General features: G+C 44.2%; 10 protein-coding genes and 1 long non-coding RNA gene across 20 annotated transcripts; 2 read left to right on the top strand and 9 right to left on the bottom strand.

Annotated features, from left to right (window-relative positions):
• Positions 1-15,397: 15,397 nt before the first annotated feature.
• On the bottom strand, positions 15,398-16,925 carry LOC127764979 (uncharacterized). Its single transcript, XM_052289757.1, has 2 exons — positions 16,347-16,925; positions 15,398-16,234 (listed from the first exon to the last, which is right to left on the bottom strand). The coding sequence occupies exons 1-2, from the start codon at positions 16,695-16,697 to the stop codon at positions 15,659-15,661; spliced, it is 927 nt and encodes a 308-aa protein (XP_052145717.1). The 5' UTR covers positions 16,698-16,925; the 3' UTR covers positions 15,398-15,658.
• Positions 16,926-24,738: 7,813 nt separating this feature from the next.
• Positions 24,739-25,709, bottom strand: LOC127765237 (probable histone H2A variant 1). The gene is made up of 2 exons (XM_052290094.1): positions 25,485-25,709; positions 24,739-25,327 (listed from the first exon to the last, which is right to left on the bottom strand). Exons 1-2 carry the CDS (start codon positions 25,602-25,604, stop codon positions 25,031-25,033), a joined length of 417 nt encoding a protein of 138 aa, XP_052146054.1. The 5' UTR covers positions 25,605-25,709; the 3' UTR covers positions 24,739-25,030.
• Positions 25,710-37,125: 11,416 nt separating this feature from the next.
• On the bottom strand, positions 37,126-42,912 carry LOC127765112 (indole-3-pyruvate monooxygenase YUCCA8). Of its 5 annotated transcripts, none has more exons than XM_052289942.1 (8): positions 42,409-42,912; positions 42,259-42,325; positions 41,564-41,998; positions 41,340-41,423; positions 39,587-40,282; positions 38,965-39,213; positions 38,112-38,234; positions 37,126-38,000 (listed from the first exon to the last, which is right to left on the bottom strand). In XM_052289942.1, the coding sequence occupies exons 4-8, from the start codon at positions 41,385-41,387 to the stop codon at positions 37,788-37,790; spliced, it is 1,329 nt and encodes a 442-aa protein (XP_052145902.1). In that variant the 5' UTR covers positions 41,388-41,423; positions 41,564-41,998; positions 42,259-42,325; positions 42,409-42,912; the 3' UTR covers positions 37,126-37,787. The 5 variants fall into 5 exon arrangements, with proteins under 5 accessions (XP_052145902.1, XP_052145904.1, XP_052145903.1 ...); XM_052289944.1 differs by having other exon boundaries at positions 41,564-41,778; XM_052289943.1 differs by having other exon boundaries at positions 41,340-41,426; positions 41,564-42,325.
• Positions 42,913-44,155: 1,243 nt separating this feature from the next.
• Positions 44,156-46,329, bottom strand: LOC127768591 (uncharacterized). The gene is made up of 2 exons (XR_008016604.1): positions 46,044-46,329; positions 44,156-44,719 (listed from the first exon to the last, which is right to left on the bottom strand). It is a non-coding gene; the product is annotated as an uncharacterized LOC127768591 (long non-coding RNA).
• Positions 46,330-49,369: 3,040 nt separating this feature from the next.
• On the bottom strand, positions 49,370-51,944 carry LOC127766640 (heat stress transcription factor A-2d). 3 transcript variants are annotated; one of them, XM_052291746.1, is made up of 4 exons: positions 51,676-51,944; positions 51,299-51,600; positions 50,535-50,623; positions 49,370-50,353 (listed from the first exon to the last, which is right to left on the bottom strand). In XM_052291746.1, exons 1-4 carry the CDS (start codon positions 51,843-51,845, stop codon positions 49,562-49,564), a joined length of 1,353 nt encoding a protein of 450 aa, XP_052147706.1. In that variant the 5' UTR covers positions 51,846-51,944; the 3' UTR covers positions 49,370-49,561. The 3 variants fall into 3 exon arrangements, with proteins under 3 accessions (XP_052147706.1, XP_052147708.1, XP_052147707.1); XM_052291748.1 differs by lacking the exon at positions 50,535-50,623 and having other exon boundaries at positions 51,676-51,690; XM_052291747.1 differs by lacking the exons at positions 50,535-50,623; positions 51,676-51,944 and having other exon boundaries at positions 51,299-51,667.
• Positions 51,945-52,957: 1,013 nt separating this feature from the next.
• On the bottom strand, positions 52,958-55,656 carry LOC127766641 (acireductone dioxygenase 2). The gene is made up of 7 exons (XM_052291750.1): positions 55,492-55,656; positions 54,439-54,550; positions 54,224-54,318; positions 54,036-54,150; positions 53,790-53,914; positions 53,490-53,560; positions 52,958-53,397 (listed from the first exon to the last, which is right to left on the bottom strand). Exons 1-7 carry the CDS (start codon positions 55,507-55,509, stop codon positions 53,337-53,339), a joined length of 597 nt encoding a protein of 198 aa, XP_052147710.1. The 5' UTR covers positions 55,510-55,656; the 3' UTR covers positions 52,958-53,336.
• Positions 55,657-70,408: 14,752 nt separating this feature from the next.
• On the top strand, positions 70,409-72,019 carry LOC127765907 (EPIDERMAL PATTERNING FACTOR-like protein 5). Its single transcript, XM_052290877.1, has 2 exons — positions 70,409-70,869; positions 70,957-72,019. Exons 1-2 carry the CDS (start codon positions 70,776-70,778, stop codon positions 71,229-71,231), a joined length of 369 nt encoding a protein of 122 aa, XP_052146837.1. The 5' UTR covers positions 70,409-70,775; the 3' UTR covers positions 71,232-72,019.
• A 5,667-nt stretch (positions 72,020-77,686) lies between these two features.
• On the bottom strand, positions 77,687-80,332 carry LOC127765592 (uncharacterized). Its single transcript, XM_052290528.1, has 6 exons — positions 80,019-80,332; positions 79,768-79,914; positions 78,567-78,653; positions 78,299-78,427; positions 78,115-78,213; positions 77,687-77,985 (listed from the first exon to the last, which is right to left on the bottom strand). Exons 1-6 carry the CDS (start codon positions 80,161-80,163, stop codon positions 77,915-77,917), a joined length of 678 nt encoding a protein of 225 aa, XP_052146488.1. The 5' UTR covers positions 80,164-80,332; the 3' UTR covers positions 77,687-77,914.
• A 1,978-nt stretch (positions 80,333-82,310) lies between these two features.
• Positions 82,311-85,085, bottom strand: LOC127765790 (protein IQ-DOMAIN 19-like). Of its 3 annotated transcripts, none has more exons than XM_052290749.1 (5): positions 84,627-85,085; positions 84,107-84,552; positions 83,793-84,029; positions 83,170-83,721; positions 82,311-82,783 (listed from the first exon to the last, which is right to left on the bottom strand). In XM_052290749.1, exons 2-5 carry the CDS (start codon positions 84,527-84,529, stop codon positions 82,763-82,765), a joined length of 1,233 nt encoding a protein of 410 aa, XP_052146709.1. In that variant the 5' UTR covers positions 84,530-84,552; positions 84,627-85,085; the 3' UTR covers positions 82,311-82,762. The 3 variants fall into 3 exon arrangements, with proteins under 3 accessions (XP_052146709.1, XP_052146708.1, XP_052146706.1); XM_052290748.1 differs by having other exon boundaries at positions 84,662-85,085; XM_052290746.1 differs by having other exon boundaries at positions 84,107-85,085.
• A 14,656-nt stretch (positions 85,086-99,741) lies between these two features.
• Positions 99,742-105,681, top strand: LOC127766628 (sulfate transporter 3.1-like). Its single transcript, XM_052291732.1, has 10 exons — positions 99,742-100,181; positions 100,281-100,660; positions 101,678-101,743; positions 103,653-103,766; positions 103,879-103,995; positions 104,096-104,222; positions 104,303-104,780; positions 104,885-104,970; positions 105,063-105,139; positions 105,254-105,681. Exons 1-10 carry the CDS (start codon positions 99,842-99,844, stop codon positions 105,440-105,442), a joined length of 1,974 nt encoding a protein of 657 aa, XP_052147692.1. The 5' UTR covers positions 99,742-99,841; the 3' UTR covers positions 105,443-105,681.
• A 555-nt stretch (positions 105,682-106,236) lies between these two features.
• On the bottom strand, positions 106,237-117,183 carry LOC127766627 (protein NETWORKED 1A-like). Of its 2 annotated transcripts, none has more exons than XM_052291730.1 (6): positions 117,036-117,183; positions 116,325-116,387; positions 115,832-116,170; positions 110,104-114,506; positions 107,751-109,715; positions 106,237-107,588 (listed from the first exon to the last, which is right to left on the bottom strand). In XM_052291730.1, exons 3-6 carry the CDS (start codon positions 115,935-115,937, stop codon positions 106,470-106,472), a joined length of 7,593 nt encoding a protein of 2,530 aa, XP_052147690.1. In that variant the 5' UTR covers positions 115,938-116,170; positions 116,325-116,387; positions 117,036-117,183; the 3' UTR covers positions 106,237-106,469. The 2 variants fall into 2 exon arrangements, with proteins under 2 accessions (XP_052147690.1, XP_052147691.1); XM_052291731.1 differs by lacking the exon at positions 117,036-117,183 and adding an exon at positions 116,646-117,016.
• Positions 117,184-118,880: the final 1,697 nt, after the last annotated feature.

Genomic DNA, 118,880 nt, shown 5'->3' with positions numbered 1-118,880 from the left:
ATATAGCCGATTGCTTAAACCCTATCACTATCGGCTGGTATCGGCATTGGCTATTATCGGCTATCGGCTGAAACTACTCCATCGGCTTGTCAGCCGATCGGCTATTTTGATCTACTATTTGCATATCTTGTCAGTTACAGGATCAAACTGACTGGCACGCCCGCATCTCATCAAGATTTGGAACTGCACAGGAGCTAAGCAGATCTCCCAAGCCGGTGTGTTCGATTTTTTTTTGTCAACAACAGCTCTAATATTAGGTTGTTTTTTATGGAACTGTGGAAGTACATGCCTTTGTATATAGGTATTTGTACATGTCTAAAAAAAATCACCAACGATTTGAGGGGTTTATTTTTTAGTGTTTTGTGTTGATAGGATTATTGTTCACCAGTTTTAATTGAACTGTTGCGCACCTGTCAAGATTTGCAGGATTTAATATGGTAGCTGTAAGTGAAAACGTATACTACGTCACACTCGTAGAACAGCTAGCAGATTATTGTAGCTTCACCGGAAAACCGGTCATATGCTCAACAGTTTTTGGCGTCCAAACACAAGACCGCTATGCATGGCCCCCCCGGTTTCACAATGTTCATATGCATGTTCGATTCTCTAGGCACATGCCAGCCATACGCATGCAGATGAATAGGTGATCAACAGTTGTGAAACTTGCAGTGGTGGTGCTCGGCAAAGTTCACCATTAAAGTTCACCATTAGCAGGGGTCGTCGACGCCGAAACCGCGGCGACCATCAGCGAAGCTAGGGCCCCCATTGCCGAAGCTTGGACCGCACACAGTATCTTGCTCAGGCTGATGGGACGATAATGGAATCAAATTTCTCCGGTGCAGGGTCACATGAATCCTCTTCCCCAGGCCTTCAATGCGCTACTTGCGATCTCCGCGTTTTTTTCCATCCAGGCCCCGCCCCGCCGTCACGCTCCTACTCCCTCCGTACTACCAAAATTTCATTTCATTTGGATTCAACGTTTAAGGCCGGGTTTAGTTTCAAACTTACAACTTTTCCATCGCATCAAAACTTCCCTACACACAAATTTTCAACTTTTCCGTCACATCGTTCCAATTTCAACCAAACTTTTAATTTTGATGTGAACTAAACACAGACGTTTCAAATTTTTTCTTCAAACTTTCAACTTTTCCATCACATAAAAACTTTCCTACACACAAACTTTCCAACTTTTCTATCACATCGTTCCAATTTCAACCAAACTTTCAATTTTGATATGAACTAAACACACCCTAACTCTTTGTTTTATCTAAAAAATTTTCTACGATTAGTATCTTTTATTAGATCATAAAATACAAATAATACTTCATACGTGACTAATTTTCTCATAAATTTTTCAAATAGGGAGTATATATATCATCGGATAATACCAACAGCTAGGTACGGTACAACATCTTGAATGGCCACTACTACAGAGATTGCTATTGCGCATGTACGCGCTGGCGAGCCAACTCGCGCGCGTTTTGGACGCGCAGGCCCACTGCCCATGCACACGCCCGTCATCCTTCACGTAATTAGCCTCATAATTAGCGTGTGATTAACGACGTGATTAGTGCATGTTTGAGTACATCTATAATTTAAAACTTTCTAACTCAATTTTTAAACATTCGCCTTTAAATTTGAAACTCCCAATTCATATTTGAAAACTTTCACTCAAATTTTTAAACCTTTTAAGTCAACTTTTGAAAACTTTCAACCTAGATTTGAAAACTTTCGACTCAAGATTTGTTCAAGTTTGAATTTTGAGTTGAAAATTTTAATTCAGATTGTAAAAGTTTTAAGTTAAGATTTGAAAGCTTTCAAATCAAAATTGAAAACACGTGATATAGATTTAAAAAAATTGAAAAGAAAAACGCGCTAAGCCGCTGAGGGGAGGGAGACGTACGCCAAATTTGAAAAAAGGAAAAAAAGGAAAACGCGCGCACGGCTCTATTACTAGCGCGTATGCGCGAATTAACAACCCCTACTACTACTCGGTTAGGCCCTGGACGAAGGGCTAAAAACTGATATGGTCTGTAGTTTATTCAGGGTGATTAGCTCGACAAGTCGATCGATCTCTTCTGTGTTTTGGTGTCCTTCTCTGTTCTCTTAATTGGTTACGTCGACTACTCGTCGAGACTGAACAGAAATGTTTCAAGCTGTTCTTGTAGATATAGCCATTGGTATACAGGAACTGACATGATCGTTTCAGCAGATAACTAGATCGACAATGTATCTGAGAGTGACAATTAAACAACGTTCGATGCAATGGATATATAAGAAGTTTAGCAAATCAAAATCCCACAACTATAGCTAGATACGTACAGGTGCCCATATGCTGAACTTAATTTTCTGGGCCATCACGTACATGCAGACTTCCATAATTCCAAAGTGATAATACAACTCTCATCACACACACACGTACGATAGAAAACCTACACAAAACTGCATGCATGCCATCCTTTTCAGAACCCATTCGGCCGGCGCGCCTACACAGAATTCTACAACCAATTCAAAATGGCAAGAATGCATCTTCCCGTACGTAACGTCGCTACTCACTACGCGAAACCGGCCATCCCATGCTCGATCGAGCGCGCGACGCGGGACGCGGGACGGCAAATGCACGCACGAAAACATAAATGCAACCGGCATCCGCGCGCGCGCCATCCACCACCGCCAATCAGGGCGGAATTTCGTGTCGTCGCGCGCGCATCGATCCGCCATGGTCAGCTAGCTCGTTCTCGATCTCCATGTTCCCCTCTTCGATCGATCTTCGCGGCCCGAGACACAGTAAATGCGGCCGCCGGCGGTCGGCGCCACCGCAAGAGAGATAAGAGCCTCGCACGTACGTTGCATGGTCGAACGATATCGATCGATCAGATCCATGGATAGATGATATAGGTCTCAATTTTCATCCGGGCTAGCTCTACAGTAGCCTAGCACTTTGTAGCTAGAGAGGCGTACAGTGTCCTAGTTCTAGTGTGCTACAGTATGTACCAGCGTTGTGCGTTGTGCCATTGATATGCTCCACGTTGAGTGTTTCGTGCGTCAAAGCGCATGCATATGCAGGTAGATTTGCAGCGCGTGCACGGGTCCGTGACGACTTCGTGTTCGTGGCAATGGAGAGCGCAGCATGTGGCGCGCGCGCTCACTGCTCACACTGTCACACACCGACCGTGTGGCGGTGCCATGGGCAACGACCCGGCGGCCGGTACGTGTTGCCATGCATTCTCGTGAGTCCTGAGTCGTCGTGACACCAGATAAACGCGCTGCACATTAATTTATCGATCTCGCGCCGTCGCGCGCCGCTGCTACTAGAGGCTGCCATACAATAACGCAGGCACTGACTTGGATCCCGAAGATTACGACGAGAAATTAAACCGATGTGTTTGGACCTTTTCTTGAGAGATTCAGTAGGTCCAAATTTTAGCTAATGCAGTACTATATAGTACTTCAACTTGTTCGAAAATACTGTGTATTGATAAGTCTTACTTCATCCGAAACCTAATCCCCGAAACTTGAATTATGGTTGTTCCTCCCTAACTCACATAGCGCCTACTAGCCGCTATGAGTTCTTAGCCTCATCGTCATCCTCTCTCTATGTGCATGTCTACGTTACATTATAGTAGTCGTCATGGTTACACTGCAACACACCCTCTCTATTTAAAGGGTTATCCGGTTATGGTGTCTGACTTTAACTTTACTCTCCATCACCAATTATAACCTCAAGTTCAACAGTATCAAATAAGACTATATTCAACAGTACAGGCATATACATACACATGCCACTGATTTCTTATTTGCAAGTGTTGCATTTATTGACCGGTTGCCATTGCATATGCGTGCGTCGACTATATATTGGACACCGATAGTTCGCCCTGCTAGAAAATAGTGGGAAAAAATCATTTAGCCTTTTACAGTCAGGCGTTTAGTTCTGACCACACATGCATGTATAGAGAAAGTGAAGGTAACCAATTAATGCATGGTTTAGTTTCCAACTTTTTCTTCAAACTTTCAACTTTTTCATCACATCGAAACTTTCCCATACACAAACTTCTAACTTTTTCGTCACATCATTCAACTTCAATCAAATTTCCAATTTTGACGTGAACTTAAGGCTGTGTTTAGTTCACACTGAAGTTTGGAGGTTTGGTTAAAATTGGTACGATGTGATAGAAAAGTTACATGTGTATGAAATATTTGATGTGATGGAAAGTTGGAAGTTTGAAAAAAAAACTTTGGAACTAAACAGGGCCTAAACACACCCTTATATGCTAGAATTTTCAGCAAATCGATCTGGTCTCTTGAGAGTGAGAGTTCCGTGTGGTACGGTGCAATCAGATTACTGCTTGTCTTGGTACGGAGCGATAGTATTTAATTTGGCTGCATCGGTGCTGCAATTAATCAAACCGATGATCGATCAGTTTGGATGTTCTACATAAACAAGTAGAGATCTCAATAAGATTCAGATGTTCTACATGAATAAGGTAATGTCAATTCAGATGAATTAATATATGGTAGACAGGCAAATCGGCGCCTGCAGGATCTTCAGATATCAGTACTTGGCAGCGCTGACAGTTTTTTGACGGTGTTTTTGGAGTTAGGCTTTAATAATTTTTTAGATAATGAATCACAGTGTCCTATATACGAGATCAGCAGATAGCCGACCAGAATACACGCATGATGCAAAGTTAGTTAGTAATTGTAAGGATTGCTGGAAATGTCTGTCGAGACATAATAATGTTTAAGTTTGAGTTCTGTTATTACTAGGGGCACGTGTACACTATCACCTTAACTTTGAAAAGGTAGTGCTAGTTATGTGGTTTGTAATTTGAACATTATGCAGATTTATGCCAATAGTTTAAATCTGATTTTTTACTTAATTTTACATGTTAGTTTTGTTCCAAGGAAATCGCATTTGTCCCTCAACAGGCTGCAGTAGAGTGACTGCAGAATTAATGATATAGATGATACTGCTACTATTGGTTCAGGAATCACCGTACAACATAAGAATATCGCATATTCCCATATTACAGAAAATTAATTTAATATTCTGATTTTGACATATGCCTGACACTCGCTACTAAAGATTCGGCGGCCAAAATTATTATTTTTGCATGAGGACGGGTGGCCCACTTGCACCCAAAGCTTTGCAAAAATCCGATTTTAACATACGGGTGCTTAAGCCAACCGCATGAAAAAAATAACCACGAAAAAAAATCCCAACAAGAAAAAACCCAAGCACCGAACCCCCCCCCCCCCCACCCGCTCCTTCGGCGGCGGCGGTCCTACACCCGTCGGCCGTTTGAGGCTGAGCCTGTCGCCGCCGCTATTCCGGCTCCTTCGTCGGCGGCAGTCCCACGCCCAGCCAGCCGTCTGAGACTGAGCCACCGCTGCTGAGGTCATCGCAAACATCGTCGCCACTCCCGTCATCACCTGCTCGCCGCTGAGGTTGCCGCAGCCGCCTCCATACCTCCCGCCATCACCCGCTCTAGATCTGCCTTGTCATAGCAAGATCCGCGCGCATGGGGGCGGACCAACGGCCGGATCCACACGGGAGGGAAAGAGGACGCCAGATTCGACGGCGCCGCGCCTCTCGCCTGGCGGTGGTGGTGGAGAAGGAGCCTCGCGCTCGCCGCGACCACACCTCCCACCCGATTGTGGAGGAGGAGAAGCGAGGCCAAGCCCGTTTGAGGCCGAGCCCCCAACCGCTCGCTAGGGCGGCGGATCCGGCCCTCTCGGGACGGCGTCGCCGAATCCGCCGTCACTGCAACCGCTCCCTAGGGCGACGGATCCGACCCTCTCGAGGGTGTTGTCGCCAGATCCGCCGCCCTCACCATCCACCGTTGCCACAACCGCTCCCTAGGGTGGCGGATCCTGCCCTCTCAAGGCCGGATCCGCCTCCCAACCACTCAGAGGAGAGGAAGAAAGAGAGAAAAGGAGAGGATATGAAGAGAGAGAAGAAAAACATTCTATTGAGGAGATGGAATATTTTTATATGTGGCCCCTTAAGAAGCTCGTCTGCGAAAATAAATTTTTATATGCGGAGCCATTCGCGAAAATAGAGATTGATTTTTGCAGACGTGACCAATCACGGTATGTCTACAACCTATAGGGGATGGATTTACTGCAGAAAAATCATTTATATAGTAGTGACTGTTGGCATACTCTAATGATGGCATCCTGGCTTTGAACTAATTAAATTAGGCAGATCTTGATGTAACACAGGTTTCCTGCAAAGGACATAAAATGTTTTTCTTTTCAGACATATAAGGTTTTAACTGGCTCGATCTTGTACAAGTTGAGGGTGACCATGCCATACTATATGCCCAATCCAGAATGCAAATCATATTGGACGATCTACTATAAAATCCACAGGGATTTCACGTGGAATTACACAACATAATTATGAAATTCCAAAGTCCAAAACGGCTGCTATGGTAGTACATATGCTATGCATGCGCCTGAAAGTCTGAAACTGATTTAACAAAAGCTCCTTACTTTGGGGAAAATAACAGGAGTTGTCGGTGCAATGAATTCATCGTTTAACCGAGACCCCAAGGATTAATTAGTTCCCACTTATGGCAGATTATATTAGATCTGCACTAGTTCTCCATTCATTCAGTTAGACGTGCATTTTAAGTCAGAATTAGGTTACAACATAAATAGCCATTGTTCAAGGAACATGGACCTTTTTTTCGCATCATCGTACAGTGAACAGTGGTCCAGGATTAAATGGGAAACAAGGACAGAAAAATTCAGAGATAACCGCAGCGGCCTAACATAAGTAAAACTAGTTAATGAGTGGATTAATTTTCGAGCTCAATTTTGAACAAGCGAGACTATTCCCTGCAATTGCAAACCTCGCTGTCCCTTCCGATCTCGTCTCATTCATGCATGGAGATCAGGTAGTGCACTGTTCGAGCTCATGGTCCAGTGGCCATATCCTGAAATGTGTCGATGCTCTGCGGTCCACTCGACCATGCATTCCATTATATTTCTTCATTATCTGCTCATCAGCTTGTAGCCCTTGCAACCCTCACGATACCTCTACCTAGCTACTGATGGCACGATCGAGAGATATGTGAACCATTCAGATCTAGTACTAGCTAGCTTAATTTGATGCATGTAGTTACTCAATTTTCTGAAACTTAATCCTGCAAGTTCGGATGAGTACTTTAATTTGTGTACGTATGCTGATCCGATCCTGTCAACAACCTTTGACGTAATTATATATATGGGGCTCCATCTCTGACGAAACTTTGCACCAATGAAAAATCATACGAAATGGCTACATATCAACCGACCGATCGACGTGGTTGGCGACATTCGCCCGGGGTCCGGCCCGTCCGACCGAGTGTGCAGACATGCGGTTTTACGCACGCTGTTCATCTGCATAAGGACTGGAACGCCACCGCAATCGTCCGGTGTCCGGGCGTCGACCCAGCGCTGCAGCCAGCCACTGTAGCGGCATGCAGCATCCACATGCACACGCACTCGACACAATAATCGCGCTTGCCACCGTTTTTCTTCGGTGTAGATGACGACTGATCTGATCAGCATTTGCAGATTTGCCGGGGTGGCATTATATCGCGAGCTAGCATATGAGTTGTCCATTGCGTTAGCTCATTACAACATTACGTACGTACCCTCCCTCTCTAATTCGATCCTCAGAAGACGATGGGAGAAATCGATCGAGCAACTCTGCGAGAAATGACGATCGAGTAGCACTTAGTTAATGCATCAACAGTTTTGGATTGGTTTGCACACAGCACACAGTACGCGGCAGGATCTTGCTTAATTTTGTTATTGCAAGTTGCCCTATGTATCGGGACTGTCTAATAGGATAGGCAGCCGACTGAAATTATTCGCTGTTTCAACCAATTTCTTGACTATATATGATCCTGCAGCACAGCAAGTTGCACGGGCATGCAAAGCTAGCACATCATCTCCCATGCATACGATTTCTTTGACTATAAAAAGACGCGAATATTAGGAAAGAAAATAATATCAAATAATTAGAAGGGATGAGGCTTCGAACACATGCTGTCTTGTTGTCTAGCCCATCACCTTGTAGAGCTAGCCGAAAGGCCCTTGGGGTTTCTCGATTTCTTGACTATTCATCGATTATTTTGCATTTTCTTCCTTCACCTGACATAAACGGTCTGGTAATTATAACTCTTTCCTTCTAAATATTGACGTGTAATTCTTTTGTATGTTGGTGAAAAATTGACTATTGGTCGATTTACGTTCCGGCGATCGATGGATCGAGAGCCGGTGACCAGCTAGGTCGTTGCACATGCGTTTCACCCTTCGACACGCATCGATCGATCGATCGACAGCAGAATCAGCAAGTGCATGCTTCGATCGGTGCATTTATGCGGGTCCTCAACTCGTCGCCAGCGTTGTCGATCGTCGAGCCAAGTTGCACCGGTGTGCTCTGGTCACTCCATCGCCCGTGCAGTACGTAGTCGCTATCTGCTACTGCATTACGTACGTTGGACGGCGACTACGACGTACGGTAGTGCTCTTCGACGCTGCAAGGACGAAACAACTGCTGAAACAAACTCCACGGCGCCGGCCGGATAAGTCTATGCACGGGAACAAAACAACTAATCGCTGAATCAAACTCAATCCGGCCACCGCTGTTTCTAGGGTGGCACGGCACGGCTTTGGCCGAAACGGACAACACAAAACGTGTGCGATGACCCGATCATCGATGAGAGAGTCCAAGATGGAATCGTCGCTGATAAACGACGTCGAAAGCAGCAGCGGACTAGAACTAGAAGTAGGCCCAAACTCTACAGCCGCTTGTTGCCTTCCAGCCCAGGAGAAACCGCGCCGCCCTCCTACTAGCCCAAGTTCCCGACGCGAGCACCTCGCGTTGCCGTCTCCGCATCCCACGCTGCGGGCCGCGTGACGCGTGAGCGCGCGTGCGCACGGCCCGCACCGCACGTACGCAGGCCGGCCGAATCGGTTAAGGCTTTTGAGGAAACGTGGGCTAGGCTAATGTGTTGCGTTAATAATAAGTCTATTTTATATCTCTTATCTCTTTCTTTTGATCAAAAATCTCCTCCCTCAACCGAAAAACCGTGTATAATGCCTCCTTAAATTCGAAAAGCTATGCACACTAAGGCTGTGTTTAGTTCACGCCAAAATTGGAAGTTTGGTTGAAATTGGAATGGTGTGATGGAAAAGTTTGAAGTTTATGTGTGTAGAAAAGTTTTGATGTAATAGAAAAGTTGAAAGTTTGAAAAAAAAACTTTAGATCTAAACACGGTGTAACTCATTCGGTGGTTTGGAAAGTGGTTTCACTGAGCACGTCAACTTAGTGAGTCAACCCATGTAGAGGAAACCGCAGTCAACTTGCTACATCAACAAAAGCTGCTTTTAAAACCACAGAAGTAGTCGGTTTGCACTGCTTTTCAAAATGGACAAGGCGTTATACTCTGTTTCGTGGTTAAGGGAGGCGATTCGATCATTAGCAGTAGTGGAGGAAGAAGAAATAGACTTACTGAGCTGCATTATAGCCAGCTTCGGTCCAAGGAATCAACCGCGCGGGGTTTTGCATAGACCGAATATGGGCTGTCTGGCCCATCACAACGACGGCCTTCAGCTAGATTGGCGTTTCTACTTTCCAGAGACGTAGATCGAGGCTGAGGTATTTAGACAAGTTGTTTACGACGCAACCGAACAAAACAAAACACATGAAGTGACACCCTGGTGAACGTAGATCCAAATGTGTGTTACGGAGAATGAAGATAGTAGATCCAAAATTAAGCGGGAATTAAGGGAAAGCGACCCAGGCAGACTTTTTGTTTGTTCCTCTGCAGACATCATCCTGTGCAGGACCACCTGAGATTAGATGATATGAGATTCGCCCTACCATCTGGTTACTTTCAGTCTACTTAACCTCGCTCGGCTCGACGCGGCTCGATTATTACACATTTAGACCTATTCTGATCTACTTGTACTAGTATTAGTCATTAACGCATGCAATGCGTCCTAATTAACCCCTAGATCTGTTGTCCTTTCTGCCCTGTCATCTGCTCTAATTACATTCCAACCACAAACATACTAGAGCCTCTGATGTTTAATAGAGTGATTAACTAGCTAGGATTAGCCCGTCAATGTCAGTTACTGCTGGTAAATTTACTGGATTAGCTCATCGGAGGACATCAGGGTAATAAACTACTCCCTCCGTCCCAAAATAAGTGCAGTTTTGCACTATTTACGTTCAACGTTTGACCGTTCGTCTTATTTGAATTTTTTTTATGATTAGTATTTTTATTGCTATTAGATGATAAAACATGAATAGTACTTTATGTGTGACTAAATATTTTCAAATTTTTTATAATTTTTTTAAATAAGACGAACGGTCAAACGTTGGGTATGGATATCCACGGCTGCACTTATTTTAGGACTGAGGTAACGAGCTAGAGTGCTAGCTAATCCATGCATGTGTGCTGATGATGTAACAAGTTCAAGTCTCGAGGCAAATCGATCGTCGAGCGTTTTCTGGTGTGTGTATGTCCTACGCAAGCTGAATACTGTATTGCATTCTGTTTTGATCGTCCATGGATTTTAAAAACCGATCAACTTGGTTGATTCTTGGTTGGAGAACAATTAATTAAAGTACACCACTAGTCCTAAACAATCAACGAGCTCACGACCGAGTGATTCCTGCTTATCTACTAATCACCAAAGCGCACACAACATTTTTGGCGTTGTTTACTGCCAATAGGCACACATGGTTTTCTTAATTCATTTGCCTATTTTGTGGAGCTTACAACCATGTGTACATACATGTACTACTTCGGTTTATTGAACTAGGAATCAAGCATTCATTATAGCTGGTATTATGTGCAAAACTCACTCCACTGTTTTCTGTCCCATGTGAGTCGCTGGATCCGAGAAGTTATTCTCTCTGTTCCGATCCCAAATCCATTCCCGTTTATATGCTTCCAAATCCAAAAAAGTCTCAGAGCCCAATGTCAATTTTCATGCACACTGAAATACAAAATAGGGAGCACGTTAATTTTCTCATCCCAATGTACTGTATGCTAGATCTGAACATGTAAGTATTTACTGAATGTTGAGAGATGCTGGGGTGTTTGTGATACTGACACATACATCTTAATTTGATCATTGCGAGCTAATCTTCGACTTAACTGAGATGCTGTTTGCGAGACAATGTCGACACCATAGTACTGTTATACTGCATTTTCAGCTGAAAATTTGCAGGACCCACAACGAAAGGTACTGCCAGATTGATACACGGCCCGGTGCACCAATAAATTGCTACTGACTTTGCCCATGTAGACAGGATACTTGTAGGGGTATACTTCTCCATTAGACAAAAGTGGTCCTGTATGCACCAACAGTCTCATTTAGTATTGATCTTGGACTGATTCAGACACTGTCTGTATGTATTTGTATATGCGGTGGTCATCACAATGATATACAGAACTCCAGAGTGTAGCTTTGAAATCCTAGCAAATTTTCTGCTCCTGAAAGCTAAAAACGCATTTTTTTTTACTACTCCATAATGCAAGTTTGCTGAAATATTACTATACTTCGCCAACCAGTTCCAAGTTCGCAGAAATGTGGCAACTGAAGAAATCATCCACACTATGCAAGAACACTGGAACATGCATGTACAGGTAACAGGCCTGTTCTTTTTTAAGGCACTGTTATCATCTCGAGAGCTGAGATGAATAGTGAGGCGTAAATAGTTGGATTAAGCACCATCACGGGTTGTCTCCGTTTCATACACAGGATACACCATCACTTGATCAAAAGTTGGCAGGTCCCTATCCAGAGAGAGCAGGACAAGTGAAGAATACAAAAATCTGCAAAATGGATCCAACAATGACATTAGATGTATTATTTTATACTACTAGGAGAGCAAAGTAAAAGTAGGGGTATAGTCCTTTTAAAAATTTCAGCAATTACAGAATTTAATATACCTGGTTCAGAGAATAGGCTCTTCTTTTCTGTTCAACTGTCAGGAATAATGGAAGCATCTGATCTTCTACGGCAGCTACACTAGTAGTATTACGTACTGTTGGTCTGTAGTTGTATTCTCTCTTAGCAGTATTGGTGTAGTATGCCTGAACTATGAAGGGTATCTGTTGATCAGGACTGATCTTCATGCAGGAGATAATTGAATTGCATATCTGAAACAGGATTTTTATTGCTCCTACATCTTGTTTTCTTTTCTTTTTCCAATTGCATGTATTGGCATTGAAACGCGCGTTTCACCATTGTGGGCACTGTATAACAGGGAGATGAAACTACATGACTGACTGAATCTGCAGTAATCTAACGCAAGCAGCTTCATGGCGGTAGTACTTCAATTTCCCCGCGAAAGCATGCAAGAGCAAAGAACGCCCCAGTACGAAACAATTGATGGCAATCACTCGCCTGCCCGCGCCTTGGAGGCATTGCCTCGGAGCAGCCCCGGATACGACTCACGATTTCACGAACAGCACGTACAACTTCATGAGTGAATTATTGTTGCTGAGCATTTCATCATTTTGAAACGGCCTCGCTCACCTCATCAGTCGCAGTCGCAGGCGCCATCTACACGTACGTACGGAGACTTGGCTTTTGCTACGGCGTACTCGGTAGAGTACGAAGTACTAGTAGTATTCAACTCCTGCAAGGTGTAGCAGTACAAGACTACCAGTATTATTTTAGCGTAATAAATTGCGTCATCACTGCCACGTTACGGCGTTATACATACGAAGGAGTAGCAGAGTACTCCCTCCGTCCTATAATAATAGGTTTTAGATAGATATAATATAATATTATAGTACAATAAATCGTCTGTTCAGTTTCATTATGTCATATCCATCCAAAATCTCTTATACTATAAAACGGAGGGAGTAGTAAGTACTGGTGCTAGTGTAAAGTCGGAGCAGCGCGATGACGAGGTGACCCTTGATTAAGGGTGTGTTTAGTTCACGTCAAAATTAGAAGTTTGATTAAAATTGGAATGATGCGATAAAAAAGTTGAAAATTTGTGTGTAGGAAAGTTTTAATGCGATGGAAAAGTTGAAAGTTTAAAAAAAAAATTGATAACTAAACCAGGCGTAAATCGCATGAGAAGTGCAAGCAGCCGTACTACGTACTAGTACACTCCTACTACCACCCGGAGTTGTGTGCAACAGTGCAGCTATAGGCTGCCGTGTATTTATGCGTAGCTGACGCAGCCGGGTGGTGTGGTGTGAGAGAAGACGGGAGAGCTGCGAAAGGGGGAGCACGCATTTACGCGCCGCGGTTGCGTTTGCGCCCCTTGCAAGGGCCGCAAGCGTCACGCAGTCATTGCAGCCAAGCATGCATGTACCATTGTCCACTGCGCCCCCCAATCGATCGATGAATTATGTGGTGTGATGCACGGAAGAAGAAGGGGGGGGGGGGGGGGGGGGAGAAAGAGTGGTGATGATCGGTTTGGTGCCATGTAGGTTTTCTGCCATAGGGTGGTAAATAAGCGTCAGAGACCTAACGAGGTTTCTCGGTGAAGTGAGACCGGCCATTTTCTGCGAGATAAGATCAAGAAGAGTTCGTACTGGTACCGATACAAAGGAGGGTCCCCTTCATGACTCATCAAGTGTGACACCAAACAGATCATTTTTACACAGAGGGGAGAGCGAAATGGCTGTCTCTTTTTTCCCGGTCAGAAACAAAAGAGGGAGGTGTGAGAGAGAAGAAAGGAAAGGAAAGGTGCGTGTCTGTGTGCGAGTGTGAGAGAGAAAGGCACGGGGAGGCAGTTCGTTCCCCTTCCCCCTGCCTGCTTTTGCATGCAGCGGAGTACAATCATTGTGTGATGCGCAGCGGGGGCACAGCCGGAGCACGCAATAAAGCTACACTTTCTTACCCGGGTCAGTTTCAGTTCCAAAAGCTTTTTCTCTCCCCCACCCCGGGGAGTGAGCCAACTCGCCAGTACTACTGCTCTCCCTTTTCCAACGGAAACCCCCGAAAAAAGACAACGAGTGCGATGATAAATTGATAAACGACCGTAACAGCCGTGCCGTTTCGAACTGAAAAAACTACGGGGAGGAGGCATGCCGATGCGAGGCCATTCCGGCCGTAAATGCGCGCCGCGCCACCGAGCGGTGCGTGGTCACGCATACACGGTACACCCCCACCCGCGTTTACTCCTACTGGAGTACGGAGTACGTGCGCGCACGGTGCTTCCCCGTCTCGGCCATTTGCGAGTCGATCCCAACAATCGCCTCGCCTTGCAGTTTGCAGAGGACGACGCGTGTGCGCCGTGCGCCGCTCGCTCGCTCGCGCTCGCGTACGAGCCACAGGTGCGGTGGGGAGGTGACAGGTCGCGAGCGGCGCGTACGGCGGCGGAGTACGCGAAAACAACCGTGCGTTCCCCGCGAGAGGGGAGAGAGGCCGCGGCCCGCGTCCCCGCCTCGTCAAGTGCATTTCGCGCTCGCGATTTGTTTTTCTACCACCACCACTATCTCTCTCTGGCGTGATCCGGGCGTCCAGGCATCACCAGAGCATGTTCGTTCCGTGTGGCTGGACAAAGGAGTACAGAATGACAGATCGACCGATAACAACACTTCAGTGGACAAGTTTTGGCCTTTCGGGATGAGGTTATTGTGCTATTACTCATCGATCGAGTACAATTAAGCCGTGTGGATTCCTTCTTTCACCAATCATCGACCGAGCATTACATGGGAAGCAAGCAAAGAGAGAGGCCGCAGAGGATCGACAAAGCAGTTGAGTTAGATCTACAGAGTATCGTGACCTGCGCAGATTATCTTATGATCCAGATTCGGATTACGCCGTTTCTCATCGAGCTAGCAGGAATAAACAACCCATAAGAAGCGCGTATACCGATGCAGATTTATATACTCTTCCTATATCCACTTGCTCTTTTCTCTGCCTTGCTTGCTTCTTTCCCCCCACCTGAGCTTTAGCTTGCACAAGACAGCAACCTCAGCTTAAACAATTCCATTAAGAATTTTTATAACCATTTCTTCAGCTCCGCTTCACAAGTTAAACCCATCAGCATGACGATGCCGGAGACGTTGAAGCTGCAAAATATCAAAGCCGCTCCATGTCAACACACTTCAGAGTTCAGATCAAGCTACTGTCACTGCGGTTCCCGGTATCTTGTTCTGCAAAACTGGAAAGGCCCAGCAAATTGCACACCCGCTCCACGTGAAATTACAGGAACCGGATAGGAAATCAACAAGAAATAACTTGATGAAATGCAAATATACGTTCCATTGTTCCAATTAAAAACTGGTCGCTGAGCAATGTACTGCTTTCTTTTGTTTTTTTCTGAACTGTTTTTCCTTTATGTTATTGTACTCCATTAAGTTAAATTTATCTTCTGTTATCAGACCAACACTGAAACTGAAAGAAGTAGATATTGCCGTAATCCATTATCTCTCTTTTTTTTTCTGTTCAACTAACACTACATTTTTTTTGTTCCCGTTCGTCTTATCCGTGCTTACTACTACAGTTACTACTACTCCATGGACAAAATGAAACCCATTAAAGGGTAAAAATGAAGGGGGAAAAAGGAAAGGAAAAGAAAGAATAAAACATTTGCATCCAGCCCAAGATGACGCTGCAAATGCAAATTCCCGAAGAAAAAAGAATCAACAAAAGACGAGTCCTTGATCATCAATCATTGAGTCCACGCTCCACCTCCGTCGCCGTCGACGGCGAGCTCACCGGCGGAGGCATCTGGCTGCTGCGGTGAAGGAACGTCGCGCTCGTAGGGTGAAAGCCACTTGGCGCGCATGTACTCGGGCTTGCGCCATGGCGGGAGGTGGAGGCCGCGCTTCTTGAGGCTGGCGCGCGCGGCGTCGGCGGCCGCGGCCACGAGGAGGCGGAGGCGGTCCTCCTTCCCGACGAACACCGACGGCAGGCGCTGGAGCACGGCGCGGTACGCCTTGGTGGGCCGCGCGACCTCGAACTCCGACCGGAAGTCGACGTCGACGAGGATGCGCTCGCGCTCGGCGCGGTCGGAGGCGGGAGGGAGGAGGACGTCGAGGTAGGCGTGCTCGCCTTTTGGGTGGGAGGAGGACTTGTCCCAGCGGGAGATGCAGACCGCGGCGTCGTGCCCCGCCGCGCGGAGCGAGTCGGCGAGGAGGCGGAGGAGGTCGCGCTTGCGCGCCCCCGCGGCGCGGTGGCGCTCGACGAGCGTGGAGACGTCGGCGAGGAGGTTGCGTTCCCGGAGGCTGGCGCAGTGGACGAGGCCCTGAGGAGAAATGCGAGAAACGGTCAGCACCGGCGTTCGTTGCCTTCTCGCCGCCGGCAACGCGGCGAACATGGGAGGATAATAACTAGCGGTGGCGGAGACACCACACTACCTTGATGGTCTCTGCGGCGTCGGAGGTGGCCGCCGCCTCGGCAGCAGCGGGGCCGTCGTCGTCGTCGTCAGACGCCTCCCCGCCGTGGAAGCAATTGCAGCAGCGCGCGGCGCCCGCCGGCCGCTCGACGCCGACGCCGTCCTCCAAGAAGCTCCGCACCATGCCGTCCAGGCACACGGAGCTCGGCTCGGACGACTCATCCTTCTCCCCGACACCCGCGACCGACGGGAGCCTCTCCGCCGGCGACACCCGCAGCAGCTGCCTCTCGAACAGCCTCTTCAACCGCGACTTCGCCGGCGCCCCAGGGGACGGATCGATCTGCCCCGCCGCCGCCGCCGCCGCCGCCCTCATCTCCTCACAACCGAACGAGACGACAGTGCAGGGTTTCACTGGATGCGGGTGCGGCGGCGGCGGCGATCGTGGTCACCGACGATCGCCTCACGCATAGCCGTCGGCGGCGTCTCACTGGCTTCGATCGGTGCGGCTAGGGTTTGTTTTTCTTTTCTTTTTCTCCTTTTCTTTTCTTCTCCTTTTTTTGCTTCGAATTTTCGGTGTCGATCTGTTGGAAGAAGACGAAGAGGAGAGCTTGGTTTTAAAGGGATCCGGAGGGGTGACGTGGCGCGAGGAGATCGGCGTGGCATGCTGCGTGGTCGTGCCTATCTAAACGTTGTCCTACGTGGCGACTGACACATCGGTCCCACCGGAAATGACCCTGTTACCCCTGCTTGGCCTTTAGCGTGTGAGGGCATTGAGTGCAGTGTCGAAGCTGTAAATGTTGCTGTATTTTGTGGGTAGTTTTGGTATTTAGCGGGTGACAGGAGAAGTTAAGGCTGGAGACCTGCAGTTTTTACTACTCTCGTGTCAGTCCTGCCGCTCGTTTCGTGATGCTCCCACTTCCATCGATCAGGTGATCGTTGGATGGCAAAAACCGAGTGGAAAACCTTTTTTTTTCAAGCGATTTAGAAGGAAACAAAGGATGTGTTTAGTTCACCTTAAAATTGAAAATTTGGTTGAAACCGAAACGATGTGACGGAAAAGTTGAAAGTTTATGTGTGTAGAAAAATTTTAATGTGATGGAAAAGTTGGAAGTTTGAAAAATTATTTTGGAAGATGATACAAAACTTCTTCACGACATGTAAAAAACTGATGGCAAAAATTTACTACAGGACACTCAAAAAAATGTGTAATTAGCTGTGGGACACTATAAAAACATGAATTTGCCTAAAGACACTTCAAAAATGTGGTAATTTGCTGTAGGACACTGAACACATTAAAATATAATATCCATCCAATTGATGAGAGAGAAATCATACAAAATGACAGTTTTGCCCTTCTTCTTCTCCCTGATCCTCCATCAATTCCCCAATACATCCCCGACCGGCCGACCCCAATCCCCATCACCCCATCTATTTCTTGTCGGCGCTCGCCGCAAAGCCGAAGCTAGAGGACTTCCTCGGCATCATCTCCTTCTCGGAGCAACAGCAGCATCATGGCTAGGGCAGCACCGGTGCCACTTGCTACGCAAGCTTCGGCAGCAGCGTCGGCTACATGTACCCTCCTAGCTCCTCCTCGCTCCACTTCGCTGACTCCGTCATGGTAGCCACCTCCTCACAGCTCGTCATCCACGACAGCGTCAGCAGTGATATGGTAAGTGCCACTATAGCCAACGGCAACGGCGGCATTGTGCTGGCCATGATCAAGAACTGACTCCGGAGCTTGCTGACCACGTCGCCGCAACATCAGAGTGCAGTGGAGGTGGTGGCGGTGCATGGCGTGTATGCTCCGGCGGAGGCGCTCTCTCTCCTTGAACATGGCGGGGCACGCGCAGCACTGGTGGCATGGCGCTGAAAGTCTGTCCACGTCAGCGCATGGAGCGATGGCGGCTGGTTGAAAGGAGAACAAGCAAGGTAGTGAGGCAGTGACAGTGTCGGCGCCGTGGTCGCCATCGGCTCGGAGTCAGGCAGTAGCGGCGCGGTGGTGGATGCCGGTACGGCTACAGCGGCGAGGAAATCCGTCACCTTTAAATTATCTAAACGGTCATGAGGAACTTCCTGCTACGCTCATTCTCGGCATACCGTGCGACCGCACCGTCAACTACGCCGAGCGCCTGTCCACCATGGGCAAGCCAATGGAGCTCACTACAAGAGTGAGCGTTGGAAGAAGACTAAAAGAGGAGAGAAGAAGATACGGGCAAAAATGTCATTTTGTGTGGTTTCTCTCTCATCAATTGGGTGGATATTATATTTTAATGTGTTCAGTGTCTTATAGCAATTACCACATTTTTGAAGTGTCCTCAGAGAAATTCACGTTTTTGCGGTGTCCCACAGCTAATTACATATTTTTTTAGTGTCCTGTAGCAAATTTTGCCAAAACTGGTCACCATACTTTGGCACGAAATGTCACCTAGCTTCAGAACTTTTGTCCTTTTTTTTTGTAGCTGTAGTTCAGGTCTGATCAGGTTCTCGCCATTGGTGTTGTACGCGTGAAACGGGCCTGCGCTACACAGCAATTTCCACATGGAAATGTCCCGGGAATCCATGATTAGGCCAACCCTGTTTGTAACAACAGTATCAAGAAAGAAGACCGGGGTCCCATGGACTATCAATCAATCCAGCATGGTGCCACCATTGGCAATCTGAATATCTGACAGTAGCATCCATCCATCCACTGGATCACATTCTCAGGATCATAACTTGACGTCTAAGCCTTTTGGCCATGGCCGTCCAATAAACCAACCCAGCCACCATACGCAGCAGCATCAGACGCCATGTTGTGTATAATGTGTTCCACAGTTGCATGCAACAACCACACACACACACACACACAAAAGTGGGCTAAGCAAAAACTGATCAGATCAGAGATCAGTCACCCAATCGGTGAAGGAAGCTTGCGCCCAAGGGTTCTTGCGTTGCTTGCCACGGATCGTGCAGTGAAACCAGCGATCGATCCATCGGGGTCATATCTCACGTAGCGCCAAGACGCATCATGGCTGATAAACAGGGCAGGTTCAACTACTGTGTGATCAGGCCAAAGAAGCTGGACGCGTCGGGCTAAAATGGCGTTTTGTCGTGGTCGCTGGACGGGACGTGAGCTAGCACACGCCATAGGGGTTACACATGTCTTGAAGCGTTTGATTCCCCGGATTCTCACTCAAACTCGGGCACTTGTTTTTTTTTTTTTTTTTTTTTTTTTTTTTGCGGGGAAAACTCGGGCACTTGTTTGGCTAGAGCTTTAGCCTTAGATTAGGGGACCCCGTCTCTTCTTGTTCCGATCCGCTTTCGCCGGTTCGCAAGCTATGCCCCAATCTTGCTGTCATCGCAACCGCACCTCAGGTATCAAAATATCAGTCTCATTTGTTGGCCAATATTGCTCTCTGCTAGTAGTGTTAAAAACGTTTTTGATAAAGGAATTAAATATCCTAGCCTCTGCATCAAATGGTACACACAGCTGTATGCATGCACAGATGCACTGAAACACTGATGAAAAAAATAACTATGGCTCTGTTTAGATTCTAACTTTTTTTTTTCAAATTTTTAACTTTTCTGTCACATCGAACTTTCGTACACACAAACTTTTAACTTTTCCGTCAGATCATTTCAATTTCTTTAAACTTTAAAATTTAGCGTGGAACTAAACACAGTCTATGCCGTTGTTGTTACCGTGGGACTGTGGGAGGTTTGTCCAGACCCAGGACGTGTTGGTATGAAAATTCCTGTGGTTTTCTTCCACTGTAGGCGTGCCCGGGTCTACTACTTTGGTTCCATTCATCAGACAACATCATGAGCGATGCTCCCTCGTACACTGTTCCCGTGCTACTGCTATACAGTCCATCTGTGCTTCCCTGCAACGTCGGTATCAGCTGGGTCCGGACATGCCTGCCTAGCTACTCTCATCTTGTAAACTCTCAACATTCCCAGCAACCGGTGAGCAAATTGGAAAAGTATTGCAATTGGTGCATACGGCGTTACGACTGATGAACACACGGCGTGGTCTTCTGATAACTTCTCGCCCATTGCGAATTGGGTATTGGGACATGAACAATGAACACATCCCAGGCCGGCACGCCGTGGCAGATTGACAGGCTTGTAAGGTTGTATGCAGGTGTAGCTGTGAGTCCGTGGCTGAGCGATAGCCACCCGAAGAACATGTGTGAGGGTGTTGCAGAGAGGATAATGTACCATTCCTGATCAGAGAGATTGTCCCGTTGCAAAGGCTTCAGATGCAGTAAAATATTGCTCTGTTCCACATGCCATAAGAGAATCGGGCAATCATTTGAGCCGTTTTCTTGTACTGGTAAGTATTTCAAGTTGCTTCCAATCATAAATAAGGTGGGTGAGAAAATGTCAACTGTTTCAATTATTCAGAACGATTCTTTAGTTATCCTATCCATTGTGCTGATTTTCTCATCAAAATACACAAGCCGTCACTGTGTTTGGTGCCATTCGTATCGGTTGAATACAACTATACAGGGGGGGCGATACCACAATCCTGTTGGAAAAGGACCGGCCTCTCCTTTTCGTTGAGAAAAAGAAAAACAAAAAAGGATAACAGGTCATATCCAACTTCATACACCAATCAATACATGAAAGCTGTGATCAGGTTATGTGGCCACATCACGCATTCAATGTTATCTTCAGAACTTCCCCTGTTGTTATGCTGTTCTCTCCCCCCCACACACACAGAAGAAGAAGCGTGCACAGGACTGAAATTTATATCTCACGAACTGGGAACGGACACATGACAGCAGTAGTACACTAGTACTGCCCCCCCTTGATCAGCTTGATTCTCTAATCCAGTGAAATCTCCCTGTTCATCGAGGTTAATTTCCCTCAAGTTGCATAGTCGATTAGCTAGAGATGGTAAGAGCAGGCGGGGAGCAGGGAAAGGCAGGGGGAGCTTTTGCAAATTGCAGCGATATGATCGATCTGCTCGCGCTTCATTCACAAGGTGCGCGTGGCCTGGGCTCACGTAGTACGCACCGGCAGAGAAAGGGAAGGAAAGGAAAGGCAAGTGACTCCCTTTTCCTCCATGACCTCAAGTCCACACAACCCAAGGGGATCTCACCCCCATCGTCAGGCCATGATTCCCATGCCCCTCCTCCTCCTCGCATGCACTGCACGCTGCTACGTACACAGTCATCCGCGTCGTACACTTGCTTTCCACCGATGCCCCGATTGCGCGATGGTTTTGTGTTGCACGTCGCCATCGGTGGATCGCTAGCTGCCGATCGAGGCAGGGCAGTGTGCGAGACGATCGAGCTAGCTGGTGTGTACTGCGTCGCGGTCACACGGTCACGGCCTCACAGTCACTCAGGCTTGCTCGTGACGATGCATCATTGATCAAAGGAGAACGAACGAACGAACGAATCATTTCGCCGATACGAGACGAGACGAGACGAGGCGATGCCCAGCATGTATGGGAGGTGGCTGATACGTCGGCATCGATCGATCGTAGCCGGAGTGATCAACCTAAACGGCCGCGTCGCGGCAGCTAGCGTTGTTGTGTGTTGCCGCGGGCCGGCATGCGTGCGTGCAGGGAAAAGATCAGCGGATCATTGCGGTGGATGCGAGGATCGGAGGAAGGCGTCGATCGTCCGAGCAGCGCGGCATGTAGGTGCATGCCTGGTTGCCTGCTTGCTGCGTGTGTGCGTATGTGCAAATTGTGAATTGTGCATGGTCCCTCCGGTTGATGGGGGTCATGGATCATGAGTGCTGGTTAGGTGTAACCTCCCCTTCGTCGTTCGCTATTAGAGCACGGATAGATAAGGCGCTGAATGATCACCTGGCTTGTGAGGTGAAAACGATGGCTTTAATTGATCTCGATCGACATACTGTGTTTTCTTTTTTCTTCTTGCCCGAGTGCCTTGGCAAATGTTAAGCTGTTGACAACTTCAATAATGCTGATACATATGCTAGCTACTGTTGATATGGACTCAATCAAGAAATCCTGCACTGATCAGATATGAAGATTATTACCCTGTTCACAACTAATGAAGATAAAGATTAAGCGAAGACAATAAATGAATTTATTTAAGTTTTAATTACTATAAACTAGAAAAATGAATTTATTTGATATTTTAAAGCAACTTTTACATAGAAAGTTTCACACGAAACACACCGTTTAACAGTTTTAAAAACGTTCTAACAAAAAAAAAGATACAATATGTATCTCGATTAGAAAAAGAATGGACCCGGTACCAAGTTAGTAGTAGCAACAAAAGGTTTTCTAAACTTCATGAGCACAAAATTCTATTTTCTACGCTTTGTATTCCTTGGGGGTAAATTGGAGTTGCCTCAAAATAGCTGAAGAATACAACCCAGTGGAAGAAAGGAAAGAATAATAGAGAAGATATTTTTGAGAAGTATCGTGAGGCGCTTGGACAGGGGAAGGTGAAGTGACCCATCCAGAGTTGATGTGGTGGTGGGGGACGCGCTACCATTGTTGCGAAATTCGCCCTGCTCGCTTCCAACCCGCAAGAGCACAAAAGGCCTCGTCGAAGAAACCACCGGCCAGGAATTGAATTCGTTTTGCTCCTGACGTCCAGTGAACCCGCACGCAGCCGGCCCACTGGTTTGATGATCAAGAGCAATGCTGTTCTTGTCGAGGATGGGAAGACGAAGCGAGAATCGTGGACAAGGCTAGGGCCATTCTATCCGTGAACGGTAGCTGCATCGATCATGGCCTCACGAAGACGATGACACCGGATAGATAGATAGTACATGATGCAGTAAAGGATAGAAGCGAGAAACTTCAGAGTTCAGTGCAGCCATGCCAGCCAGGTACATGATGGCATGATGCAGTAAGGATCAAATCTACCAGTGCTGCAATTTCATGCATCAATGGATCATGCATGCCATGCATAGTTGGTTGAGTACATATATCGACTACAGTCACGGAAGCTTGTGAATCGTAGTCACGTTGCATACCTGTGATTGTGAGTTACCGGGGGCAAATGGACACTTTTAGGGAAGGTAGAAGTTAGAGGCCCAGGTACCTTCCAAAGGCATTTCCTTTTTTCGGCCCAGATGACGCTGGCCCACGCGCGCGCGACTTTTTCAGTTTTCGGCCCAGGTAAATGTTTTGGTCGGTCCATCTACTTCCCTTTCTTTTCCCTCAACTTTACACCGAGTTTACTTGATATCGCTTCCCTCCAATACTAAAATCTTAACCCTTAAATTATACCAAACCATGCAATTTCGGTCCTATAACAGTATCAGCAACTCGCTTCGCTGACATTGAATCCTAGTCAGCAAAAATAAAAATAAAAATAAAAAACATACAGGCCCACATGTAAGTGAGAAGAAAGAGTATGCGGGGCCACATGTCAGCGCCCACCTCTTCCTCTTCTTTTTTTTTTTCACAACCACGCAAGCGAGGAGGCGCGCCGGTGGAGAGGATGCGGTAGCGACTATGCCGCCTCGCTCCAGAGCATGACAATTGGTCGTCATCCTCCACCGTGGCTGGCCTCGCCGCCTGAGGTCCGCCGCAGAGGGGGCACAACCGTCGTCACCGCCTCCAGATGATGACTTGGACCACCTCGACGAGGCGCCTCCCGATGCCCTTGCCTTGTGGGCTGTTAGACTTTTTACCTCCTCTAGATAGATTACAATCCCAGCAAAACTTGTTGTATATAAATGGAGATATTTAAATATTTGTTACTCTTACGAGTGATAATTAAGATTTGCCACTGGACCCACATATCATAGACACGAGGGTTCACATATCATAAACTGTGGGTGGCAAATACTTAATTGTCACATCTTAAATGCCCCCTAAATTTGCAATAGCTAGGCACCATCCTTTTATCTTTTTTAAAAAAAGAGAACTTTGTGTCTAGTTAGGAATGATTGGATTTTTGAAAATAAACTTTGAATTCTAGGGTGTGTTTAGTTCCACGTCAAAAATAGAAGTTAGAAGAAAAAAGTTGGAAGTTTATATGTGTAGAGAAGTTCTGATGTAATGAAAAAGTTGGAAATTTGAAGAAAAAGCTAGGAACTAAACAAGCACCTACTGTTAATGTGATATACAATATGATCTCGCTTGTGCAGCGATGGAACAAGATTGAAAAAGAGGATGACAAAAGGTGCTTAGAGGAATGGATAAAGAAGCTGTTGGACAAAACACAGGAGCTAAAGTCTAAATCTCTGTTGCTTAAGGATATAATCATATACAGCTACTTAGCTGTTCTGGCACTGTAAACTGTCTTGGTAGTTCTTTTGTGACTTGCTGGCACTGTAAGATGTTGCACTGGTTTCCATAACTTGTGGTTTCCATACAGGTATTGGTACAATTCAAAAACGCAAACGCATCAAATCATGACAGATACGTTTCCAAATTTCAAAAACGTAAACAGACCAAATTACCAGCAGTACAACATCTTGACAAACACATGGGCACATCCCAATCAATCGAACTGATCTTAAACATTAACAAGATAATCTGAACTGAAGCATCGAGATGGATGGTTCAGAACAGCATACGGAGTGAAGAATTCACAGGAATTCAGCTGCAACCAACATTGTCACGATAATTTCTAAAGACTAAAAGGCACCTAAACCCACTAAGGATTGAACACTGTAGCACAAATACATCAAATCAAATGAGAAAACATAACAAATTAACAGTAAAACACCCACCAAACTTCGAGTCAAGCAAAGCACATGAGGGAGTTTTTTTTTTTCGCGTCACTCCTTGGAGGTCTTGTTGATGAGCGACTTGTGGATATGGGGGATGACGCCACCGCCGGCGATGGTGCCCTTGATGAGCGTGTCGAGCTCCTCATCCCCGCGGATGGCTAGCTGGAGATGGCGCGGGGTGATACGCTTCACCTTGAGATCCTTGCTCGCGTTGCCGGCCAGCTCCAGGACCTCGGCGGTCAGGTACTCGAGAATCGCCGCGGAGTACACGGCGGCGGTGGCGCCGACGCGGCCATGAGCCGACGCCCTCGACTTGAGCTGCCTGTGGATACGCCCCACCGGGAACTGAGGAAGACAAATTCAGATCGTGAATTCAAACGGAGGATTTGGGAAAAATCCGCGCACCAAAACCGAAATCCAAGATATTCGCAGCTCGATGAGAGAACAAGCAAGACTCACATCTACAAATCCGAAAGGGAAGATGGGCAAAAGGGGGAAGTACCTGGAGGCCGGCGCGGGAGGAGCGGGAGACGGGGGCCTTCTTCTTGTCCTTGTCCTTGTCGGCGCTCTTGGCCGCCGTGGTCTTGGCCGCGAGGAGCCCCTTGCCTCCCTTGCCCGCCATCGCCGCCGACGAGAAGCCCTAGATCTGGATCGAGTCCGCGGGGTCGTGCGCTGCAAGGGTCGTCGCGTTGTTCTGTTCAAACTCACTGTTGCTTGCGAGGAGCGCGTGATTTGCGCAGATTTAAGCATGAGAGGAAGACGCGCGGGGGAAGTTTTCGCGTTCAAAATTTGAATTTGGTGGGCGGCGCACTGTCGCACGGAGTTTTCGCGGGTGGAAATTTTTGGAGATGCGAAATTTCTTCTGGACTGGGCCATGCCACCGCCTCTGTTTGAGATCGGCCCGACTTATCTGGCGCTCGGCCCAAACCAGCCTTTTTCTTTAGAACCCTATAAACGGCAGCCTCATCGGATGGCTATATGCGGAATATACCCTATTTGGCGTAGTAGCGAAAAAATATAACTTGTGATTAAAACTTTTACAATTATGTTCTTATTAGAGACTTAAATAACCATATTGTATAAGAAACTATGATTGAAAAAACTCAAAAACTACTTCAAAATTAAATTCAAAAATTTAAATTTTGGCTTTGGCATACGTTGATTGGGCCAAAAGATTAGAGCCTCTAGTAGGAATAAGTTCATTAAGGTTTCTAATCTAGACGTCGAGTTTGAATTACATCCTGGAATCGTAATACTATAAATGTTGAACCTCCATCTTTTAAAACCCAGGAAAATAAGGTTCTAAGACAATATAGATGGATGTTTTTTTTTTTTGACGTGGCTTCCTAGTAAAAAAAATGTGGAGCCCATATATGGGAAGAGGTTGAAGTTAACTTACATGTGGCCCCCACGTATTTTTTCTGACTATATTGCCACGTCAGCTAAAATAAACATACATACTATGTTAAGATATTATTTAACCTGTTTTGGAAAATGCGAGCTCAACATCAGTATTACAGTTTAAGGATATAATTCGAACTCGACATCAATATAAGACACCTATAAAGTTGCTAAAATATATAGGGAAGCCGGTGTTGTCGGCCTGCCAAACTGACTACTCCCTCCGTCCCATAATATAAGGGATTTTGAGTTTTTTGCTTGCACTGTTTGATCACTCGTCTTATTAAAAAATTGTACAAATATAAAAAACGAAAATTTGTGCTTAAAGTACTTTGGATAATAAAGTAAGTCAAAAATAAATAAATAATAATTCCAAATTTTTTTAAATAATATGAGTGGTTAAATAGTGCAAACAAAAACTCAAAATCATAAGACGAAGGGAGTAGTTGGCAGCGATCCTAATCGGGCCACACAAATTTGGATGTAACGTGAAAAAATATTGTGGGCCTCTAGCCCGTCCCATTTAGGACCACTGCATAATCTGTGATCCAAATTGACCCATATACGGGATACGGCGACGGCCACGCAGATGGGCCGCGTCAATTACTGTGCAGCGGGCATGGGGTTAGAATGTACTCCCAAAAGCCTGTAGGGCACACATACAAGAACAACCTGGGGGTATCATTGCGATGGATTTTAATCACTCATTTAGTGCATGTCGATTAAATGGTTATAAAAAATTAATAAGATATATTGATATATAATATATCAATACACAAACATATATATTAAAATTTAATTTTTATAAGTTGTAACAAAAATATGGTCCACCAGAGAAATCCAGGATGGTTGTGTACGCCTGTACGGTAAACAACGCAGTACGTCTTCCAAAAAAACAAACAAACAAATTACACTTCTACGCACGTACTATAGTGCCGTCATGTGAAGAAGGAAAGAAACGGCAAAATTTACACAGTGAGGATGACGAGATACATACAAGTACATGCAACTGATACAAGTATTCAGCGGCCGTACGTCACGCTCCCACATGTATCTATCGAATCGAACCAAATATCGATCTGCATGGGTCCTAAGTCTGACCGATTGATTTGTGACGCAACATACTAATTGTACGTACGTCGTATAATATAGGAGTAGTACTTGTCGATCATATCGTTGCTACTAGCTAGTCCCGTGTGCATGCATTGATGCATGTTGTGCTTTCATCTCTCATGGGAGTAGTGCCTTAAGTAGCACCCATTCAGGCAGCCGGGGAAGTACCACCCATGCCGATGATCATACTCTGTTTATACTAGCATCGATCTCTATATATCATGATAGAGAAGTACCCGATGCTATTGTACGTCGTATAATATACACAAGGATATCTCCGATTTATTGATCGGTGCATCTATCCATGAACCATGTGTGTGTATGCATCCATGATGTTTGTGTTGGATATATCGAGGATGGGCGTTCGTACGTACGACGTCCCGGGTTCCCGGCCGGCCAGCCAGCTTACGGACGGCGGCATATACATCCATGCATGCGTATGTAGCGCCGCAGCGCGCGCCGTACGTGCGTCGTCGCTTGGGCTAAATTTGCATGTGTGCGCGCGCGCTGATCGATCGCACGCAGCGCCACACACACACACACGGCGTACTTGCGTACGGGCCCCGGCCGGCGCGACGTACGCACGCACGCACACCCGTTCTGCCGCGCGCGGCGCGTATACGCATGCGCTTGCGTACGTTGCGTGGAGAGACGGGAGATCGACCGATCCACCGACGACTCCTATATTGACCCTGCATGTGCACATACACGTACTACACATGTTGGTGTCCGTGTGTGATGAGAGAGCGAGCGGTGGCGTGGGGTGCGATGCGATCGAGGCTTGACGACGAGACTTGGGGTAGATGTAGCCGATGGATGGATGTATCATGTACACCGATCGACCGGCGCGCAATTTGGTGGAATCTAGCGAGGGAGCTGCTGCTACTACTACTACGCATGCATGCATCGATCTGCAGCGGTATCGATCGAATTCAATCGGGGAGTTTGGCGCCATGCACATAAATTAAGAAGATGTGTGCGTTCCCCACCACTGGCCTTTGTGGCAGCAGACGCAGGGCCGACGACGACGCAGACGCCTCATTGCCCAGAACTACATCTAGAATATCATCTCTCATTCTCTCTCTCTCCCTCCCTCTCGCTAGCTATCTCCGCCCTATAAAAAATACTAATCCTATCAACGAAACATTCATAATTAGGGTTAGCTTATTTTTGAACATAGTAGTATGTGAGCATGAGTCGAGAGCTGGCACACCGTTTCTGCGAGAGCCAGGCAAAAGGGATTGTTCATGTATTCCGAGAAAGATCGACGTGGACACGGTTGCATTCCGTCTCTGAGATCATCAACCGTCACCCTCTCTCCTCTCATACCACTACTACTAGTACTCGATAGATACATCTCGTCAATGGCGTGCACCCATGCATTCTTTCTCTCTGCCTTGCCTCCGATCAATCAATCACGTGAACTCTCTCTGCCTGACTGCCTGCTGGATCATAGTGATTCGTGCAATCGTGGTACTCTGAGAGCTAGAGATGCGTCCGAAACTTGATTCTGGGTTTCAAATTCCCTTTCTGAAACCAACACCGATAGAGTATGGTCTCTCTTGATCCGAAGGGCTATTAAATAACCCTCTGGAATCTTAGTAGATTACTGACAAAACACATTCCATAACTCTAGTCTATTTTGCGAGACGAATCTAACGAGGTTTATTAATCCATGATTTGCTACAGTAATTAGCCGTTAATTATGGATTAATATCCATCGTTAGATTCGTCTCGCAAAATAACTCAGGGGTTATGGAATCGGTTTTCACTACTAGAAAAATAATTTATCACCACGAAAAAAATTGTAGCATCAATGCTAAAATTGTGGCAATAGATACATGTTGCCACAATCTTAAAATCGTTGCTAGCCGTGGTAATAAATAGCGTGGTAATAGGTTATTACAACGATTTTTATTTAGTTGTAATAAAATTTGATATTGCCATAAAATGGATGTGGCAAAAAATATATATTGCGACACTTCACATCGTTGCAATAAATAACTATTGCTACCACTCCATGTGTGGCATTAGTTCTATGTACCAAATTAAATGTTTCAATATTAATTTATCATCCTAATTATTTTCTTCTGATATCTTGTCATGGCCAGGATTCGAACCCAAGATCTCTCCATCACGCGCGCTCACCATGACCAACTCACCTACGCATCAATTTTGTTTAAAAATGCATACAATTCCATTTGAGACTGCCTAACTAAGATTTGAATTATGAATTTGAGTATTTAAAATATTTCAAATGAAAAATTTAAGTTGTAAATCTCATCGAGAGCTATAAATTTCATATAAAATTTGTCCTAATCTGTGTCCATATGAAAAGAATAAGTTAAATTATGAGATGATAAATTTTTATTGCAACGAGTTTGTTTATCATGGCAATAGAAAATAGTGAAAAGTACCATGTACCATGCAAATTGCCAAAAAATTAAATTTGTGGCGATAGAACATGTTTTTTTTGCAATAGTAATGTTTGTTGTGGCAATAGCTCATTTCCTATTGCAACAAAGATACTGAATAAAACAATGATTGTAAATCGTTGCAACAAATTATAGTTATTTGCCACAGAAAAAATATCATTGCGATAGTATAATATATTGCCACGAATTATTTTTCGTTGTAATAAATTGGTGGCGATAGCTCAATTATCTTGTAGTGTTTGTCAGTAATCTACGTTTAATAATCCTAAATAGCAAGATTCTGGAGGGCTATTTAATAGCCCGGAGGATCCAATCAAGGCCTATATCTAGGCCTGGTTTAGATTCCAAAATTTTTTAGCAAAAACGTCACATCAAATATTTGGATACATGTATGAGGTATTAAATGTGGAAAAAAACTAATTACACAGTTTGCATGTAAATTGCGAGACAAATCTTTTCAGCCTACCACCGGGATTTGATAATGTGATGCTACCGTAAACATTTGCTAATGACGGATTAATTAGGTTTAATCAATTTGTCTCGCAGTTTGCTGGCGGAATCTGTAATTTGTTTTGTTATTAGTCTACGTTTAATACTTTAAATATGTGTCTATATACTTTAAAAACTTTACACCCAAAGAACTAAACACACCTCTAGTATATGAGTAAGTGTAGTATTTGGTACAGTATACCTGTATGTGTAAGTGAAAAGCAGGAAATTTTCGGCTTACCAGATGTGCTTCTATGGCCAGCACTCCTTTACTTGTACTGATCTTCTCTGGCACACTAAGGGTTCTGCTAAATGCAAGTTCTTCCTCTAGTTTGTTTTTCAGTGACGCCGCTGGACGGCAGATCTCCTCCAGAAGCGTGGCATTGATAGTCACTCGGTCGGCCCCTTATGCACTCAAGAGCTTGAGACGGCGAACCACATCCTCCTCGATTGCGTGTTCGCTCGGCATGTCTGGCTCCGTGTGTTGTCGTCTCCTGGTTGGGCTGCCCTCTCTCCCTCCCGTGGTAGCTATCTCCAGGTTTGGTGGCCTTCGTCCAGGGCATGCTTACCTGAGCATCTTCGTTACGGCTTCGATTCTCTGATTCTCTTGATCTCCTGGCAATTGTGGAAGGAACGGAACTCCAGGGTTTTCGACTCTACGTTATCGCCGATCTCGGAGGTCCTTCAGTCCATCCGCTCAGAGGGCCATCTTTGGTCGTTAGTTGGCATTGCTAATTTTAGGGTTTTATTGGGAGAGTAGTGGGCTCTGCCCCCTTCCAGCTGGTTGGAGTCGTACTTTCCGAGTCTTTTTCCTTTGGTCTTTTGTTTTCCTGCTCTCTTGACATAAGTCGGTCTGGCTTAATGCGTTGTGTAACGAATATTCTTATCTTCTAATATATTCACGTGCAATCTTTTGCGCCTTCGACAAAAAAAAAAGCAGAAAATTAAATCGATCTCTGCCACAAAAGAAAGCCACATGCACACACTGGTGTGTGTGTGTACTGCACTATGTACCCGGATTTTCACGTACTCAGAATACTGCATTGTCAGGATTCGATGTACGTACCATCTCGATCGATGGCTCCATGGTCCAGGGTCCAGACTCCAGAGTGTAACTTTTACTCTCCATTTCTTTCATCTCGATGATCTCGTCCCCGCCATGCTCCATACAAAGCAAGGTGCGATAAATAATAATCTGAGTGAATTGCGGTTTCGGCCATATTTATATTCGTATCAAAATTTCACTTGGAGCATCTTGGAATTACCTTTTTCACTTTTAAACTAGATATTTTTTTAATCAAAAATTATATTTTGGACCATGTGGTCACATATCAATGAGACTGACCCCTATGTCTACTGCTCACTCACATATAGGCCACCTGACCCAAAGTATAATATTTGCAAACAATATCTAATCTAAAGTGAAAAAAAACCACTTCAGAGGTGTTTAAATGAAAAATTTGGGAATAATTTTTTTTAATAATGGATTATAATAAACCCGACCTCTATACCTTGTGAGGGTGTACACAGCCTAAAAGTCACAAACACGAGTACATAAGACTCTCCCGTTACATGGGTAAATCATAAATAAGTTTTAAAGATGGACAACAAGCAAGAGGAACTAAAAGCTATGCTTCAATCCTTCTTCTAAAGTTCCACCCAAAAGTAGAGAAGAGCTCCATCATACGCTTCTCTAAAAGCTTGCACTTCGCGATTACTTCAATGCCTTCGTCTTCCTTAAGAAGCAAAGACCAAAGCCTTGGCAAATGAGTTGCTTTGAAAATTACCTACAAGAAAGATATGTGGTTGTAGCCATTAAAGACTAAGTCATTTCCACTGAGCCACAAAGCCCAACAAATCACCGCTATGCCCACCCAAGTTTGTCTTTTAAGTTTAAGTTCAAACCTCTTAACCAATTTCCAAATAAGTGTGAACTATTACGTGGTTGCTTGATTTCAAAAGTAAGATAGATCGCATTCCAAATGTATCTAGCCATTATGCAATCAAAGAAGAGATGTTGAATTGACTCATTAGAGTTACACAAGCTAAAAAGCAAGTTACCCTTCCATCTTCTTTTAGCAAGATTATCTTTTGTTAGAATCATCCCCTTTTCAATATACCAAAGGAAAACTTTGGGAAGAATATATAGCCCAAACTTAATTTACTCGTAATTTTATGTGTTCATCAATCAACTAATCTATAACTCCACTTCTCCTCCTCACTTCCTCTGCCTGATCACACCACTTTCGTTGCCCACCACCTTGCTCCGACCTAACCTAGTGTACTGTGACATCCTAGTCCAAATAGGATTTGACATATGTGGTCCATTAGAGCAATGTGTGCACGTTTAGTATCACCATAATAGTTTAATAAGGGTGGAACCAATTTATAAGGGCTTATCCCTCCAATCATATCACCCATGGGTTAATTCTTTTACATGAAACGATGATGTGTGTAAGTGCAGTGATATGTGTAAATGGATCCGCCGGTCATATAGGCTAGGCCACGCGGTTCTAGAGGGCAAATTGTTACATATACTGATGCTCCTGCCCTCCACCATACTGGTTCCGATGAGGCTAGCCACTCAACTCACTCCCTCCTTGTCGCCTCTCTAGCTCTCATCCTCGTTCTTCTCTCCCATATCTTCCGCCAACACGTAGTTGCCTCCACCGTCTCTAAGTTGAGCTAGTGCATTTAAGTTTCCTCCACTCCGTATCTCATCCATTTTCTCTGGTAGCTCACCAAAAGTGAAAAATGTTTCTCTTGCCCCTCCCCCCCCGAGCGACATTATTAACCCCACCCACAACCATGCATCATCATCCGATCCATCCATCCCCACGGTTTTAGCGTTGGTGCCTCACCGCCGACCTATCTTTGCCGCCTATTGCAGGTCTTTTACCAACTCAACTATCCTTTAATGTTTCTCTAAACCCGTAAATCTAATCCGATGAAACTTACTGAAGCTTGAAGAGTAGTGTAGCATAATTCTTTTTATTTACAGTTAAAATTTAAACCCGAAATGCCTTATATTTATTGACGAACGAGTAGCGAAGTAGCAATTAACGAGAAAATGTTAAGTGTGGAGAAACTTTTCCCTCTACTGTTGCCTTGATGAGGACATAGACGAAATCAGTAGCTGGGGAACAGCAATGACATTAGTAGTTGGGACGAAAACAAATATGGGTCCAGCCCTTGGCAGCTACAGAATGTAGCATGTAGGGCAGTAGTATTAGCTACGAATAGTAGTGACGAGAGCAGCGTCAGGTAGCATGCATCCTGTGCTTCTTGCTTCACTGGACCCCCTGTTCTCGCAATCGTTAAGCCGACCTCTTTTTGTCTCTTCTCTCCTGCTACGCTGATACATACTGCCTGCATAGTGCCACAAACTGTAGCACTTTTTTTTTATGATGCTTAATTTTGACCTTCAACGACGTAACCTGCTCTTATAGCCATTGGGCGATTTAACTAACTGCAACAGGGCTAGTGTTGTATTGTACTAGTATAATCCATCAAACACGAGAGAACTATGAGTCTATGTGCTTGTCATTGGAGGTACTAACTGATCAGCACACCACAGTTCAAATATTATATGCTCTCCTATGCATCAAACACTAGTATACTCCTACTCACTCCATTTTAAAATAAATAAATCTAACGCGGGACATAACGCATAAGTATCATAGTATTAAAATGTATCATAATCTCGTATTAGCTAGATTTGTTTATTTTAAAACAAATAATGTACGTTTTTGCTTGCACGCATGCATTGCAAGCTTGCAGCTTCAACCAGGCAAGCACAGCCATCCTGGTCCTAGCCCTCCTGACTCTGATGTAACTGAAGCTAGCTAGCACACACATCGTGATGGACTTCTCCTGGGAGTATAGGTGATGCATGCATGCATGCATAGCCTGACATGTACGTATAGCTGGCTGGCTGGCTGGCTTGGCTAGCGACCGATGCAATGCTGTGCGCGCGCAGTAGTACGTCGGGCTGTACCTGTACGTGGTCAGTGCTAGTATGCACGCAATGATCATGCATGTGTCTATGTGTATAGACACATGCATTGTGTAGTAGTCCATGCATAGGGAGCAGTGCACCGTTTGCTGCAGTGAAGTGAAAGCGCGAGATATATATCTAAACAATCTCAGCCAATATTTTGCTACTACCTTGATCAAATCATAGGTATGTATATATAAACGTACGATATGTTCATCATCTATTCTGAACAAAAAATGGTTTATTGTTCATGGAGCAGAGCAGTACGTACAGGTACAGGCGCGGCTGCATGCTTCAGCACTGTACCACTCCCAAATCAAGGCCTTGAACAGTTCACTGGTGGTATAGTACTACTGGTTTACAGTACGTAGCACGTATATACACGGTGGTTATCTCTGCGTGACAGAAATCCAGAATTATTAATAGCCGCTGGTATATATCGATCTCGATGCGGATCATGCATCGATCGATCAATCTCTCCCTCTCTTGTGAGTGGGTTTCCCAGACCGCTGGGGCCGGGGTTACTGTGCCCCGGTGGTAAGCGGTAACCGTGAAAAATCGTGAAAAATTTATCAAAAGTTCAAATTATTTTTTAAATTTATTTGAATTTAAGGAGGTTACCGCGGTATTTATATTACCGTACCCCATGGTAAGACCGGTAACCGTGATAATTGCGTGGTTACTGGCAGTAACGTAAACCTGACACAGCAGATGGATCGAGCTTGTGGCCGGCTTGTACATGTGTGGCACAGTTCTTCGCTAGGCAGCTGCTGCGGTGGTGTGGCCCAGCTGGTACGGCAGGAGGAGGCCGGCCATGACCGGCCGGGGACGACGACGACGATGCAGCCGAAGAAGGAGACGAAATTAGGCCGGAGGAGGGCCGGGGTCTCTCGTCAGTCGCGCGCGGTGGCGGCCAAAATAAACTCCGAGGAGGTAGCGCAAGGCGCCAAGCTAGCCCACCCGCGCGCGGCTCGACGAGGAGGGGGGAGACGGAGACGGAGACCGAGACCACGCACGCATCCGTCCACGCACCGCACGCATCTCGCTTTCGTCCGTATACGCATACGCGACGCCTCCGCCGATCGATCGGAATTGGCGCGTTGTCCCCTTCTCCAGCTTCTCTCTGTACACACCTCTAGCTCTCTCAGTGATTCTCTCTCTCGATTTCTGAATCTCTCACTGATTCAATTCTCTCACTAGTTTGATCTCTGTGTTAGGATCGACTTGCTAGGTGAGAAGACGACGAGATAGCCGGCCAAATTGATGTATGATGGTTTTTGGTGTATGGTATGAACAAAAAAAAGAGTACAGGGTTCAGATATAAAAGCAGGGACTGTATCAGGTGAGCGTGCCCCAATGGAAAATGTTTGCACGTACGAAGGTCGTCGTAGAGGAGAGCAGTAGAGAAGACCGGATCGAGAAGACTCATGGAGAGAGTGGAGTGACGTACAGTAGCTAGCTGGTGATGTGTGTGTCCATGCATGACAAGTGACGCATCAGGAGATATAGAGCCCATCCCTGTACATGTCATACTTATGCCTACGTACGTATACGGTAAGGCCGGCTACAGAGATCGAGTGGAGCAGTGTGACTACTATACAGTACGTGTAGCAGAACCAGGATTCTTATAAGTCTAAGGCTCAACTAATGTAATTGACATAGTTTTGCCTTTAATTCTCTACTTTTTGAAGTTTTTACAGTTCTAATGTATATTTAGACTCAAGAGTAGGGGTGCAACCCTAGCTACCTTACTCCTAAACCCCACCCCTGCAATGCAGTGTACATAATTATATATACTTCAGGAATGGATTTTCATTCCTTGAGGGGATATTTCTTCGTCATTCATATCAGTTAAATAGTTATAAAAAAATTGACAACATAGATTAATATGAATCCACAAACAAACAAGACCAAATTCGACATCTACAAGTTACAACAAAAAGAACAAATTAAACCGAAAATAATTATCGTACTTTCGCATCTATATTTGTTATCTTTGTTACAACTGGCAGAAGTTGATTTTAACTTGCGTGTTTGTATAGTGATATATTTCACATTAATTTATCTTACCAAAAACGGGAGGATATCATCTTGAGGGATGAAATCACTTTCCATATACTCCACCTTGGTAGGGAAGATGACTTTTCATCTCTCCAGAAGACAATCCTAGCTAGTTCTTACATATGAACTTAATAATTATCATTTTTTTTAAAGAAAAGGTAAGATAAATAATATGGGTTATATCATATCACACTAAAACATGCAGGTTTAAACTCAACCTCTATAAATTGATCCGTTACAAACTTTGTAAATGTTAAATTTAAACTTTAATGTTTTTAGAGTGATTTGTCTCACCCTACTAATCTATCTTATAAATTATTTTTTGTAAAATAAAATAGATGACTATTTAAGTGATTCGTAAGAAAGGAGAAGATGATAACACTTTCCCCTTAGCAGGCAGAGATAGGTGAGGGAGTTGAACACTGTGGCTAGCTGTGTGTATAATCTCTGTATATCGATCTGACGAAGCGATCCACTGTGGGTATACGTACGTGTGTCTTGTCGATCAGCTCGGCATGCAAGAAATGAGGTACGTGGTATACTATGCATGACGCATCCGTGCAGTTAGAACCAATCGATCGATCGATGCAGACTGGAAGGCCACACATATGTAGCACAATTGATGAGAGACTGCTAGAAATGTGGTTGTGTGCACTTGGGGAATTTTTTGGTTCGCGCTAGCTCTTCTCTGTTCGCATGTGTATCGATCGATCGGAAAAGACAGTACACTGGGCGCGGAGGCATGCAAGAGCAAGAGAGAGAGAGAGAGGTGGGCGAATAAAATCAAAAGGGGTTCAGTGTTGGAATTGGGTAGTACGTAATGCAGACATCATCACGGCCTGCAGCCCTGGACCAAAATTATAAAAACAAAAAAAACGACTGCACTCTTTCAGCCGTATCTGCATTGCATGGGGCGCATCAGACAAGCAACATCCTATGCAAAACTTTGTCACAACCCACCTGCACTGCACATACACGTACACACACCCCCCTCCTCCTCCTCCTCCTCTCCCATGCATCCACTACATATGATCTCTGTGCATCTGCTCGCTGCTGCTGGTCACCAGCGCCATCGCTGGTCACCAGCCGGCCGCTGCTGCTCGCTAGCTAGCAACAGATGTGAGCTCGCGAGCTGTGGAATATTTGCAATGCATGCGACTCCGGCCATGGCTACCTATGCCATGTTGCCATGCATGCGAGCGAGAGGCCATCAGCAGCAGCAGCAGCAGCAGCTGAGGTAGCTGAGCCTGTGTGCACAGCGCAGCATGCACCGTCCGTCCCGTCCGTCCTCGATCCGGCCTGTGGACGACTACACCGAGGAGATGTTGGCTGCTGCCTGCTGCGTCTCCTGCCACCTCCCGGCGATGTCGGCGGCAGCTCGCAGCGCGTCTGCTCCAGCGCCGAGCAGGCCCCGCCCGGAGAATCCCACGCAGTAGAGCCCGTTTGGACCCCTCCACCTCCACTCACTGCTGCTGCCGCTGCTCCTCAGCTTGCCCTCCTCCGTGAACAACTCACCGTCCTCCTGATGATACATATCACAAGCACAGTACTGGTATCGATCAGCAACATTGCCTTAACTGCATTCATTCTACAGTCTAGCTATACAGAGAGATATATATATGTATGTGTAAACCTGGAGCCAGGAGGGGACATTGCTTCTGTAGCCGGTGGCGAAGATGACGGCATCGAACGCCATCTCGTTGCCGTCCACGAACCTCGCCCCGTTGCCGCTGAATGACTCCACCTCCGGTACTATCTGCATGCATATGCGTTTGTTACAGCACAAGAGGCATCAGAGGTGCACATGCACAACATACACATTATACGGACATATGTGAGAGATAGCCCGACCGGGCCGGCCTCAAGTCAAACGGAATGTACACCACTCTGCAGTAGTACTACTACTACCTCGACCCATTTCAAAAAGAACGATCGTTGTCCAGATGCATAGCCAGAATTATCGTACATTCTTTCTTTCTGAGACGGACACAATTAATATTACTCAACTTGTTGCTACTACTTGCAATAGAGTTCAGTGCAAAGCTATAAGTCTAGCTATTATTTCATTTCATTATGTAAAATAAAGAAGATGATCCTATAATACAATGCTTCCTCTTTGTTTTTCTCCGGTGTCTATTTTGTTTCCATGCTTAATAATGCCTCCCTTCGATCGTCAACTACATGAAAGCTACGTATATGGTATCTCCCTAAAGTACAAATGCAAGTCCTGCTCCTGCATCAGGATTCCAGGAAGAGGGTAAAATCCAAGGAACCATCAGGCCAAGGAGCAGATAAAACTGTAATTTTTCCCAGTTACTACTCGCAAACAAGCTAGGGAGAATGTTGTGGAAACCTCAAAAGTGAAAGTAGGATTTGGCATGGTATGCGAAAGAGGCCTTTTAACTCCATTGACGCTTACTTCCATCCAACTTTCCGGAGAGAGAGATAGATAAGAGAGAGAGACAGGTGACCACATATTCATATACCTTGATGTTTCCCGATTTGATCAAGGACCATGCTCCCACGTCGAGAACAGGGCTCTTGCCGGTGATGTTCTTGATCTCCAATGGGCCCAGTTTGGGCCTCTTGAGACCATACTTCTCGGTGTCTCCCAGCACCATCCTTGCAACGAGGAGTAGAAACCTATCCACCATCTTGATGGGCAGCCATCTCAATAGCTTCATTGCTATACCAAATGTCGAGGCCCCAAACATCTCTCTCGGTAGAACATGCACCTGTTCCATTGTTGCAGCAAACATATATGAATAATATGTCAATGAATAGAATATTGATACTTTTTTTTAAAAAAAGTAATATTTGTACTAGAGAACTGGGGAAAAAATGCTTGTTTTACTTGACCAAAGTATTTACATTGTTACATAAAAGAGCAAAATGCGAAGCGGGCGGATACATCATATATGCATCTCGGATGTAGAAGCTAGATTAACTGATATATCCATTATCGAAAAAAGGAGCAATTTAAAATGCCAAGTGGAAAATGCACGCTGTTAGTTGGATCATTTATAAGATCAATAATATATATATCAGCTAGTTTGGAGAAGAGAGAGATATATATGATGCAAGTGAGCATGAAGAGTGGTAGAGTACCAAGTAGTCGTTAGTACTTACACCACTCCTGACCGACATGAACGGCATGGCGCCATGCTCGCAGAGGTCCAGGCACATCTCCATCCCAGAGTTGCCGCAGCCGACGACCAGCACCCTCATGCCCCTGAACCTCTCCCCGCTCCGGTACTCGCTCGAGTGCAGCGCCTCGCCGGCGAACCTCTCCCTCCCCTTCACCTTGGGCACCACCACCTCCGCGTTCTCCCCGCTCGCCACCACCAGCCACGGCGACGCGTACTCGGTGATCACAGACGTCGCCGACGACGACGTTGTCGTCGTCGTCACGCGCCACAGGGAGGCCGGGTGGTCGTACCAGGCGCGGGTGACGGTGCGGCGGAGGAGCGGGGCGATGGCGAAGCGGGCGGCGTAGGAGTGGAGGTACCGGAGGAAGTCGTGCTTGGTGGGGTAGGTGGGGAAGTCCGGCGGGAAGGCGACGTGGGGGAGCTCGCAGAACACCTTGGGGAGGTGGAGGCGGAGGCGGTCGTACGTGCGGTTCGTCCACAGGTCGGCCACGCCACCGGACCGCTCCACCACGGTGAACGGCACGCCGTGCTGCCGGAGCGTCGCCGCCACGGCCAGCCCCGACGGCCCGGCGCCGACGATGATGGGCCCATCCAGCACAATGCAAGGGCTCTTATTGTCACCACCACCACCACCTGCATTCTGCTGCTGCTGCCCCTGCATGATCGGTCGATCGATCGATGGCCCAAGAACCGATGAGCTAAGCTCGATCGATCACTCTGGCCTCTTGGAAACAAACACTACTCTTGGAAACGAAGAGCTAGCAGCTAGCTAGCGAGCTCGTGGCACTGCAATGGAATGGACACATCTCCTATGGAGCTAGCACCAGCTAGAGCTAGGCATTATATGCATATGTGTGTGTATGTATCTTCCTACTCTGCTATATAGCTCTGCCTCTCTATGTGGATTCTGGGAAGAAGCTAGTTGAAGAGCTAGGTAGCCACAACCTAAGCTGCTAAGGACATCATCATCTTTTTGCCTCTCCTCTTGCATGCACTACAGTGCCAGTGTAGTAAGCATGGAGGAGGAGAAAGGTGTGATCAGAACCTATTTGGCCACCTCAATGAGCTCAGGGTGAGGGTCCCTCTCTAGTCTCTCCCCTATATATAAGGGGAAGTGAATGACTGAATGTACAAGGGGGACACCTTACATTGTACAGGGCTATTTTTATGAGTTCTGTCACTACTGTTGGAATGATTGCCACCAATCTTTTCAGGACAATGAAGAAAAAAAGGGAAATAGTGTATATACTTCTAATATTATCTTTTTTTATTTGGGTTTTTCTAGAAGTAAACTTTGCATGCATCTTAGGCATTCCTAGAACCCAGAGATCAAATCGTATGAGATCTTGTCATGCAATGCACTTTGACAAAACCAACCATGTATGTGCCATTGCCAGCCAATGCATGAACATAGTTTCCAGTGTTAGATGTGCATATCTTAAGGTGAAGCCTCCATAGTGGTCCTTGGTTTGCGACTTTCATGAGTACATTCAACCAATCACTTCTCTGTTTTCTGGAAGGAGGGGCGAATCAGCTAGCTAGTCTATCAATGGTATATACTGATAATGCTTCCATACCCATTAATTCTACAGAACATGTTACGATGTTAATCATCATTTTTTTTTCTATTTGGGCAACAATAGCATGGATCTAAGTATGCATCTCTACGAACACTGTTTTGTAATGACTAATGAAGAGAGCAAGAGACATACCATGTAAGCATATAATTTGCAAGCAGGCAGTGCTGATGTTAAGGACATTCTGCTCTTTGACAGAGCAGTCCTGGTCAACCCCTTCTGCTACAAAATAAGATCCAGAAGATTTTTAGAGCCTAGTTTATTAGTCTACTCAGCTAGTTACCTAGGACCTAATTGCTAAATAATTTCACTTAGACTAATGAACTGTTACAGTGGAAGCAGGGAGGAAGGATACATACCTAAAGCCAGCCTCATTGTTTTGCGTACTGAGCTGAATAATTGAAATGGTTTACTTCGAACCATTTTTTAGAGGAGTTTACTGAGTCCTCCCTCTTATAATATCTCACCAGATAAGCAGGCAGTAAAAGATGAGATACTGAAATTTTGATGCGCGTGAGTAGAAGTTACATACTCTTCAGATTCCTTGCCTGGATATCCCCATTGTCTCCACTAACTATGACAGCAACCAAATAAAAAGAATCTGAAACACCTCAAAGTTGATATGGTGAAGAACTCTACGATGTTGACAGATAGGGTGATGGACACAAAGCAGCTACTTAAAGATCCCATCAGCACATGGATGATCAGTTGATCACATTAACCACATTCCATGACGTGCAAGCATTCAATGTCAGAAGGTGCTCCTGATCCATTTGATTGAAATTTTAGCTGCCCTGTTTGTAGGTTGTGCACCGTGTTGGCATAACTGATTATTGATTAAAAGAAAAATAAATATAACAAAAGAATTTCTTTAGGATGCTAAAGCAAACATTTCATTCGAATCGAAGAATTTGCCGTGTCAGGAACATGGAGATCCCGTCGATTTTAACTTTGACTGTAGGCGGCAGTGGCACATCAATGCCCACAAAGCAGACATAATGCTACCAATTTCAGAAAAATTGTGGAGAACAGCGGACAGCATTACTGGATTTACCTTTTCACAGCATAGAGCGCCTATGGTTCAGTAATCTGTAGTAGCACCACTGGCAATGTGCATCTCCCTAAAAGTTAGATCGAGTTGCTGAGAAAAGTTAACTTCTTGCTTAAAACATCGTGTTAAAAAATCAGAATCAGTGACCTCTACCTCAAAATGTTACGAGAACAGAGCTTCCTCGGGAAATGACACCTGTGCGTCCCAGAGGCATTTCACCGAACACATCGCGTGCAAGCAGGGGCGGCTTTGCACTTCGAGGCTTCCCCTTCGCCCACACCTGCAAAATCAAGCATGCAAGGGCAAATGGATCCAATCATAACAAACAAGATGGTAAGATTCAACGAATTTAACTCTCAGGAATTTCCCCTCGATCGCTGCGCGGGCACCGCCGAGGCGCCGAGAAACTGGAAGAACCGCACGTTGCGAATAAAATACGCTTTCCAACAGAGAAGACGGGTACGTTAGTAACCGCTGTGACGCTGTCAGTTAGCGGCATGTGGATGGAACACGCTTTCGATCTCGGAAGGCGGAAAGTTGGAACCAGATTCGCACCAAGGCTGCTTACGCCAATATATGTATATAAAATAATAACCAATGAATCGATTCTCAATAGTGCAGAATCTGCAGATTGCAGAATAATCTTGTCCGGTGAGTAGAAATATGCACTATGTAATCACCTAGGATTACATATTCTTTTCGGGGAGATCTAAGGATTAATTAGTATGCTTGATATATAAGTTGCTTATACTCCCTCAGGTTCTCAAATATAAATATTTCTAAGATTTATTACAATATAAGCATTTCTGGAACATTGATTCCAGTGCACAACAATCTAAACATCTTTTCAGTCAATCAAGTACATAAGACCGAAATCTAAACAATTTAAAATTTGAGATTTAACCAATGAGATGACCGAGAGATATTGCTTCTTTATACTTTTATGTTTTACTAAGCTATAAAAAATACCCGTGCATTGCAACGGGTAAAGACTATTTTAATCCTATTATTGTTATACGGTTTAGTTAAGATGAAATTCACTATGAGAATTTGTTTGGATATATATTTGTCTAGAAAATCATGAGTTACAATTAGAAGTCCGATCATCTCAAGTTAGCATGTGAGTTTTTTTTAAATAAATTTCTTATGCAACTCCTTCTGTATTTCTAAAAACGAACGAACTTAAAACCCGACTCAAATACGAATATGTATTTTTAAAAGTGAACAAACTTAAAAACCAATTTATACACGAATGACGTACCAAACTATAGGCAAAAATATCTTCAATTTTAAAATTGTAGAAATAAGTTATAGATACTTATATTAGTAATGGAGGTGTACGTACTATGATACTAATCGATCGTGACTAGACGGTGCAACTGTATATGGTCTCTTGCATGATTAATCATTGGTGATGCTGATAGATAATTAGATATCTATATCTTCTTCATGCAACTCGTTGGCCTCTTGTAGTGTAGTGCTTTTTGTGCGCTTTATCCATCCATGGATAACTTGGATGATGATGAGTATGACAAGAAAGTTCAACCGAGTAGAGTGCTCTAATCATTTGTCACCACTGTATATAACCTACATGTGTCGCCGTGTGCTCAGAAGTGGCTCAATGGTTCCCAGGAATTTCGCATGAATTTTGCTTAAAAAAACACTTTAGGGTTTGCATATATCCAGATTTAAGCCTTAAAGTGAGTTTTTCTTTTGGGACGGAGGTAGCTAGTACATGAAAAAAATGTACTTAAAATTTTACATTAAAAATTTTGGTATATCTTCATATACCTAATACCAGGAGGTATTAAATTTTATATTAGAAAATATTTTACTTCCTAGTACCTGATTAAGAATGATAAAATTACCCTTTAACATAAGTAAATCGCATGAAGAAATCTGAGAAGAAAACCAAAATAATTAAAAGTAGTATATGTGTATTACACAGACCATATACAGAGGAACATATCACGGATAAAAAAAAACCATTTCGTTAATCTGGATATCAGCACTGCACGGACCTAAAATTAAGTTGCTAATCTTTCTGTTTCACGAATGTAAGACTTTCTATCAATGCCCAGACACATAACATTTATAGAAATATGGGTAATGCTAGAAAGTTTTATATTGTGAAAGGGAGAAAATACTAACTTCTATTGTGAAATATTTGTGACCATTCAGGGGTTGTGATTCTTTTCATCCTCTTGTTGCCTGCCAGAATTGACAGGCAATTTCTTGCAAGCCAGAGGATGCGCGCATGCATCTATTCAGTGGTCGTCGGCGCCATGCTACAGACATCAGTCCCCTTCATTTCCTGGTCATAGTATAGTTACATGCACTGTATCGTTTCTTGCAACTGAAAGTTTGTTTATATAGTTTAAAAGGTTTATCAGTGGCATGCGTCAGTGCTCAAAATTAGAGGAGCTAATCTTGCTTTTGGATGACAATGAGCGTCCACATATATCTGCAGTGCAGAAAAGTTGCATCTGGTGAGTACAGTAGAAAAGAGAGGAAATGAGCCTCATATAATTAGCTTTGAGTAAGCAACAATGACAGGAGATAATCAGACGATTAGTACGCACCAAAGAGAGGTTATATATATCCCTAGCAATAAGAGGTCGAGTAAATATGGGAATCTAATTCATCGCATTTAATTTGCTCAGATGTGAGATCATCCTTCAGGCATGGATGGCACGCGTAAGATGCCTCTAAGGACGAAAATTCTTCAGATCACGCAGCATCTGAAATAACTGTTGTACTGTCAAATTAGTATATATGCCGAAGCAACTAATTAAGCCACCACAGTTAATGAATATCAAGGATGGCGATATGTTGATTCATAGTAGTGGTCCATGCATATTGCAAGATTTTAAAACGTTTTCAACGGGATCAGAGCAAGACTCAGATGAAATTATGCTTTTCCCTGATCTTGAACTGTAACTTAATACTTCTTCCTGATCACGAATTTTTAGAACGTATGCAATCAAGCTTTAACAACTTCATCATTAAGATAAAGAGAAAAAAATATACAAGAGATACTATAAGATTTGCCATATGAAAATAGCATCAGAAGATTAATTTGGATTGGACAAATAGTAACTGCAAAATACTAGTATTAATCATTTTTTTTCATATATGTACATCTTCATGCATGTATGATGTAAGGGAAAGTAGGAAAGACAAGGGATAGATGATATATATATATGATATAGATTTTTTTTTTTTTTGAAAAAGAGGATGCATGGGGGAACTTCAATTCACCACTCCATGCATGTCAGATATATTCCGATGAGTGAATGGATATCATAGAACATCTAAATGTATGTCGCAAGCGTGTATGGCACACATGCATATACATATAAAACATTAGGTTATGTAGTTGTGTTTAAGAGGGACACGGGGCAATATGAGATGATAGTCTGATGCGTTACCTGATAATATAATAGCTTATATATAAATATATGTTCATTCGTCAGATGGATCCTACTGCTTAATTATTCAGACTTCAATTTCTGCACACTAATAAGTGATATAAAACATGTAAGATGCATGAATAATGTCATATCCGGTGCATATACAGATCTAATTGCACATTCAAAGTTACAAATCCAATATCAATATATGCAGATCTAAAAGACATATATTTGTACTCGATCTGCAGAAACAAAAACAAACTACCAAGATCGCAATCTAAGAACATGTACACGACTTCATCTCCTCCAGAAAACCCTAGATCTTGATTTGCTATCTCAAGGAGCAAATTAAAAAAAAGCTGAAGCTGAACTTACATGGACTGTTGAACTCCTGATTTGGCCTAATCGATCGTCCTTGTATAAGATCAGGCTAAGATCGAGAAGCCAAGCTACCTGCTCCTAGGGTTTCATCATCAATCAATCAAGCTGGTGTGCTGCCATGAGAAGATGAAGCTGCCGGATGATCTGATCGCTGGTTTGAGATGCTTTCAGATCATGCTGGCAGCTTCACCTGCTTATGGCGCACAAACAAAGCGAATTAACAGCCCATCTCATCTACCTCCATAATCGCCATGCCTAGTAGCTAGCTAGAGAGATATGGGAGAAGAAACCTTATCAAAGAGAGAGATTAGGGGGATGGGCAAAATAAGGCGTGCGTTGGTGGAGTGGGAGAAGGTGATTAGGGCTTTTTATGGAGAGACCTTTTTTGTGGAGAGGCTAATGTTTTTTTTTTTTGTGTATAGTACTCCCTCCGTTTTATATTATGAGTGGTTTTATTTAAAAATTTAGCAACATCTAAAATACCAAGTAGTTTTATAAAATCTAATATTGAATATATTTGATAATATGCTTATTTTATGTTGAAAGTATTAATATATTTTTTTCTAAATTTTGGTCAAATTTAACATAAAAAAGGTTAAACGACTTATAATATAAAATGGATGTAATAGTAGAAAAGGTAGATGATCGATATATGCGCAAGAATAATTCAAAGGAGTGTGGGAGGTGGTCCATATATGGAGAATGGAAGGAAAGTAGAATATATGGCATGCTCGCCCACTATGTGATGCATGCCAAGGTTTTGTGATTAGCTTATGGTGGGGCTTTCTAAAAGCTGCACACCCAATGGTCCTTTCATGCATCTCCACGCCTAAATTTGGAGCTGATTCTCGCTAACTCTTTTGGCACGAAATTTGCGTCGTTTGTGTTACGTGTCGCTCTTCTGGCCTATGCCAATGATGTAAGATAAGTATAAGATACTCTTTTCATTCTAAGATATAAAGATTTGTAACATTTAATAAAACTTGTAAAATATAAGATTTTCTAGAGCACTATTTTCCCCCACCAACTAACCTTTATTTAATTTGTAAATAATCGTAACCCCCTCAGGCCCTTCTAACCCCATTTAATATTATTTAAGAAACACAATATAAACACATGCGCTCACAACGCACGCGTACTCAACCCTATGTGTTGTGAAATAAATCTATAGGAGATAAGTTTCTCATGGGTCAATCCAAACCGGAGTAGAGATAATATTTATTTCATCTTAAGACTCATATATACAAGAGCAGGGTGAGACATGTCAAGTTGGTTTCTACTCCATATCATATCTATAATAAAGAAAGAGCCCCACATCTCTGTTCACTTCTATAATGTTCTTGAGGGCAAAGGGAAAGGTGCAGTGTTCTACATCTTCTCATGCTTCAATGCCGTGGGATGGACATGGAGCAGGTTTGGTGCTCCGCTAATAGTTGAGCTGGTTTACAACACTTTTTGAACACACACGCACACCCCTACCCGTATGAGCAGACGAAGTCACCACGGACGTCTCGTTGTCAACGGGTACATCACCTACCACTAAAAGAATAATTAGCCGTAAATGCGAACACTTGTGTCAAATTTAGGATTTGAAACAGGGTGAATAGGTTCCACCACAAGGAACCTAATTACGGGTATCAGTCTTTTCACCTCATCTTTTATTCTCTAGCAGACAAAACTACAAGTCAGTATTTTAGGAGATGTTAAAGGCCTCATTTTTTGTTTACGATTATGTTTATCGGTCAAAATTTGAATACCTTAAATTTAGAGTTGATTTTAGAGTTTTTTCATCAAAGTTTATTTTTCAGCCTTTGCTTTTAGATCGCTAAGAACACGTATATAAAAGTTTTATTCATAAATTATTTTTTGTTTACAAATATGCCGTAGGTCCGTTAAATGTATTGAGTTGCATATGTAAAAAAAACTTTTTAAGTTATTGAGGAGAAGTCGGCTATTTGCTTGTACTCTTTGTGTTCCGAGTTGTGAAATGTAATATCCTAGTTAATTTATTGATGAGAAATTAAGGTCGTGACAATTTAGTAGCCTCAGGAGGAAGCAGCAGAAGTGGAGTCAAAGAGCCGACGCGCAGCGATCGATCTGCTGGGCCTGGGGGTCGCGTGGGTTCGAGTGCGATCCAGTGGTGAAGAGCCCAGCAACTCGGCCCAATTCCAAATTCCATCAGCTAGTCTCATCGAGGTTGGCCCATACACGCGTTGACGTGGGATTCCCAGAGCTTGGCCCACCGCGCGTGCTCCTCGCCGAGCCGTGTGCGGTGCGGGCAGCTAAACGGCCCATGCGTGCGCGGTTTGCTATTCCCCGCGTGCATCTGCGCAAAATTCTCCTGGTTCATGCCGTGGTTGCCAGTCGCCACCGATGATCATCGACCATAAAAGTACACAAAAACTGAAGTTCTCCCTCCATCCCATAAAAAATCAACCTAATATCAAATATAACACATCTTAGTACTATGAATCTGAATATACATATATTAGAATATATTCATAGTAATATAATATGTCATATCCGGTCATAGATTCGTTTTTTATAGGACGGAGGGAGTACTAGGCTGTGTTTAGTTCACCCCAAACTACCCCAAACTTTTAACTTTCTATCACATCACATCACATCCAAAACTTTCCTACACACATAAACTTCCAACTTTCCCCAAACTTCTAACTTTTTTCAGAAACTAAACACACCCCTAGACGGCTAGACTACTAGTAGTAGTCAAGTCGCCACAAGGTCCACAACCAGGTGCACACCACAATCTTGTGAAGCTAATCATCGTATACAACTTTCATCAATCAGGTACTAGCATCCAGGAATCACCCTCCTGTACACTCTACAGTAGTGTACTGCACGCTTCTGCTTCCATCGTCTAGCTAAAGTTCCAGATCCCAAGCGGCAATTCTTCTCCAACAAATCTATCCAGAGCGACTTGCTCAGTTGATCCTGCCTACTGCAAACTCATCGGGGTGAAGTCTGAACTCACTTTATCCAACTACAAAATCCACATGTATGCTCTTCAGACTTCACTCAGTTTATCCTACTGCAAAATCCACATGTATGATCTTCAGACTTCACTCGTTTTATCCTACTACAAAATTCACATGTATGGTCTTCAGACTTCACCCGTAATTTTCACTCACTTTATCCTACTACAAAATTCACATGTATGGTCTTCAGACTTCACCCAGATATGTCTGCACAGCGGCCGCGTACAGCCGGCATCAGCTAAAATTCAGGTTTTTCAGCAGGCATCACCATAAACCAAGCAGTTGAGCATAGACGAGTGCATGACAAAAAGAAGGCCACAACAATGCAAAAAATTGTCAATATATACCATTAAGAATGATGGCTCAACTTTACATCACCAGACATATACTACACAGCACGCCGGATCCGCAATATAAATTGGACCTATCGCTATAAAACTATCACTATAATACAATTACACCGATATACAATAAGAGCTATCACAAAAATGGTTGGACAAATCGGAGCCACTTGATCTACTTTTGGCTACTATTGCTTAGATAACCCAGCTTCTGCGCTAATGCATCGACATATCTAGGTCTTCTTCGCTCCATCCCTGGAATCCCAGCATCATCTCTTGCTCCTTCATTCAGAAGCTCCTCCCAGAAGTCGTCGGTTAACTCGGTTTCGTTGCTAGCCTGATTTCGTGGCTGATTTCGAGTCCTGTTGACATCCTGCTTGCCCTTCCCAAGACCCTGGATGTTCAGTGCTAAATTCTCCAGTTCAGACTTTGCAGGCTCATCATTCAGTTCAGCAAATGGCCTTGGATCAAACAGCAATGTCGACTCGAGTTGATCGCCCTGGCTGACCTCCCCGGGGTTGAGAAATGGCACTATGTCTATCGACCTCGTCCTCTTCTTCGAGAATGTGTCCTCGAGCCCCTTCATTTTATCCTGCTGGTGAATCAACTGGTGAAAGAAGTCAGGGTTCTGCATTGCTCTTGCCAAGAAACCCATCATCTGGACCTGCTTCTGCTCCGCATGTTGCAGCCTCTCTTCCATGGCTCGCATATTGGCTTTCGTGCTTTGCTGCTTGTGCCTTAGTTTCACAACCTCCGCGAGTAAGATGTTCTTGTCACGCTTTAGCCTGTCGATCTCTTCATCTAATCCGAACTGACCGACCTCAAGGCAGGTGCCAAGTGCCTGCTGAGATCCAGGGAGATAAGACAATGGTCTCCTCCTCTTAATCATCTTTAGAAGATGCCTCTGGCCTCTCAGGAAACCATCATTCGCGAATTCCCATCTGTCAGGATCAATCTTTCTGAAACCCTGCAAATTGCAAACACAAAGAATATTACAGGTATAGTTAGTTCAAGTACAGAAGCCACAGACAAAAGTCAATTAGGATGGCAAGTCACACAAAGTATGTAAAACGGTTGGTTTCACATAGTTTTGCGACAAAATTTATCATAGCATTATTAAGAGAACAGGTAGCAGTATACTACATCACTTTTTCTTTTTTTTGATGGTGATCAAAGGAGTCTTCTAGAACAAACAAGCAGATTCTTGTAGCTTCATCCGCTGTCTTGATCCATCTAGCTACACAGTAACAAATTGAAGAAAACAGCATGTCAGAAACTGAGTAGTTCGTCCATGGAGATTTTTTCCTCTTTCTGAATCATTGAGAACATTTCAGGAATTGAGGGTTTATATGCATGTGTCTGAAAAGGATTGGACATAGCTGAGTTTGGGCAAATAATGTCAAGTCCACAAAACAGTCCGTTGAACAATTGTAGCCATCGTAATTTTCTACAACCAACAGGTCAGCACCAATAAGTAAATCCCAGTTTCTAGCTCCATTGCTACATAATTGTGCATTTGTGCATGCACAAAGTTCTTGCACTGAGTGGAAAAATGCACAATACAACCGATTTATTTAACCAATACCGCCGGGTTTACAATTTGCACTGAAAATTTTACAATGCTCCATCCATTTAATTCTAGTGTCAAGATTCCTATCAATACTCAACACACACGATGAGGCACAAAACATAATGGCAACCACAAAAGTGAGAACACACCCATTTTAATTATCTAACAATCCAACCTGAAATCTCAAACTGTAGAAATGTGATCGCTTGTTCAGGTAATTCGTCCGGACCAAGAACTGAACAACAACATCCAAAACAAGAAAACAGAACACACAATTTCCCAACAACTGAAGACAAGCAGGGAACAACACTAGTGGTGGCAATGGAAATTGGGGGGACTCACGTAGGTGTTGAGCTGGCGGACGAAGCTGGAGAAGTTGTTGTGCTTGAAGAAGCGTGGGAGGAGGACGGCGGCGAAGACGTGGGGGTCCCAGACGACGAAGCTGCTGCCCGCGCGGCCCCACGAGACGACGCCGTCGGTGGCCGGGTCGGCCACCAGGTCGAACGTCTTGGTCAGGAACGGCGGCGGCCCGACCTCGTGCAGCCCCTCCATGGGCCTCGGCGCCTTCCCCTCCTCCGGCGAGCTCGGCGGCCACTCCTCCTTCACCATCCCCGGCATCATCTTCTCCATCGTCACCCCCCAATCTGCTCCAATCCAAGAAAAGAATCCGGTGAGCTTGGCAGCGAGCGAGTCAGCGAGAGTGGTGCAATATAAATAACCGTGTACTGGCCAGGAGAGGAATGGAAGGTTCTAGACCGCGCGGTTCGTGGCCGCGGCCGGATCGGCGGAAGCTTCCGGAAGGCGAAGCCTGGGAGTGTGGCTGAGGTTCGCCGGCACGGCCGCAAGTGGGATGCCGGAATCGACAGCTGACGGCGACGGCTCGTGCCATTTTTTTTTCTTTTTCTTTTTTCTGATCCGAATCTCATCCGGCCTCGACGACGCTTTTGCGTGTGGGTCACAGAATTTGTTTGCCGCGATCGGTGATTGGCACACACGATCTCGTCCGGCTAGATGATATTCATTGCAGGGGTCAGGAGAAAAAAAAAAGCTTTGTTCTTTTTTTCTCTCTGGGTTTTTTCTTAGCTTATCTGAATTCCTTTTCAATCTCACGTGGGACTCACGTGCTGTTTTTGTTCTTTACCGGAGTTTATTGGGTAAACATTCAAATCAAACAGGAATATTTGAATTCAAACATTGGTGAAAAAAAAAATGATTCTACCAGACACGATATAAAGTTTGAATTTAAATTGAGTGTAATGGTTTTCCGAAACTATAACAGGTCTTACCCAATAGTTATATGGTACTACCTCCATCCCAAAATGTTTGACGCAGTTGACTTTTTTAAAAATGCTTGACCGTTCGTCTTACTCAAAAAATTTAAGTAATTGTTAATTCTTTTTCTATCATTTGATTTATTGTTAAATATACTTTTATGTATACATATAGTTTTACACATATCACAAAAGTTTTTGAATAAAACGAACGGTCAAACATGTTTAAAAAAGTCAACGGTGTCAAACATTTAGGGAAGGAGGGAGTATTAAACCAAAATAAAGAATAGAAACAAGTTGTTGAAATCCCAAATTCTGCAACCAATCGAAAACTAGCTGTCCAAGATATTTTCATTTGCTACTCATTGGTTGATATACTAGTGTGAGGCTTTCGCACTACACACACAAGCAAAATTTGCTGCCTCACAAAAAAAAAGTGGAATGATGAATTGATGATCCATCGGAGCGCGTTCTGCTCTGACCTGAAAATAGTTGTTCCACCGTTGGCCGGACTCGCAACTGGGCAAGTGGCAACCAAAAGTACACATGAACGTGTTCAATCTCACTAGCATACAATACAATCTTCCTTGCAGTTCTCTGGTCCATAGAAACCCACAGTACTAGGTTATCTGCCATCAATGTGCCCCAACTTTTCGGTAATCAAGAGCATTAGCACTATCATTTCAAAGATTTTGGTCAGCACCGTCAGATACTTTGAAGACGACAGGAGTAGCACAAAGGCCATCAGGTGAGCCAACCACCGCACACAGCAACAGAGGGTTTGGTACACAATCATTGTGCTAAAAAAAAAACAATTCAGAGATTCAGACACTCGGTTTGATCATTGTGGTTTCATCACACACACCACAAGTACAATGATTGTCATTAGTCCCTTGCTGACTGTGGACTGAAGTGTCATTATTGTATATAAACACTCTGACATGGTGACGTGCGTATTTTCAGGGAGATTTTAAGCGGGTTTGTGCAAAATACTGCCAAATGATGTAAGATGTCGGTAGGAGCCCATTGCAACAGCTGATAGCACAGTTTATTCAGTATCTGTAGAGTGTAACAGAACACCGAACTAGGAAGCACATCTTGATATGCCTTTAACGAGCTTCGACAGCTTGAGTTCCACCCCTGTTGATAATTTTTTCGACATACTCCTTTCTGAAATTATGCAAAACCTCCACTGAGTCAACAATAACCGGAAAAATAAGCCAGAGATAAAGAGGAAAACAAGGAACAGAAAGAACAGATACCTAGCTGGCAGATGGTCATGGGGACGGTTGTACGGCGTCCAGACAGGCTCTCCCACAAAGAGCCGCATTGCCTGCAGAAGCATAGTAAGGAAAAAACCATATTGGACTGATGTTCCTTATTTGATAAGAGCATAGAAATGGAACATAGGTTTAGGAAATGAACAGATTACTTAAGTAAATGACAGAAAAATGGTGACCGCTGTTCACCAATATACTTAAAACGCATAAGTTCACGTCAAAGTCAGTTTGATGCTTATAACATAACTATTCGTGGGAACAAAGGAACAAAGCAAAAGATACCTTGATGTAGTTGTCACTGTCCAATGTGAAGCGGTGATACATTCCCGCAGGCAAAACAATCATGCCCCCTTTCTTCACTGCTACACGGATCCACTGATCATTTTGGTCCCTGACATCGAAGTATCCTAGAGGAGCATGAGAAAAAGAAGTATGTGACAACCAAAAAACATGCCACCATGATTATTGCTGGAAGCAAGTTATTACTAGTTATCTTAAGTGCTCAACTAGTATAATAAAGATGCATACCACTTCCCTCAAGACAATAGCGTATCTCTTCATCAGTATGCAAGTGTTCTTCAAAGAAATTTTTCAGCTTAGCCTCATAGTTTGGCAGCTTTTCTGGACACACATCACAAATATCCTGCACAAGGAAAAGCATATTAACCTTGCGAACAAAAAAAATGGAAACTCACAACAAGTTCTGAAATACAAACCATGTAAGAGTATCCCCTGGCCTCACGGATTTTCTTGAGGTTCTCATCATTCTCCCAGTCATCAGCATTCAGGCGCCAGCTTAATATTCCTAACTCTGGTGTATCAATTGTGCACCACATTAACATCTGGCAAGTTTTTTGGCAATTTGGCACTAGTTCTACTAAGAGTTAGTTACAAAAGCTAAACATATTGTTTGAGCAATAGATGCACAAACCTGAAAGTTTGCTAAGAGGAATGAATTCTTTGGGCTCACGATGATGAGGAAGCCTCTGGTCCTCTTCACTGTCATCCATGTACCAAGCTTCGATGACCTCCTCCTTGCCATCCTAAATTAGCAATGGACAACATACTTCAGAACAAGTAGAAACAGGTATAACCCACTATCTGAGGTCTAGTTTAAACATCTAACATAATTTACGTTGTATCAGGTCATCTCATTCATAAGACTAAGGAATGCAAAAACAAACAGAAGTGATGAAATCCATGCAATTCTAGTAATGCTCCAGGACTGGTTGACAGGACACAGATATCCTTAGGAAAAGAACCTCCCAACAAATGCTCCAAAGCAAGTGGATGCAAAAAAAATGGAAAAACCATTATAAATGAAGAAATTAGTTATATAATAAGACTGCATCAGGTCAACCAAGTGACAGCAAGCTTGAAGCCTTCAAGGGGCCTCAATACTTCTAGAGTTCTAGTATCAACAGAGCAACGGTATTGAAGTGGGGGTGATCTAGACATGATGGTGATAGTGGAAACATTTCTTCAATAAATAAGGACCTCTAAACTCTATGTTGTACCATTTAAAATATCAGATATCCCGTACTGTTTAACTCCAACCTTTAGATTACTCTCAAACAGGACTAGAACACCATGTTGAGGACTGGATAGCAAGTTCCATGCTACATATACCAAAGCTCCCAACTTTGGGGTGCTCTCGAGTACCAAACCCACCAGCAAATCGAATAATTGACCGCCTAATCTGATCTGAGATTTTACAAGCACAGTTTCACCCCCAAAGCCAATCATCCAAAGCAGCTAAATCAATTTTCCGGAGGAGATTCGCAATCCCATAATACCGCCTCCAATTTCGCATGTACAACTTCCGCCTATTCGACACGAACCCTAAACAAGATCAAGAAAACCTAGACGAAACATGCCCGGGAAAGAAAGGAAGCTTTTCTTGGCGCAACATGTCCTCGGCATCCCAGGTCGGTCAGGACACAAACAAGAGCAGGAGAAAAGGATTAGGGTACAGAGATCTCACCTGGAACTGGTTCTCCATCTCTGAAACCTCTCAGACGCCGCTCCTGAGTCCTGAGTTGCTTTCCTATTGGGAAACCCTCCCGATTCCGGATAGCCTGGAAGGTGAAGAAGAGTCACACGAACAGCTTCAGCTCAACGCAATCTGAGATTTTTGCTGGTACGGTCCCCCAATTTTTTGCTATTTATATTGACACCCCTGGAACAAGGCGTCGTGTTTGAGTTTGACAAAAGTTTGCTGAGATCTGGTGTACTTCGCACACGCTGCATGAATCACGCTGTCGATAAATAAAAATTAAAAAGAAATCAAGCATGATCTGATGGCAACATTGTCCGTTTCAGCGCCATCAGGATAAACATTGCTTTTCATCGATCGTTGGTTAGATGATGACAAAAGCGATGAGCGAATCGTTCGTTCTTAGATGTGCGCTGGCGCCGGCCTGAAGAAGTCCATGCCACCTCCCCTCCCGTGGTCACGACTCACGAATTCATGCGGAGACCACGGAGTTTTCGCTGCAGGCGCGAGAAGACTCGTCGCGTCGCCCCGGCCATGGCGGCGTAGGCGTCGTCTTCCCGGCGCGGCATTTCGTCAAACACGGCGCGAGCAGACGCCGCTCCACGCTGCCGCGCCAGAGTGCGCGAGGTATACCCACCTATAACGGAGGACCCCCGTGTCACTCCGCTCCAGGGTGACACGAGAGGCGACCGAAGCCGCCCCGCCACCGGCCTTCTCTCCCTCGCCCCCCCCCCCCCCACCTCGCGGGCGCCTGAGCAGCCGCCGGCAAAGCCGGGCAGCGGCAAGGGCGGCGGCGGCGGGGCATTCTACCCCCCTCCAACAGACGGCGGTTGGGGCCCGACGGGAAACAGGCGGAGGGGCGGCGGCAGCGACGGGACGGCGGAGGCGGCGCTGACGGTGGGAGAGGCATGGGCCTAGCTGCGCACGGCGCCGCCGGCTATGGCTCCCCCCCAGTTCAGCACCGGCTTCCCCAGTCCGATCTGGCCTCTCCGGCGAGGGAGGCCGGATCCCCTCTGGTGGCTCCTCGCCGGTGGACGACGCGTCGACAAGGGCGGCGGTCAGAGGGCAGCAGGAGGCGTGGGTGGCCGCGGCTGGTCCGGCGAGTCTGCCAGAGCTGTGGGCGGTGGCCTAGGACTGATTGCTAAAGGGACGATGTAGGCGACCGGCGACGATCATTCTTGCGCGAATTGGTTGTGTGGGTTTGGACGGGAAATCGCTGGCGAAAGCCTCGCCGTGCAATTGGCGTCATTCACCTCCTTGGAGGCGTCGTTTTGGCGTTGATCCCTCTCCTTTCCCTACCGTTCTCCGGGGCCTTCGCTGTCTAGTCCCACTTTGTTTTGCGGCGGGCGACCTTCGCTCCTTGTTTGTGTTTGCTAGGTGAAGTCGGAGCTGCTTCGTAGGGTGACGAAGCTGGGCAACGATGACACGTTGCATTCTCTTTCTAGGGGTTTTGTTGTTGGCCGTGGATAGGATGTGGCGTTTAGATGGCTTTGGCTGAAGTTCTTCGTGGGAAGTTGAAGCCACTTGACCATTGACAGCGAGTTAGGTATGGATGATGCAACCGGTTTGAAGTCGGAGCTGTTGTGTCGATAGGCGGCAAGCTCAGCAACGATGACACGATTGCAAGGTCGGAACCCCTTTGCTGTCTTGGTCAAGCTTGGTAACGACGTTCTATGTTGGGCTCCGACAGTGGTTTCAGTTGTTAGTGAGTTATGGCGTGTGTTGTGCAACTGTTCAGCTAGGTGATTGTTTTTTCTTTTCTTGTAACCCGTATAGGGTTTTTACTCCTGCTTATTGAAAATATAATTGGCAGTTCTCCTGCCGGTTTAGTTTCAAAAAAAAAGAGAGTGCGCGAGGTCGCTTTTATTAGAAACGGATGCTGCCGCGGCGACCACCCATATTTAGCTTGGTCGCTCTCCTCGCTTGGCCATGGGAAGGGGCAGCGGCGAGCAGCGCCGCTGGCCGCCGGCCGCCACGGAGGAGCGTCACAGTTGGATTTTTCACATTTTGGTTCTTTTGAAAAAACTTATTTCATAAATAAACCTCTGGAAAACTTATCTCAGAAATGATCCTTTATGGAGCGCTGTCATGGTTATGGATACCACATACCTAATAGTAGTTGACTAAATCTCGGCAGGACCCACTACATACCATGTCCTATACGGAAACTGACTTCAGATATGGAGGGAGTTCCGGATAAGGAAAGACAACCAGAGTTCTACATGGAAACGACAAGGACTACTCGTATTGTATCCATATTGGTTTCCCTAGTTCTACTTGGACAAGGGGACACCTATGGGTATAAATACAAGCCCCCCTAGGAAGACAGGAGACACACTCACCATGAAGAGACAATCAACACCCAACGGGATCAGCGCCCAACAGGAGAATCAACATACACAGAGGATCAACACCCAACACAATCAACATAGAAGCCTACAAACGCCAAGACACGCCGCCGGATATCGACTTCAGGGATAGGCATGGCTATTCCCCTACAGTGTCTCCGGATACCGTCAGGAGATACGAAAGCGCTATCTCTGATCTCGCCGGGCACGGATTCGAGGAGGAAGACTACCCTGTTGTCGACTACGAGTCAGACCTTCAGACTGACATGTCGACAACAGTTAGATAGGCTACCCACATATTGTACTGGTGTGATTATGGTGAATAAGAGCAATACCGGCTTCGGCCAACAGGATGTAGGGTTATTACCTGACAACTCAGGGGCCCGAACCTGTATAAAAATCCCCGTCTCTGTCTCGTTTACCTCGGTCTCGCATATATCCTAGCACCGACGATTCCCATACCATGCAAATACCAGAACAGCGACATCAGACGTCGACAAGCGCCAAAGTGGCTGGCGCCATCGTCCAACGGGATGGCGCCAGCCTCTCTGGCACCGTCCTCCTGCTACCGTGGCACACGCGAACTGATGTGACAGGAGGAGGGAGGCGCCGCCTCCATGGCTACAGAAAAAGTTACATCCGATTCTTCCCTACTTTGCCGGGTTCAGTGATATTAAAACCTCCAAATTCCGCTTGCAAGATTGTATTTTCGAGGAGAGAAGTTTTTCGCTAGAGCTTTGGAAAATTCCACATGCCACATTTTTTGTCCGTTTGAGTTTATTTTTTTGGTTGTTTCTTGTGAGTTCTTAAGTGTGAAAAAATATCAAAAAAATAAAATAAAAATAAAAAAGTTGCACATCTCTCTCCTCTGCACTAGAGATGAGAGGAGAGGAAAAATTCTACAGGTCACATATTTCATCCATTTGAGTTCATTTTTTTATGGTTAGTTCTTATCTGTTCCTAAGCGTGAAAAAAATATTAAAAAAATAAAATAAAAATAAAAAATGGGGGGAGGCGTCAGCCACTCTGGCGCGCTCCCCCTGCCACCCCAGCATCGCCCCGCCACGTCGGCAGGGGGACGACGCTAGAGAGGCTGACTCTGGCGCCCCAAAAAGAATCATTTCTGGGATAAGTTTTTTCAGAGGTTTATTTGTAAAATAAGTTTTTCAAAAGGGCAAAAATGTGAAAAATCTAGAACGTCGTAGATGATGGCGGCGGCAGAGCGTGCGTTTTTTCATAAAAGGCCCTTCTATTTAGTGAGTCGTTCAAAGTTACCCCCAGATTTCCTGGTACCAACGAGGGTCAGATCATGCGGTGAAATACATTTTTACCGAAAAGACCTTACTATTTACGTATACTCCGTTAAAGGACACCCCAAAGTGGATTGTAATCTTATTTCGGGACAACGCAAACCATCGGATTGACTATTGAGAATACGTGGCTCAGATCGTATGGAATAAGTGGCTGTAAGTTTTTACGATAAGTCCATACTTATCTTGTATCTGTTGAAACACACCCCTATCAGGATCGCTATAATTGGTTGCGATCCTATGTTTGGGCGATCTAGATGAGAGCTCTGCCTGCCATGGATCAATTCAGTTACTATCTGCGAAGTCGGAATTTATTCATTATTGATCAAACAGGATTCTGGAATGATCTAAAGAATAGCAATAAAACAACCATGTGTAATTTGAGAATTAGTATAGATCTTGAATTCAAGCGAACCTAGAGAGGAGAGAGAACAGTAAGTGCGGTCTCAGCAGCTATCCAACTCCCTGGAGACAGATTTCGACAGATGCTTGTAGTGTGTGGTGTACTCCAATTACTTTGGTCGTCAGTGATGCCGCCAAGAACCAAACATGCAAACAGCAGCAGTCTCAATCTCTGAAGTCTACGCCAAGAACTCTTCTTTCGATCCACTTTCACACCTCTTGGCACTTCAGTTGTTCATTCACTGCCAGAGACAAAACCAACAGAGATGATCTACTAACAACGGGATACACAGGGAATTAATTTGTGTGGAAGGAGCTAGTAACATGTCATATTCAGACAATCTCAACGAGGATTAGGTGCAGACTTCTGAAATTTTCATGGCGTCTCTAGAAAAAGGAAGAAAAGAACGACGAGTGAATTCACCAAAGAGCTAATTGAGGCCCACAAACAAACAAGAGTCCACGTTGTGTTACATATGTAATGAAGGCCTTCAAAGGCTTTGCCGGGCCTGACTTTTGTGTTCGCTGAAACTACAGAAAACGACCAAATTATCCATCTTACATAAGTGAATACGCATATATCATTGTGTAGCCGTTCTTAATTTACATGTGAAATTAACCTGCACCATGATGTCGTCCAGGTCAAAGGCAATAAGCCCTGCAGGAACTGTGCCTGCAAGGCTGCAACTACGAGCACACACATTGATTGGTTCACAAAGTGCAAGCCATTACTGTCGCTTGTTCATACAGTCCTGTCTAGGTTGACCGATGTCGTATCGATCAACAGATCGAACTCTTCGACAGCAAGCCATTACTGGCGAATGTTCATGCCAGCCAGCCATACAAATCGAGAGCTATGTATTGGTCATTGTACCAGTTCTCACGTAGTACCACACGGACAGGCTATTACTCCTCCATCAGGATGTGGACCTGAACCAAATTAAACTTGCAGAGAAGAGGATGAGGAAGAAGAAGAAAGGAGAAGGGGGCAGGAGACGCCGGCCGGTGTACGGTGGTTGCAGATGGCAATCAATCGATCGAGCAGGTAGAAGTAGACGTGCATGCATTGATTGGTCACTCGTGTACAAGTGTGGCTATGGCATAACAGCAGCCATGCATGCAAGCACACACAGTGGTGGCAGATCGACCAGAGGAATTAGTGCTGTGGACATAAACATGCATCATTATATCTTATCTACTGTTTCCTCCCTCTTAAACAACCTTTTAAGTTTAAAATTGGTTCGATCAACTTCATAATCTCAATCTAACCATCCACATTTAATTCCAATAAATAATTATGAAAGCGTTTATATTTCAGGGATGGAAGAGTACTTTTACCACACTGCATGTCTGCATGTATGTGTAGTGGATATCTTCAATTACTGCAACAAGAACGTACTCCGTACACGTGCGTACTGCTAGATGGGCAAGCTAGCTGATGCCAGCCCAACATTCGAACAGTGTTTTGCAGATGGAGAGATCGATGGAGTGCCGTGTGTAAATGTAAGCCTACGTACAATGCGTGCGTTTAATTGTGCGTGTGATGCATGCAACGCATCTCGATTGGATTGTTCAACTAGTGCATTCTACTCCTGCTTGCGCTTGCTAGCCAATCGATCCAGTACGCATACACACTGTACATGCCAGCTTGATCCCGACGGCGAAGTAAACCGTCTTGTCAGCTCAATCCTCGTACACTTATCAGTTATTATCACTACTTTCTTCGTACTAAAAATACTTAATTTAAAATAGAATAAAATACAATAAATCTAAACACGTTAAATTAGACTTTTGTCTAAATTTATTATACATATCCCATCTCATTTTAGATGTAGCTAGCTGATCGATCGTCACACTTTTAATTTTATAATAATCGTGTAAGCAGGTTGTCTCACCGTGCGACTGTGATCCCTACTCGCCATCAAGTCCATGATATATCCGCAAGAACATAATAACGTGTCAACGTACCAACCGATCGGAGTAGGTGTAGTCCGATCATATCGATGCTGCTGCGTTTCTGCTTAAACAACAACGGCAAAGGCTAGCTGGGGTTTGCCTGGTTGTACGGTTGTACCGCGTCTTGTCCCTGTGCGGGTACTGTGCGTGAGTTGATGCATCCGACCGAGGACATGTAGTATACGTTGTGACAGATCCAGCCATGCATAGGAGTATGTTCAATCGCGACTCATGTATAGTAGTGGAAGTACGACGTATCACCGGCTTGTTTTTTACTACTCGCTCCGTTTCAAAATATTTGAGGCCGTTAACTTTTTAGCACATATTTTACCGTTTGTCTTATTAAAAAAATTTAAGTAATTATTAATTATTTTCCTATCATTTGATTCATTGTTAAATATATTTTTATGTAGGCATATAATTTTACATATTTCATAAAAGTTTTTTGAATAAGACGAATGATCAAACATGTGCTAAAAAGTCAACGGTGTTAAACATTTTGAAATACTATATACTGTATACTGGTAGTATTTCTTTTGTGCGTAGATCCAGCTAGCTAGCTACTGCGGAGGTTCGTGCTCGATCAGCCACGACCGAGGAACATACGTACTCCTACTACTTATTACCTTGTCATCTCGCACTATATACAAATGCTTCTACTCAAAAACTAGCTAGATCGATCGCACCATTTCGAAGAGAAAAAAAATAGGAAATACAAGTACAAGTAGCAGCTAGGAGTATGGAGTTATGTACTCCGTACTTCCACCATCAAAAAAAAAAATCAATGTGTGCTATCGAGGGGTCACATCCTTTTGTAGGTTGATTTTTTTAAGGGCGGAGCGAATACGGAGCTAGGAGTCTATTTGTTAAAAGTTCCAACTCCTAAATTTAGCCTTAAGAGTTGGGTCTGGAGTGGTTATGGAGCTCCCTAAACACCTAACTTCACATCTCTAGTTTATTTTATGATAGAGCTCTACCCAGCACCACTTCTATTTTTAGTGGATCTGAAGCTCCACCGAGGAGAGATAGAGCTGTAGCGGTGCAAAATGCTACTCTGACACGATCTGGCAATACGTAGCCCGTAGTACACGATCTGGCAAGTACAGTAGGTGAGTGAGGGTCAGGACTCTGACACGCGGGGACCACATGTCTGTCACCGCGCGTACGTGCGCGTGTCAGCGTGTGGGGACTGGGAGAAAAGGGACGGTGAATTTACGCGGCCATTCATTCATCATCCATTGGACGGAGCAGCAGCAGGCGTGCACCCCCTCGTGCACCCCATGCCGAGGTGACGGAAACGACCACATGACGGGCCCACGTGTCGGGGATACGATTCCCTCCCCCCGGCCCCACCACGCGGGGCCGGTTGGGCCCCCATCCGCGACCGCACGCTCGGCCCGGTCAATACGGCCAGCCACGAAGCCGGTCAGCGAGAGGTTCACGACGCCGTTGGACCAATTGTGTGTCGCCACGTGTCACTTTGCTCTCCGACCGACCGGTGGGGGCCACTCGAGAAGAGGGGAAACGTTTGACCGGTCTATACATCGCCGGTGGCCGCTGCTTAGCTCCTGCTCATGCGAGCTTCGTTCCTCTTTACGAGCTGGGCGATGGGTTGATGCGCTGCAACGCGAGCATGCAGTGGATGGCTGGCACTCAGTTTCTTCCATGCTTGTCTCACATGGCCGTTTCCGTGATGGGGAGAACCCTCATGAGAGAACTCGTAAAGCTGGTCCGTTTCTAACTTTGCAGAGCATGGGGTTAGCGTGAACAAAAGCGGCAATGGGTTGGATCAATCAGGAGTTTGAAACCCCGCACGCCGATGAATCATATTTGAACTGATACCGGTGGAGAAAAGCTTCGTAGTTTCGGTTAGTAACCCTTTGTAGTCCTAGTTTAAATAACCGGGACTAAAGATCGATTTTTAGTCCCGGTTGTGTACCAACCGGGACTAAAAAGTTTTGTTTTTTTTTCTTTTCCTTTCATCCGGTTGGCATTTTTCCTTTTTTATTGTTCTTTAGCTTTCGCTTGTGGATCAAATGAATAAAATCAACAACAAAGCCTAAATCATAGATCGAATGAAAAAAATCAAACAACAAAACATCCATATTCTTTACACTTGTTCAGATCTACAACATCTTCGGAACAATGAGGGGAGGAGGAGATGGGGTGAGAGAAGAAGGAAGAGAAGGATGGGAGGAAAGGAGGAGAGAAGAAGATAAGATGGAGAGGATGACTGGATGGGAGAGGAGGAGATAAGGATGGAATTAATAGGAGACTTGCATGCGCGCGCGTGGATAGAGGCTTTGTTTTTCCGGTTATTTAACAACCGGAACTAAAAATCCTAACTTTAGTCCCGGTTGGTAACACACCAACCGGGACTAAAGTTAGGATTTTTACCAACCGGGATTAAAGATCACGGGAGGGCCTGACAGCACCTGACAACATACGAACTGGGACTAAAGATCAAATATGCCCACTGTAGCCACCAACCGAGACTAAAGATGATTTTTAGTCCCGGATTTTAATGGAACCGGGACTATTGTGGATTTTGGTCGACCGACCAAAGATGGTTTCTCCACCAGTGTGAACACTGGAATCAATTATCAATCCCCTGCTAATACAATCCTCTGCTAAGTATTTACTCTGTTTCATAATGTAAGACTTTCTAGCATTTTCCTTATTCATATAAATGTAAATATATATATATATATATAATACAGTGAACGCTCGAGACAGCCAGACAGGTACTACTGCGCCGGTACTACGTAGGAGTACAAGTGTACAACTACACTACGGTGTGTGTACAATCATGGTACTACAAGTGACAGTAATCAACCAATAGGAGTAGTTGGCGATGGGGGAGAAGACAATGGTTGTGTTTAGTTACAACTTTCAACTTTTCTGTCGCATCAAATGTTTGGACACATACATGTAGCATTAAATGTGAAAAAAAAAACTAATTACACAGTTTACATGTAAATTGCGAGACAAATCTTTTGAGCCTAATTACGCCATGATTTGACAATGTTGTGCTACAATAAACATTTACTAATGACGGATAAATTAGGTTTAATAGATTCGTCTCGCAGTTTACAGGCGGAATATGTAATTTGTTTTGTTATTAGTCTATGTTTAATACTTCAAATGTGTCTTCATATATGTAAAAAAAAATTTCGCTAAAACAACTAAACACTGCCAATGTATGGAATGGTCCAAGGAGCAGTACTGTCAAGGCTGCGAGAGACAGAGCTCCCGTGTGGGTTTGCACGTGTGGCCGTCCTCCCTTTTCACGGGAGTGTGTAGCCAACCCACCCTCTCTTGCTCCCCCACCCACACGGCCACACAGCCCTTTTCCCCCTCAACCGGATACCCCATTGCGCCTTTCCCGTACTACTACTGCACTGCCGCTCGCTACGCTACGCCACTTGGATTGTACGCTAGAGAGTTTGCAGGCGTTGGAGATGCACATGCCCCTATGCAAAAACCCAAAAGAGCGTGACATGAGTCACACTGTGACAAATACTTTTACTTTGGCTGTGTTTAGTTCACACTAAAATTAAAAGTTCGGTTGAAATTGAAACGATGTGACGGAAAAGTTAAAAGTTTATGTGTGTAAGAAAGTTTTTGATGTGATTAAAAAGTTGGAAGTTTGAAGAATTATTTTGGAAGTAAACACGGCCTTTACATCGCCAAAGAAACGCACAATCCACATTTGTGATTCCACAATCCACATTTGTGATTCAGATTGTGACGATTAATTACTGCACGGTAGAAGTAGAAGTAAGGCAGCTCGCAGCACAGTGAGTGTGCAGCATAGTGGGGTTGCACGCAAGTTCACCAGTGATTGCATGCATGCATCCTCGCGCGCGGGACGCGGGGGCCCCAGGGAGCAGTCAAATCGGGGGTCGTAGCCTACGACTCGTAGGGGCACTGTTCCACCAATCGAGCCTAGTACTAGAGCTCCCATCCCATGCTGCGCGGGGAGGCAGATAGGCTCATTCCACGCATAGCCCCCGTGCACCGGACGGACGAGACGAAAGGAGTACGTACGTGCGACGCGGTGCCTTTTTCTTTTTTCCCCCCGGAACGCCAAAAGGATTACACGTTACTACTGTATACCAAAAGAAAATTGAGTTTTGATGATATATTGCAAACGGTCAAAAGGCCGTCGCCAGGCGACATGGGTAAAATCGAAGATACTCCCTCCGTGGCTCCGTCTCATTTTAAATTTTAAGTGCAATCATGAGTTTTCGTGTTCAACTTTAATCGTTCGTCTTATTTGAATTTTTTTATAATTAGTATTTTTGTTTTTATGAAATGATAAAACATGAATAATACTTTACTCATGACTTATGTTTTTATTGTATCATTCCGGTCCAAAGTCGCGTTTGACCGTGGTCTTGCCTACGTGGCACGCCATGTGGACGATGACATGGATTTTTTTTTATTTTTTCTCCCTTCTTCTTTCTCTTTTCTCTTTAATGAAAATACGATAGCATGGACGATGACGTGTATGAGGCATTTTCATCTTTTCGACAAGGAAGAAAGAGAAAAAAAGAAGAAAAAGGGAGAAAAAATAAAATAAAAATCCATGTCATCGTCCACGTAGCGTGCCACGTAGGCAAGACCACGGTCAAACGCGGCTTTGGACCGGGATGATACAATAAACCAAGTTTAGAGACCTCGATATGCGCTTTGCAAGTTCGTGGACCTAAGTGAAACATGCTGACAAATTTAAGGACCGCTGGTGTATTTTACTCAAAAATTTAAATTCATGTATGAAAAATTATGGTTGCCCTTAAAATATGCCCTTAAAATAAAACAAAGGAAGTAGGAAGTAATCGAAAACCAAGTTTGGTCTGCGTGGCACATGCGTGCGTGACGGCGTAGCGCGTACTTCTAGCATGGTCTCGCTTGAATAATGGACGAGACGAGCCTTCACTAGTAGGAAGCGCGCCCCAAACACGACACGGGCACGGGCCACAGCTGCTCGGTCGCTTTTGGTCATTTCGATGTGACCGCTAGGCCCGATGGGATCCAATTGCCGGCATCCACTTGTGTGCACAGTATACGGATACCGTTTGGTGCTACTCTATCGATCGTTTCACCTTGCTTAGCCCTTATTCATTTTGAAAGATTCCAAGAGGAAATCTCAATTCCTTAGAAATAAGTACTATTCATGTATTCGTTCTGTAGGATTTAAAGAAAAATTTTCTATAGAAATACTATGCCAATCCTCCAAAATGTACTAATTCCATAGGAATGAAAACACATCCACTCTATCATCTTTTGTTTAGCTCAGTGTAGAAAAAATCATATGTTCCAATCATTTATTTTGCATGTGTATTCCTACAATATTTCAATATTTTTTCTATTCCTATGATTTAGAAATCATGTAAATCGAATAGGTCTTATGTTTTTTTCCACACTCAGGCATACTTCATGCCATTTCATCCAGTTGTAAAATTTTGATGCAAAGAAAAATATTGCTGAGTAAAATTTATGTTTTTTAGCCATTAATTTATACTATAATAATTTTAGAAAATATAGAAGTAATAAGTTTATATGCTTATGTTACTACGGTTCTCTCTTCATCGACAAACGTAAGCACTTTTGGCTTCCCTCCAATACACTACTTCGACTAATAACATATATACAAGTAAGGAAAATATTTAAAATAAAAGGAGTTGCTACGTATTATGATAGTCGTTTTAACAATATATCTAGTAATATCATTCTTAAATCTTCAATCTTTGTTAATTCTTTTTACTATTGATAATCAAAGTTAAAAAAAAGGTATGACTGAGCACTATTTCAAAAGTGCTTAGTTTGTAAACAGAGGGAGTAATAATATTCTTGAAAATATACCTAGCTACTCGTACTTTTTTTATTAAAAAAACAAACACTTCAGATGTTATTGGTGGTTAAAATTTTGACTAAATATTACCCTAAACATCAAATGAAGTATTTACGACCGGACATACTAATTGATAAGCTGATCCCAAACAAAACCTTTAGTTTGAAACAAAATAGATATAAACTTTTACGTTGTACACGCAGCTTGATAGGTACTAATTTTCCCACCAGTTAAGCTCTCAACATCACAATGCACGTTAATCGCTTGTTTTCTCTGCTAACTAGCAACATGATTGGGAGTACTGGGGGACAGCGATCTTGGTATGTCACATTGGTCTGACCCTTCTTTTGTTCAAAACCGGGAGCAAATCGCATCGGACGACTGAGCGTTCAACCTCTCATCAGCTAGCTAGGAGGATCCAGACCCGTTTTGACCAGCAACGGAACAATTAATCGACACGAGTACACGTACGACATGTGATCGATGATCTCGTTTGTTGATAGCTTTCGCCTTTCCTGCACTATCGTGCACATAGACTGCCTTATCTGGCCTGGCCTTTTTAAGTCTCCCGCATACATCGGCTTTAGTACACACTTAATTTTTTTTTTCTTATGACAAATCGTTCCTTTAGCCCTTAGTAGTATTCTCTCCGTTCTAAATATTTGACACCGTTAACTTTTTAAGTACATGTTTAATCGTTTATCTTATTAAAAACTTTAGTTAAATATGTAAAACTATATGTATACATATAAGTATATTTAACAATGAATCAAATGATAGGAAAATAATTAATAATTATTTATTATTTTTAATAAAACGAACGATCAAATATGTTTTAGAAAAAGTTAACGGTGTCAAATATTTACATACGGAGAGATAATAGCTGGTGCATGGTACTGCGAGTTAAGGCGTTTCAAGGCCGTTTGATTTGATGGCTCGTGTGATCCTCTGTCGGGGTGATGCCGTACGTGATGGCCTGTTCCTCTCCTATCGATATCCATGCAACATTTCTACAGTGTCAACTGTGAAACGTGCCCTTAATTTGATAGTACATGCGTCTCGGGTTAATGTTTCGTTAGTAATTTCTGCTTGGATTCCGGGATAGATCCGGCTGTCACGTCCACGTCAGGAAATCTGAATTCGGATTTCGGCCGTCTTTAGTTGTAAAATATTTCTTTAAACTTTTAACTTTTCCATCACATTAAAACTTTTTTACACACATAAACTTTCAACTTTTCCGTCACATCATTCTAATTTCAACCAAATTTTTAATTTTAGCGTGAACTAAACAAACCCTCATGCTAGCAGCTGTAAGAAAATTTTTACAGGAGAATACAAAGGATGTGTTTAGTTCAGCGCAAAATTTAGATTTTGGTTAAAATTAGAGAAGATGTGACTAAAAAGTTATGTGTATAACCATAGTTATTGAGACCGGACCGGCCATCGAACCGGCTAAACCCTTGGTTCGATGGTTCATTGGTTTGACTGGTTAGACCGTTGGTTCAAAGCGGTTCAATAGGGTTAAGTATATAACTGATTCAATACAGAAACAAGCATCGGCATGGCTTAGTGGTTGGTGCGCCATGCATCCTTTCAACCCATCGTGGGTTCGAATCCCACTCAACACCCATTTTTCCTATATTTTCTCCTCCTCCATGCATTCACGTGCTAACTACGGAGTAGCAGCCACCGTGAGCGGTTCAGAGGTGGTTTTTTAGCCGGTTTTAAGCGGTTTTCAGAAAAAACCGGGCGGCTCGACCGGTTTATACCGGCCTAGTTGCATAGACGGTCTTTTAACTGAACCGGACCGGTGGAGGCCGTGGTTCCGGTTTTTTCCGGTCCAACCGCCGGTCCGGTCCGGTCCTAATAACTATGTGTATAACATGTTGATGTGATGAAAGGACTGAGATCTAAACACAATCAAAGTTCGAAGGCCCGAATGCATGCATGTTGCATGACATGGTAGCCTGGTCGAGTATTTTGGAGGCGTGCTACTCTAGCGGTGGCCGTGAGTGAGTTCAATTCTGCTTTTTCATCTTTTACAAAATAGCAAGTACGGTAGCAGATCGGTCGGTGCTTAAGAGCAATATTGTCAGAGCCATGTGGTACCAAGTGTGTACTTGGCCCTCTCTAACCGATGAAATTATCGAGGAGAGAAAGCTATACTAGGAGCAGGTCATGAAGGATTGACGTCTCCGATGTGACGGCCTTTGCAGAATTGCAGCTAGTAGGAGGAATCTAGCCACCCTATATCAAATGGCGCCTCTCGGTGACAGATCCAAGCAAACAAAAACTGTTCGAGCAGCTGGGGACGCGACGAGCTTCTGTAGTGTAGAGCACCGCACAAACTGCGTGTTCAATCGATCGATTGTCGCGGCCTGTCACGTTACGGGTTCCAAACCTGCAACGACGAGTATTCGGTGGAGAATCACCCTACGATGTACTACTAACCTGTCTGGGAACTTAAAATCCCAAGAAACAGCTGATTGGTAGCTAGCTTCTAAAAATATGAAAAAACTAGGTTTTTTAGATTCTATTTTCTAATTTATTTTCTAAATTCTACAATTACGTCTTAGAATCTTAAATAAAACTAGACTATTTAAAAGAGTTTTTAATTTTTGAAGAAGTTAGTAGCAGTTAGAAACTACTTGGACTGTCCCCTAGTCTACTACTATCGATACGCACGAGCTCGCCGTCGTGGCCCAACACAACACGAAGCGGCTTCATGCCATCCGGGATTCCAGGGCGCCAATAGTGTGTCTGCTCCATTGCTACGGAGTAGTACTACGATCGAGCAGAACACCATGATTTTTTTTTTTACTACTGGAGGGGTACTAGCTAGCAATGGCATTGCACTGCACAACGATTGACCGATCTCTCGGTGCTTGCATGCAGCAGGGGAGCATCGGACGGACGGCGGCCGTACGCGATCGACGACGATCAGACGGTGCGTGCGTGCGCGCACGGCCACCGCGCGCAGTGCCAGGCCCCGGTCCCGCACGAATCGCGAGGCCGAGACCGACGGGCGACGGTCCCCGCCACCACCGCGCAGACTGCCAGTAGCCCTATGGTAGAAACGCCCCAAGTAGAATAGCCACGACGACGAGAACGAGAAAAGCCAGCCATCCACCGCCTCGCCAACCGCACGCCACCCTCTGCGACACGGTGGCGACACACACGCTCTCTCACTGCGTCGTCTCCTCTTTCTTTCACCCCGCAGGCACCCATGACTCGTGCGAAGCTGAAGCTGAGCTGATCCGCGCACGCACGCGTGCTGCTGCTGCTTGTTGCTTCTCCACTTCTCTTCTCCCTCTAGCTACCACCTCACTACTGCCGGGACAGTAGGCCGCGCTAGCTGTAAGCTGCTCGTCTCGAGATCTCGCGAGCTACGTACCGGCCATGGCCTCGGCGCGCCGCGGCCGCCGACGGAGAGTCCCGGTCGCCGCCTCGCCGCTCCTCATCCTCCTCGTCTTCCTCCTCGCAGCTTCCCTCGGTATGGGTCGAGAACTCGGTGTTGGTTTCTTCGCATTCCATGCTTGTTCTGACGCGCTCGATCGCGTGCCGGCCGTCGTGTTTGCAGGGGCGTGCAGTTCGGCGAGAAAGAGGAGCGGCGACGGCGGCGGTGCGGTGGCGGAGGAGGTGTACTACTCCAGCTGGGGATCGGCGGTGGCGGTGGCGGGGCGGCGGAGGCTGGTGGGGCCGGGGTCGTCGCCGCCGACGTGCCGGAGCCGGTGCGGCGGCTGCCACCCATGCCGGCCGGTGCACGTGGCCATCCAGCCAGGCCGGAGCTTCCCGCTCGAGTACTACCCGGAGGCGTGGCGCTGCAAGTGCGGCGACAAGCTCTTCATGCCCTGACGGTAATTTGGGACGACCAACGCAATGCACATAAGCGTCGTTCTCGTTCACCACTCCGCCATTGATGACCATTGCTGCTAAGCTGCCTAAGCTTGCTCTTCCCGGCTGCGTCGCCATTGCTGCACGGAGCAAGAGACAATACTGCAGCCAAGAAGGACATTGCTGCGAAGATCGATCAATCACGCAGGCTTCGATGGGTTGGTGTGTGTAACGACATTGTTGAGTTCTTGGAGATTGAACATCGAGTGTAATGCTGCTGTAAGTAGATGCTTGTTTGTTGTGTACAAAAAGAGGGAGCGGACGAGGGCGAGAGATGTTAATGCTGCCATTTTGTTTCTCCTCCTCCTCTCCTTTCATTTGTTTTTTTTTTCTCTGTTGTTTGTTCTTCCCTTGCGTTTTTTTGGGGAGTGGTTTCCCTGCTAATTTGTTCCATCTTTGCCATGAACTTTGTAATTGCTCGTAGCTGCACATCATTGTCTTGCTCTGTTCAATTCTTGCTATTTAAACATCTTTAGGTAGATGAACAATGAAAAACCTCTCCTACTTCTATCTTCAGCTCTGATGCGTGTTAGTGTTCTTGAGGCTAGTGCACCCGTGCATGCACATTTCAGTACTACAATATTTCACACAACAATTTCATTGTCACATTAGTACTAACTTAAAATAAAGTTTCAAAAAAAAGCACTAACTTAAACTTTTTGATCACACACGAACTTCAACTACAAGACACAGCATAGAGCATGTGTTGGGCAGCAGAGATGAACTGTAGGAGTATATGAGAGCGCAGAAATCCACAGAAAGGAGCTAGACCTAACCCCAAAAGATCAGAAAACAAACAGTAGCTTGGATAAGAGAGGAGGGGGTTGTAGAGCAACAGGATTGCAGCTCAGCTTTCTTTCAGGAACAAGAAACAAGAAAGATAAAAACAAGCATATCTCTGCGATTTGTATACAAATGTCAATGAACAGCGACCTACTGATATAGGAGCACTCCTGGCACTGCTGCCTCTGCTGGTGGCACTAATTTATGTTACTGCTGCTGCTTTACTCACGTCAAATCATCATAAGTTCCCTAGAGAGGGAAGCCTGAATATTTCGGCATTCCCCATTTCGTGTCCTTTTATGTTCAGAATGCTCATTTTCTTTTGCATTTAGCTGGGCTTTATCTGCAGGCCTATGTATTGGTAGAGTAGTTCAATCATCGTTTCATTATAATCTTCCGCAGAAGAAGGCAGCATTTCGTGTCATTCAGGCACGCAAGATGAGGAGAGGAGCCACCTTTTAATTGCAAGAAATGGATTCTTTCCTCTCTCTGAACATTACGCTGGGGATTTAGGACACTTCAAATTTCAACTGAATCTTCGGGGTTGGAAATAGGTTTATTTTTACGCACTCTATCTTAGAATAAGCTTATTTTTAGCTTTTATTCGTTTATCTTAAAATAAGTTTTTATCTTAAATAAGTTCATTTCAAATACTCATTGCTTCGGAGTTTATGAGTATGATGGATAAATGTACTGGGAGTAGATAAGATAGGCAGTAATTACATTGGAATTTAATAAAGCAATGATATTTTAGTTTTTGGTTCTGTTTATTATGTGTGAGATATATGGAAAATAAATTTATTTTAGAACGGAGTGAGTAGATTACTGTTTGCACAGTTCCCAAGCTATCAAATTATAAGTTTAACGTACGGAAGTTTTTATCTATATAAGATTTTTGCCAAAAACTTTTTTTAAAATTTTATAGTAGTTAATTTATTTGTTTATATCCTCACATAGCTAGTATAAAAAAACAGATAATCCATTATTTTCTCAGCAGATAGGGCATACTACACGAGAAAAAGGACGATATGCCACTCCATTGGGGGGTTTCGACGAAATGCCACCCAATACATTGTAAAGGATAAAATGTCACTTAATAGGTTACTTTTAGGATACTTTGCCACTTTAGGAGATTTTAAGACCAAAATACCCATGGCTGTGGATAGAGAGGAAGAGGAAAGAGAGGGGGAGGTTGAGCCGGATGGCGCTCATGCTCGGCGGCGGTGGGCGGCGAGTGGCATGGGGGCAGCCTGCAACGGGCGGACCGTGGTGGTGGTGGTGGGGGGGGGGGGGGGGAAGACGGTGGAGACGACGAGGGAGGAAGACGGCGACTACGATGGGACAGGAAGACGACGGTGCTGATCAGGGAGGACGGTGGCGGCGATGAGGGAAGAGGGCAGCACCGATAGGAGGGAGGAGGTGACGACGACGACGTGGAGGGCTCCTCAGCGTGCATGCGCTCGCCTCCGACGCCGCCCGCGTGCGCTCTCCGTCTCATGCGCCGCCCACGTGTGCGCACCGCTCGCTGCCTCCGGCGCCGCCCACGCTCGCTTACCGCTCATAGGCGATGAGCATGGACGCCGCTGCCTTCAACGTTCGCCCCCCCTCCCCTTCTCTTCTCCTCTTCCTCTCTCTCCAGGGTATTTTGGTCTTAAAACCTTTTAAAGTGACAAAACATCCTAAAGATAATCTATGGAGTGGCATTTTATTCTTTGCATCGTATTGGGTGGTATTTCGTCGAAACTCACCGAATGAAGTGGCATATTATCCTTTTTCTCGATACTACACCTACGCGGTCTTGTTTATTTTTTGTTCCAGTAATTTTCTGGTTACAGCTGTTGTGTGATTATTTCCTGGGAATACTAGCTCTTGTCAGTGATTGACAACGAGCCCTGTCCCTGAACATTTTTTAAAGCCTACTATGACGGTGGCCAGAGGAGGTACTCCTACAAGAACCCTAAAAAAGGATTGAGCTCACGACACCAAAAGGCTATGGAGTAATGTGGCGATGCTCCAATTTATCAGGGTGCAATTATTATTCAAGGCCCCTCCGCATTTCTTTCTTTTCTTCTTCTTCTTTTTTATTTTTGGCTTTGCTTGAATAGCCAAAAGATGTGTTTTCAGATGAACAGCGAAAAATGTTGGAAGAAGGTTTCTTTCTCTCCCTATTTTTTCTCAAAACGAAAAGGGCACGCATGTCTTTGCACCGTTCACCTGCTTCCCTGTGAAAGATTCACATCTGTTTGTTTTTTAACAGTATTCTTGGGAGTGAGGTTGCTTGTTGTTACAGCAAGGAACCCTTTTTACTCGCCTCTCTGCAGAAACAAGTGATGAACAGGTATATCATCTACTGTATCAGACTATCAGGAAGAGAAAAAAACGGAGACACTAGAAAATGGAGTAAATAGCACTTGTGTGGATACAATAGAATTTCTGTGGCTATGAGACAAGGACGAGCGATTCGCTGAACGACTCAACAACTCTTTTGTTTCAGTTGCCAGTTGTACTCCGTAAAACTAATGGCTTGCTTGTTTTACTTGCACCAACTTAATCTTTATAATCTTTATTATCTTCGTCGGTATGAAACACTACCTCAATTTCCCTGCTTGATTTTAACGGATTGGGAGCCACTGCAACTTAAGCAGTCCTACCGACACCATTGGATTATAAATTAACGCCCCAGATCTTTCCGAAATACTGTTCACAAAGGACCATACAAAGTGCGTTCCTGTAGCATGTACTGTAGCAAATACTGTTTAATACACCTGTAGCATTTGTTTCAGCCGTTGATTGCCATGATCCGATGATGAAAAATGATTCCAACTGCTAAACTTGCAGTCTCTACTATGACTGCATGTGATCCCAATCCGATTTTAACCTTCCCTAGAGGATCGATGCAAGCAACCATTGGAGATACTGGTGATAAACATTGACAGCATGCTGTTATTGTTAATTACTAGTACCACGCGTACTCCTATGTTAAACTGTTGAGTAACTCTACGATGGTCTCTGCCGTAAGTATTTTATGACTAATATTATTATCATTAGATGTGGCCTTAATCATAGATTTATGGGTTCTACTACTGGTAGAAACTATTGTAAATCATCTCTAACTATGACTATTTCGGTTCCAACATATGACAACATATACTTTGTTTACTACTGTGTTAACTACTATTTCTAAATTCTTGATTCTATATATGTTTTGTTTACTCCTGTTTTAACTACTATTCCATTTTCTGAAAAGATGGAAGCTTGCCACGTGACCCCATAATTGCGAACAAAAAAAATCAGAGCAGGGGAGACAACGAAACATGTCTCTGAGAGCCCCCATAATTTGGTGCTCCCGGAGCTGAATATTGCCTGCAGCGGCGGTTGTTCTGGACTCTGATGTCCGGTCCATTTTATGATTCTCTATACACATAATTTTATTATTCTACTTGCCACCGCATCATCTTCAGAATCTGCAACTTTTCCATGCTTGTTGTTTTCTCCGAGTTCCTCATCAAACTTGTCACGCTAGTGCACGAAATTCATCGTCTCCCAAGTGAAGTTTCAGTCAGTCATTCAATGTTTTCATGCTCTGTAGAACTATCTTGGACTTGGAGTTCACAACTCATATTACTACTCCATTCCACTACTACTAGGAACCTTCTGCTGACCAGTAACAAAAATGAAAAAAAATGAAAAAAAAATTGAACAATGTACTGATGCAATATAGCTAGACCAATGGGCCAACGAGCAAGAAGCTATATAGGCCGACGGTGAGTAGGTTACCGGCCCATTGTACATATTGGCCCAGTATCAATACTGGCTGAATGGAATAAGTTCACTTTAACTCCCTTAACTAGTGAGTGAATCTGATTCGTGACCTTGAACCGCAATACCGGATATATCGACCCCCAAACTATTAAAACCGGTGTAATTTGACTCCCTTGATGGTTTTGGAGGGTGGTTTTGTTGACCTAGGGCTTGTTTGGCACAGCTCTAGCTCCAGCCAAACAGTTTCAGCTCCACCAAAACTGGGAGTGGAGTTGGGTGGAGCTCTCTCACAAAATGTAATAGAGTTGTGGAGCTGGGTTTAGGCAGCTCCACAACTCCACTCCAGACTCAACTCCTGGAGTTATATTTAGGAGTTGGAGCTGTACCATACAGGCCCCTAGTCTATGGTGTTGACGTGGCGCTTAGGTGGCATTAGAATTAAAAACGTATATGTGGGCCCATTAGTCGTTCACACAAAAACATATTTGTGAGGCCCACCGATATGTGGGACCCACAGCTCCTCCTTCCCTATCCTTCTCTCTGTTTCTCTTCCTTCCGAGAAACTTCGCCGTCTCAGCTCTAAGGGACAGGATCTGGAGCGGCGTTGGCGGTGAGGGTCGGAGCGGCGGCGGAGGGGCGAGGGCCGGAGCGGCTGCGGCTGCACGGCGTCGAACTCCTCCAGATCGTCGGGCTCCACTGACACCTGCCGCGGTGCGCGCTCCCAGCTCCTGGCCCTGCATGCAGTACGACCCGCAATCCGCCACCATCCGGTCCGTGTCCACACCCACACCATGAGCGGCGCACTGGACACGGCCGCCGGTGGTGGCGCCGACAAAGATACCACCACCACCACCACCACGAGCAGCACCACCGGTAGCTAGCTTATTCTTGTGATCGATTGATCTGCGTTGATACTACTAAGATATACGTGTCGATGTCCTTGTATATATACATACAGCGTGTACATGGGGGATCTCTCGCTGTGGCGACCCGTGACGACGAGCGTCCATGTGCTTGCGGCTTGTCTCCGGTCATCAAGACACGGCTCCGCCAAGAACTGAGCCATGGTGATCCGCTCTGCCACAAACGAGTACATCGTGCATTCGTGCGCACCGATGACACGGCCTGCTCGGCAATGGCGCCAGGCCGGGTGTACCGCTCCCTGATCTGGCGAGCGAGGGCGATGGGGATGCGGCCATACATGAACCCCGGATGAGTAGCAGCACCGGCCGATGAGGATGCTGCCGTACAGGAGGAGTTCGACGCCGTGCCGCCATCGCCGCTGCCGCTCCGACCCTCACCGCCGCCGTCGCTCCAGATCCTGCCCCCTGAAGACGAGCAAAGTGAGAGGAAGACAAACGGGAGAGAGAGAGGGAGGAGAAGGATAGGGAGGGGATGATAAGTGGGTCTCACATGTAGGTGGGTCCTTTATTTTTCTAATGACGAATGGACCCATATATATTTTTTAATTCTAATACCACCTAAACACCACGTCAAAACATAGACCGGGTCAACACTGCCACGTCAACAAAACCACCCTCCAAAACCGTAAAGAGAGTCAAATTACACCGGTTTTAATAGTTTGGGGGTCGATATATCCGGTATTGCGGTTCAAGGATACGAATTAGATTCGGTCATTAGTTCAGGGAGTTAAAGTGAACTTATTCCCTGGCCGAATTGATACAAGAACTTGCCTGAATTGTAGTGATTTCATTTTAAATTGGGAATCCAAGCAAGAAAGAATCAGCTAGGCTTGCAACGATTTTATTACAAATTTCTACTGGAGAAAATATTCTCCTTTTGTAATGTATAAGCACCATAAAAACATATCATATTGCTTTTGTAGTCCTAGATCATTTCAAGCAAAGTAATGCCCATATAAACATCCCTTTATTCAGTTATTCACAGAGACAGTTTATTCCATTTTAATTCACATGAATGTGATCAAATCTCACACAGAATAAAAGAACCATAACGTGGACACTGGACAACACTTCAAACATCCCAAAAGGTGTACATCTCTAACAGGCTAACTGCTCTATCCTGTCCGTGGTAGAAACAATCTAGCTCAAATGTACTATGTATGCTCCATTCTCTATCTATATAGCCTGACAGACCATCAGTGAGCCCAAAATCAGCAAGGGAAGTAGAATTTTATGTGAAATCGCCCCTGCAAAGTTCGAACAAAGTTAATAGAAATGGTATACTTTTTCTAAATAATCCCATGAAGCAAATAGAGAACATGTCCTATAGAACACATCTGGAAAAAAAAAAGTTATACCATATGCAGGTGCATTACCATTGTTAGATATGCCAGCAGATCCCGGTGGTGCAGGAGAACTGGAAGAGTTTGAGGATGGAGAGAGCCCTATGCTTGCGCAATCCGCACCGATTGAACCTTAAACAATGACATTTTTGACACTAGTTAGCTAGGGAATACGGTGCACAATCATGGACAAGTGGCTTGAGTCCTTTGATCTTACAATTCTGAAAACATGGCATTGTGGTGATGTTCAGAAGGTTACTGAAACCCTCACTGCACTCGCAGTGGTAGCTGAGGCCTGTCCCATTCTTGCATGTGCCTCCCGAACCGCAATAAGCTAATTGACAGGCTGTGCATACAAAATTATACAGTCAATGGTGAATTGATGATCAGATCACAGATGAAATGGAAATGGTATTTTTATCAAAAAGTTCTGAGGAAGTCTTTTTAAAAGGAAAATCTAAATAACAGCCAGTTGCAGTAGTTACGGTCTGTTGGGAGGGAGAAATTTTTGGGTGATGGTAAAGGCGCAGGTGCTGGTGCTATAGTGTTAGAACATGCACGGTCAATGGAACCTGCAAGGAAAAATAACATTTGAGTATGTAAGCTGATATGGGCCACATAACATTAGTAAACATGATGTTTAATAATCGCTTGAATGTCTTCTAATGTAGGAACAAATAGGAACTCTTAAGATGACGCTGCTGGTTCAAAAAATAGTCTCTGAAGATGACACAAAGGCGTGAGCATTTTTAAGTAATCTAGCCTTTTCCTGTCTGATGGAGACGCATGTTGAAATTATGGTAACTGGTTGTCTTAGTAAAAGAGACAGCAAACAGACTTTTTTCGCCATGCCGGGACGGCAAACAGACTTAAGAAATTGGAATTCATTCCATCTGCATCTGATTGGTCCATTAAAGTTTTTGTGCATCTAGACTTCAAATACATTATTTGCTTGGAAAAGCACATTCAGGACACGACTACAAACAACCGTATTGCTGCCAATCTGCTTTAGTTGCTTGAAGCATCAAAAGCAGCATACCGCAGATGCCACTTGTTTTATGTTCAGAAATTGGCATGTCAGTACAACTTACAAGCTGCAACGACTTGAAAAAAAAAACATTCGGATGTTCATTTCATTCTGAATCCAACTATTGGTAAGAATTTTACTGTTCTGCAGATTGCTTCAACCCACTAATTACAGTGCACGCGCACACTCCCAGTGCAAATTGGCCATAAACGCACTATCAATTTTTTTTATTTTTTTTAGAGAAGGGTAATTTTTAGCCGGCCTCTACATCCAACCGGATATATGCAACCTCTTTAAAGTAGGAACTTAGCCTATCGAACAGGCTGAAATTCGCTTATATGGAGATTTGAACTCAGGATCTTAGGGTGCTACTCAGGTCACTGCAACCACTAGGCTACAAACCCTTTCACGCACTATAATTTATCATTAGAAAACTAATGATCATGCCTAACAACCGTACCCAAATTGCAGATACAAACATGCCAACATCCTACATCAATTCGTTGTGATCAAAAGTTAGGTTGGTATGCAGTTATGCACGGACACAGGAACAGCCGTATTTCAGCTGGACATTGATGACACAACAAGAACCGCAGAAAGCCAGAGCATGTGAGATTGTGAGAGCAGCAAAGGGCAGAGGCGAGCTGCGGAAGCCTTACAGTTGGGGATGACGCAGGGCAGGAAGCTGGCCTGGTCGCCGACGTGCATCTGCTTCCACCCAGGCTCGCACTCGCACCTGTACCCCGGGAACCCCGACGCCGCCGTGCAGTTCCCCTTCCCGCACGCCACCGTCTTGCACATCGACCCTGCTCCCGTCCCATCCATCCATCCAACCAAATCATCAAGAAACCATCAAATTTGTAACAAGAAGAAGAAAAAGAAATCATCCCCTTTGAGAAGGTGCCTTTACCGATTACAGGGGCGAGGAGCGGGCTGAGAGGGGAGAAGAAATCGTCGGCGACGGCCGCCCTGGTGGCCACCGTCGACGCGACGATTAGCAGCAGCACGACCGCCGCGCCGCCGCCGCCGGCGAATCGTGTCCTCGCCGCGAGCATCTCGATTTCTCTCGATTCTTGGATTCCTTCTTGGACTCTGTCCGCCACTAGCAGCAGCAGATTGTCTCGCTTCTCTGGGTGTGTGTGTGTGTGAGCGAGCGGTTGTTTCGCGGGAGTTTAAAAGCGAGGAGAGAGATGGCGGTTAGTTGTTGGTAGACGATGAGATGAGACGATCGAGATGGAGTTTTTATGGAGGCCTTCCCGGAATTGACTCGGCAGCAAGAAGTCGAAAAAAAAGGCAAAGTCAAATGCGTGATCCGTCCGAGATGGCGCCGTGACTGTACAGTTAGGCAGTCTGGCAATGTTTGGAAAGGGATGATTTTTTTTTTAATTCTACTACCTCCGTCCCAGAAAGATCATAGAAAGATAATAGTTTTGCACTCTTTGTATCCAACATTAGATCGTCTATTTTATTTAAAAAATTTTATGGTTAGCATTTTTATTGTTATTAGATGATGAAACGGACGATCAAACGTTGGATATGGAAACTACAACTGCACTTAAAATAAAATGGAGGTATTACCTTCGTCTCGGAATATAGCAAATATCCATCCTAGGAGAATGTATCTGGACAAGCCTCATGTTCAATTACATTGTCCTAGGACAAAGGGAGTAGTAACGAAATGACATCATCTTTTAACTTTGCAGACTTTCAGGTTTTACATTAATCAAACTTTGTCACTCTTTGTTTTACCAGTCCAATTTTCTACTGGCAGGAGACACAGTACCTGATAATTTGTACGGTTATGGTGGGTTTTGTTCACGCTAAACTTAGAAGTTTAGTTGAAATTGAAACGATGTGACGGAAAAATTGAAAGTTTATGTGTGTAGGAAAGTGTTGATGTGATAAAAAAGTTAAAAATTTAAAGAAAAAGTTTGGAACTAAACTCGGCCTTAGGCAATCTGGCAATGTTTGGGAAGTGGAAGATTCTTTGGATTTTAAGTTCGTAGAAGAAAATGGCATCAGTTGCCAACTTTGCAGATTAGCTTTCAGGTTTTTCATTAATCAAACTTTGTCACCTTTTGTTTTACCCCTCCAAATTTTTCTCTTCATGTTTCTACCTGAGAATTTGTACAAGTGTGGATGCTCTACTACTAGCTTTTAAAGCGAATGGTTACTTGATTAGTTGGGGAGATGAGACGATTGTGACCAGAAATTATTACCCTCGTCTTTCATTCATTGCATCTCTCACAGATGTATGGACTCATCAAACTGGTAGAACACGCCATCTCTTTTTTTCAAACTTTTTATATACTTCAGATGTCGTACACTCTTCGTATAATGTTTGACTATTTATATTTTTTTTAAAAAATAGTATAAATATATAAAAATATAAATTAAGATTATAATTTATTTGATAATAAAAACACAACAAAAATAAATGATATTTTTTAATAAAATTAAATTATATATTTTTTAATAAGATGAATAATTAAATATTATGCGAAAAGACAATAAAGTCATATATTTTAGGATCGAGGATGATGTATGTTCTTTCAAAAAATTGATCAGTTATCCTTCAACCTGAATGTGACTTCTTTGACAGTTCGATCTCACAAACCGACCATTTTTTTCTCTTACCCTCGTGTCCATCAAAAAAGGGCTTATTCCTTTTGCTTCGTCAGCAAACCAGATCACGAGCAATAAGATGTCTGTACAAGCCTAATCTTAACGAAATTTGGTCGATCTTCTTCGCCGACCCAGGAAGAAAATAAGAAAATTCTGGACAAGTGCGTCGTGTCCCTGCCTGACATGTTGTGATGCTGAAGAAACAACCCGAATACCTGTCGATTTCAGCCATTCACGACGCTTATCCTCAATTCCTCATCAGTTGATGTCAAATTTGGCCATGCTAAGCGCGTCTCTGAGCCATGATTCCGCCGTCGAAAGCAACACAACGGCTTCGGTTGTTTCGCCATCTGTAGGAAGCAACCAGGCCATGAAACCTGTATGATGGCTGATGAGAGTGAGACGAGTCCTCGTATTTTCGTTTATACTTATATTTATTAGCCAAAATTTAAATTTTTAATCTTCAATTTAAAGCTCATTTTGAGATATTTTGATCAAAGTTTATTTTTCAGCATTTATTTTTAGATCACTAAGAATACATATATAAAAGTTTTATTCACAAATTACTATTCCTTTACAAATATGTCGTTTCGCTTATTCGGCGAAAAAGCGTGTGGTGTGCTCTACGAGAATTTAAGAACGATGGCCCTTCTTCTGATTGGTAGATGAGCTTCCGGCCCAGTTAGCCCATGAACAGGTATATGGGCTTTCTTTTCGGCCTATTTTCTCGTGGGATGTGTGCAAGTACAGCCCAGTAACCTCGAGTAGGCCCACAAAAAACTTGGAAGAAATTGGAACAAACACTGGAATTTGGAAGAAATTGCAGTGGATTGCTTATTACTTTCGCTTTCACTTAGCAGTATGTATTCCTGGTATGTTACAGTCACCACGACACAGAATAACCTACACAGAATGTACAGTTCATGATCCTGAATCCATCACACGTCGAGCAAACTGACGAACATTCAATCCATGGCGATTGGCGAAGCTCCCGGTTCGTCCGGCAATGGCATTTTTTATTCTTGTAGCTCAGTACAAACCCCTGCGCACCTGGATCATGCAAAGAACAAGTGCGAGTGAATAATTTTTTCCTTATGTTTTTCACACTAAGATATACCCCCTCGGTCCAAAGAAAAAAAAATCAATCCTAGCTACGAATCTAAACACATACGCGTCTATATTCGTAGTTGGAGTTTATTTTTTTAGACAGAGTAGTAGAATTTACCTCTATTTTCATACTCTTAAACGGTACGTTTTTTAAAAAAAAATTCTATATATAAGTTGCTTAAATATATTAAATAAATCTATTTTTTAAGTTTGTAATAGTTAAAGCTCAATAAATCATATCCTAATAACTTTTTATTTTACGTACATTAACTTTATTTTCATCTTCGTTAGAAAAAAACATGGACGATGTCTCGGAAGTCGTAACTCACCTCGAATCCGACTAGCGACCGCGTCCGGCTGTAGACGGTGGCGGCGGTGAGAACGGAGCTCGTCGACCCGCACTCGCTGTCCTTGAGCGACGCGCTCGACGTGTCCAGCTTGATCACCGGCCACGGGAACTGCGCGCCGCGCTGGGCCGCCGCGGCGTGCGACGACGACGACCGCTGCATCTTGGCGCCGCCGCCGCCGCCGCCGCTCTTCCGGCGGCTCGGCTGCCGCTCCAGCGCGTCGGTGCGCTGCCTCGGCGCGCTCTGGGACCGCGCCTTGGCGCGGGACGACTCCGTGTTGGCCATGTAGCTCGGGCAGCACAGCAGCTCCGACGACGCCGACGCGTGATGCGGGCTGCTGTGCGCCGTCGCGGCGAACGCCATGTCCTCGAAGTGGCCGCTGTACGCCCTCGGGCTCATCACCTCCGTCATCGCCGACGGCGCCGGCGACCACCGCCCGTGGTGGCCGTACTCGCCGCCGCGCCGCGCCGGCTCGCCGGCGCCGCTGTCCACCTCCACGATCTTGGCGTTCTCCTCGCACGACCTGTCCATCTCCTGCTCCACCCCCATCCCCGTCAGGGCGTCTGTTCATATCATCAGATTAAATTTTCCGGTGAAAAACTTACGTAGGATCGGCGGTGCCTCGGGTGCTGCGGCGGCGACGGCGGCCGTGGCCTGGGCGGCGTCCGGTGGTGTTCGTGCAGCGCGCGCACCCGCTGCGCCTGCGCGCGCAGCTGCGACTGCGCCGCGAGGAGAGCCTGCATGCAGCGGAGCGTGGCGGTCGCCTGCTTCCTCACGAGCTGGCCTCGCACCAGAGCTTGCAACTTCACGATGCCCCTCAGCGCGCACAGCGCTGTTCTTGCCTGCATTGTCACGCGGACGAACACGTCGTGATCGATCCGACGAACACGTAGGAGAGGGAAATTTTGTGCGTTATTACCAGGTAGCCTCTGAAGGTGGCCTGAATCCTGACAGCCGCCGCCTCCTCGACGGCGCTCGCCGGCAGCTGGTGCGCCTTGCGGGAGGAGAGGCGGACGGCGGCGGCCGCGGCGTGCGCCGCGGCCACGGCGGCGTCGGCGGCGGCCGCGGTCGCCACCGCGACCGCCATGGCGTGTCTCTTCTGGTCGAACTCCGACTCCGACGCGGACAGATCAAACCCCGCCTCGGCCTCGCCCACCACCACGCCGTCCGCCGCCGCTGCCGCCTCCGCCGCCGCCTTCTCGCCGTGCACCGGTCGCCTGAAGCTCCACCGCTTCTCCTTCGCCGCCTCTCCGGGCAAAGCCGCCGCCATTGCCTCGCCCTTCTTGCCACCCTTCTTGCCGCCGGCCAAGAAGCTCCTCAGCCATCTCCCCGCCTTCCCCATTCCTCCTCCCTCCTAACCGATCACTGAAAATTCACCAAAAATTTCACAAAATCTCAAACCATATCACAATGAACAATTTGTCATCCATGGCTACTACCTAAACAGATACAAAGATCAAATTCAGACAACCACCCTGCAGTGCCTGCTCCAATTTTTCAGTCAACAGTGTGGCGAGCTGAATAAGAATTAAGAAGAGAGCCACGTGAAGCTTTTGGACAAACTGCTAAGAACATGGCATAGATCCTGAACAGCATCGCCCTTTTGGCTGTCAGAATCTTTTTTTTTTCTTCTTATTAATATCGATCCGGAGAAGGAATGGAATTATGAGAACTGCTCGTCTGCAGTGGCGGAGCCAGAAAATCTACACGCGTAGGGCTGAACTAATGAGAGTTCAAATATTTTTAGAAATTACATGGTATTTTTCAAAATTATAATGGGGATCATGAAGCCAGGCATGGGGCTCAAGCCCTAGCTGCCCCATGCCTGTATCCGCCCCTGCTCGTCTGTACACTGCCGGGTCCATGTCTCCATGACAATCATGGATCGGTTGGGCCGATCAGAATAATAACCGTGTGAACTGTAGTGTGCGTGATCTGTGCCCCATCTTTTTTATACTGGATTAGCTGTTGTCTCTTTCTCCATGTCCCTGAATTCAGTGAGTAAATTAATTTACCCTAAAAATTTGTCCTTTGTTTGCAGATCAGTCTGACATTCGTTAGACTGTCAAAGACTGATCGAATCAACGCGGATGACCGACGATATAATAATTAAACATACTCGAAAACAATGCATGCATCCATGGAGACTATTCCATTGGATTGCGGTGGGGTTAGCGGTCGGCATGCGGCCAAAGAAGCGCACATGTGTTGGTTCTCTGACTGTCCATCTACATATCTCTGAAATCAATACGCGAAGCAGAGTTGCAGTGCAGGGGCCAAGGCCCTGATCTGTTCATCGCATCTGGAGTTACAGGTCATCGCATGCAAAATTGCAAATGCATTATGCATATGCTATGTGGATGCGGATGCGGATGCGGATGCAGCTAGCGATTGGTTGTTGGAGCAGAGCCCGCGACGGCGACGCCGCAGCAAGCAGCAGAGCATGCAGGATAGGATTGGATTTTGTGTAAGAGCAGGTACAATAGCAGGCTATAAGCCGGCTATAACCATACATCGAGAATAAAAGAGAAGAGAGAAGAAAGCGGGCTAGCCGGCTGCAACACGGACTCCAATATGTTATGTGTGTATGAGAGATGTGACCGGATATTAATGGTGTAGTATATTTTTACAGTTATCTATTGTATGAATGGACTATTAGATTGACTATAGATGTTTTGTAGCCAGTAGTTGGCTATACTGTTGACCTTGCTCTAATTCGCATCGCATTCTGGTGCTGGGGCTTAGCTGGAGGTCGGGACACCATGGTAGTCAGTTGAGGGGCGAGGTCCCCGGCGTGGGTTTTGGCTGCTTGCTTCGCTCGCCTTCAATGGCCGCACGGATCGGAGCGCGGCGCCGCACAAGGTTTCGTTTCGTATTGGAAATGGGGGACATTTCTGTAAGCACACATTGTCATCTCTGATACTCCATCCGTTTCTAAATATTTGACACTATTTACTTTTTAGTATATATTTAACCGTTCGTTTTATTTAAAAACTTTTGTGAAATATGTAAAACTATATGTATACATATAAGTATATTTCACAATGAATCAAATGAAGGAAAATAATTAATAATTACTTAAATTTTTTTAAATAAAATAAATGGTCAAACATATTTAAAAAAGTTAACAGTGTTAAATATTTATAAACGGAGGGAGTATATGGAAATGGGGGAAGCCTAGCTTTCCTAGATCAAAACAAAAGGAAAACAAAAGATTACAGCAGCATCACTGCGTTGCGTCCCTTTTTCTGTCTGCACAGCCCGAAACTGTGACTAACTTAGGCTGTGTTCTTTACCATATTTTCCCGATTCATATCTCTCGGTTTTCACGTGTATGTTTTTCAAACTATAAAACATAACTTTAAGTTAGTTGATGACTACTTAATGATGTGTCTGTGTCTCTGTGGTAGATATGATTTTCGTCTAGTTTTCTCTAATTAATTACGCATTTTAAGTTTTAGTCTCATTTTTTTTCTCTAAAAATGAGAGTTCTTTATATGAAATGTGTGCAATGGCTGCACCATTAAAAAGAAAAAGGTGAGTTTCATCGGTTGCTCAAAATCTTATTATAAGCCATAAGTATCCTATTAGTGATCAGAAAATAATTTATTTATAAAACTTTTATATATGTGTTCTTAGCAACTTAAAAGCCAATATTAAAAAAAACTACATAAATTTTAGTATAATCTTAAAATTAAGTTTTACAATTTAAAGAGTGAATTGCATATTGGGCTATCTATCTTTACCACATTTACAGCTTGGACTAGCTCTATTACAATGGTCTCAGTTTAAACCAGCTACACTTGCAATCTGTTGCACTTTGGACTAGCTTTGTTGTGTGTCAGTCATCACCACCATCGACCAGCACCGTTGATTGGATGCTTGCCGCTCGCCGTAAACTCCATTTCCATCCTCTCTACAAGGAGGTCATGTGGTACCTGGAAGGGCCAACAGCAAACCATGCGTGCTTGCATCAAAATCAATGGGAGTGGATGGGTGCATCTTGCGGCTCCAAACTGGTGAGCTCCATCAAGGCGCTCCGCCAGGAATATCTCCTAGTGTGACTTGTCGAACCGCTGCCCATTGTGGAGATGGAGGATGAAGATGGTGGGAGGCACAATTTGGGCTGTACAGAGCTTAAGCTCAAGGCGGGTTCCACAAGGGGGAGCCGTGGAGAAGACCTCCATAATCTTGCTACCAACCTGCTCTTGCACATCCACGAGCATGCTGCTGCTTTACCCTCTTGCTCCCTTGCTATTTGCACCTGCTCCTCCACAAGCCTACCAATTTCTTGTTCATGCTCCAGAATGAGCCACCACCGCTATCATGCTCCTGCTCTCTCCAGATCAAGTGCAAGGCACACCAAACTTGGGGGATGGTTGCTCTTAACATGCTGATGCGGTTCGAGCAGAGTTAGAGGCAAGCGTAGGAGATCAGCATTTAGCAGTGCAAGATAGGTGGAGGCAGCGTCGTGCCGTCCTAGCAACACAGAAGGGAGCTGGTCGGGGGCAGGTGAAGGGATAATGGTGCCGGAGTTAAAAGAGGAGATGGGATAAGGTGGACCAAAGTGCAACACTTGGTAAGCTTACTTGGTGTAAAGTGAAAACACTATAGTAGGCCTAGTCCAAGTTGCAAGTGTGGTAATAATAAGTGGCCTAATATGCAATTCACTCCCATTTAAATTTTGGCCGCAACCTATGGGGGCTCTGTGGCTAACTGTCTGCTGCACCTCGATATCAGACTTTCCTATGGGCTTTATTGATAGGTAGTGTGGAGAAAAAAGGCCCATATGTCCGTTAATATGGTTGCTAGACTGGGCTATATGCTCTTGAAGATGCACCTAAATTGGGCCGTAAGAGAAGCCCATGTTATTGGGGAATAAGTTCATCTAAGGTCCCTTAACTTGTCAACGAATCCGATTTTCGTCCTTCAACCGGAAAACCAGATACAATAGATCCCTCAAGTATTAAAACCAGTGCAGAAAAGGTCCCTCAGTGGTTTAGATGGCGGTTTTGGCTGACGTGGCACTTATGTGGCTAGTTTGACTCGGTCTTCATCTGACGTGTCGTGGATGTGGCGCTTAGGTGGCAGTTCGATCCAGAAAAATAATAAAACCCGTGGGACCCACATGTCAGTTTTAGACAAAATAATAAAAAATAGTGGGGCTCACGTGGGGCCCACATGTCATTCCCCCCGGGTTTCCTCCTCTCTCCCCATCTCCCCTCTCTCTCATGCAAGGTTCGGCGCCCGGAGTAGAAGCACCACCTCGGCACGTCTGCTGGCGACGGCGACGGCGATGGCGACGCGCCCTTGCCGCCGGGCTTGGCCAGCGCGGCCCCCGACTTGTACTCATCGCCGTGGCCGCGCACAATAAGCTCCTGCAGATGCCTCCTTGCCGTGGCCGCCCATGTGCATCCGCAGGTTGTCGTCGCGCTTGAAGCCCTTGCTGCACACGCTGCAGAAGTGCATGTGCGGCGCCAGGATCTTGTCCTTCTTGATCCGGACCACCTAGTAGGAGCCCCGCGGCGGGATGTGCTCACCGTCGGCGTCGGCGCCCTCGTCGACGTCGCTGCTATCGTGCTTGCCGTCCGCGTCGTTGCCGCCGCGGTGGTTCTTGGAGATGGAGACGAGCTGCATGACGCGAGCGTGGCCGTGCGGCAGAGCGCGGGTCGCGGCCTCGGCGGAGCGGCCGGCCGGCGTTATATGGTGTTAGGCTAAAAAACACGTGAGCTTAATCGGTCCTTGCGCTCGACGGATCGAAGATCTCCTGCCTCTACCTGCGCCGCCGCACCGATCTCCATCGCCGCCGTCGACTGCGACCAGCAGCGCCGCACACACTCCCCCCTCCTACTCCTCCTTGCGCCGGGCCCAAGTGGCGTCTTCTCGGCCTCGACTAATCTGATTTTGTGGCATTGCGAGGGAGAGAAAGGGTTGTGTGTTCTAGCGAAGTGAAAGTTTTGGAGCTAGGGCTAAAGAGGGGAGCGCGGTAGCAGTCGGAGCAGGAGCAGGAACATGCTCGCCGGCGACCTCCTCCTCCGGCCACCTCCGCCGCCGCCGCCGCTCCGCCTGCCTCTCTGCTCCGCCGCGGCCTGCCGACTCACCTCCTCGCCCAGCGCTCCTGCCGGCCGCCGAACCTTGCGTGAGAGAGATGAAGAGAGAGGAGGAAGAAGAGGGGGTGAGCATGACACGTGGGGCCCATGTGGGCCCCACCATTTTTTATTATTTTGTGTGTAAAACTGACATTTGGGTCCCACAGGTTTTATTATTTTTCCGGATCGAATTGCCACGTAAGCGCCACGTCAATGACACGTCAGATGAAGACCGAGTCAAACTAGCCACATAAGCGCCACGTCAGCCAAAACCGCCATCTAAACCGACGAGAGACCTTTTCTGCACCGGTTTTGATAGTTGGGGGATCTACTGTATCTGGTTTTTCGGTTGAAGGATGAAAATCGGATTCGTTGACAAGTTAAGGGACCTCAAATGAACTTATTCCTATATTTTTCGAGATATTTTCGGCCCATAGCGGCGCAACACAGGGGGAAAGCTCGCCGGCTTTCGCTTTATTCCGACCGATCATCATCGACCAGATATTCATCAATCATCATCATCATCATCATCAGATATACAGTTGAAAAAACATGAAATCATCACAGCTAGTGGAGCATCGGTGGTGATGCAGTTGACGCTTGCAATTAGCAAATCAAATGCTGCTGCGCAAGTCAACCGCCATTATCTCCCCATTAATTAGCTTTCTTCTCCTTCTTCTTCTTCTTCCTCCTCCCCCACCACGGACCACAGTGCGCTGAAAACGCCGCGCGTTCATCGATGCTTCAGTTTCAGAGAAAAAGAAGCTCTCCTTTTTGGTCACTTGCCATCTCACCTTTCTGCCAATAATTAACTAGTGGCTTCAATGATCCACCATGGACTGGCCCGCCATATATATGGAGAGATTCCCAGACCACATTTGGGTGCAGTTCTCGATCTTACTGACATACTGATCGATCGATCGATCAGGTGATTTTCAGATAGCTTGTCAGGTTTCTGATGGAATGCTTGAGAGTTCAGAAACATTCCTGCTTGTTTGTCACCATGCACACATTAGCTAGTAGTCTAGTAACAATGTGAGGCTACTATTTTACCATACATTCCTGTCTACCAGAGTACCAGACAGTGAGAACGTACTATGCCCATCTGGCCATCTAGTCATCTTGGTGGCTTAGCTGGAATTTGTCTGTGGTTTCCGGTGTCCATGGAGTTTTGCTGTCCAAGAATGTGTCACCCTCTTCCTCCTCTTCTTCACCAATCTATGTGGCTTGGGCTAGCTGGAGAGTGTTCTTTCGCGCCTTTTTTGGCTGTGGCCGAGAATGCAGCGACGGTGCGTGGCCATGGCTGCGTGGCGCGAGCGAATGGTCGAGTGGACGTCGGTGGCAGCCGTCTGGTCCTACCGGCGTCCGGAGCTTGAGGAGGAGGGGGGAGCAACCGGGCCCTTTCTGACAGCAACCGGTTCAAAAACCAAATGCGAAGAAACGGTTGCTGTTTATCTGCTACTGCTTCTTTCTGACAGAAATGGAGCAGATTCCGGGCTTGAAATGGCCATCTTTTTTACCTGCATCTCTACCAACAGTTTCTGAGATGAGATAAAGAGCCATCGGTTTCAGAATCCAGGAAGAGGATCGATGTCGTTGGGGTGCAGCAACAATTGCAATGTAATGTCACTGTGTGTCAGTTCAGATAACTTTTGCTCAAACAGATGTTGCTCTCTCTCTCTCTCTCTCACTCACTCTCTGCATCTCACATTACTAGCTAGCTAGCTTGGTTCTTGAAATGACCGGTGAACTGTTGTTTGTTTTGTATAAACGGGTTTGCATTGCACGCAATCGTTTTCGGCGTAGAGACGTGGAGGGAAGGATATGATGGCCGTCGTGATCTGATTCAGTTGGTGGAGAAAAGAAAGAAGCCAAATCTCTGCATGAGACTATGAGAGTGTGGGTATACTTCTGATGAACAGGGAGTTGTTGCTGTTTGTCGACGCAATCTACAGGAGTCGCCATTGAAAATCTCACCCTTTTCTTGCTCAATTATGCAGCCAACAAATAATTTGTGTCCGGATCTTGTTCCACAACTGCATGATATATATGATGGGCTATAGAGCTGACCTCCTAATAAACTGAAGAACCTATATATTTAGGCTTCAGTGGAGAATGTTTTTCTTTTCTTTTTCTGGATGAGACATTCGGTGGAGAATGTCGTGTGCAGTAGAAACAGTTTCAATGGCCTGAAACCCAGGCAGTACAATAATACGAGCCGAAAAGGAGTTTTGATTCACCAGGAACCACAATTCTGTGTGATGGTAGGTATAATACAGTTTCAGTGTTGATATTATGATATATATGCTGTTCAGCATATCTGAACTTAGCACTTCCAACAGTTCTGCATGGACCTATGCAAAAGATTCTCTGGTGCTTTGCAAAAACATGTTTCCTTAGAAAATCTTCAGAAAAATATCACCAAGTAGTTACATACTTCTATTTTTAAAAAGTAAAATAAAATAAGAGAGAGCAAAGCTCTGTTGCTTCCTTTCAGTTATCCAAAAGTGACTTCTTTACAACTTACTATTAACATGATGGTGTAAATTAAAAGGTCAACAGAAGAATGCATAGTTGACATACTTCGGCAGGCAAATGATTCCTCCAAAAGGGAAAAAAAGAGAAAAAAATGAAAACAAAAGATAAAATAAGATAGGATACGTTGAGATGTAGAGGCTGGATTGGTTTAAATTATTTTTTAAAAAAGAAAAAAAGTGGTAGAACTAGAACAAAAGCTCTTGAACAACCACTCTACTCTCTCTCCTTTTCGTAGATGAAGAGGGTGTGAGCTCTGCTTGTCCAGGTCTCACTCTTTTTTTTTTCTTTTCTGACTTTTGACCTTATGAGGCCAAAGCCCTTTCTGATTCAAGTGCAACCGGGGAAGGCAATACTCTGCCTTGTCTAACTTCTCACTTTTCCATCTAATGGAACATTCATCCAATGTTGATGTTTCATTTCAGGAGTCATTAGTCCAAATTGCTCACTGGTTAATCATGCCAGCTTATGTACTACTACCTCTGCATTTTATAATATGACGTAGTTGACTTTTTAAAATTGTTTAATGATTTTTTTTCTTTAATTATTGGTGCAAATAGAAAAATGTACTAGACATGGTTAAAGTATTTTTGATGGTAAATCTGGTTGCACTATTTTTTTAATTAGGTAATTAAATAAATATTGTTGATTAAAGATTGAGGAAAAAAAGACGAGTGCATCATACATATAAAAAATAGAGGTTGCAGTGCTAAAAAGCGTACTAGATAAGTACTAAAAATTTCGTAATAAACTGATTTATCTAGTTAAATCAAAGGTTGATGAACTCTTACTAACACTTATGTGTCATATTGTGAATACATCTAGATTTCCTATGATTTCATCTAGTTAAATCAAACACAGTTGATACCATAGTTTCTAGTAATAGCTTTATAAAACAATTTAATATGGTTGTAGCATTGCTCTTTTAAAAACTGAATCAAAAGTATTTTTGTGTACTGTGGAGACCGGGAGTTTCTTCCATTAACTGAAAAGTAATGCCAAACTATGTAGAAGTAGAACCGTTTTCTAAAAAGTCATGCCGACCAATGTAGAAACTGAGGATGAAAGTGGTGGAGGAACTGCTCCATTTGCTGATGCCTCTCCTCATCTAAACAAAAGGTGCATACACCTTCAGGACATGCACCATTGCCACCATTCAACTTTTGTAATTGACATGGATCTTTCTGGGTGACCTATCCACATGATAAACGAATTCAGCCTGCATGAGAGTTTTTCTGAGGAAGGTTGTAACTTGGAAGGTTCTACTGCGACACTCACCCACTCCAGGTTCTTTTCTTCATTTATAGATAGAAGTACTGAAAAATACATACATATAGAGCATGTTAAAATATGTTTACCTAAATTTTATGGTACAGATGTATATTACTGTATTTAGATACAGAAATATTATTGCACACATTTGCATTCTAGACCTTTTTTGCAAATATATTTCAAAATGCTCTAGATGTATGTAATTTTGACGATTCTTAGTAAAATATCGTGCAAAAATCTAGAGTGGTCGTGGCTACACTTGAGTTCAAAAATTATATTAGTATGTACTTCACGTTGCAAATAGATTGTACAGAGTGACGATATATTAATTGGAAGAAGCACTCCAATCACCTGTTGGCATAGTGGTGGAGTCGTGTGTGCATGATTTTACCTATCAAAAATTCAAATGCCAGTGTCCACAAATAAAACCATATGCATCTTTAGTTGCTGCATAGTCTATAAGTAATATTATCACAGTGACACTGTTGACTTTATTTTTTTAGCTTTGACCATTATTTTTCTATTAGAATTTAATGATAATATCTAATAAAATTATAACATTGTTAGGTCCCGTTCGTTTCTACTAAAAAGAGGGGATGAAATTTTGGATACTCATGGCATGCTTTTCAAACTACTAAACGGTGCGTTTCGTGCGAAAACTTTTTATATGAAAGTTGCTCTAAAATATCAGATTAATCCATTTTTCAAGTTTGTAATAATTAAAACTCAATTAATCAAACGTTATTATCACCTCGTTTTGTGTGAAATACTTAATCTTTATCTTCATCTTCAGGAGATTCAAACACCACCTTAAACAACCTATAAAGAAAGATCTACCTATAGGAATTTATGTTTTTAAACTAAATATTTTGAGAGATATTGGTGGTTACAGTTTTAAAAGTTTGACTGAACAATTAACAATATCATCATGTATTCAAATAGGGAGGTGTACTTCCTCTGTCCAAAAGAACTGATATATCGTTGTAACACCATCAAATTGGACGTAAGCCAGATCCTGTGCAATATGCATTGAACCTGGTGGGTGATTAGGAGTTCAAACAAATTCTCTACCATCGGTCAGGAGAGGGTTGTTCAGTTGCACCAAACATATATATGATAATCGTGATGAAATCAGCACGTAACACGTCGACAGAGAATAATTCAACGTACAAAAAAGAAAAGGTAAATTCACTGAAACTGAAAGTACGACAGTATTCCATCTTTTCGTCTCAACAACCAAATGCCCCTCTGCATATCGATTCAGTCACCCCACACACATTTCTGACGATTCTTCTTCGCAAGGTGACACCTGCTTCTGCTCCAAAACAATCTAGCAGCAGGCACCCGTGTCTAGCTAAAGCAGACGGCGGGCGAGAATCTAAACACGAAGAACACAGCAAAATCCAGCGAGAAGTGGAGGAGATGAAATGGCAGCCGAGCACTCGTCGCCGATCCAAAAAAAAAAAAAAAAGGCAAGCTAAAGCGAGCAAGAATCCTGCAATGTGCTACTGCTCATATCGCTGTCTCCGATGACTCAGTTCGTTCTTGCATTGCCACACATGCTCCCACTGACAAAAATAACGTCAAGCAGCAAAGCAAAGCAGCAGCAATAGCATATCCTCGTGGAGATGTGAACCTGCACTTCTTTAGGACTCGCCGCGATGATGATTCAGATATGCTTGAATAATGCCGAGATGCTTTGTGCCATGCATTTCTGTTCATCATCCAAGAGACGAGATCAATTGGTTTTCTGAGAATGCTACTAACTTATTGTCCTGAGTTCCATGGAGGGGAATATTTTGTGGGCCTTGTAAATTGGATACGAAAATGACCGGCAAAACCGTATTTCTTTCAGATTTAATCTGGATACGAAGATATAAAGATAGGTTGGAAATTGTCAATACTTTCTTGGGCGATGGACAACTCTGAATTTCATTTCCAGAAACCAGAAGTTAATATCGAAATTACAAGAGCTGCTTCTCTTGACGTCTTGTCAGAGTGGACACTTGTCTGATCATTGAGATCAGTGGTTGTATTCTAATCCTTATCAACGACAAGATTTTCAAGAGTTTTATGGGGCTCAAATTGTTCAGTTTTTCTTCTGAAACTGCAACACTTTCTGCATTCCAAATAAGCCAAGACATCAGTGGCTTGGACCAGTAACTTCTTTCTGCAAGCAAAGATGAGTTTGGATTCGTGAGTTGATCCATGGGACCATCCATGGAGATGTTGGTGTGTGGCCGTTTGCAGTTGCGTTGTACTCCCAACCACCCTACAAAAGGTCCTAAGGAGCTTTTAATAGATACAACTTCTTCTAAAATCTTCAACTCCTTTACACGATCCAGATTCTAACATAAATTATTCTAAAAATTTGTAATTGTGAAATTTATAGAAAATAAACTAGAAACAAGAAGCTGCAAAACCCAACTTTTTATATATTGTAGTTGTGAAATTTAGAAAATAAACTACAAACAAGAAGCTATAAAATTTAACTTTTCTATATTCTCATCAACTAGTTTCTCGCCCACTACTTCTCAAAACTTGAACTCCCCCAGCAGGGTCAAAAGCTAGTGAGTGCCCTGTTGCTTCTGGCACACCTGCTTTTGTGTGCAAACACTGAGTAATTATCCATGTCCTGTCAAACTGATTTTATTAGCATCCCTGATCTTGATTCTGGAAGCCTCTCTTGATTTGATTAGAAAAGGCACTATAGCTTGAAATGAAGGGAACCGGCCACTAACATGAGCAGTTCAGGAACCTTCTTCTTGGGAACTTATTGTAGTAGTATTTATCAGTAATAAACCTAAAGTTAGTATGTTGGAAGGTAGAATTTTTATCTGAAAGTAGCTAAGGTTGGCAAGGGAACCAACTCCACAGATGCAGTTGAATGTGTGATTAGGCCTTGTGTGAGTGACCAGGTCAATGATGTCAGTTCTTGTGTAGGCACCATGCTATTAGGTTCTGAATTTCTGATAATAAAGTTTTCTGTAAAGAACCTCTTGATCTGCCTACATCCAAAGAAAATAGTACTACCTTTTGGTTAGTTTAATTCTTACATTACCTTTTGCCATCATTCAGAACCTTCAGTCAGCACAATTGTTTACTGGTACTGTACCTCATGATTCAGGTGTCTCCAGTCACTGTAACCATTTCTCTGAATTTAACATACTGAGCAGCAGAAACATATCTGGATTGGGAATTCTGACCAGTTTCTACCTAAGAGCAAGTATAATAGTAGGCTATAAGCCGGCTAAATATTGAGTTGGAGGAAAGAAGAGAGGAGAGAGAGAAGCGGGTTGTAAACTAACAGCCGGCTTGGACACAAGAACCAAGAAACTCTGTGAGAGAGACAAGTTAGCCATGTATTAATTGTCAAGAGCTAACTATTATATGAGTAGGCTGAGAGAAGGCTATAAAGAACCTTATAGCCAGCAGGTCGGCTGTATTATTAGCCTTGCTCTAAGCAGTAATTATTAATTAATTACCCTGCCTAACTTTCTGTTTATGGTGACAAAGTGTGCAGCAGAATTTCTGACAGGAACAGCTCCTGTGATTCTCAGCATGGCACCTCTGATTTGGGGCCTGTTTAGTTCATAAATTTTTTTTTTAAAAACATCACATCAAATGTTTGGACACATGTATGAAGTATTAAATATAGATAAAAACAAAAAACTAATTGCACAGTTAGAAGGAAAATCGCGAGACGAATCTTTTGAGTCTAATTAATCCATGATTAACCATAAATGCTACAGTAACCCACATGTGCTAATGACGGATTAATTAGGCTCAAAAGATTCGTCTCGCGGTTTCCAGACGAGTTATGAAATTAGTTTTCTCATTCGTGTCCGAAAACCTCTTCCAACATCCAGTCAAACGTTCGATGTGACACCCAAACATTTTCTTTTCCCCACCTAAACAGGTCCTTGATGTGGTAGATGCGTGCAGCCCATTTGTGTTGTGATTTGTGAACAATAATTCAGTTATTTCCTCTGAGCTCTGGTCAGAGAGGTCAACGCCTTAGTGCAGCTTTGACCCGCTGATAAGCTGATACGCGTCTAATCAGCTCTTTCGGTGGCGTACACGCGCTGCGCTGCGTATCTGCGTCACACTGACCTGTTGCCTTGCACAACGAGCTAACTGATAATTGAGCTAAACAATTAATTCAATCATTCAACCCAAGAATTCAAATCGAAAATGTTTTTGACGCTTTCAAATTTCTAAAATAGCAGGCATTTCGCTATCTATTAATTTAATTAGTGACGTGGAATCGCGTACACCATAACAGGTACTACACACGTTTCAATTACTTATCATTTTTTTTCCTAAGTTAAACATTACTATTTTTATCAACTCATTTAAAAATTTATAGTTTACTAGCATGCGAATTGTGTACTTATAAAATATTGCTAATAGTGAATACTAAAACTCTGTAATTATAGTTTATCATGATGTTAAACTCGGTAATTTTCTTAAAAAAATAATATTTAAAGATACTCATGTTTAACTTGGAAAAGACTAAAACAATGAGTAATTTGAAACATAGTGTAAAAATGGTTAGGGTGTGTTTAGTTGTTTTGGTGTAAAGTTTTTGAAGTATATGGACACACATTTGAAGTATTAAACGTGGACTAATAACAAAACAAATTATAGATTCCGCCTGTAAACTGCGAGACGAACTTATTAAGCCTAATTAAGTCGTCATTAGCAAATGTTTACTTTAGCATCACATTGTCAAATCATGGCGTAATTAAACTTAAAATATTTGTTTCGTAATTTACTTACAAACTGTGTAATTGGTTTTTTTTCCACATTTAATACTTTTATATATATGTCCAAATATTTGATGTGATGTTGTTGGCCAAAACTTTTTAAGAATCTAAACAAGGCCTGGCCGATGAACAAATCTTCTAGGGCCTCAATTATTAGGTTTCTGGGCCCGATGCACGTGCACTCATGCAGGGTGGTCAATGATTAGATTAAGACGTCGATCGGTCGCTGGGGCTAATCTCCAATCTCTTGTGGTGTTTTTGGGAGGTCAAGAAGGCAACGCAACGAGTGCAGCAACTGTGGCCACTAGCTGAGCCCAGCTTAAGCTAGCTTTGCCTGCCACTGTGTTGGATACCCACACACTTTGGATGATCAAATTAATCATCATCATTATCATTGTCATTATCATCATCCTGCCACTAATTTAAAAGGCGTTTCCAACTGGGGCAGCAGCCACTGATCTTGAGAAAAGGTTAATACGTGTTTGTGCGTCTTAATTGTTGGATTAGTGGGTTTTTAGGCCACGTCGATCCGTGCCGTCTCCTGGGAAGATACTCTAATTAAATGGTCTTTTGGTAGTTATTAGTTAATTGATTTTGTTGTGTGGATTGCATTGGACTAGCTTTCAGAAAGAGTATCTAGATTAGTGCTCTTTTCTTTGGCTCGATCTGGCCGCAGGATCGCTACATGACGTATACATATATATACACCTTGTCTTTCATTTTTTTTTAAAAAAATAAATTCAGAACGCAACAAACAGTATAGTTTACATATGTATGAGATTACGTCATCACACAAGTACTCTCCCTGTTCCAAGTGGCAACATAAACCACGTGGCATGCCACGTTGGCCTGATACGATGTTCTATATATATCCACATGCTCTTTGGTTATTTTAGTCAAATTACTGGTCATATTTATGAGTTAGGACACGAGAGATGGACGAGTTAAACCCGGTTTGTATCTGTGGAATGAAATCCCAGCAAATCTGGAAAATCACGTACGAACGTGCCAACAAAACACGGCACTATAATCACACGGATGCAGGTGGCCCATCTCATCATCAATCATCATCTCTGCAGCGTGACAGTAACATGAACACACGTCTCAGCCACAGCCAGACACATATTTACGAGTAATATCTTTAAAAAAAGGCAAACCCTGAGTTTTCGTGTCCAACGTTTAACCGTCCATCTTATTTGAAAAAATTATAAATTTTTTTGAAAAGACAAGTCACGCATAAAGTATTAATCATGTTTTATCATCTAACAACAATGAAAATACTAATTATAAAAAAAATTATATAAAACGGACAGTCAAACATTGAACACGAAAAATCAGAGTTTGTCTTTTTTTTTTTGGAACGGAGAGAGTATGTAGCGGCTAATAGTAAGAATATACTGAATTTGTGCCTAACAAAAATTCGTCTGAAAATTGTGTTTCACATGCGTCATTTCTCTACTCCCCCCTCAAAAATTATTTTTTTGAACCCGTTTGTTTACCCGATTAATCGACGAACCGAGCATGCAAAAACCGGGAGATTTGCGTAGCCGAGCCACATACGGGTCGGGTCGGGTCAGGCTCGGTCGCACACGAGCCAGACACCCCGTGCCAACCTGCACCAACAGCGACCGGTGACGTGTCCCGTGTGCCCAACTTATCATTCCCCCCGCGTGGCCGCGTGCCACACGTACGCGCGCGTGCCGGGGGCTCCGGGACACGTCTCACTGACAGGTGGGACCCACGGCGCAGCGTCACGCGATCGCGACCCACACGCGGCGGGGTGGTGGGCCCCACCGCCATAGTAATCGCTCGAGCTCGCGCTCGAGCTCGCCGCGCCGCGGCCGCTATATATATCCCTCGCCGTAACAACGCTCATCTCAAACTCACTCACTCACACATACAAGCGCAGTTAAGATTAGCTAATCCAAGCTCTAGCTCGATCGCGCGGTCGCCGGAGCTGAGGTAGACGAAGGAGTGCGACGACCTAAGATGGGTAGTGGAAGCGCGGCGAACGGCGGCGGAGGAGGGGCGGGGGCGGCGAGGGTGCCGATGCCGGCGGCGAAGCCGTTCCTGGAGACGCTGGGGGGGAACATGAAGGAGACGTTCCTGCCGGACGACCCGTTCAGGGTGGTGCGGCGGGAGCGCGGGTGCGGGCGGCGCGCGGCGGCGGCGCTCCGGTACGTGTTCCCGTTCATGGAGTGGGCGCCGTCGTACACCCTCGGCACCCTCAAGTCCGACCTCATCGCCGGCATCACCATTGCCAGCCTCGCCATCCCCCAGGGCATCAGCTACGCCAAGCTCGCCAACCTCCCTCCCGTCCTCGGCCTCTGTACGCGCACACACACATACACATACAGTAGCTAACTTAGACGCCATTGATGCGATGATGCATGACGACCAGGTGTTCGACATGTGTTCCTGGCTGCAGATTCGAGCTTCGTGCCGCCGCTGGTGTACGCGATGATGGGGAGCTCGAGGGACCTGGCGGTGGGGACGGTGGCGGTGGCGTCGCTGCTGATCGGGTCGATGCTGAGCGAGGAGGTGTCGGCGGCGGAGGACCCGGCGCTGTACCTGCACGTCGCGCTCACCGCCACCTTCTTCGCCGGCGTGTTCCAGGCGCTGCTGGGGGTCTTGAGGCTGGGGTTCATCGTGGACTTCCTGTCGCACGCCACCATCGTCGGGTTCATGGGCGGCGCCGCCACCGTGGTGTGCCTGCAGCAGCTCAAGGGCATGTTCGGCCTCGACCACTTCACCACCGCCACCGACCTCGTCTCCGTCATGCGCTCCGTCTTCTCCCAAACCCACCTCGTACGTACCTACACATTAAATTATACTACTCCTGTATATATCCGAGAAACGTTGAGGAGTCTTCTGGCTAGTTTCACAAGATGATGTGCTAGTCGACCTGAATTTAAAACCTCCTCCTTTCTAATTATTTAATATAAAGTCATTTTCTAATATTCACGTTTTTTTTCTTTTTTTAATATCTAATTCGAATACACATACGTATGTACAGTACATGTACATATGCATGTATACGGATGGATCTTTGCATTAGCCAAGCCAGTGTCTGTGTACATGTGCCTAATTCCTAGGTCCCAAAATATAAAAGATTTTAGGGGTGTATTTGAGAAGAAGGGGATTGAGGAGATTGAGAAGATTACACAAAACGAGGTGAGCCATTAGCTCATGATTAATTGAGTATTAATTATTTTAAATTTTAAAAATGGATTAATATGATTTTTTAAAGCAACTTTATTATAGAAAATTTTTGCAAAAAGCGCACCGTTTAGTAGTTTGGGAAGCGTGCGTGCGAAAAACGAGGTGCTTTTTCCCTCAATGTCCTTCAAAAGAACCCTGTCTGGATAGAATATTTTATGTTAGTATGATAAATCTAAACAGACTCTATGTTTAAATTTGTTATAGAAAGTGTCTTATCCGTTTAAAATATGATATATTTTGGAATGGAGTGAATAGTATTCTAGCTGCGTCGTGCGGCCAGTGGCAATCTGTCTGTCCGCAACGGGGAGAGGTGACACAGGAGGACGACGACGAGTGTAACTGCGAGTCTGCGGCAGGGACATGACCCTGCACCTGCAACCTCGTCTCGATCGATCTGTCCGGTCACCTCTCCTACCTAGGAGTATAGTACTAGACTATAGTTTCTTCTCGCGATGAAAACCGGAGAGTTTTTACAGCTCTAATCTACGATGAATTAAGCTGATTAATTAGTTTTTACATGCTGATTTGATCTACGAGCGCTGTGTGTGTGTGTGTGGTCGTGACTGAATTGGACTGACTGACTGACTGATTGGTTGATTGCAGTGGCGATGGGAGAGCGTCGTCATGGGCTGCGGCTTCCTCTTCTTCCTCCTCATCACCCGCTTCTTCGTAAGTCCATGCTTAACACTCTCGTTCCTTTCCCTTTACTTTTGCTGTTGTAATTAACTCAAGCTAATTAGACATAGACTCATACTACTTTTTCTTCTTTTTTTTTTTGAAGAAAAGAACATTAAGGTCTAGATATGCATGCGCTTTTACTCGAGAATAATATAGCATATTAATTAGCACATGTTACACTTTCAGTCTTTGATGAAGTGTGATCTAGGGATATACTACTTGGTACTAGCAGAAAAAAAAAAGTAGTGTATGAGCCATAAGAATCGCCGGTAAATGCCTGGTCCAATCATCCTAAAAGCAGTACAGTAGTGTGTATGACGACGACGAGAGAATCCATTCATGACGGGAAATCACACCACACACTAATACCCACGATTGCGACAACTAAAAGCTTAGCTTTGTGACACCATAATTAGGATAGTTAATGGCGATAAGATTCCGTTTTGCATTCGTGCATGTGTGGTCGTGTAGTAAGTAACCCCAAAGATATTATGAGTTGGGACAAGTAAGCCGACGGCAACAGTAGTTGAGCAATTCAGCTTGATTCTAGAGCTTGAACATTTCTGAAACAGTAGATTACAAGTTAAGAAAACTAAGGTAGGTTAGTCTTGTGGTTGAAGTAAAACTATGGTTAGTCTCTCTTTTGCCTAGTGGTTACTTACTTGTAAGATGTAATTACTGCCAAAGTCAAAACTGACAAAGTCTGCCTGAGAGGCATGATTAAGAGAAATTGTCATGTAATGTTTTGGAGTCACATGTCTGTATGTAAGGACACAAACTCGTGAGGCCAAGGGAATCGATCCATTGGTCACTTTTGGATAGCTTGCATATGAGCATATCTGATGTCCTAATCTTCCTGTCCCCTATATGGTTTCTATTGTCATCTTCTCCTTGGCCTGAATATTCCTAGCATGCGTGCAACTTCTATACTGATCTCTAACTTGATAGTACTCCTTCCGTCCTAAAATATAAGGGATTTTAAGTTTCTGTTTGTATTGTTTGACCACTCGCTTTATTTAAAAAATTTGTGCAAATAACAAAACGAAAAGTTGTGCTTAAAATAATTTAGATAATAAAGTAAGTCACAAAAAATTAAATAATAATTTCAAATTTTTTTGAATAAAACGAGTGGTCAAACAATGTAAGCAAAAACTTAAAATCCCTTATATTATGGGACGAAGGGAGTACTAGTGCTACATCCGTGATTTTCCTTTGCGTCTGAAAATGAAAAAACTTTGTCTTGCTTGAGATGCAATGATGGAGAGCAAGTTTTAGGCGTGCAAGTTGTAATTTTGCAAGTTTTGTATCATGCTGTTTTTTTTCTAGTACATTTGACTTTGCTTATACTACTGATGAAAAGTGACAGATAATTCAGTGTCATGGGCTGCTCACAGAATAGCCCAATAATTGCAAATGGCCAAGGTCCACCAACTGGTGATATCAACTTTTTGGGCATGTTCACTTTGATGCCATTTTCAACCTTACCAAATTTTAGTAAAGTTGCCAAAAAAGTGGCTACATTTAGTTTGCTATCAAATTTTGATAACTATATAAGAAATCCTGCCAAAATTTCGGCATAGTACTATACCAAAATTTTAACATAGTTACCAAAATTTTGGCAGATTTTTTTGTCATCAAAGTGAACATGCCCTTTTTCTATAGTAAATCCGTGAGCAACCTTGGAGAAAATAGGGCCCTCATCTACATTCTTGAGCTATGCATATCAGCCGATTATCCTAGATTTACTGACTTATTTCTTCGCGCCATCATCACTAATTTCAGTACTGATTTGACATGTGCAAGAATGAATACAGTCCTTGTGGAATTTAAATTATGATCCAAGATTCCAATTTTATGTCTGAATTTCGAAGCTAAATTGATCAATCTTCCTTTTCTTCAGAGCAAGAGGAGGACAAGGTTCTTCTGGGTATCTGCAGCTGCGCCATTGGCGTCTGTCATCATCGGGAGCCTCCTGGTATACGTCACACATGCTGAAAACCATGGCATTCAAGTGGTAAGCACAGCAACTGATCAAAAACCTTCAACAAACTGCAAAACATAAACACAAACATGCAGTATAACATGGAACAGTACTAATTTACACGAGTGTTTTTACGATTTTCTAGATTGGTTACCTGAAGAAGGGCCTGAACCCACCGTCTGCCACAAGCCTGAACTTCTCGTCGCCGTACATGATGCTGGCCCTCAAGACCGGGATCATCACCGGCGTCATTGCCCTCGCTGTAAGCTTGAAAAATCGATTGATTTCTGCAGACATTGCAGTTCTGCATTACTTGATCGGACCGGAGTGCTGATGTATACTGTCTGTTTCTACGAATGCAGGAGGGGATTGCCGTAGGAAGGAGCTTTGCAATGTTCAAGAACTACCACATCGACGGCAACAAGGAGATGATCGCGTTTGGAACGATGAACATTGTGGGATCACTCACCTCTTGCTACCTCACCACCGGTATGCACATTCATGCCACGATCGAGCCAGGATTCGAACTCGAGAACTGTGGTTTTCTGATACCACGTGTGTGTATGCAGGTCCGTTCTCGAGGTCGGCCGTCAACTACAACGCCGGCTGCAAGACGGCGATGTCGAACGTGATCATGTCGGTGGCGGTGATGATCACGCTGTTGTTCTTGACGCCGCTGTTCCACTACACGCCGCTGGTGGTGCTGTCGGCGATCATCATGTCGGCGATGCTGGGGCTGATCGACTACCCGGCCGCCGTCCACCTGTGGCAGGTGGACAAGGTGGACTTCTGCGTCTGCCTCGGCGCCTACCTCGGCGTCGTCTTCGGCAGCGTCGAGATCGGCCTCGTCGTCGCCGTCGGGATCTCCATCCTTCGCGTGCTGCTGTTCGTGGCGCGGCCGAGGACGACGGTGCTCGGGAACATCCCCAACACGATGATCTACCGGCGGATGGACCAGTACACCGCCGCGCAGAGGGTCCCCGGCGTGCTCGTGCTCCGCGTCGACTCGCCCATCTACTTCACCAACGCCAGCTACCTGCGTGAGAGGTGAGCAAGATGAACAGAATTCAGCAAGCAGATTCACTCACCTCGTGTCCAGCTTGAAAAAAATTTGGATCTCTTACCATGGTCGACTTGTGACGCTCATTCAGGATCGCGCGGTGGATCGACGACGAGGAGGACCAGTGCAAGGAGAAGGGCGAGATGCAATTTCAGTACGTCGTCCTCGACATGGGTGGTAAGTTGTTCTTGCATCTTGATGGCCATGATTCATCTGAAGCATTGCAAAACTGTAGTAGCACCTGATCGATCTGTCTGAATGTGATGCAGCTGTCGGAAGCATCGACACCAGCGGGACGAGCATGCTGGATGAACTCAGGAAGACCCTGGACAGGAGGGGCCTTCAGGTAATTGCCATCTTCACTGCAAATGCATATATATAAGGCTTCAGATTCAGCTTTGTGCAGAGTTTCTGCATCAGGAACCCAGGCTGATTCAGTTACCTGCCATTGCCTTTTCAGATTGTGTTGGCGAACCCGGGGAGCGAGATCATGAAGAAGCTGGACAGCTCCAAGGTGCTTGAGGCGATCGGCCATGAGTGGATCTTCCCCACGGTGGGCGAGGCGGTGGCGGAGTGCGACTTTGTGATGCACTCGCAGAAGCCGGGAATGGTCATGGGCAGTGGAGCACCCCATGAGAACTTGGTCTGATTGGAGAAGAACTTACTGTAGTATGGTTGAGTTTGATCAACCTGAGGTTGTCAACAAGCAAAGCCGAGATAGATATAAGAATCTCGAGTATTGTAGTACTAAGTTGTCAAGGAAGTTCAAAGGAAAAAAATCACCTTTTTTTTGCAAGGCGAAAATTATGAGCCTCAGAGCCTGTACAGATGCATTGGAGCTACTTCTTTGAAGTATTGACTCAAGATCATACCTTTTTTCCAAATATCCATCCTGAATTCTTGATTCTTGCATGATGATTGTCTAAAGAGAATGAGCGCCTGACCGGAAAAAAAAAAACCATCAGGTGTCAACTCAAAGTTCATATACTAGTAATCGATTTGCAGTGCTGAAGGCAACACAAACATGCTACAAGGCATTGAGATTAGTATTCTTACCAAAAATCTGTGTTCAGTCCCAGAAAAACAAATAAGTGGCACTCAATCACTCACCACATCCAAACAAAGCAAGAGAGCTCAGAATTCCTGCTTTTGATCAGGTAATAGAAGAGGACACTATACAATACACAGGCATTTGCATCTGTACAATGTACTGTACTATTCCAGCATTCCTATCATCAACTACACTGCTTATCTGGAATAAGCAGAGAATCAACCACAGATATTCATTACTGAGTACAGAAATAAAAGATGAAATTGATATGTACGCAGTTATAAGAGAGCGAAAACTGTGTAACCAAAGGAGCCATTATACTAAAAATAATGGCGGCTTCATGACAAACACATATCTTGGTAGCTTCACAGCAATCATATGGAGGCAATACAAGAGGAAACACATATGCACAATGCTTCAATTAATAACAGCATTAATAATATTAACTCATTACACTAGACATCACTGCCTCATTTCAGGACAAGAAAGGGAAATTTGAGTGCACGAGTTTCTTGTTAATATCATAGTGTTACTCATCTCAGAAGAGATCCTAAGAGCATCACGTTCTGTCAACCTATTGGGCTGACATGAGTATGTTCCTCCTGCTACCTACAGAACAGAATGGTTAAGGCTCAGTTCTTGATTTAATACGGACACAACCACAGAAGGGTATCCTCTTCTTCTTCGTCTTCTGTCCGGCATCATTTTTGTCCTTCCTTGCAGTCATATAATCCCTCAAAAGAACGCGCGAACGTTTCTCAGGGGCTTTAACTCTTTTGTACTCATGCTCCTCTTCAAGCTTCAACAAGACATACTGTATCTTCTGAAGTTCCAATTCCAACTTTGCGACCTTTTCTGATCCTTTCTGCACTTGCTCTGAGATTTTTCTTCTGCTGGAATAGCCTTCTAGTTCAGCACTCACCTCAAATGCAGGGTAATTCTCAGCCTTCTTTGTCACATTACTGTTGAAATCTATCTGCTCCAAGACAGAGCCATCAATCTCCTGCAGCTGAGCTCTGATGCTGCTGTATTCAGAGCTTACGGTAGATTTTCCCTTAGAAGCACCCACCATTTTCTGCTTTATTTCTTCAATGCTGGCTTGGACAATAGACAGCCTCTGAGCATCAGAAGCTAGTTTATCAAGGACATTTTTGCTCCACAATTGCTGAGGTTCCAGGGACACTGCTGATATCTCAAGCCTGTCAATTCCTAGATCTCTTCCCCTTGCTAGTTCAAACGAAGGGTACCCACTCTTCACCTCCTCCACTGCTTGTATGTCATGCTCAGACGATGAAGATTTAGCTGTTTGGTTCTTGCAATCCCTCTCAGCAGTCTCCCACAGTTGAAGCATCTCATCGTCAAGCTCCACATTTGCATCGCCACCAAGAGGGTAGATGGTGGCACCAGTACCATATAGTGCACAAGTAGATACTTGATCAAGTTCGATGTCTTTCATGATCTGTACATGTTTCCCTTTGGAGTTATCAGCATCATATTTTTGCCTATCATCCTCGGTGCATTGTTCCTTAGCATTCGAGCCTTTTCTTGCTTTAAGCTCTTGAATTTCCATATTTGCCGCTTCCAGTTGAGCAGCAGATTCAGTAAACTCCTTATCTCGGCGGCCTTTGGCATCCAGTATTACAACATGGAGTGCTTCAACTCTTGCAATTAAGCTTTGCAACTTCAAAGCTCCTGATGAATCATCTTGGGATTCTGGAACATGTCTGTCCTTTTGCACAAATTCCTGAATAAGCAAAACGTTAGGTCAGTAAAAGATAGGAGTAACAAAGAATGAATCAATCAGCTGTGTAACTATAGTAAAACTAACTAGTTATGCCATAATAGCATGCTAATTGCGAAAACTTTCTTGTTCTATGTTACGAACTTACGACATGAAGCAACTTACCAATTTGCCTTCTTTATTAAGTTCTGACAGTAAAAGTGTGCCGTCTTCTAGCTCTTCCAGCGCTCTTATCTGATCAGACAAAGATGCTACAAGTGGCAGATATGCGGCTAACTCTGCCATCAGTCCTGCATTTTCTCCCCTCATGCTGGCGACCCTTTTCTGCAAGTCATCAACATATGCATCTGTTGAGGAGATTTCCTTCATTAGCATGTCCTTTTCAGTAAACAATCTTGTCTCAAGGACCTCACGCTCCATCATCATTTCAAGCACTTGTTCCTCAAGGACCATTGTATTCACTGAACGAGTTATCGTATCACATACCAGCAAAGTAATTTCCCTTTCATGCTGTTCAGCCTTTTTTCTCATCGTCTCAAATGTAGACATCAAACTCTCTTCCTTCTGTTTATGAATGCCAACCTCTACCTGCAGCGTGTTGTTTGCTTCGCGAAGAAGACGGGTCTCATTGTCTTGTATAGCACCTCGTTCAGTTAGTGTTGTGATTTTCTTCTCAAGGTCTCCTTTTAGTCCTTCTGCATCTTCTACAGCAACCTCAAGATCCCTGAGAACTCTGCACAATTCCTGGTTTCTCTCTTGCAAGAATTGAACTTTCTCATCTACTTTGCGTAATTTATCATCTTTCTGCATCAACTGTGTCATGCTACTCTTACATTCAATTGTTAATTCCTGGCAGATGATTTTGCTTGTGTTTGAATCAAACTCTGAAAGAACCAAGCGACTCCCCAGAGCCTCCAACAAGTTCTCTAGAGTGCACTTGAGGTGCTGAAAGTCCATTTCAAGAATCTTAGCTCTTCTGTTCAGCATGGTAACCTCATGATCAAGTTCATGCCTAACCGAACTCAACATAGCCATATCATTGTTAAGAGAAACCAAAACAGATGCAGACTCAACAGTAAGGTCATGAAAGAATGAAGACAGGAGGTCGAGCTTTATGCATTCTGCAATAACAGCAGCATTCTCATCATCCAAAGCATTGTACCTCTCAACTAAAACGTTGTACTCCTGCAGCAAGGAATCGTATTTCTTAGTTAGGTTGCAAATTTCACTTTGAGAAGTCTGGTAGGACTGTCTCAAGCCTGATAGCTCCTTGCATAATCCCAGTATTTCAATCTTCAACACCTCCTCCCTGTTGCCACCTAACTGCAATCTTTGCTCCAACTGTTCATTCAATTCAATAAGCTTGTGATTTTCCTTTTGCAGAAAAAGCAGTTCTGCTGCTCCTGACTCCACTTCTTCCACAAGTTCACAGTTCTGCTGGTGCAGAGCTCTGAAGCCAATTACTGTTTGTGCCAGAATTGCTCCAAGAACAGATAGCTCAGCATCCATGAAGACATTTCTCTCTTCAGTTTCCTCTTTATGTTTTACATGGTTGAAAGTTTCACGAGACATAGTCTGCAGCATAATTTCATCATGAACCACATCAGTAGGTCCTAAATCTTTACAGATATTGAGGACCTTAATTTGCTCTGAGATCCCATCCCTTAGTTTCTCATTGCGATTCAGCAATGCTTTTTTGTCCTCTTCTTCCTTTCTGGCTTCCTCCTTGAGCTGTGCAATTAGTACCTCTGCAGAATCAGTGGCCTGTATGAACTTCTGGCATTCATTGAAGAGTGCAAGATTTTTGTCTCTTGCATCAACCAAGCTATTTTCCAATATCAATGTGCTGATAGAAGCATCTGCACATTTTTGCTGCTCATGTTCAAGCATCTGATCCATATGACGAATTTTATCTTGCAGAGAAGAAACCATCTCTTCATAATCATTTACCTGCATTTGGTGCAACTTAAGCAGCGCTTCATGCTGTTCATTTTTTATTCCCAACTGATCTTGCATATTCTTTACTTGGTTGCATAAAAGATCTTTCTCTGATAACAAAGATCCATGATTATCTCTCAGATCAGCATGTTTATCCTCTAGGAATTTCAAAGACACTGCGGTGCTTTCCAGCTGACAACCAAGAAGGTGTGAGTCAGGTAGGTATCAGTCTGATCAACCAGCTCAAGAATAAAGAACAACCCAACCTAGTATATAATACTAATAGATGATGACGCATAGTTCAAAGATTTAAGGAAAGGGAAACTGTCTAACATGCTCACAAGAAAAACACCTAGCCAACTAAGACTAATCACAGCCTAGAAATTCTCACAAAGAAATAAAAACACCCTTCAAATGATTTGGTGAGCCCGCAAAAAATAAAAAAAAATCTGTCACTGAACCCATTAATATATACCCAAAGTCAAATATTAAATGGTCCATGCTAGATCATATCGCTAAAACGTGAGGGCTAAAGCTCTAGTTTGCACTCAGGAAAAAATGTAATTTCGATAAGACATACCTGGGAGAGTAGTTTGTGCTTTTCAGCAAGAAGAGCAGTGTTGTCAGCAATATAAGACCGAGAGGATTCTTCTGAATCTTTATACTTTACTCTCAATTCTTGAAGCTCATAATTCACATTAGAGAATGAAGTTTCCAGAATGGATTTCTCCTCTAAAACATCAGCACATCTTTTATCAAGGGTCTCTAGTTCTAATGCCAGAGCATCCTTCTCAGCGGCATGCAAGGAGACATCATATTTCAGAGAGTTTTTTGAAGCTTCCAGTTCTTCTACAATTTCCTTCAGGTCTTCCGTTTCAACAATTGCATTTGAAAATGATTTCTTCAAGATCGAATACTCTTCGGACAGCTCCTCCATGACATGAAGCTTTTCCAAGAGGAGTGTCTTTTCAACATCATATGCATTGCGTACCTCCTCCAATTCAATGTTCTTACTCTGCAATTCCTCAATTAAATGCTGTTGTGTTGCCACCCTTTTGTTTACTGCCTTCATCTCATGTTCCAAAGAACAGAGCTGCTTCTCCAGAATATCCTTATCTTCTTTCTGACGGGCCAAGTCTTGTTGAAGAACTTCCTTCTCACCAACGTGGATCCCCACTTCATTCTGAAGACCTATGTTCATCTCCGTAAACTTCTCCAATTGATCATGGAGACCTTTAATAGTTAACTCAGCAGAAAGATTTTGCTCACCAAGCACACGTATCTCCTCCGAATGCTTGCATATCATGTTCTTAAGATCCCCATTACTGTTCTCCATTTCATTCAACTTGCCATGCAGTGTCTCAATCTTCAAAACCAATCCGCTCACTTCTTCCTGAGACTGAGAATGTAGATTTTCCATTGCAAGAAGAGCTACTTCACGCTCAATGCGCTTCTGGGCTTCTTCATTCAGGCTCGCCTGCAAGCTGTCAACCTCTTCTCTTTTCTGTTTGAGTTCTTTATCCAGAATTTGCACATTTTTCTCAGCATTGACTAGTTCAGCCTGCACATCAGAGAGTTCAGATTCCAGATCAGATACTCTCACCAAGGCCTGCTTGTGCTGAAGAGCAGTAGTATCTTTCTCAGAATTCAGCAGCAGTATGGTGTTCTTAAGCTCACAAGAGACATTTTCCACTTCATTTAACTTTCTATTCAGTCTCTCAATCTCTGGGGTCAACCTATTCACTTCTTCCTGAGACTGCGTATGCAGATTAGTCATCATGAGAAGAGTTGCTTCACCCTTCATACGCTTCTGGGCTTCATCCTGCAGACTAGCCTGCATAGTTTCAACCACTTCTCTCTTCTCCTTGAGTTCTTTATCCAGCATTTGCACTTTTTGTTCAGCATTATCTAGTTCTTCCTGCACCCCTGAGAGTTTAGACTCCAGCTCATATATTCTTAGTGAAGACTGCTTGTACTGAATAACACTCATGTCTTTCTCAGAATTCAGAAGCAAGATGGTGTTCTTATACTCAGAAGACTTGTTCTCCATATCATTCAACATTTCGTTCAACCTCTCAATCTCCAGGGTTAACCTATTCACATCTTCCTGTGATTGAGAGTACAAGTTACCCGATGAAATGAGAGCTGTCTCAACTTCCACACGTTTCTTGCCCTCATCTTGCAAACTCAACTGCAGAAAATCCACCATTTCACTCTTATCTGCAAGTTTTTGCTCCATTGTCTGCATCTTCTCCTCAGCCTTCTCCAGCTCCAACTGTATCTTTGAGAGCTGTGACATCAGATCGCATGCTCTTTCAGAGGACAGCTGCTGCTGTAGAAGTGCTGCGTCTTTCTCAGAATTAAGAAGGGAGATGGTGTTCTGAAGCTCACATGATAATTCTTCCATTCTCGAATTTCTGCCTTGCAATTCACTTAGCTCATTTTCTAATTTATCAAGATCCATAACTAGCTTACCCACTTCTTCCTGGGATTTGGAATGCAGATTTTCCACCATACTAAGGGCTGCTTCAGCATGCATCCGTTTATGGCCTTCCTCTTCCAAATTATTTTGGAGGCCATTCAACTCATCATTCTTATGTGCAAGGTTTTCTTCCAACAATTGGACTTCCTTCTTGTTTTCCTCCACTTCTGACAGTGCATCTAAAAGTTGAGCCTCTAAGTAAGACTGTCTCTCCAAGGAATGCTGCTGTTGAAGTAGCATTAAGTCTTTCTCAGAATTAATCTCTAAAATAGTATTCTTAAGTTCTCGTGAAATGTTCTGCAGATCCAGCCTATCATTTTCAACCTCAGTAAGCTGCTCGCTTAATCTTTCAAGATCATGTGCTAATGTCTTAGCTTCTTCTTGTGAATTAGTATGTAGGTCCTCCAATCGGAGCAGAGATGTTTCAGCAAGAATGCACTTCTGGACTTGCTCTTGCAAACTACTTTGGAGTTCACTGATCTCTTTGTTCTTGTGTTCAAGTTCCTGGTCCAGCATCTGAGTTTTCTGTACCATCTTCTCCATTTCTGATCGCACTACTAAAACCTGTGCTTCCAAATAAGATACCTTCTCCGAGGACTTCTGCTGTTGAAGAAGTGCAGAATCTTTCATAGAATTCAGCTCTGCAACCGTCTTCTTGAGTCCTTGTGACAGGTCATGCAATTTCAAGTTATTATTTTCCAGGTCACTCAACTTCTTGTTCGAGTGCTCAACATCTCGAGCCATCTGTTTAACCTCTTCTTGAGACTGGGAATGTAAGTTCTCCAATGTACGAAGAGCTGCTTCCTTTTGCATGTGATTGGAGCGTTCATCTTGCAACTGAGCATGCATGGCATCAGCCTCTTCTCTCTTCTGTTCAAGTTCTTGCACCTGTATCTGTATCTTTCGTTCTAGGCTCGTGACTTCCTTCTTCAGCTCACAGACTGTGTTCTCCAGATTGAGCTTCACCAGATTGAAGTCTTCTTGAGACTGGGAATGTAAGTTCTCCAATGCATGAAGAGCTGCTTCCTTTTGCATGTGATTGGAGCGTTCATCTTGCAACTGAGCATGCATGGTATCAGCTTCTTCTCTCTTCTGTTCAAGTTCTTGCGCCTGTATCTGTATCTTCAGTTCTAGGCTCGTGACTTCCTTCTTCAGCTCGCCAACTGTGTTCTCCAGATTGAGCTTCACCAGATTGAAGTCTTCTTGAGACTGGGAATGCAAGTTGTCCAATGCATGAAGAGCTGCTTCCTTCTGCATGTGATTGGAGTGTTCATCTTGCAACTGAGCATGCATGACATCAGCCTCTTCTCTCTTCTGTTCAAGTTCCTGTACCAGTATTTGTATCTTCACTTCTAGGCTCGTGACTTCCTTCTTCAGCTCACAGACTGTGTTCTCCAGATTGAGCTTCACCAGATTGAAGTCATTCAATCTATCATTTGCCATCTCCATATCTAGAGTCAACCTATTTATTTCTTTCTGAGATTGAGCGTACTGCTTCTCTAAACAGCATAGAGCATCTTCAGCTTGCTTGCGCTTGGCCATTTCATCTTGTAGACTGAAGTGGAAGCTTTCTATCTCCTTTCTACTTTGTTCAAGTTCTTGCTCCTGCACCCTGACCTTCCGATCCAGAGTCTCAAGCTCAGACTGCATTGCGCTGTTTTGTGATTCAGCACATTTTAGCTTGTCAACTTCCATAGCCATATCGTCAGAGAGTTTCTTGAGTTCCATATGCGCCTTAGAAATCTCACATTCTAAAACTGACAATCTTCTTGTAGATTCATTGTATTGCAGAAGGGTTGTGTCTTTCTCAGAAATCAAACATGAAATGGTGTCCTTAAGGCTATGGATTTCACTCTCAACCTTGTTTGCCCTCTGAGACTCTGATGAGATTTGCTCTTCCAGACTTTGGCGCTCTGTTAATAATTTGGAAACTTCATGTTGCAAATTCATGATATCATTACTATCATCTTTCTTTCCTTTAACATCTGGGCTTTCAAAATTGAGACCTTTCCTTACTTTTCCATCAGAAAAATTGACACGCTGGCTACTGTCACTGCCTGCAAACAAATCACTGAACTGCTTAAGACCTTTGCGACTAGACGAAAAACCTATGTCATCAGGCTGTGTACCATTCCTCTTGACAGTAAAAAGGTATGGTGATACACCAGCTGCATCCTGCAGATCATCCAGATCAAATGGTGCACGGGTGGGCATTAACACTTCCGGTGTACGTGGTTCCACATCCTGGCCAGAGGAGGGAGAGTCTTCAGACATTGACGGCATCTGATTTGGAAATGCTTCTGAGATTGTCCGGTGGGCCTGCCGGAGTGCACCAGTAGCTTGATCGTACCTTTCTGCTAAGGCACGGTATGCTCTGTAAAACTCCTCCACAAGATTCATAAGTTCAGGCCGTTTCTTATAGTACATTTCTGCTCTTCTTGCAAAAGAGTCAGCATCTTCATTGATAAGTTTGATCATTGCTTTGACCATCGCGTCCATATCTGTTCACAAAAGGAACTCATTTAGTTACCATACATTTAGTTCAGTTCCAATAAATGCAGCCAGTTTGTACATGATGTATCAAAAAGGTAAATACAGACAAACCTAGTTTTCAAGTATAATGATCCAAGATATGTTTGGTACAATAAAATGCAAAAGAGGAAAAATAATGTAACTATATAATAATCCATACTGAACTCCTGCCAAACTCCCAGCATATTAAGCCAAACAATCCAAAGATTAGCACATAGCAACAATGCATATTTTGGTAATAAATCTAATTCCTAATACTAAATAAATGATCAGGAAATCACGATTTTGTCGTGGAGTGGAATATCTCAAACGTATTAACCTGAGTGCAACAGTAATTGCAGAAAATGGATGATAGGTCATGTATAGTAGCTAGAGAACTAGCTTTGCTCAATATCAAGGAGTATTTGATTACTACGACACAAGTGATCTTTTTTCGTTTGTAATCCAGAATAATGTACTACTCTGTATTATTCTTTATTTGTAACTGATAACTGTACACCAGTTAGTGTTGGCTCAATCTGTGACAAATAAAAATTACTTGAAGATTAAACATAAAATTTGTTAGCTCCATGGATCTGTTCCATTTACCAAATTCCTTTCTCACTAAATATTGTAGGCACAATTATGATGCCGAAACATATTTCAGAAAAAAAAACATATTTCCAATTGATTGACTCCCAGGCTCCCAGCTGCCAGATGTCTTTGGGAATGCATGAGTGCCTCATAAATTATATGAGTTCTTGCACTGAGACAATGCCCCCTGAATGATCAGGACAAGAACCATATTTTTAGTTCACGTTGATTAAGGATCAGAAAAAATACCGCAACCAAACATGCTTTTTTTAGATAATAGGAATTTATAAAACCCGGCTTCTACACCAACGGGGGTGTATACAGCCACAGAAAATCCGAGCAACCAAACATGCTTACATCCAAACTACTCCAGTTTGTTTCCTTGTATGGTACAAATTTGATAGTAGTTCAAGAATTTTTTTTCAATTATATCAATCATTGTCCTATAATTTACTGAAATCGTCAAATATCTTAGCACACAATCAAGCAGATATAAATATCCAGCACAAACCCTGTGGTGTTGAACTATCAATGCTGCCAGAGCCAGACCATAGAACTGATAGATGGTTTCCAAGCACATGCCATTTGAGTGATCAAAGGTAAAAAGCTTAATGCCAGGCTAAACCACTAAACAGAAAATTATGATCATTTAATTTATATGTATTCATTTCACCACTACTGCATAATATAGCAATTGGATATACAAGAAAGATTAACATACCTGTAACGTTCTCTTGAAGCCATTTGGAATTTTTGGGGCTGATATGGCTAACCCACCACCATGAGTACTGGGTGGGATTTGAATCATGCCGGACCAAAGAAGCCATTGGCACAAGTGAGCAAGTAAGCTGCCACAGAGGCACGATGTGTCTGTCTCAATGTCTTTGGTGCTCAGAATTGAGCAGCAGCGTGGCAAATCATATGTAACAACAAAAGAAGTTTCCACTTCTTCAAAGTATGCATTCAAGCAACAGCAAAATATATCATGCTTCCATGCAAAACGAAGTGCTAGGAGCCTGAAAAGCACACCAAATTTACCCTCCAATTGTGGGCAGTTTACCTGTTACAATGCAGATGCATAGATGGATCAGTAATGGAATGAGAAGAAGAGGAAATGACATGCATCAAATGTAGTCAGAAACGGCAGGAAATATGTTTACTGAACCGTGATACATAAATGTGAGTTCAAGTGATTCAACAGTAGAAACAATTACCTCCCATTCATGATATTCCTAAAGAAGTGCAGAAGAATGGACGAAGATAGATTAATCATGCCACTGCATTAAGCCAAAAATAGCGGTCAACAAAGTGAATGAGCAAAACAAACTAAGATGCAAAAAAAAGAGGGAAAAACAATGTGGGAACAGATAACACAGATGTGCTCTTTCCATTTTTTTGGTAAAATATATCGGAAAAGTGTATAAAATGCTATGGCACAAAACAAAATCGTTAAAAAGGATAAAGAGAACAGAATGCCATCGAGATTTGAAGCACGAAACGGATTAGCAACTCGAAACGCTGATGAAAGAATGAACCTTTCGCACACTCCAAGAACTCAGAAGGGCAATGCTCTACTGCAGATCATAGAAAGAGCCCTCCTTCGCAAGAGAAGCCGACACGCTCAAGAAAGGATCTCCCAACCAGAGCAAGAAGAAACCTCATTATTCACCGCCCACTGTTCTTCTTTTACATCCCACCAACCACTGAACCAATAGAACACCAACCAGAAGGCAGAGGCCAACCAACAAACATTCAGAACACACCGGAAAAAGGGCTAGTCTTTGAATCCAAGAAACGGGGAACAGATCAAGAGAGCAACCAGGTTGTGACCGGGTGAATGAGATGGGTTAGGAAAAGAGAAGAAGATCCAATCTTGGGGTGGAGGGAAGGGAGAGGAGGCGTGAAGCACAGTAGTAGCAGCATACCATGGCCGACGCTCAGTGTGGCAGTGACCAGTGGTGGGCAGGCAGTGGCTAGTGGTGGCAAGGCAAGGCAACAAGTAATGCAAGATCCCATCTCACCCCCCATTTGCCTTTCTCTATGGTCACCGGAGTCAGCAGCATGTAGTGTGTACCGCGCTGAGAAAGGCTGTAAAAGCACAAAGGTAAAGTAGTAGCTCTCGGTACAAGAAGAAAACAAACTGTTACTACAAGAAAGAATGAGAAGAGAAAAATAAACCTATTTGGTTTCAGTGATAACAATATGGCCTCATTTTCCCTGCAATTATGGGGTTTAATTGCGCATTTGCTTTGTTCTGATAAAACGGCGATAAATTAGTGGTATAACTGTGTAAGGTTGCTGTTCTATTGGCCTTAAATCTGGCTTGGGGTCAGAAACTTGAAAACATTTATCAGGACAGAAACAGTCGTCAGGTTTAATGCCGCCCAAATAAATGCCTGTTTCAGTTTGCTTTCTATTCCCGTTTGCTGCTAATCTCATCTCAATTCTCAAATGGATTATACTAGTCCATAGTACTTTGCTACTATAGCGTTTTATGTCCTGATCTGTAATCTGCAGAAGTTTCTGTGTGCCTCATCCTATTCATGTCAGGCATCTCCTTGCTTATACCAGGGTCTCCAATGACTGCCCAAGTCACATGTGTGTGTTCTTTCTTGGGTTGAGGCTTCCAAAGAAACATCAAATATGTTACAGGAATCCTATTCATCAAGTGGTTCAGAGTTCAGACACATGGTACACTTGGAGCTCATGTGATTAACCCAGAGACCGAGAAAAGCAAAATGATGAGACGATCCCCATGTCATGTGGCACGCTTGCCCTTGCCAAACTGTCACTTAAGAATTGTTAGAAAAATGCCAATGCTCTCATCATGTTTCACCTTGTCCCTGCTGCATATTGCAGATGTTTAATTAGCACAACAATCTGCTACTGTTCGGCTGTTCCTTGTGCCCAACCACAACCTGAAACGTTGCCAAGATGTTTCTGAAGAACAGCAATTCACTAGCTGGTGATCTGAACTTTACTAGCCGATGCCACATTTTCCCCTTTGACAGGTTTGCAGCGGTAAATCTCTCGCCGTGCAAGCCAAGAACACCCAATGACTTCAGAAGTTCAGAGTTCCAACTCTCACATATATCGCTTTTGCAAGAAGTCTTCAGATCTTCATAGAAACATTATTACAAAGTTAGCTCATCAATTCACCTCACATGGACCACCACCATTGCAGCAGCAAGGGCAAGTAGAGACTGTAGTAGTAGTAGTCGAGGAACAGTTCGCAGCCGAGCTGGTCGCGACGCGGTTCACCCAAGTACAGCCATCAATTGCCGCTTGCCGAGAAGATTCCGCCATTGGGAGGGGGCCCAAGATCTTCATGGCGCCATCAAGAACGGCTTTTTTTTTTGTGGGAGTAGGAGGGAGAAGAGACAGACAGATGTGCCCCTCGCTCACGTGCCCACCTCATGTCCCCTCACATGGCCTGTGCCCGTCGGATCTCCACTTGCTTAGCAGTAGATGCAGCAGGACAGCGACGACCGCCGCCGGCGGCACGGCGGTGGTCCAGGACGACGGCGCTGGCGTTAGATTGCGGCGGAGATGAGCTTCCGCGGCTGTGGCGGGCCGGCGGCGGCGAGGTGGCGAGGCGTCGGTGGGAGGCGGAGGCTGGGAGACCAGTTAAACGAGAGAAGGGGTAATGTGTGAGATTTGCCATATACGCAGGGTCTTATTTGCAAATTTCACGATCATGACAATGGATTATGATCCTCTGCTCACCATGGGCGAATTTACTGTTGGGGCTTGTTGGGGCTAAAGCACCA

Source organism: Oryza glaberrima, chromosome 3 (genome assembly GCF_000147395.1).
Source record: "Oryza glaberrima chromosome 3, OglaRS2, whole genome shotgun sequence".
Classification (NCBI taxonomy): domain Eukaryota; kingdom Viridiplantae; phylum Streptophyta; class Magnoliopsida; order Poales; family Poaceae; genus Oryza; species Oryza glaberrima.
The sequence above is the reverse complement of the archived record's forward strand: the minus strand, read 5'-3'. Positions and strand labels throughout refer to the sequence as shown.

Bases quoted from the DNA above. Each gene is read 5' to 3' on its own strand.
- LOC127764979 (XM_052289757.1), bottom strand. From the start codon at position 16,697: ATGAGGGCGGCGGCGGCGGCGGCGGCGGGGCAGATCGATCCGTCCCCT. The intron at 16,235-16,346 runs GTAGTGTGGTGT...ATTTCTCCTCAG, and splicing joins ACGCCGCAGAGACCATCAAG to GGCCTCGTCCACTGCGCCAG.
- LOC127765237 (XM_052290094.1), bottom strand. From the start codon at position 25,604: ATGGCGGGCAAGGGAGGCAAGGGGCTCCTCGCGGCCAAGACCACGGCG. The intron at 25,328-25,484 runs GTACTTCCCCCT...TGTCTTCCTCAG, and splicing joins CCTCCCGCGCCGGCCTCCAG to TTCCCGGTGGGGCGTATCCA.
- LOC127765112 (XM_052289943.1), bottom strand. From the start codon at position 41,387: ATGTCCTTAACATCAGCACTGCCTGCTTGCAAATTATATGCTTACATG. The intron at 39,214-39,586 runs GTACTCTACCAC...ACAATGGAACAG, and splicing joins TAAGTACTAACGACTACTTG to GTGCATGTTCTACCGAGAGA. The intron at 38,001-38,111 runs GTTTACACATAC...ATGTATCATCAG, and splicing joins ATGTCCCCTCCTGGCTCCAG to GAGGACGGTGAGTTGTTCAC.
- LOC127766640 (XM_052291746.1), bottom strand. From the start codon at position 51,845: ATGGCACGAGCCGTCGCCGTCAGCTGTCGATTCCGGCATCCCACTTGC. The intron at 51,601-51,675 runs GTTATTTATATT...GGATTGGAGCAG, and splicing joins CCTCTCCTGGCCAGTACACG to ATTGGGGGGTGACGATGGAG. The intron at 50,354-50,534 runs GTGATGTAGTAT...TGCAATTTGCAG, and splicing joins ACCATCAAAAAAAAGAAAAA to GGTTTCAGAAAGATTGATCC.
- LOC127766641 (XM_052291750.1), bottom strand. The intron at 54,319-54,438 runs GTTTGTGCATCT...TTGATACACCAG, and splicing joins TCCTCTTAGCAAACTTTCAG to AGTTAGGAATATTAAGCTGG. The intron at 54,151-54,223 runs GTTTGTATTTCA...TTCCTTGTGCAG, and splicing joins CCAGGGGATACTCTTACATG to GATATTTGTGATGTGTGTCC.
- LOC127765907 (XM_052290877.1), top strand. From the start codon at position 70,776: ATGGCCTCGGCGCGCCGCGGCCGCCGACGGAGAGTCCCGGTCGCCGCC. The intron at 70,870-70,956 runs GTATGGGTCGAG...TCGTGTTTGCAG, and splicing joins CCTCCTCGCAGCTTCCCTCG to GGGCGTGCAGTTCGGCGAGA.
- LOC127765592 (XM_052290528.1), bottom strand. From the start codon at position 80,163: ATGCTCGCGGCGAGGACACGATTCGCCGGCGGCGGCGGCGCGGCGGTC. The intron at 78,654-79,767 runs GTAAGGCTTCCG...TTTTCCTTGCAG, and splicing joins GCCCTGCGTCATCCCCAACT to GTTCCATTGACCGTGCATGT. The intron at 77,986-78,114 runs GTAATGCACCTG...CGAACTTTGCAG, and splicing joins TGCTGGCATATCTAACAATG to GGGCGATTTCACATAAAATT.
- LOC127765790 (XM_052290746.1), bottom strand. From the start codon at position 84,529: ATGGGGAAGGCGGGGAGATGGCTGAGGAGCTTCTTGGCCGGCGGCAAG. The intron at 83,722-83,792 runs GTAAGTTTTTCA...GGGGTGGAGCAG, and splicing joins CGAGGCACCGCCGATCCTAC to GAGATGGACAGGTCGTGCGA. The intron at 82,784-83,169 runs GTGAGTTACGAC...TGCATGATCCAG, and splicing joins GGTCGCTAGTCGGATTCGAG to GTGCGCAGGGGTTTGTACTG.
- LOC127766628 (XM_052291732.1), top strand. From the start codon at position 99,842: ATGGGTAGTGGAAGCGCGGCGAACGGCGGCGGAGGAGGGGCGGGGGCG. The intron at 100,661-101,677 runs GTACGTACCTAC...GGTTGATTGCAG, and splicing joins TCTTCTCCCAAACCCACCTC to TGGCGATGGGAGAGCGTCGT. The intron at 105,140-105,253 runs GTAATTGCCATC...TTGCCTTTTCAG, and splicing joins TGGACAGGAGGGGCCTTCAG to ATTGTGTTGGCGAACCCGGG.
- LOC127766627 (XM_052291730.1), bottom strand. From the start codon at position 115,937: ATGGCTTCTTTGGTCCGGCATGATTCAAATCCCACCCAGTACTCATGG. The intron at 114,507-115,831 runs GTATGTTAATCT...TTTTGTGAACAG, and splicing joins GCTTCAAGAGAACGTTACAG to ATATGGACGCGATGGTCAAA. The intron at 107,589-107,750 runs GTAAGTTGCTTC...TTGCTTATTCAG, and splicing joins TTAATAAAGAAGGCAAATTG to GAATTTGTGCAAAAGGACAG.